This window comes from Oncorhynchus mykiss, chromosome 17, assembly GCF_013265735.2.
Source record: "Oncorhynchus mykiss isolate Arlee chromosome 17, USDA_OmykA_1.1, whole genome shotgun sequence".
NCBI classification, from domain to species: domain Eukaryota; kingdom Metazoa; phylum Chordata; class Actinopteri; order Salmoniformes; family Salmonidae; genus Oncorhynchus; species Oncorhynchus mykiss.
This window is the reverse complement of record NC_048581.1, coordinates 18,239,849-18,382,291: the sequence shown is the minus strand read 5'-3', so window position 1 is coordinate 18,382,291 and position 142,443 is coordinate 18,239,849. Positions and strand designations below refer to the sequence as shown.

The 142,443-nt window shown below is 44.9% G+C and overlaps 8 protein-coding genes across 26 annotated transcripts in view; 3 read left to right on the top strand and 5 right to left on the bottom strand.

Annotated features, from left to right (window-relative positions):
- Positions 1 to 20,567, top strand: part of LOC110487190 (voltage-dependent P/Q-type calcium channel subunit alpha-1A) — a 132,396-nt gene extending 111,829 nt beyond the window's left edge. Inside the window, exons 44-48 of the mRNA XM_036948345.1 lie at positions 201 to 320; positions 6,534 to 6,572; positions 8,494 to 8,716; positions 9,683 to 9,939; positions 12,699 to 20,567. Of these exons, the coding sequence (XP_036804240.1) occupies positions 201 to 320; positions 6,534 to 6,572; positions 8,494 to 8,716; positions 9,683 to 9,939; positions 12,699 to 13,511 (1,452 nt within the window). The 3' untranslated portion in view covers positions 13,512 to 20,567. The remainder of the gene's footprint in view (positions 1 to 200; positions 321 to 6,533; positions 6,573 to 8,493; positions 8,717 to 9,682; positions 9,940 to 12,698) is intronic.
- Positions 20,568 to 28,757: 8,190 nt separating this feature from the next.
- On the bottom strand, positions 28,758 to 30,463 carry ier2b (immediate early response 2b). The gene has a single exon (XM_021556412.2). It carries the CDS (start codon positions 30,257 to 30,259, stop codon positions 29,651 to 29,653), a length of 609 nt encoding a protein of 202 aa, XP_021412087.2. The 5' UTR covers positions 30,260 to 30,463; the 3' UTR covers positions 28,758 to 29,650.
- A 5,320-nt stretch (positions 30,464 to 35,783) lies between these two features.
- LOC110511293 (syntaxin-10) lies at positions 35,784 to 54,632 on the top strand. The gene is made up of 9 exons (XM_036949203.1): positions 35,784 to 35,938; positions 40,221 to 40,296; positions 41,276 to 41,369; positions 46,763 to 46,857; positions 47,704 to 47,766; positions 47,957 to 48,058; positions 48,193 to 48,299; positions 49,509 to 49,603; positions 52,374 to 54,632. Exons 1-9 carry the CDS (start codon positions 35,904 to 35,906, stop codon positions 52,448 to 52,450), a joined length of 744 nt encoding a protein of 247 aa, XP_036805098.1. The 5' UTR covers positions 35,784 to 35,903; the 3' UTR covers positions 52,451 to 54,632.
- An 8,609-nt stretch (positions 54,633 to 63,241) lies between these two features.
- LOC118940347 (nucleus accumbens-associated protein 1-like) lies at positions 63,242 to 78,524 on the bottom strand. Of its 6 annotated transcripts, none has more exons than XM_036949200.1 (10): positions 78,386 to 78,524; positions 74,520 to 74,671; positions 73,995 to 74,237; positions 73,212 to 73,424; positions 72,227 to 72,641; positions 67,490 to 67,609; positions 67,064 to 67,235; positions 66,870 to 66,967; positions 66,391 to 66,711; positions 63,242 to 65,544 (listed from the first exon to the last, which is right to left on the bottom strand). In XM_036949200.1, the coding sequence occupies exons 2-9, from the start codon at positions 74,643 to 74,645 to the stop codon at positions 66,392 to 66,394; spliced, it is 1,707 nt and encodes a 568-aa protein (XP_036805095.1). In that variant the 5' UTR covers positions 74,646 to 74,671; positions 78,386 to 78,524; the 3' UTR covers positions 63,242 to 65,544; position 66,391. The 6 variants fall into 6 exon arrangements, with proteins under 6 accessions (XP_036805095.1, XP_036805092.1, XP_036805097.1 ...); XM_036949197.1 differs by lacking the exon at positions 78,386 to 78,524 and adding an exon at positions 78,099 to 78,239; XM_036949202.1 differs by lacking the exon at positions 78,386 to 78,524 and adding an exon at positions 77,981 to 78,173 and having other exon boundaries at positions 72,227 to 72,638.
- LOC118936554 (tRNA (guanine(26)-N(2))-dimethyltransferase-like) lies at positions 78,408 to 99,865 on the top strand. Of its 4 annotated transcripts, none has more exons than XM_036949187.1 (16): positions 78,408 to 78,543; positions 84,677 to 85,060; positions 87,736 to 87,925; positions 88,809 to 88,996; positions 90,296 to 90,411; positions 90,526 to 90,638; positions 91,159 to 91,307; positions 91,422 to 91,505; positions 91,589 to 91,658; positions 91,760 to 91,894; positions 92,471 to 92,556; positions 92,665 to 92,773; positions 94,349 to 94,425; positions 94,608 to 94,727; positions 98,233 to 98,350; positions 99,422 to 99,865. In XM_036949187.1, the coding sequence occupies exons 1-16, from the start codon at positions 78,512 to 78,514 to the stop codon at positions 99,488 to 99,490; spliced, it is 2,040 nt and encodes a 679-aa protein (XP_036805082.1). In that variant the 5' UTR covers positions 78,408 to 78,511; the 3' UTR covers positions 99,491 to 99,865. The 4 variants fall into 4 exon arrangements, with proteins under 4 accessions (XP_036805082.1, XP_036805084.1, XP_036805081.1 ...); XM_036949189.1 differs by lacking the exon at positions 78,408 to 78,543 and adding an exon at positions 79,356 to 79,527; XM_036949186.1 differs by lacking the exon at positions 78,408 to 78,543 and adding an exon at positions 79,985 to 80,104.
- A 303-nt stretch (positions 99,866 to 100,168) lies between these two features.
- On the bottom strand, positions 100,169 to 119,183 carry LOC110494921 (lysosomal alpha-mannosidase). 2 transcript variants are annotated; one of them, XM_036949184.1, is made up of 23 exons: positions 119,029 to 119,183; positions 118,520 to 118,622; positions 118,028 to 118,201; positions 117,502 to 117,695; positions 116,727 to 116,859; positions 116,023 to 116,168; positions 115,717 to 115,916; positions 115,422 to 115,542; positions 114,905 to 114,983; positions 113,788 to 113,897; positions 105,721 to 105,828; positions 105,509 to 105,625; positions 105,190 to 105,378; positions 104,857 to 104,954; positions 104,395 to 104,515; positions 104,090 to 104,208; positions 103,286 to 103,387; positions 103,068 to 103,155; positions 102,768 to 102,848; positions 102,253 to 102,477; positions 101,853 to 102,002; positions 101,242 to 101,344; positions 100,169 to 101,071 (listed from the first exon to the last, which is right to left on the bottom strand). In XM_036949184.1, the coding sequence occupies exons 1-23, from the start codon at positions 119,170 to 119,172 to the stop codon at positions 100,968 to 100,970; spliced, it is 3,009 nt and encodes a 1,002-aa protein (XP_036805079.1). In that variant the 5' UTR covers positions 119,173 to 119,183; the 3' UTR covers positions 100,169 to 100,967. The 2 variants fall into 2 exon arrangements, with proteins under 2 accessions (XP_036805079.1, XP_036805080.1); XM_036949185.1 differs by having other exon boundaries at positions 118,520 to 118,676; positions 119,029 to 119,165.
- A 101-nt stretch (positions 119,184 to 119,284) lies between these two features.
- On the bottom strand, positions 119,285 to 129,892 carry LOC110511381 (E3 ubiquitin/ISG15 ligase TRIM25). Of its 6 annotated transcripts, none has more exons than XM_036949190.1 (8): positions 128,079 to 129,892; positions 126,696 to 126,791; positions 124,479 to 124,709; positions 124,014 to 124,185; positions 123,841 to 123,891; positions 123,282 to 123,362; positions 121,066 to 121,311; positions 119,285 to 120,836 (listed from the first exon to the last, which is right to left on the bottom strand). In XM_036949190.1, the coding sequence occupies exons 1-8, from the start codon at positions 128,670 to 128,672 to the stop codon at positions 120,532 to 120,534; spliced, it is 1,776 nt and encodes a 591-aa protein (XP_036805085.1). In that variant the 5' UTR covers positions 128,673 to 129,892; the 3' UTR covers positions 119,285 to 120,531. The 6 variants fall into 6 exon arrangements, with proteins under 6 accessions (XP_036805085.1, XP_036805086.1, XP_036805088.1 ...); XM_036949191.1 differs by having other exon boundaries at positions 123,282 to 123,359; XM_036949193.1 differs by having other exon boundaries at positions 124,023 to 124,185.
- A 205-nt stretch (positions 129,893 to 130,097) lies between these two features.
- Positions 130,098 to 138,201, bottom strand: LOC110485608 (amine sulfotransferase). 5 transcript variants are annotated; one of them, XM_036949183.1, is made up of 6 exons: positions 137,965 to 138,201; positions 134,121 to 134,335; positions 131,862 to 131,988; positions 131,604 to 131,698; positions 131,040 to 131,220; positions 130,098 to 130,540 (listed from the first exon to the last, which is right to left on the bottom strand). In XM_036949183.1, exons 2-6 carry the CDS (start codon positions 134,250 to 134,252, stop codon positions 130,413 to 130,415), a joined length of 663 nt encoding a protein of 220 aa, XP_036805078.1. In that variant the 5' UTR covers positions 134,253 to 134,335; positions 137,965 to 138,201; the 3' UTR covers positions 130,098 to 130,412. The 5 variants fall into 5 exon arrangements, with proteins under 5 accessions (XP_036805078.1, XP_036805076.1, XP_036805074.1 ...); XM_036949181.1 differs by lacking the exon at positions 137,965 to 138,201 and adding an exon at positions 137,332 to 137,704; XM_036949179.1 differs by lacking the exon at positions 137,965 to 138,201 and adding an exon at positions 137,194 to 137,697.
- Between the last annotated feature and the right edge of the window lie 4,242 nt (positions 138,202 to 142,443).

Here is a 142,443-nt window from a genome sequence, read left to right as displayed (position 1 = left end):
TGGCCGGTGGAGACAAGACAATATACCTATTGAATAAGAACTACACAACTAACTATAGAATAGTTCAAAAGCATAGAATTATAAACAATTATAGAATCACTTACGATACACTCATTCTAGTCCTATCAAAAGACCCCTGTCTCTGAGACTCCTGCCCCTAGTCGGCAGTGGTCACACACCCTCTGGTCTCTTTCTTGCAGACGCTAGAGATGAGAAAGATGGGGCGGGACGGGTACTCGGAAACTGAGCCCTGTCACCCAATGCGAATGGACAGGCATGGTCGGACCATCTCCATGCCCCGCCTCTCAGACGACAACCAAGTGAGCACCTTCATCCCCATCATCATCATCATCATAAACCCTCCATTCCTCCTCCTCATCCCTGCACTCTTTCCCCTCCGTCCTCCTTCTCCTTTTCCTCGCTCTGACTATCCACTCTGACCTGTGTTTGTCTATTTGGATCCCCATTAGCAGCTGTTCTTCCTGGGGTCCACAAAAACAGTAAACATGACAAGTAACAAAACACTGATACACGGATAGACAAGGACAGACACACACATTTAAAATACAACCCTATACAAACAATACAACTAGAAAAATAATAATACATTTTAAAAATGTATTTGTGCGTTAAAGTGTGTGTGTGTGTGTGTGTGTGTGTGTGTGTGTGTGTGTGTGTGTGTGTGTGTGTGTGTCAAGCCCCTGTTTGTTAAGCCTACTACTGGTAAAGTGATATGTCTTAGAAACATTTGATGTATCACTTTAAAACTAGTTTCCTTACACTCTTATTAACAGGGTGGTGATAACAGTGTGACGCATGCTAACGCTAACTTAAATAATTAAATATTAGTATGGAGATATGCTAATGCTAACTTAAATAATAAAATATTAGCATGGAGATATGCTAATGCTAACTTAAATAATTAAATATTAGTATGGAGATATGCTAATGCTAACTTAAATAATTAAATATTAGTATGGAGATATGCTAATGCTAACTGAAAGATGAAATCCACAGTAGGGGGAAACAGCCCCATTGTCCATTGTTATTGATTTTGTTGCCGAGCTGAGGAGTGCAGCAAAAATTCCAGTACATTCTGCCCTCTTCTATCGCAATGATGTCAGAGGGGAGAAAACAGTATTCGATGTTTGTGGTAACTTCTTTGTTGTAAAATTATAAACAGCCAGGTCACTTTGAAATTGAACGCCCATCCATTTCTTTAGGACGTTGGGAGATGCCTTCAAAACCTGCCACTAGGGCCACGGTGAGCACCGTTACCAATAAGTAGGCTTGGGTGTTGGGGATGGGGTAGATGGTCACATGTTCAATCCCATTGCTAGACACAATTTTTTTAAATGTTGAACCCTATCCCAAACACTTAACCATTCAAAATGAATGCCTACATTTAACCAGACGCAAGGCGCCTTGCCAGGAGGCTCTACCCATCAACCGTGTCAAAAACAAATTAGAACTGTAACGTTTGGACCAACTTGGAAATTTGACGTTTTGAGAAACGTGGATAAACTGAATCTGAAATCAAATTGGTCAAAAAGTGAGATCTTGTTGCTTTAAAGAATGAAATATTAGCATGAAATATTGGGTAACAGAGCAGTCTGGATACGTCTTTCATCCACAAAGCACAAACTTGCCTAGCCCTCCTCATCTCACATCCTCCCTCCCCTTCTCCCTCCTTCCCCTGGTGTGCATCCCCATTACATCCATCCTATCCATGCTCATTCCCATAGTAGCCTTGGTGTGTCTGTCTGCTGTCTGCTGTGGCCAGAGGTCTTGGTTTGTTGGGAGAGGGTGTGAACTGAGAAGGACAATACAGGTGGTACCTATTTTACCTCAAACATCTGTGTATTTCAAGAAAAGGTTTCGCCAAAATGTCCCACAATCCCCAGGACAGAATCTGGCTGCAAAAACACACACACCTACATGGAACTGTTTTGTTTATGTGTTCACTGTACAATAAAGCATCTGGCTGCAGTCACACACACACACACACTGGCATGCACACACACACACACACACACACACACACACACACTGGCATGCACACACACACACACACACACACACACACACACACACACACACACACATACTGGCATTCACACACACACACACACACACACACACACACACACACACACACACACACACACACACACACACACACACACCATCAACAATGTACTCTCACTCTGGTCTGGTGTCATCAAGTCTGTTGGTTACTGTAAGACTGTAGCAGTGTGTTGTCTGTTGGTTACTGTAAGACTGTAGCAGTGTGTTGTCTGGTGTCATCAAGTCTGTTGGTTACTGTAAGACTGTAGCAGTGTGTTGTCTGTTGGTTACTGTAAGACTGTAGCAGTGTGTTGTCTGTTGGTTACTGTAAGACTGTAGCAGTGTGTTGTCTGTTGGTTACTGTAAGACTGTAGCAGTGTGTTGTCTGTTGGTTACTGTAAGACTGTAGCAGTGTGTTGTCTGTTGGTTACTGTAAGACTGTAGCAGTGTGTTGTCTGTTGGTTACTGTAAGACTGTAGCAGTGTGTTGTCTGTTGGTTACTGTAAGACTGTAGCAGTGTGTTGTCTGTTGGTTACTGTAAGACTGTAGCAGTGTGTTGTCTGTTGGTTACTGTAAGACTGTAGCAGTGTGTTGTCTGTTGGTTACTGTAAGACTGTAGCAGTGTGTTGTCTGTTGGTTACTGTAAGACTGTAGCAGTGTGTTGTCTGGTGGTTACTGTAAGACTGTAGCAGTGTGTTGTCTGGTGTCATCAAGTCTGTTGGTTACTGTAAGACTGTAGCAGTGTGTTGTCTGTTGGTTACTGTAAGACTGTAGCAGTGTGTTGTCTGTTGGTTACTGTAAGACTGTAGCAGTGTGTTGTCTGGTGTCATCAAGTCTGTTGGTTACTGTAAGACTGTAGCAGTGTGTTGTCTGTTGGTTACTGTAAGACTGTAGCAGTGTGTTGTCTGTTGGTTACTGTAAGACTGTAGCAGTGTGTTGTCTGTTGGTTACTGTAAGACTGTAGCAGTGTGTTGTCTGTTGGTTACTATAAGACTGTAGCAGTGTGTTGTCTGTTGGTTACTGTAAGACTGTAGCAGTGTGTTGTCTGTTGGTTACTGTAAGACTGTAGCAGTGTGTTGTCTGGTGTCATCAAGTCTGTTGGTTACTGTAAGACTGTAGCAGTGTGTTGTCTGGTGTCATCAAGTCTGTTGGTTACTGTAAGACTGTAGCAGTGTGTTGTCTATTGGTTACTGTAAGACTGTAGCAGTGTGTTGTCTGTTGGTTACTGTAAGACTGTAGCAGTGTGTTGTCTATTGGTTACTGTAAGACTGTAGCAGTGTGTTGTCTGTTGGTTACTGTAAGACTGTAGCAGTGTGTTGTCTGTTGGTTACTGTAAGACTGTAGCAATGTGTTGTCTGGTGTCATCAAGTCTGTTGGTTACTGTAAGACTGTAGCAGTGTGTTGTCTGTTGGTTACTGTAAGACTGTAGCAGTGTGTTGTCTGTTGGTTACTGTAAGACTGTAGCAGTGTGTTGTCTGTTGGTTACTGTAAGACTGTAGCAGTGTGTTGTCTGTTGGTTACTGTAAGACTGTAGCAGTGTGTTGTCTGTTGGTTACTGTAAGACTGTAGCAGTGTGTTGTCTGGTGTCATCAAGTCTGTTGGTTATTGTAAGACTGTAGCAGTGTGTTGTCTATTGGTTACTGTAAGACTGTAGCAGTGTGTTGTCTGTTGGTTACTGTAAGACTGTAGCAGTGTGTTGTCTATTGGTTACTGTAAGACTGTAGCAGTGTGTTGTCTGTTGGTTACTGTAAGACTGTAGCAGTGTGTTGTCTGTTGGTTACTGTAAGACTGTAGCAGTGTGTTGTCTGTTGGTTACTGTAAGACTGTAGCAGTGTGTTGTCTGTTGGTTACTGTAAGACTGTAGCAGTGTGTTGTCTGGTGTCATCAAGTCTGTTGGTTACTGTAAGACTGTAGCAGTGTGTTGTCTGTTGGTTACTGTAAGACTGTAGCAGTGTGTTGTCTATTGGTTACTGTAAGACTGTAGCAGTGTGTTGTCTGTTGGTTACTGTAAGACTGTAGCAGTGTGTTGTCTGTTGGTTACTGTAAGACTGTAGCAGTGTGTTGTCTGTTGGTTACTGTAAGACTGTAGCAATGTGTTGTCTGGTGTCATCAAGTCTGTTGGTTACTGTAAGACTGTAGCAGTGTGTTGTCTGTTGGTTACTGTAAGACTGTAGCAGTGTGTTGTCTGTTGGTTACTGTAAGACTGTAGCAGTGTGTTGTCTGTTGGTTACTGTAAGACTGTAGCAGTGTGTTGTCTGTTGGTTACTGTAAGACTGTAGCAGTGTGTTGTCTGGTGTCATCAAGTCTGTTGGTTACTGTAAGACTGTAGCAGTGTGTTGTCTGTTGGTTACTGTAAGACTGTAGCAGTGTGTTGTCTGGTGCATGACCGAGTATATGGGTGTAAGAGAGACTAAGAGGAGTGTGTGTGTGTGTGTGTGTGTGTGTGTGTGTGTGTGTGTGTGTGTGTGTGTGTGTGTAGCAAAGAAGCGTAGTAGTGTTTAGTAGTGGAATATGTTGTGTTATACTGTATCTGAAAAGCTTTAGTGTGGCATCGGTAGTGTGGTAGGATAAGACCACATGGCACCCTATTCCCTTTGTAGTGCACTACTTTTGACCAGATCCCGTACTGTCGGGCTCTGGTCAACAGTAATGCATTTTGCAGAGATTAGGGTGCCATTTGGAACGCTAGCTAATAGCCTATAGACTGTATAGTATGAAACACCACCACCTGTGCTCTCCTCACTGACTGTGTCTAACACTGCTCTGCCCTACAGAGTGTACACGATGCTGCGGTAAGTGTGCGTGTGTGCGTGTCAGTGAGCAACGTTTTTTATTGTCTTTCTTTTCCTCTCCCTCTCTCTCTCTCTCTCTCTCACCCTCCTCTCTCTTGTGTGTGCTCGTTGGCCCTTCACCAATTAACTGGATCTCTCTATTGTTCTGCTCTCTTCTCTTCTTCCTTTTAACCTCCCTGCCCTCTGTCTCATCCTCCCTTCTCTCCTTTCCTCATCATGTTCTTTCTCTACCTCCTTCCCAACTTTTTTACCTTCCCTTCGTCCTCCGTTTCCCATCCCTCCCCCTCATTCCTCTCTCCCATACCAACCCCACCTCTCTTTCTATACCAACCCTTTCCTCCTCCCCACTCATCCCTTTCCCCTCATCCTTCACTCCCCCTTCCTCTCTCCATCCCTCTCGCTCCCTGGGTCTTGGTGGCTATGCTGTGTCCAATGGCTCTGTCCTCCGGTGCTGTTTGTTTTTGTCTCTCCCTTTGTTTTTGTCTCTCCCTTCCTCCTCTCTTCTTCCTTCCTCTCCCGTCCTCTCCGCTCCCTTCTTCTCCGCTCTCTTCCTCTCCTCTCCCTTCTTCTCCTCTCCTCTCCTCTCCCTTCTTCTCTCCCTTCCTCTCCTCTCCCTTCTTCTCCTCTCCTCTCCTCTCCCTTCTTCTCTCTTTTCCTCTCCTCTCCCTTATTCTCTCCCTTCTTCTCCTCTCCTCTCCCTTCCTCTCCTCCCCTTTCCTCTCCTCTCCTTTCCCTTCCTCTCCTCTCCTTTCCTCTCCTCTCCCTTCCTCTCCTCTCCCTTCCTCTCCTCTCCCTTCCTCTCCTCTCCCTTCTTCTCCGCTCCCTTCTTCTCTTCTCCTTTCCTCTCCTCTCCCTTCCTCTCCTCTCCTCTCCCTTCCTCTCCTCTCCTTTCTTCTCCTCTCCCTTCCTCTCCTCTCTTCTTCCTTCCTCTCCCGTCCTCTCCGCTCCCTTCTTCTCCGCTCTCTTCCTCTCCTCTCCCTTCTTCTCCTCTCCTCTCCTCTCCCTTCTTCTATCCCTTCCTCTCCTCTCCCTTCTTCTCCTCTCCTCTCCTCTCCCTTCTTCTCTCCCTTCTTCTCTCCCTTCTTCTCCTCTCCTCTCCCTTCCTCTCCTCCCCTTTCCTCTCCTCTCCTTTCCTCTCCTCTCCCTTCCTCTCCTCTCCCTTCCTCTCCTCTCCCTTCTTCTCCTCTCCCTTCTTCTCTTCTCCTTTCCTCTCCTTTCCCTTCCTCTCCTCTCCCTTCCTCTTCTCTCCTTTCTTCTCCTCTCCCTTCCTCTCCTCTCCCTTCCTCTCCTCTCCCTTCCTCTCCTCTCCCTTCTTCTCCGCTCCCTTCTTCTCTTCTCCTTTCCTCTCCCTTCCTCTCCTCTCCCTTCCTCTCCTCTCCCTTCTTCTCCGCTCCCTTCTTATCTTCTCCTTTCCTCTCCCTTCCTCTCCTTTCCTCTCCTCTCCCTTCTTCTCGTCTCCTTTCCTCTCCCTTCCTCTCCTCTCCCTTCTTCTTCTCTCCCTTCCTCTTCTCTCCCTCCCACTTCTCTCTCTTCCTATCCTCTCTCTTCCTATCCTCTCCCTTCTTCTCCTCTCCCTCTCCTCTCCTTTCCCTGCCTTCCTTTCCTCTCTGTGGCTTCATGACTGTGTGTGTGGCTCTCTGCTCCTCTTCTCTTTGTGTGCCTGTCTGACTACAGCGGAGACGACACAGGCCTCGTGGACATAACCACCTCAGTGTATGTACCCCTGTCTCTCCCTCTCTGTCTCTTTATCTATCTTCCATTTATTTTATTTCTCTCTCTATCACTCTCTCTTTTTTAATGTACCCCAATCTCTCTTTTTTAATGTACCCCTGTCTCTCCCACTATCTCTCTATCTCTCTATCTCTGTCTTTCTCTAGCTTAAAAAAAATCTGCCTCCCTCGCCATCTCTCTTTCTCTCTGTGTTTTCCCAACTGTCTTTCATCTAGTTTCTGTGTTCTCCTGTACTCTCCTCTCTCTCTGATCCTTTTGTCCCAGTAATGTTTTGTGCTGCCCCCCCCCCCCCCCCCCCCCCCCCCCCCTCCTGTATGCCTGTGTTGCAGTGTTGGTCCACATGGTCTAGAAGGAGGGTCTGCTTGTCTGTCTGTCTGTCTGCTGTTTTTGTATGTTTGAGTTTGCGATTGCCTCTTTGCATTGCCTCTGGGTCGACAGCGAATGTTGAAGCATGATATCGCTAGACGGAAGTTGTTGACCAATACATAAACATAGTCTTGGCATGTCATGTCAGTCACACCGTGCATGGTATACCATATTGGATATTGGACGCTCTTTGGAAGCCAGTTGTGTGTGTGAGTGTCTGGATACTGCACATGATATGCCTAAGCTACATATGGACCCAGTCTGAACAACAGAATGCAGCTTGTGAGCTCAGTGGGTGTGTGTATTTCTGCGTGTGAGTTGAATGTCCAGCTACTTGAGGAGTGCGCATGGCTTGTCCATATACTCATCGGGCTTGTCTGGTCTGGTTTCCTCATTACATGACCGAGGGACTTGTAGACCTGAATGACTTGAAGAGGTCAGCTCCTAGGTCTGCCTGCTGATAAAGGTGTTCTTCATGCTGGTAGATAGTGTGACTGTGGGTGTCGGTGTTGAACGCTGCTACGATCTCTAAGAGATATCATTCAGGGTGAATACATGCTTCTGTGTACGTGCCATTGGATGCATGTGAGGCATGGTCTATGCTTGTTCTCTCTCTCTCTCTTCTGTCATTTTGCCCTTTATCTCTCTCTCATAGTACGGAAGCATGGTATTGTAGTTGGATGTGCTTGGCGTTGTGGGTTTAGTGAGGTCTGGCTGATAGAGGGATCTTTTGGGATGGTGTACTCTCCCACACAGACTCTCCCACACAGACTCTCCCACACAAACTCTCCCACACAGACTCTCCCACACAGACTCTCCCTCACAGACTCTCCGACACAGACTCTCCCACACAAACTCTCCCACACAGACTCTTCCACACAGACTCTCCCACACAGACACTCCGACACAGACTCTCCCACACAAACTCTCCCACACAGACTCTTCCACACAGACTCTCCCTCTCAGACTCTCCGACACAGACTCTCCCACACAGACTCTCCCACACAGACACTCCGACACAGACTCTCCCACACAGACTCTCCGACACAGACACTCCCGCAGAGACTCTCCCACACAGACACTCCGACACAGACTCTCCAACACAGACTCCCCGACACAGACTCTCCGACACAGACACTCCCACACAGAATCTCCCACACAGACTCCCCCACACAGACTCTCCCACACAGACACTCCGACACAGACACTCCTACACACACTCCCACACAGACAAGTGCATTAACACAAGCAGACACTCTCACACTACACACTACCACCACTACATATTCCTGTACAGAGTGAGTTTTAAACAGTTTGACTTTCTTATTTTCTGCCCGTTCTCTCATTCTCTCTCCCACTCTCTCTTCTTTCTCTTCCATCTCTCTTCTCTCATTTCCATCTCTCTTCTCCCGTTCTACATCTTGCTTTCTCTCCTCTCCTCTCCTCTCCTCTCCTCTCCTCTCCTCTCCTCTCCTCTCCTCTCCTCTCCTCTCCTCTCCTCTCCCTCTCCCTCTCCCTCTCCCTCTCGTTTCTCCAGACCGTAACAGACACCAGCCCCATGCGTCGGTCCACTTCCTCTCTGGTACACAGGCGTTCTGGCAGGGAGAGGGGGGTGAGGCTGGATGACTACAGCCTGGAGAGGGTAGAAGGAGAGGGGAGGCACGGTGGGGGAGCAGGAGGGGGACAACGCAGGGACAGGAGGGACAGGAGCCACCGCACCTCTCAGAGGTCCCTTACCAGATACACAGACGCAGACACAGGTGAGAGAGATGAAGAGAGGAGAGACACATGCACATCACACACACACACACATACACACACATACACACACACACACACACACACACATACACACACTCTCACACACACACACACACACACACACACACACACATACACACAAACAAACACACTTACAGAGGTCCCTTACCAGATAGACGGACACAGACACAGGTGAGAGAGATGCTTTGAAACTTTGAGTTTCCCATTGACCAAGGCCAGTATTCACAAAGTGTCTCAGAGTAGGAGTGCTAATCTAGAATCAGTTTTGCCTTTCAGATCATAATGAACAAAATAAAATGAACAGGGGGTGCTGATCCTAGATCAGAATGTCTTTATCCCAATGGTTTGGAGGATTCTGGATTTCCTGCTTGTTCCCTCCTGAATCTTCCAACCGGAATTTCTGGAAAACCTGGGAATTTTGCAAACATCGTTAACATTAAGTAAAAGCTACCAGAAGGGAAAGTTTCAAAATAAACTTTTTGGAAGGAAGGTACAAAGTAGAAAGGTTTAGAGAAACTTTTCAGAGAAAAGTCAAGTTCCATCAGAGGTTTGAGATAGAAAGGTCAAGTTCCATCAGAGGTTTGAGATAGAAAGGTCAAGTTCCATCAGAGGTTAGAGATAGAAAGGTCAAGTTCCATCAGAGGTTTGAGATAGAAAGGTCAAGTTCCATCAGAGGTTAGAGATAGAAAGGTCAAGTTCCATCAGAGGTTTGAGATAGAAAGGTCAAGTTCCATCAGAGGTTTGAGATAGAAAGGTCAAGTTCCATCAGAGGTTTGAGATAGAAAGGTCAAGTTCCATCAGAGGTTTGAGATAGAAAGGTCAAGTTCCATCAGAGGTTTGAGATAGAAAGGTCAAGTTCCATCAGAGGTTTGAGAAATTCAAGGAAGTAGACTTTCAGAAGAAACTTTATGGCATAAAAAATATGTCCCCCCCTTCTCTTGCAGGGTTGGGCACAGACCTGAGCACTACCACCCAGTCTGGAGAACTCCCCCCCAAAGAGCGTGAACGCGAACGCGGTCGAGCCAAAGACCGCAGGCACCACCATCATCACCACCACCACGGTGGCTCCATGGAGAAGGAGGGGCGCTTCGGGCCAGACAGACACGGGCCAGAGTTCACCCACAGACACCCCCACGACCGGGGGGACAGACACTGGTCCCGCTCTCCTAGTGAGGGGCCCGACGGACGGGGCCACAGACAGGTGGGCACCACACAGCGACGGACGGGAGATGAGAAGCATAAGCATATACACACAAACATACACACACAAATGCATGTGAAGTACACACATAGACTGCACATACTGTATACGGCCTCACACACACACAGTCTCACACACACACCTTTATTCCTCTCTATAGTATATCTTTCTCAGGGAAGTGGAAGAAGTCCTTCGTCAAGCACCCTGGAGAACAGGTGGATTATAATGGTTCTTTCTCCTCATCCCATTGGTGGAAATGGAAAACTAACCAATGGAGAAGCAGCTGGAGTGATCTAACCATTAATCTTTGATTTAGAGTTCTGCCTTGTTGGTTAACTACCACTACTTACAGATGTCAATTTCTCTTTTTCTGTTATCTTTTACTTTTTCTTTCTGTCTTTGTCACTGTTTCTCTCTCTGTCCATTTTTCTTGATGTGGCTCTCGTGGCTTCAATGTGTGTGTGCTCTTTTGCCTCATTGGCGGTTTGGTTGTTATGGTTTTCAATGTTGCTGTCTTTCCACTTTTCTTTTCTCTCTCCTTATCTCTGTCTATCTATCTACCTATATCTATCCCCCTAATCCTCTCTCTTTATCTCTGTCTATCTATCTACCTATGTCTATCCCCCTAATCCTCTCTCTTTATCTCTGTCTATCTATCTACCTATATCTATCCCCCTACTCCTCTCTTTATCTCTGTCTATCTATCTACCTATATCTATCCCCCTAATCCTCTCTCTTTATCTCTGTCTATCTATCTACCTATATCTATCCCCCTAATCCTCTCTCTTTATCTCTGTCTATCTATCTACCTATATCTATCTATCTATCTATCTATCTATCTATCTATCTATCTATCTATCTATCTATCTATCTATCTATCTATCTATCTATCTATCTATCTAACAAAATATATCCCCCTCCTCCTCTCTCTTTATCTATGTCTATCTAACTAACTATATCTATCCCCCTCCTCCTCTCTCTTTATCTCTGTCTATCTAACTAACTATATCTATCCCCCCTCTTCCTCTCTCTTTATCTCTAACTAACTATATCTATCCCCCTACTCCTCTCTTCATCTCTGTCTATCTATCTACCTATATCTATCCCCCTCCTCCTCTCTCTTTATCTCTGTCTATCTAACTAACTATATCTATCCCCCCTCTTCCTCTCTCTTTATCTCTAACTAACTATATCTATCCCCCTACTCCTCTCTTCATCTCTGTCTATCTATCTACCTATATCTATCCCCCTCCTCCTCTCTCTTTATCTCTGTCTATCTAACTAACTATATCTATCCCCCTAATCCTCTCTCTTTATCTCTGTGTATCTATCTACCTATATCTATCCCCCTACTCCTCTCTCTTTATCTCTAACTAACTATATCTATCCCCCTACTCCTCTCTCTTCATCTCTGTCTCTCTATCTACCTATATCTATCCCCCTACTCCTCTCTCTTCATCTCTGTCTCTCTATCTACCTATATCTATCCCCCTACTCCTCTCTCTTCATCTCTGTCTATCTATCTACCTATATCTATCCCCCTACTCCTCTCTCTTCATCTCTGTCTATCTATCTACCTATATCTATCCCCCTACTCCTCGCTCTTTATCTCTGTCTATCTAACTAACTATATCTATCCCCCTCCTCCTCTCTCTTTATCTCTGTCTATCTAACTAACTATATCTATCCCCCTCCTCCTCTCTCTTTATCTCTGTCTATCTATCTACCTATATCTATCCCCCTAATCCTCTCTCTTCATCTCTGTCTATCTATCTACCTATATCTATCCCCCTAATCCTCTCTCTTTATCTCTGTCTATCTATCTACCTATATCTATCCCCCTACTCCTCTCTCTTTATCTCTAACTAACTATATCTATCCCCCTACTCCTCTCTTCATCTCTGTCTATCTATCTACCTATATCTATCCCCCTACTCCTCTCTCTTTATCTCTGTCTATCTATCTACCTATATCTATCCCCCTACTCCTCTCTCTTTATCTCTGTCTATCTATCTACCTATATCTATCCCCCTAATCCTCTCTCTTCATCTCTGTCTATCTATCTACCTATATCTATCCCCCTAATCCTCTCTCTTTATCTCTGTCTATCTATCTACCTATATCTATCCCCCTACTCCTCTCTCTTTATCTCTAACTAACTATATCTATCCCCCTACTCCTCTCTTCATCTCTGTCTATCTATCTACCTATATCTATCCCCCTACTCCTCTCTCTTTATCTCTGTCTATCTATCTACCTAAATCTATCCCCCTACTCCTCTCTCTTTATCTCTGTCTATCTATCTACCTATATCTATCCCCCTACAACTCTCTCTTTATCTCTGTCTATCTATCTACCTATATCTATCTATCTATCTATCTATCTATCTATCTATCTATCTATCTATCTATCTATCTATCTATCTATCTATCTATCTATCTATCTATCTATCTAACAAAATATATCCCCCTCCTCCTCTCTCTTTATCTATGTCTATCTAACTAACTATATCTATCCCCCTCCTCCTCTCTCTTTATCTCTGTCTATCTAACTAACTATATCTATCCCCCCTCTTCCTCTCTCTTTATCTCTCTGTCCGTCTTGCTCTGTGTCTGTTTGTCTCTATCTCCTCTCTCTATCTCCTCTCTCTCTCTTTCTCTCTGGTCGGTGTGGTTGTGGTCGTGGTTCCTTTGTGGTTGGCTGTGGTTGGTTCATTTTGTGGTGTTTTTTGATTTGCCTTGTCGCCATATTTGCTGTAGGGCAGTAGCTCGGTGAGCGGCAGCCCCGTCCCCTCCACGTCCGGTACCTCCACCCCCCGCCGCGGGCGCCGCCAGCTGCCCCAGACCCCCGCTGTGCCACGCCCCCACGTCACCTACTCCCCAGCCATACGACACCCCAAGCCCACCTACGGAGCAGGTCCCCCTGGGCGACTCCGCTCCCCCTCCCCCCGACACTTCTCCCCCCCAGAGCACGACGGAGGGGGGTATCACCGCCCGCCATCGCGTCACGTTTCGCCGCTTGAGCACGGAGGGTCGAGGCACGGGTCTCCGAGATCGGCCCGACACCAGTCGGGGTCTCGTTCACCTCCGCCCCACCATGGGTCACCCCGGTCCCCCCGCCACGGGCGTTGGAGCGGTCCCCCTCCCGGGGATAGTCTGGAGAGCGAGGTTGGCCCATTCTATGAGCGTGACTGCGAGTACGAGCGCCAGCATGAGCCGCCCGCCTACGAGCAGAGCCTCAGCAACCCACATCCCCACGGCAACCCCCACCCGCACGGCAACCCACATCCGCACGGCAACCCGCACCCACGCTCCCCCAGGACTGCCCGGCACGGGGGCGGCGTGGGCCCACCACCTCCACTTGCTCCCACTCACCCCCGACGAGTCCCAAATGGTTACCGCTCGTCTTCGCCCTCCCCGCACCGGCGAGGGCCCCCACATCAACACCCCAATCCAGGGGGACCACCCCACCGGTCCCCCCCTCATCACCGGGTCCCCCATGGAGGCCCCAGAGGCCCCCGGAAGGGACTGCACGAACCCTACAGCGAGACGGACGAGGACGACTGGTGCTAGCACAGCGAAGGAACAGAAGAACGAGGGAGGAGAGGAAGAGAGGAAAAGGAGGGAGGAGAGGAGTCTCTCCGTCTCCCCCGTCCTCTGTTCTTCGTTATGCAGACTTGAATGAAGGGTAAAGGGATGCAGAAGGGGGTGAGGAAAGGAAAGGAGGAGAGGAGAATTTGGGAGAAGTCTCTCCATCTCTCTACCTCCACCCCTGAGACTCAGACTTGGATGGAATGATGAGGGATGGAGGGATGGTTAGAGGAGAAGAGGCACACTGTGTGGGTGTGTGAGACTCTAAACTCAGAGCAGACATGACAGAGAGAGACAGCTATAAGGCAGAACTACGCACCTCTCCTCTTCTCCTCTGTCTCAACTACCATACCCAGAGTTCTCAGCGTGCCCAGGGGGGAGTAGACCGAGGGATGGTGGAGAGGTGCTGACGGAGGTGTGGAGAGGGAAGAAAGAACAAAAGAATGAAAGGAAGGGAGGAGCATGTATATTAAGTTACAAGTGGCCAATGAATGGTAAATAAAAGCCCCTCTCCCAGACTGTTTAGGGGATAGGTGGGTTAGTTAAGTTAAGCTAAACCTGGGTGCTCTTGCTGTTCTGTCATTCTATTCTACTAGCCTGATAAGTGTTAGGAGCTAACAGCTAAACGCTAGCTAGCTAACACTGCTCTTGGTCTAACCTAGACGGACATGTTTAAAAAAACAACAACGAAAACCCATGCCAGGACCCCCTATCCTTATACACGCCAAGCTATGCCTCCAGAAAAATCTAACTTGAAGACTAAAGAGCAGAAAACAAAAACAAACTTTGAAAAAAAAGAGGAGAAAAAAAGGGAGAACAACCACTTTAACTTAAACTTTCCTGAAAGGGACCGGACTAGAACCAGGAAGCTCCGCCTCTACTGCAAAAACCAGCCAATGACAGAGCTGGCTGATATTTGATGAGTTTTATCATCTCCTGTTTACTGTTACAGACTCACGAAATGCTGACGACGGACCTGGTGTGACCTCACATCCGGTGGGTGGGGCCTAGTGTGACATCACTTCCTGTTCCGGTGGGTGGGGCCACAGGGGAGGGGCTGGGGGCAGAGTTATGGACCCTTAGGGGGCGTAGTTTGTTTGCCCCCACTATCTTCTCTCCCCCCTTCCTCTCTCCTCCATCCTGCCGAAGGGAAGGGAAGGAAAATGATGTGAGGATGAGCAGAAAGAAAGAAGGACAGGGAAGGAAAATGATGTGAGGATGAGCAGAAAGAAAGAAGGACAGGGAAGGAAAATGATGTGAGGATGAGCAGAAAGAAAGAAGGACAGGGAAGGAAAAGACCATTTCTTCAGTATTTCTTCTATCGATTACTTCTTCTTCTTCTAGTTCTTCTTCTTGGACATTGGAGCTTGGTTCTTCTGTTGCGTTCGCTCAAGCCTCTGTTAATCCGTTATGATGCATGAAAAAAATACCTAGAGAGAAAATCTACTGTTGGGGATATGGGGGCATATTGGGTTTATAGAACACTTACATTTTAGGTTTTGATTGAAGAAGTTCTCTTTTTCTGACTCTCTCTCTCTCTCTCTCTCTGACTCTGTCTATCATCATGCGTTTGTTTATTGAGTAAATATTTGTTCTATATCACCCTAAGGATCCGATGGACAACCTTTTTTAAGTTTGATTTCTGCCCAATAGGGTTTTAAAGCTACCATTTTCTTATCTTGAAAGTACTCCTAAGTTCCTGAGATACTCCTAAATTTTACTAAGATTCTCCTGTTGTACTAAGATATTCCTAAATTGTTTTGAGGAATAAGTAAGAATTGAGAGAGCTATGGGGAGAGAGAACTTCAACCTCTTTAAATAATTGATTTGTATTGTTAATAATGATGATAGTCCTATAAATACTGATATCAATGTCAATGCAAAACGATGAATGATGATAGCTGTTTGCCGTAGATCTGTTGTCATGTTTTTTGGAGTTTCAATCTGCTGTGTCATCTAGTTTTCATCGTTTATTTTCCTTTGGTTCTGTTCAAACTGTTTCCAAACTGTTCCCAAACTGTTTCCAAACTGTTCCAAAACGCCTTTAACTGGGTCCGATACATGCAACACGCATAAACTTTTCAGGGAGGGGTTAGATGTCGGATTGTGATTGTGAGCAACACAGATGGAACTGTGTGGCGTTGTGTAACGCAGCTCTTTACCTCTGATAGGTCCCCCCCTCAGTGGTAGACAGAGAACCGGGGACACGTTCAGTAGCCAAATGTTGTCAAACGTTGCAGATAGAAATGTCATTAACAGAGCCGACGTGGTTCTTCATTCTACGTGTAAGAGATGCATGTTTGTTCTAAATAGCATTTTTCTATCCAAGCGTTCCAAAAACATTGTGTCCTGCTGAGTGCGCCCCAGTCATAGCCAAATGAACCGGCCAACCAACCAACCGTCAGACCTCCACACAGTATCTGATTTACAGCTAGCTGTGGACCATAGAGTTAGAAAGAGGACTTATACTGGGATATATCCACCTAGAGCCCTCTTTCTACCTCTATGTTGTGAACGAGCTCCACATCACATCCCCATGAGCTCTCCACTCGCTGTCGAGTCTCTCTGTCTTTCTGATTTTCCATGACATGTTTAGCATTGAGCTGCTTGCTTTACCAAGCCAGAGGAGAACATTCTAGAAACATTTTAGAATCTCTAAGACATTCTAGAAACTCTAGTCTAGACTCTAGAAACTCTAGTACATTCTAGAGCATTCTTTAGACAGGTTAGCTAACATGATTGTTTCCAGATGTTTTGGATTAAAACATATTTATTTTGCTATGATTACAGTTATGTAGATTGTAACAGATATTCCCTATCATAACTCGTAAAATGATAGATACAATATAGATATATAGAGATACAAAAGTTTATATATTATAGAGCGAAAAACATACTTTTATTTACTTCAAACACTCTAGCTAAGTGGCTAGAGCTCAGAAACTCTCCATTGAAATCAGCTACACAGATTCAAATTGCACTTTGTCACTGTAGCTCCACACAATATCCCACTACAAACTCTATGCAGATCTATCCAACATTCATTTCTCCTTTACCATTATAGTTCAGAGTGGTTGTACCATTATAAATAAATGACAATATGTACGTGGGCGCATAGAAATAGAATGTGTAGAACAGGCCTCCCAATTCAAGTCAATGATGGCATATCTATAGATTATATTTCTATGGGTCAGATAGTGTAGTGTCAGATAGTGTATATACAGCGTTTTGATATAGATGGATAGAACTATATAGATAGAGGGTATGCCCACATCGTTTTGCTTTTGCACAATCACTCACGATATCCTTGTCCTTCATAGCATCTTTCCTTTATTTTTGACCCTCCTGCAGTGTTTTGTCCTCTCCTGCTCCCTCTATCATTCTCCCAAGCTGTCCAATCCCAGGCCTAGTGTAGTGTAGTGAACTGGGAAGGGGAGCGGGTGCACATATACCACCCCTGCCCTCCATATAGGTAGGTCCAGAGAGAGAGGGGGGGGGGGGGGGGGGGCTACATATACCACCCCTGCCCTCCGTATAGGTAGGTCCAGAGAGAGAGGGGGGGGGGCTACATATACCACCCCTGCCCTCCGTATAGGTAGGTCCAGAGAGAGAGGGGGGGACCTACATCAGAGGGGTGTTTATCTACCCAGAAACCCCAGTGCCTCAGTGCCTTCTGTTTTCAGAGTCACATCTACCCTTCCCAGCTTGCCCCTCAGTATCCCCCTCGCCCCCTCCTGTGGTTGATCAACGTCAACCACACTACGCCTTAAAGAGTCCTAGTCGCTGTCTGTGGGCAGGTAGCGGTTGGGAGCAAGGCAGTAGGTACTGGGCTTTGCTTAGTTGGTTTGAACAGTGAGTAAAGCGCAGGAAGAGAGGGGAATGGAAACTACTTTTGATATGGCGGCCATTTTGGGGATCTCCTTCGCCCAGTTTCACACAGTGTAGTGAGATACTGTAATTGCAGGGGCGAAAAGGCAATGATTTGTTTACTTCTCAGGTGTCTCTAGAGATAGATAGCTAGATAGATAGAATCTACACTATATAATAGGCACGCTAAGGCAGTTAGTCAGTTATATCATATAATATGATATCAATTTATAAAATCATATGAAAAAAATATAGGCCTAGGGTTTGAGTTACTGTATGGTTTGTTATCTGGCATGGGCATTTGTAATGTCTTCCCTTCTCCCCTTAACCTCCATTACAGACCACCTACCATTCATCATGAATCTGCCGCTGAAAACTACTTGCACTTGACACTGTGGGTGTCCACTGATCAGGCAGGAAACTGACTACTCCATTTCGGCTCAGCAACACCAACATGCTTGTCCAGAATTGTAACTGCGGATCCAAAATGGCTGACATCGACACACAACACTGCCGTTGTTGCATGTTGTGTGGATTGTGTGCTCCAACCATTATAAAATGAATGACCATTTTAAGGGGTTTATTTTGTTTATTAAAAAAAAAAAATCCAGAAGATTTGTGAAAAGGAGGATTTACGAAGTTTCTAGTTTACTCTCAATCGTTCATCCATCCCTCCTACGTTCCTATCCATTTATTTTTTGTCTTTCCTTTCTATTTCTGATGTGACTTCTTGATCAACTCTCTCTATCATTTTTTCCTCCTCTTTGAGAAAGCAGACGATCTCCGAAAGCCAATCCAACCCCATTCACTCAATCAATCAACCGTTGTGCGTTTGTGAAATGATGTAAATGATTGGTGTGTGAGGCTAGTGTGTATTGATCCAGAAATAAGGGCTCTCCTAACAAACTAAAGGGGTTTCATGTGCAGGTACAGTAGTGCTGCCAAAAGTCATCTGTATGTATCTCAAACCCATACAGTGGTGTGGTCTCCCCTTGTACAGCACTAGGTGTGTGCATGCGTGTGTGTTGGGGTCAAGGGTCAGGGTGAGAGAGTCTATGGGGGGGGGCACAGCTGGGTGTACGTTCCGCTGAGGTGAAACGTTCTGGTATGTTCTGCTGAAGTGAAACGTTCTGGTATGTTCTGCTGAGGTGAATCGTTCTGCTGAGGTGAATCGTTCTGCTGAGGTGAAACGTTCTGGAAAAGAACAGATAGAAATGTAATGAATAGAGCTGACACGACACCCTTTTCTGTCAGACTGACAAGCATATCCGTTCTACTTGATGCATTTCTATCTGATTGTTTTCTGTAACATTTGCACCCTCCTGAACAGACCCCGGTTAGAAGTAGTGTCACTAGTCACATTATTTCACAAATGGCACTGGAACGTTCTTGGTTCATTTTCTAGCTCCGCCTTCTTCCGCTTGCCAATACAGCCTTCATTATGATGTCAGCTGCCATTTTCTCATTGACCTCCACCTGCATCCCCCAGCTCATTTTGGAGTGGAGGGTCACCAACCTCATCAGGGCTGGGTTTACTGGTATGACAGTGAGACATTCTTCTGTGTCTGTGTGTTGTGTTCGTGTGTGTTTGCTACGTTTGTGCTTGTGCGTGTGTGAGTGAGAGAGTGTGTGCGTGCGTGAGTGCGTGCAAGTGAGTGCGTGTGTTCACACCTCATCTACAGTAAGTTATCTTCAGTGCCTTACACTGTACAGTAGGAACCAAATCTTCTTTGTAGATAGACAACACACTGCACTGAATAACGCTTTCATAATGTTTTCATAATGTTTTCTCTCCAACTGTTCTCTTCTCTCCATCCAGTATTGCCTCACCTACCATCCTATTCCTTCTCTCTCTGTGATCGACGAGTAAGGTCTGGAGGGAGGGCATGGGTGAATGAATAGGTGATCGTTGTGTTGGGTCTGTCATCATTCTCTTTCTCTCTCTCTGTACATTTGCTCTGTAAACTCTTCCTGTGTACATCTTCCATAAACTTTCTGAAACAATCCGACCATGTCCATCTATTTTCTCTTTTATCGCCCCTACATTTATTTTTCAACGTTTACATTTCAATCATTTAGCAGATGTTCTAATCCAGAGCGACATAGTGTCGACAACATCACTCCCACTCTTCAATTGTGCTTGAAGTCTCACTCAAGTGATGTCCATTTCCATGTAATACCATACATGAACACAAGGTGGTGCACTCATGCTTTAAACAGAGTATACATTGGTCGACATAACGCACCATTCAAAGGCCTATGTGTATGTTGTCATTACATTGTTTTCGCAGGAGAACGGGTGAGTATCGTGTGTGTACGTGCGCATGTGCATGTTTGGAGGCTTCTGTGTGTGTGTGTGTGTGTGTGTGTGTGTGTGTGTGTCTGCACGTGCCAAAACGCACACAGCGACAACACCGAGATTCTTGACAACTGTGGGTGTGATTGATTCCCTAGAGATGTGTGGAGCTGTCACCATGGAAACCCTCAAGGCCCCTCCCTCACTCTTCATTCCATACAGTCTCCCAACCATCACCTTATAATATCACAATACCATCAATTTGTCCCATAGACACTGATTTAAGATCTGTTTTCAGTGTTAGCCTCCTTATGGTGAAGCATAGGAGTGAGGTGGGGTGAATCTGGAGTAGAAACCATATCAGTCCAGTGCCACAGTAGAAACCATACCATATCAGTCCAGTGCCACAGTAGAAACCATACCATATCAGTCCAGTGCCACAGTAGAAACCATATCAGTCCAGTGCCACAGTAGAAACCATATCAGTCCAGTGCCACAGTAGAAACCATATCAGTCCAGTGTCACAGTAGAAACCATACCATATCAGTCCAGTGCCACAGTAGAAACCATATCAGTCCAGTGCCACAGTAGAAACCATATCAGTCCAGTGCCACAGTAGAAACCATACCATATCAGTCCAGTGCCACAGTAGAAACCATATCAGTCCAGTGCCACAGTAGAAACCATACCATATCAGTCCAGTGCCACAGTAGAAACCATACCATATCAGTCCAGTGCCACAGTAGAACCCATACCATATCAGTCCAGTGCCACAGTAGAAACCATATCAGTCCAGTGCCACAGTAGAAACCATACCATATCAGTCCAGTGCCACAGTAGAAACCATACCATATCAGTCCAGTGCCACAGTAGAACCCATACCATATCAGTCCAGTGTCACAGTAGAAACCATATCAGTCCAGTGTCACAGTAGAAACCATACCATATCAGTCCAGTGCCACAGTAGAAACCATACCATATCAGTCCAGTGCCACAGTAGAAACCATACAATATCAGTCCAGTGTCACAGTAGAAACCATATCAGTCCAGTGCCACAGTAGAAACCATACCATATCAGTCCAGTGCCACAGTAGAAACCATATCAGTCCAGTGCCACAGTAGAAACCATATCAGTCCAGTGCCACAGTAGAAACCATACCATATCAGTCCAGTGCCACAGTAGAGAACCATATCAGTCCAGTGCCACAGTAGAAACCATATCAGTCCAGTGTCACAGTAGAAACCATACCATATCAGTCCAGTGCCACAGTAGAGAACCATATCAGTCCAGTGCCACAGTAGAAACCATACCATATCAGTCCAGTGCCACAGTAGAAACCATATCAGTCCAGTGTCACAGTAGAAACCATACCATATCAGTCCAGTGTCACAGTAGAAACCATACCATATCAGTCCAGTGCCACAGTAGAAACCATATCAGTCCAGTGCCACAGTAGAAACCATATCAGTCCAGTGCCACAGTAGAAACCATATCAGTCCAGTGTCACAGTAGAAACCATACCATATCAGTCCAGTGCCACAGTAGAAACCATATCAGTCCAGTGCCACAGTAGAAACCATATCAGTCCAGTGCCACAGTAGAAACCATATCAGTCCAGTGTCACAGTAGAAACCATACCATATCAGTCCAGTGCCACAGTAGAAACCATATCAGTCCAGTGTCACAGTAGAAACCATACCATATCAGTCCAGTGCCACAGTAGAGAACCATATCAGTCCAGTGCCACAGTAGAAACCATACCATATCAGTCCAATGCCACAATAGAAACCATATCAGTCCAGTGTCACAGTAGAAACCATACCATATCAGTCCAGTGCCACAGTAGAAACCATATCAGTCCAGTGCCACAGTAGAAACCATATCAGTCCAGTGCCACAGTAGAAACCATATCAGTCCAGTGCCACAGTAGAAACCATATCAGTCCAGTGCCACAGTAGAAACCATATCAGTCCAGTGCCACAGTAGAAACCATATCAGTCCAGTGCCACAGTAGAAACCATACCATATCAGTCCAGTGCCACAGTAGAAACCATATCAGTCCAGTGTCACAGTAGAAACCATACCATATCAGTCCAGTGCCACAGTAGAAACCATATCAGTCCAGTGCCACAGTAGAAACCATATCAGTCCAGTGCCACAGTAGAAACCATATCAGTCCAGTGCCACAGTAGAAACCATATCAGTCCAGTGCCACAGTAGAAACCATACCATATCAGTCCAGTGCCACAGTAGAAACCATATCAGTCCAGTGCCACAGTAGAGAACCATACAGGACTGGAGTCATGTTAGGAAGCAACAAGAGAAAAGACACTACATAACTACATGGCAATTTAAGATAAAAAGAGAAGTATTTAAATAACAGATTTGCATGTGCAATGTGCATGCCACTACGTGGGGTTAAATAAGTCAACTTCAGGAATAAAATAAAAAAATATATATAAAGAGAAAAAAAGTATATTATATATATATATATATATGTATAAATATATATAGATAGATGTTTTTAAGAGCAATGTGTTCCTTTTTCTTCTATTTTTAAAAACAAAAAACTGGAGAGAAAAAACTTGGACAAAAAAAAAAATAGATAGAAAATCTTTAAAAAGAAGAACTTTGGTGATGTAATGAAAGAATGTTTTTGTTTGTTACTTGCCAGTTATTCACTAAAGAGGGGGAACTGCGACGGCGGGGAGGTAGACCATTTAACACTTTAAACTAAATGTTGAAACATTACATTACAACAACAAAAAATAAGAAAAGATCAACATGGAATGAAGGAATACATTCTTCCTTAATTAAAGAAAAAAGAAAAATCCCTTGATTGAGAGTCTTGAGAGCTGCCTGATGATTCTGGTTATGATGTTACCCGTTTATTCCGGCTATGAAATCTCTTTTTTTCTTGCTCTCTATCTCTCTGCTATTTCTACCAGTGCATTTTGTTACTCCAAACTGAACTCTTCCTAAGGAACCTGAATAAAACCACAGAGAGAATGCATTCTACCGACCCTGTGACTCCTTAATGCGTCTGTGTATAACACACACCCACACACACACACACACACACACACACACACACACACACACACACACAGAGGGAATGCATTCTACCGACCCTCTAACTCCTTAATGCGTCTGTGTATAACACACACACACACACAGAGAAAATGCATTCAATCTATCCTCTGTATCCTTCCTTAATCTGCGTATAGAACACACACTGAATGATTTCAACCTATATCCTCTGTTTCTTTCCCTTCTTCCTTGGTTCCTTCTTATCCTCAAGACAGGAATGGTTTGGTTTATGGGAAGTCCAAACCACACACAAACACACCTATAGAGTATGGTACTTCCTCACATTGTGCAGCACACACACACACCCATTCAGTGAGGCATCCCCAACCACCTTTTGATGTGTGACTACACAACCCCCACCCACCAACACCCTCCCTCTCTTCCGCCTTCCTCTATCTCACGTTTAATTGACATCGTCCCTCCTTTCCTCCCCCTCTCCCTCTATCATCCTGTGATGTCCTTCCTGCTCTCCTGTCCCTTTTCTCTCCCTCTCCCTCTATCATCCTGTGATGTCCTTCCTGCTCTCCTGTCCCTTTTCTCTCCCTCTCCAGTCTACCCCCTCCCTTCCTCCTACGTAGGCGCTCGTCGGACAATTACTTCAGTGTACACTCTCACACACACACACACACACACACACACACACACACACACACACACACACACACACTCACACACACACACACACACACACACACTCACACACACACTCACACACACACACACACACTCACACACACACAGCACAGTGGGGGAAGCCACGAGTGATGTCACATAGTCATAGAACATAAAGTCTCCACAGCTTTATCCACTCTTTCTCTGTTATCTTCTAGGTCATTTACTCTCTCTTTCACATACTCACAATCTGTCCTGTCAATAAATCGATCTCTTCTCCCCCTGCCTCCCTCTCTCATACTGTACATGCACACGCACATTCAGAATATCTCCCTCTATCAATAAATCTCTCTTTCTTTCTCGCTCTCAAATTGAAAATAAAAAAAGGTGCTATCTAGAACCTTAAAGGGTTCTTCGGCTGTCCCCATTGGAGAACCCTTTGAAGAACCCTGCTTGGTTCCAGGTAGAAACCTTTTGAGGTTCTAGATAGAACCTTTTTGACTTTGAATATGTGATAGAGAACGAGAGGGAGATTTATTGATAGAGGGAGAGACTCTAAATGTGTGTGTGCATGTAAATGACAATGAATGCGAGAGAGAGAGAAAGAGAGAGAGAGCGAAAAGGAGAGAGACACAGAGGGGAGAAGATATTTATTGATAGGAGAGACTGCGAGCGAGTATGTGAAAGAGAGGGTTCTACCTGGAACCAAAAGAGGTTACCCTATGGGGGACAGCCGAATAACCCTTTTGGAATCCTTTTTTCTAAGAGTGTGACATGAACGACACACACATCTCCCTTCCCCCTCCCAGTCCCACAGTTCCAGATGTGTTGAGTGTTTCTGCCCTGCAGCAGTCGAGTCTTAAAATACACTCCACCTACGCATTCCACCGCTGCGCCCCCCCCCGCCTCTACGCATCACTTCCTGTTTCTCTCACTCTTCCCGCTCTGCTCCTCCCAACTGCCTGCCTGCCTTGGCACTCATCTACATCACACATAATCACCACACAAAGAACATATCACATACACACACTCACATGAGCTCATACACCCTGCACAGTCACTCACACACACACACACACACAGTCACAGTCAGTCACTGTGCAAACGGTTAGGATTCATACATACTCATAGACTTACTCACATAAACACACATTCTGTCTCTATCTGTCACATATGTGCGCACACAGTCACCACTGTACAAAGAAGACAACACAGTTAGCATGGTGCAACGACAAACACACAAACTCACATACTGTTACTATATCATAGTCATATAAACTCACATACTGTTACTATATCATAGTCACATAAACTCACATACTGTTACTATATCATAGTCATATTAACTCACATACTGTTACTATATCATAGTCATATAAACTCACATACTGTTACTATATCATAGTCATATAAACTCACATACTGTTACTATATCATAGTCATATAAACTCACATACTGTTACTATATCATAGTCATATAAACTCACATACTGTTACTATATCATAGTCATATTAACTCACATACTGTTACTATATCATAGTCACATAAACTCACATACTGTTACTATATCATAGTCATATAAACTCACATACTGTTACTATATCATAGTCATATAAACTCACATACTGTTACTATATCATAGTCATATAAACTCACATACTGTTACTATATCATAGTCATATTAACTCACATACTGTTACTATATCATAGTCATATTAACTCACATACTGTTATTATATCATAGTCATATTAACTCATATACTGTTACTATATCATAGTCACATAAACTCACATACTGTTACTATATCATAGTCACATAAACTCACATACTGTTACTATATCATAGTCACATAAACTCACATACTGTTACTATATCATAGTCACATAAACTCACATACTGTTACTATATCATAGTCACACAAACTCACATACTGTTACTATATCATAGTCACACAAACTCACATACTGTTACTATATCATAGTCACACAAACTCACATACTGTTACTATATCATAGTCATATTAACTCACATACTGTTACTATATCATAGTCACACAAACTCACATACTGTTACTATATCATAGTCATATTAACTCACATACTGTTACTATATCATAGTCACATAAACTCACATACTGTTACTATATCATAGTCACATAAACTCACATACTGTTACTATATCATAGTCACACAAACTCACATACTGTTACTATATCATAGTCACACAAACTCACATACTGTTACTATATCATAGTCATATTAACTCACATACTGTTACTATATCATAGTCATATTAACTCACATACTGTTACTATATCATAGTCACACAAACTCACATACTGTTACTATATCATAGTCATATAAACTCACATACTGTTACTATATCATAGTCATATTAACTCACATACTGTTACTATATCATAGTCATATTAACTCACATACTGTTACTATATCATAGTCATATTAACTCACATACTGTTACTATATCATAGTCATATTAACTCACATACTGTTACTATATCATAGTCATATAAACTCACATACTGTTACTATATCATAGTCATATTAACTCACATACTGTTACTATATCATAGTCATATTAACTCACATACTGTTACTATATCATAGTCATATTAACTCACATACTGTTACTATATCATAGTCATATTAACTCACATACTGTTACTATATCATAGTCATATAAACTCACATACTGTTACTATATCATAGTCATATTAACTCACATACTGTTACTATATCATAGTCACATAAACTCACATACTGTTTCTATATCATAGTCATATTAACTCACATACTGTTACTATATCATAGTCATATTAACTCACATACTGTTACTATATCATAGTCATATTAACTCACATACTGTTACTATATCATAGTCACATAAACTCACATACTGTTACTATATCATAGTCACATAAACTCACATACTGTTACTATATCATAGTCACACAAACTCACATACTGTTACTATATCATAGTCACACAAACTCACATACTGTTACTATATCATAGTCACACAAACTCACATACTGTTACTATATCATAGTCATATTAACTCACATACTGTTACTATATCATAGTCACACAAACTCACATACTGTTACTATATCATAGTCATATTAACTCACATACTGTTACTATATCATAGTCATATTAACTCACATGCTGTTACTATATGATAGTCATATTAACTCACATACTGTTACTATATCATAGTCACACAAACTCACATACTGTTACTATATCATAGTCATATTAACTCACATACTGTTACTATATCATAGTCATATTAACTCACATACTGTTACTATATCATAGTCATATTCACTCACATACTGTTACTATATCATAGTCACATAAACTCACATACTGTTACTATATCATAGTCACATAAACTCACATACTGTTACTATATCATAGTCACACAAACTCACATACTGTTACTATATCATAGTCATATTAACTCACATACTGTTACTATATCATAGTCATATTAACTCACATGCTGTTACTATATCATAGTCATATTAACTCACATACTGTTACTATATCATAGTCACATAAACTCACATACTGTTACTATATCATAGTCACATAAACTCACATACTGTTACTATATCATAGTCACACAAACTCACATACTGTTACTATATCATAGTCATATTAACTCACATACTGTTACTATATCATAGTCATATTAACTCACATGCTGTTACTATATCATAGTCATATTAACTCACATACTGTTACTATATCATAGTCACACAAACTCACATACTGTTACTATATCATAGTCATATTAACTCACATACTGTTACTATATCATAGTCATATTAACTCACATACTGTTACTATATCATAGTCATATTAACTCACATACTGTTACTATATCATAGTCATATTAACTCACATACTGTTACTATATCATAGTCACATAAACTCACATACTGTTACTATATCATAGTCACATAAACTCACATACTGTTACTATATCATAGTCACACAAACTCACATACTGTTACTATATCATAGTCATATTAACTCACATACTGTTACTATATCATAGTCATATTAACTCACACTGACACACAGTCATCAGGGTGCTAAGAAGAGGAATGGTGAGTGGTAAAGCAATCATGACACACACACACACACAAACACACACACACACACACACACACACACACACAAACACACACACACACACACACACACACACACACACAAACACACACACACACACACAAACACACACACACACACACACACACACACACACACACACACACACACACACACACACACACACAATCCATGTATCAATTGTCTCAAGGCTTGAAAATCGTTATTGAACCTGTCTCCTCCCCTTCATCTACACTGATTGAAGTGGATTTAAGAAGTCACATCAATAAGGGATCGTAGCTTTCACCTGGATTCATCTGGTCTCTGTCGTGGAAAGAGCAGGTGTTCTTAATGTTTTGTCCACTCAGTGTACATCACTGCATGCATACTCCTTTTATATTATCCATGAGAAGAAGGGCAGGGTGGGCGGTGTAATAATGATGCACATCACATCCTGATGCGTACATCATCCCCTCCCTCACCCCAGAGATGAGACCACGCGCCACTGCAGATCTTATTATAGCCGTCGGCTGGCTGGGAGATGAACCACGTCACTGTCCATGCCTCTCCGTAGCATTACAACTGCACTTCACATCATAGTGTACATCTGAGGTGGCACCATATTCCCTATATAGTCCAACACATGCTGATGTGGCTATAGTAGGCTTACATATTGTATACGGATTTCAACCCATCCGTCATGCTAGTGAGGCCTACTGATCTATAGAGATAAATAGGACATGGAAAGAGTGCATTTTGTCAATGCACTGTGAGTTAGTTGGTCATGATGAATGAGTCCTTGAGCAAACCAAATGAATGACTCCAGCTATTTATGTATGACATAACTCCCAATAAACCTCATGCAACTGTCAGTTCAGGTTATGAGAGGAAGTGAATCAGAATTTATGTCACAATCCACCGGATATTGGTGTGTGTGTGTGTGTGTGTGTGTGTGTGTGTGTGTGTGTGTGTGTGTGTGTGTGTGTGTGTGTGTGTGTGACAGCGGCTCTACTTACTCTTATTATAACCATCTGAGCCTGAGGAGTATTGCCTAATGCGGACCTGGACCACATATTGGGAAATGTCTGTGTGGTTCTGTGTTGTCTATCAGCCATCTCTATTTGCCCCAGATAAATGAGACGTGTGTGTGTGTGTGTGCAAGCTTTTCAATACTATTAGGTGAGAGAGAAATAGAAAACCAGATCAACAACTATATACAGTTTTAGAATGTTTATTACAACTCTGATATAAATTTGAGGTCATAGTAAAAATTAAATAACAATCTATATATAAAATAGCTTATTTCACAGTTCATACAGCATTTCACATAGGCTACTTCTCTGTAGTTATTATCACATTTGCATTGTCAGTGCATCATATTGAACAGGTGAGACTGGTGTTACTACTGAACATTGTTTATATGTTATGTATATCATTTGACATTGTATGTTGAGCACCATTTCAGTACAGTCTCTAGCACAGTCCCATTCATAGTCATTGATCAAAGTCCAGTGGGTGAATGTGTGCCCTCCCCTGTTGTTTTTATAGTTTTACCCAGCAGAGTGGGTTATTTCCTGGTGTGTCTCTGTGTGTTGACCGTTGACACGTCAACTTTAATCATCTGTTATCCGTTTGGTGTTTTATGAGTCATCCCTCTCGTTCTTTATGAGTCATCCCTCCACGAGCTATGCGTCAGGAACTAACTGCCCTGGAACTTTTCCACTGAAACACTTTTTCAGTCACTGAGTTTCACCACTTCCTCAAACTTTCCAAACACAGTCACTGAGATCGGGTCGAGTCTGGTCTCGTTCTAGTTTGTGAGTTGCTCTTGTTCTCTCTCTGTTTCTTCTTTCTCTTGTTCTCGTCGAGACACGGCTGAGACCCAGTTCTAGGGTGTAGCCTAACCTGGTCCCCGTGAGGGCGGAGATATCGCACCCTGGCCCGAATAATCCCATTGTCCCGCGGGCTCGCCAATGTAGGTCAATTTCCTACTGACCCGTCCTTTAAACCTGGATTTAAACCGGCCTCTCCACCGGTTACCGGAGGATAAGATCAGTTCGATCATAGCCTACCAACAACAAAGCTCCATTCAGAGCCGTTTTCACAGTTCAGAATGCCGCAATGGCCCGGTTTGAGTTTAGGGACAGGGTGGTGAAAACGTCCCCGGCGCGGCAGCAGGTCCTTCCGCCGGTTCTAAGCACCCTCTCCTCCCCCAGCTCCAGTGAAAGTCTCGCTCTCTTGCTGGGGAGGAAATCGGGCGCGACGGACGCCTTCCCCCGGCGTTTCCTGGAATGCCTGTCTGGGCTCACAGGGCTCCGGTTCTCTTTGTCCTCTACCGTCTCCTTCGCAATAAATGTCCTGGTCTTGCATGCGCCCTGAGTGGCCTCAGAGTCAAAGGACATGGGCTCCTGGATAGTTGGAGTCAGCGGCAACTCAGGCTCTGGCTCGACCTGTGACACCTCCACCTCGACTTGTTCCCCACTGGCAGTAGTGTCCATCGCATCCTCCTCTGGTGTGACCGGGACCAAGTGTGCGGTTCCCAGCTCCTCTCTCTCCTTGGCCAGGCAGGCGGAGTGGTACAGGTCCCGGGCGGAACGCATGACCACGGAGAGCAGCAGACTCCGGTGTAGCCTCATACCTCCTCGCTGTGCTCGGGAGGCGTACAGTTTACTAATGGACACTGCCATGATCCGTTTGGCTTCAGCGCTCACGTCCATAGTTCCTCTTCTTGGTAGATTACCGTCAATTACGCACTGTTCGGTTGACGGTTGGAACAATAATTTAGAGCGTCAAGCTTTAGAATACTATTCGATACTATTAATAAAATATTATTCTTTCTATAAATGAAGCTGTACTTGTGTGTTGAGTTCTTCCTTAGTTTACAACTGTCACCAGCTGGTGTACAACAAGATAATGAGAAGTCCAGAGTAACAGGGCGGTGTTATATTTCCACTCTGACGTAATGAGCCTCGAGCTGCTTCATTCCTCCTTGGTGACAGGATAAACACGCCCTGCCCAGACCTTCCTGCTCAAGCTTAAGTTTCCTGCAGTAGATACCGTATGGCTGGCTGTCTACCTTATAGCATTACATGTATGTAACCTAGACGACCTCCTATTGTAGCAACCGGTTATAAGTAAGCGTTTCACGGTATAGTCTACACCTGTTGTATTCGGCGCATGTGACAAATAACATTTGATTCGATGTTTTACGCGTGTTGTTGGAAACGCAGAGATCAGTATGCTGTTTGGGATTTCAAGAAACTCAATAAAAAGAATAAGATGTTATTCTAGTAAATTCATTGTAATAATAACATAACAGACTACCTGTGTTGTTGGAAACACAGCTAGCCTATGTCATCACCAATATGGTGCTTGAGACTTCAAGCAACTCAAAATCAATGTAAATAACAAATAACCTGTCTATTCATATAGAAAACGATTTTATTATAGTCAATTTATATGAAGCTGACATAAAATAGAATAGAATATAATTGAATAGACTTCATTAATTGTTGTCAGAGCAACATAAAAACAGATAGTGATCCTACAGTAGAAAACAACAACAATGTCCCTAATATTCCAAACATATTGCTCTGTTCCCTTTTAGAGGACTATTGTAGTGTTGTTGTTTTTCTATCAATCCCTGCAACATGTATCAAGGTTCAGTTACACTATAATTCTCAGAAGTCTGTGGGTGGTAAAATATGTAGCTGTCTCCGTGTTTCCAGGGAGTTTCTGTTTGGGTTTTTTTCTCCCTCTCTATATTTTTTTTCTATCCAACGTCACCCTCAAACATCCATATATGGCCCATCCGCCCTGGCTGTGAGTTCCCCAGGGGCGCGCAGTGGAAAAGCCATGACGTGAACGCGCAGCCACGTAACCGCAGCGCACAGCGGCACTTCCCCCCATCTAGCCCCAGCGTTCATCAACGCACAGCGGCAGCATCGCAGCCGTATCGTCATCGCCACAGCTTCCAAATATGGAATTGTCACCGGTACAACAGCACAGCGCCAGTACCTTGCGCGTTGGGGCTGGTTGCTTGCAGATGTGCTTGGTTTACTAGGAAGAGGTACGATTGAGGTTAAACAGCAGCTGTCAGTCTAGTTTCTAGAGCTGCGATAAGAGGTCATAACGTCTATAAATAGAACTCGGGGGAAATCTGCGACTCAGTAAACTCCAATCTATTATTTGTTCTCTGACTGTTGACTGTCTGTGTGACTGTTCCTTTGTTCGCCTATTGCTTTCATTCTTCTAATTGGATTCAAGTACTAATGTGTGCTGTGTGGGACAGTCTCGTGCCCTTCTGAACCGTGATATGACTCACTGTACACTTAATATAATTACACATCTCTATGGCACACACATTCTATTATACTCCCAGGTGGAAATCGAAAAAAGTAACTCTGGGAACCCACCAATGTAGCCCAGTAAAATCCTTGAATGCACCTGAAAAAGCTCATTTCACATATTAGAATGATTTCACTCCCGGACCTAGTTTGGGTTTCCCCCACCTTTGATTGTAGGTAGGCCTATAGATGTGTAATAATATATTATAGACATAGTCTGTTCTAACTTGTCATTCCCCAAAACAAAACATCTTGATCATCCAGTGAGTCAGTCAGTGTTCATGTCAAGTGATGATTTCTCCATTGGACTTGGATCCAGCAAGGTGCCAGCCCAGAAGTGTGTGTGTGTGTGTGTGTGTGTGTGTGTGTGTTTGTGTGTCTAGTGGACTTGGATCCAGCAAGGTGCCAGCCCAGAAGTGTGTGTGTGTGTGTGTGTGTGTGTTTGTGTGTCTAGTGGACTTGGATCCAGCAAGGTGCCAGCCCAGAAGTGTGTGTGTATGTTTGTGTGTGTGTGTGTGTGTGTGTGTGTGTGTGTGTGTGTGTGTGTGTGTGTGTGCGTTTGTGTGTGCGTTTGTGTGTCTAGTGGACTTGGATCCAGCAAGGTGCCAGTCCAGAAGACCAAGAATAAACATTTGTCGGAATAACAATTGAACTGTGTCAAGATTTCCATCCCACTGCATGTAAAAATAGTCTGCTATGTGTGCGTTGTGAATGGCACCCTATTCCCTATAGTGCACTACTATAGGTCCTGATCAAAAGTAGTGCACTATATAGGGAATAGGGCGCAATTTGAGACACATACATTTATCGTTTTCCGGCCTTAGTGCATTCCATCCACTGAGTGAGGGATGGCTTATGTTTGACGTGCAATGTGTGTGCGCGCGTGTGTGTGCGCGCGTGTGTGTGCGCGTGTGTGACGTTTGAGATCTGTGAATGTTCACAGTGTAAAAGGAGGAGGAAAGCGGAGGAGGGGGGAGAAAGGGAGGAAACAGGACAGACAGAAAGGAGGGAACGGGGTGTGGGAGAGGAAGAGAAAATGTAATGGGCAGGGCAAAGGGGAAGGGGAGGAGTCAGAACAGAGGGCAAAGGGGAAGTGGAGGAGACGGAACAGAGGGTATGAGAGACAGACCCTGAGGGGAAAGAGAGAGAGAGAGAGAGAGAGAGAGAGAGAGAGAGAGAGAGAGATGTATGATCATATGTGTGACCATACGGCAAATGAATGACCATATTAGAGTAACATATTTTCCTCAGATTACAAAGACCCGCAAAGAATTTGAAAAAACGAATACAATTTTGATAAACTCCCACGGCTATTAGATGAAATACCACAGTGTGCCACCACAGCAGCAATATTTGTGACCTGTTGCCACAAGAAAAAGGGCAACCAGTGAAGAACATGCACCATTGTAAATACAACCCATATTTATGTTTATTTATTTTTCCTTTTGTACTCTAACTACTTGTACATCATTACAACACTGTGCATAGACATATTCCTCTGAGACTTTAGTGAGTGTAAGGTTTACTGTTCATTTCTGATTGTTTATTTCCATTTTGTTTGATCTATTTCAATTGCTTTGGCAACGTCAACATATGTTTCCTATGCCAAAAAAAGCCCTTTGAATTAAATTGAGAGAGAGAAAGAGTTGGAACGATTTTATGTGGGAGAAGTGGTGTTGGACTCAACTCATTTTGGCTCAGTCAGAGAACTTGGCTCTTTCATAGACAAGTCTCTCATTGGCCAATTCTTACACAATGTCCCTCTTGTCAGCAATGCAATTTACTTTAATTTCATTAAAGGTCCAATGCAGCCATTTTTATCTCAATATCAAATCATCTCTGGGTATATTTTCAATTAAAATGGTCAAAAACAAACAAAAATAGCTTTTTAGCAACTATACATTTCTCAAGCAAGAATTTTACTCGGACTGTCTGGGAGTGGTTTGAGTGGGGAAGGGGGAACTGAAAAGTAGCTGTTATTGGCAGAGAGTTTTGGAACTGTTTGTTATTGGTCTATTAACTAATTTACCGCATGGTGATGTCACCAGGTAGGCCATAACTCCATCCCACCTAAACAGGCTGACATTTCAGGCAGTCTTTTCAAACAGCTCTTACTCTAAAAGGGAATAATCACAATTTTCACAGTATTACTACAACCACATATTGCAAAAAAATATATAAAACACAGTAAAATCACGTTTTTGACTGCACTGGACCTTTAAATGAAATAAAAGTATGTTAGTGTTAGGATACCACAGGGTTCAATTCTTGGACCGAATCTCTTTTCTGTATACATCAATGATGTTGCTCTTGCTGCTGGTGAGTCTCTGATCCACTTCTACGCAGACGACACCATTCTGTATACTTCTGGCCCTTCTTTGGACACTGTGTTAACTAACCTCCAGACGAGCTTCAATGCCATACAACTCTCCTTCCGTGGCCTCCAATTGCTCTTAAATATAAGTAAAACTAAATGCATGCTCTTCAACCGATCGCTGCCTGCACCTGCCCGCCTGTCCAACATCACTACTCTGGACGGTTCTGACTTAGAATATGACTCGCAGCAAACATCTCCAATCCAAAATTAAATCTAGAATTGGCTTCCTATTTCGCAAAAAAGCATCCTTCACTCATGCTGCCAAACATACCCTTGTAAAACTGACCATCCTACCGATCCTCGACTTCGGCGATGTCATTTACAAAATAGCCTCCAATACCCTGCTCAGTAAATTGGATGCAGTCTATCACAGTGCCATCCGTTTTGTCACCAAAGCCCCATATACTACCCACCACTGCGACCTGTACGCTCTCGTTGGCTGGCCCTCGCTTCATACTCGTCGCCAAACCCACTGGCTCCAGGTTATCTACAAGTCTCTGCTAGGTAAAGCCCCGCTGGTCACCATAGCAGCACCCACCTGTAGCACGCGCTCCAGCAGGTACAGTATATCTCTCTGATCACCCCCAAAACCAATTCTTCCTTTGGCCGCCTCTCCTTCAAGTTCTCTGCTGCCAATGACTGCAATGAACTACAAAAATCTCTGAAACTGGAAACACTTATCTCCCTCACTAGCTATAAGAACCAGTTGTCAGAGCAACTCACAGATTACTGCACCTGTACATAGCCCATCTATAATTTAGCCCAAACATCTACCACTCCCCCTACTGTATTTATTTATTTATTTTGCTCCTTTGCATCCCATTATTTCTATTCTCTACTTTGCACATTCTTCCACTGCAAATCTACCATTCCAGTGTTTTAGTTGCTATATTGTATTTACTTCACCACCATGGCCTTTTTTTTGCCTTTACCTCCCTTATCTCACCTCATTTGCTCACATTCTATATATAATTATTTTTCTACTGTATTATTGACTGTATGTTTGTTTTACTCCATGTGTAACTCTGTGTTGTTGTATGTGTCGAACTGCTTTGCTTTATCTTGGCCAGGTCGCAATTGTAAATGAGAACTTGTTCTCAACTTGCCTACCTGGTTAAATAAAGGTGGAATACAAAAATAAAAAAAATACCACTATTCCTAAAAGAATGTGTTTCCTCATAAAGCAATTGTTCATTCTATATGAAGAGGTGGACTAGCATAGAGCAGGGCATGCATGAATGACAAGCTAATGTTTCTCTGATCTTGTGATTATACATTTAATATTGCTGTGTATAAATACTACAGTACTGTGCTACCCTTTTTGGAGCAACTGCAACTGTAAAGGGCATGCATCCCTTATTCAGGGGATGCCTGGATTTAAGAGCACTTAACCAAGAAGTCCTGCTGTTCTATTCTATTCTGAATGAATATATAATATGCATTTACATCTCTGTTATATCATTACAAAAGCAGATATGTACAATTCTGACTGTCTAGCTTTGACACAGTACCAAATGACAGTACAGTCCATGGCCACATGACAGCGGAGCTCCGTAGAGGCGCTCGGTGCATTGTGCTTGGCGTCCTGCTTCGGGCCCCCAGCGCGCATGCGTCAGGTCTGGCGTTGAAGTGTCCAATATGTCGCTGGAAGATCCGTTCTTCGTAGTCAAGGGGTAAGGAAGGGTTTCTAAATAAACTGTCAACCAACTTCTCCACCGTTTACTTACTGGACAAGTTTGATGTGTATGACGTTTGGGGTAGTTTAGTTTGATAACGTGGCGTTTAGAAGTTATCAACCTGTCTGTGGCAAGCTAATTTGCTAGCTAATGCTACAGGCTAGATTCGCAATCAACGTGCGGGTTTATGTTGACATTAAGGTAGCGACTTCGCGTTGGCGTGTCGTTGAAATCTAGTCTTCGTGTCAAAAATGATTCCTTGAAAGTTGGGTGGCGAGTTTGGGTCTATTGCAACGGGGCCGTTGACGGAGTGTTGTGAAATTGACAGGGATGTGTGGACTGTCCACACAGATTTGTTTGGGTCAAGATAGGGCGTTACATCTCCGCGTTACCTAGAAATGTAGGCTAACGTTACATACCTTATTAGAAGCTTTGATGGCACGTGTATTTGTGTGTGAGAGAGGGAGATTGTTGTGTTGTGCCTGGAGTAGAGGGCATGCAGCTTCGCCAGCATGCGACATTTGTATCATCAACCTCATAGCTAAACGTGGGATCAGTGTCTGTAGATACATTGCAGTATCAAATCAAATTGTATTAGTCACATGCGCCGAATACAACAGGTGTAGGTAGACCTTACAGTGAAATGCTTATTTCTCAGCCCCTAACCAACAATGCAGTTAAAAAAATTACCAGTAAGAGTAAGAAATAAAAGTAACAAGTAATTAAAGAACAGCAGTAAAATAACATCAACGAGACTATACACAGGGGGTTAGGGTTAAAAGGGGGGGAGGGGGGGGCAAATAGGCTGGGTAGCCATTTGACTAGATATTCAGGATTCTTATGGCTTGGGGGTAGAAGCTGTTTAGAAGCCTCTTGGACCTAGACTTGGCGCTCCGGTACTGCTTACCGTGTGGTAGCAGAGAGAACAGTCTATGACTAGAGTGGCTGGAGTCTTTGACAATTTTTAGGGTCTTCCTCTGACACCGCCTGGTGTAGAGGTCCTAGATGGCAGGAAGCTTGGCCCCCGTGATGTACTGGGCTGTACGCACTACCCTCTGTAGTGCCTTGCGGTCGGAGGCGGAGCAGTTGCTATACCAGGCAGTGATGGTGCAGCTGTGGAACCTTTTGAGTATCTGAGGACCCATGCCAAGTCTTTTCAGTCTCCTGAGGGGGAATAGGTTTCGTTGTTCCCTATTTACTACTGTCTTGGTGTGCTAAGACCATGTTAGTTTGTTGGTGATGTGGACACCAAGGAATTGAAGCTCTCAACCTGCTCCACTACAGCCCCATTGATGAGAATGGGGGCGTGCTCGGTCCTCTTTTTCCTGTAGTCCACAATGATCTCCTTTGTCTTGATCACGTTGAGGGAGGGTCTGTTGTCCTGTCGCCACACGGCCAGGTCTCTTACCTACTCCCTATAGGCTGTCTCATCGTTGTCGGTGATCAGGCCTACCACTGTTGGGTCATCGGCAAACTTAATGATGGTGTTGGCGTCTGCCTGGCTGTGCAGTCATGAGTGAACAGGGAGTACAGGAGGGGTCTGAGCACGCACCCCTGAGATGCCCCTGTGTTGAGGATCAGCGTGGCGGATTTGTTGTTGCCTACCCATACCACCTGTGGCCGGCCCGTCAGGAAGTCCAGGATTCAGTTGCAGAGGGAGGTGTTTAGTCCCAGGGTCCTTAGCTTATTGATGAGCTTTGAGGGCACTATGGTGTTGAACGCTGAGCTGTAGTCAATGAACAGCATTCTCACATAGGTGTTCCTTTTGTCCAGGTGGGAAAGGGCAGTGTGGAGTGCAGTAGAGATTGCATCATCTGTGGATCTGTTAGGGCGGTATGCAAATTGTAGTGGTTCTAGGGTTTCTGGGATAATGGTGTTGATGTGAGCCATGACCTGCCTTTCAAAGCACTTCATGACTACAGGCGTGAGTGCTACGGGTCGGTAGTCATTTAGGCAGGTTACCTTAGTGCTCTTGGGCACAGAGACTATGGTGGTCTGCTTAAAACATGTCGGTATAAAAGACTTGGACAGGGAGCGGTTGCTACATTGTTGTAGCTAACATCGTTAAATATAACCTAGCATTTTTCACTGTCTCTTTAACAAGGACTTGTTTAAAGTGTGTGTCAGGGAAATGCAGGAAATGTATTGTTAAGTGTGTGATGTGTATTTTTATGATGTGTGTCTAACCCAGGGCTCTCCAACTCTGTTCCTGTAGAGCTACCATCCTGTAAATTATCATTCCAAGCCTAATCTAGCACACCTCATTATAATAATTAGCTGGTTTATAAGATGAATCAGGTTAGTTACAACTGGGATTCAAGTGAAAACATACAGGAGGGTAGCTCTCCAGGAACAGGGTTGGAGTGAAAACATACAGGAGGTTAGCTCTCCAGGGAAAGGGTTGGATGGAAACCTACAGGAGGTTAGCTCTCCAGGAACAGGGTTGGAGTGAAAACCTACAGGAGGTTAGCTCTCCAGGAACAGGGTTGGAGTGAAAACCTACAGGAGGTTAGCTCTCCAGGAACAGGGTTGGAGTGAAAACCTACAGGAGGTTAGCTCTCCAGGAACAGGGTTGGAGTGAAAACATACAGGAGGGTAGCTCTCCAGGAACAGGGTTGGAGTGAAAACATACAGGAGGGTAGCTCTCCAGGAACAGGGTTGGAGTGAAAACCTACAGTAGGGTAGCTCTTCAGGAACAGGGTTAGAGTGAAAACCTACAGTAGGGTAGCTCTTCAGGAACAGGGTTAGAGTGAAAACCTACAGGAGGGTAGCTCTTCAGGAACAGGGTTAGAGTGAAAACCTACAGTAGGGTAGCTCTTCAGTAACAGGGTTGGAGTGAAAACCTACAGTAGGGTAGCTCTTCAGGAACAGGGTTAGAGTGAAAACCTACAGTAGGGTAGCTCTCCAGGAACAGGGTTGGAGTGAAAACCTACAGGAGGGTAGCTCTTCAGGAACAGGGTTGGAGTGAAAACATACAGGAGGGTAGCTCTCCAGGAACAGGGTTGGAGTGAAAACATACAGGAGGGTAGCTCTCCAGGAACAGGGTTGGAGTGAAAACATACAGGAGGGTAGCTCTCCAGGAACAGGGTTGGAGTGAAAACATACAGGAGGGTAGCTCTCCAGGAACAGGGTTGGAGTGAAAACATACAGGAGGGTAGCTCTCCAGGAACAGGGTTGGAGTGAAAACCTACAGTAGGGTAGCTCTTCAGGAACAGGGTTAGAGTGAAAACCTACAGTAGGGTAGCTCTTCAGGAACAGGGTTAGAGTGAAAACCTACAGGAGGGTAGCTCTTCAGGAACAGGGTTAGAGTGAAAACCTACAGTAGGGTAGCTCTTCAGTAACAGGGTTAGAGTGAAAACCTACAGTAGGGTAGCTCTTCAGGAACAGGGTTAGAGTGAAAACCTACAGTAGGGTAGCTCTCCAGGAACAGGGTTGGAGTGAAAACCTACAGGAGGGTAGCTCTTCAGGAACAGGGTTGGAGTGAAAACATACAGGAGGGTAGCTCTCCAGGAACAGGGTTGGAGTGAAAACATACAGGAGGGTAGCTCTCCAGGAACAGGGTTGGAGTGAAAACATACAGGAGGGTAGCTCTCTAGGAACAGGGTTGGAGTGAAAACATACAGGAGGGTAGCTCTCCAGGAACAGGGTTGGAGTGAAAACCTACAGTAGTGTAGCTCTTCAGGAACAGGGTTAGAGTGAAAACCTACAGTAGGGTAGCTCTTCAGGAACAGGATTAGAGTGAAAACCTACAGTAGGGTAGCTCTTCAGGAACAGGGTTAGAGTGAAAACCTACAGTAGGGTAGCTCTCCAGGAACAGGGTTGGAGTGAACCTACAGGAGGGTATCTCTCCAGGAACAGGGTTGGAGTGAAAACCTACAGTAGGTTAGCTCTTCAGGAACAGGGTTAGAGTGAAAACCTACAGTAGGGTAGCTCTTCAGGAACAGGGTTAGAGTGAAAACCTACAGTAGGGTAGCTCTTCAGGAACAGGGTTAGAGTGAAAACCTACAGGAGGGTAGCTCTCCAGGAACAGGGTTAGAGTGAAAACCTACAGTAGGGTAGCTCTTCAGGAACAGGGTTGGAGAGCCCTGATCTTTTTATATGTATTTATTTAACCTTTTATTTAACTAGGCAAGTCAGTTAAGAACAAATTATTATTTACAATGACGTCCTACACCGGCCAAACCCGGACGACGCTGAGCCACTTGTGCGCCACACTATGGGACTCCCAATCATGGCCGGTTGTGATAAAGCCTGATCTAACCCGTGTGTGTTGTCTCAGGGAGGTCCAGAAGGCGTTGTCTCGTGCCAGGAGCCTTTACGAACGCTGGGAGGAGCTTCTGGAGGAGGGCACTCAGGTACACACTGGACACACACGCCTCTTAACTGCATTTCTACTGGAATGTGTGCAGCCACAGCATGTAAAACAACAGCTTGGAATGTGTGCAGCCACAGCATGTATAACAACAGCTTGGAATGTGTGCAGCCACAGCATGTATAACAACAGCTTAGAATGTGTGCAGCCACAACATGTATAACAACAGCTTGGAATGTGTGCAGCCACAGCGTGTATAACAACAGCTTAGAATGTGTGCGACCACAGCGTGTAAAACAACAGTTTGGAATGTGTGCAGCCACAGCATGTATAACAACAGCTTAGAATGTGTGCAGCCACAACATGTATAACAACAGCTTGGAATGTGTGCAGCCACAGCATGTATAACAACAGCTTGGAATGTGTGCGACCACAGCGTGTATAACAACAGCTTGGAATGTGTGCATCCACAGCGTGTATAACAACAGCTTGGAATGTGTGCGACCACAGCATGTATAACAACACCTTGGAATGTGTGCAGCCACAGCGTGTATAACAACAGCTTGGAATGTGTGCAGCCACAGCTTGGAATGTGTGCGACCACAGCATGTATAACAACACCTTGGAATGTGTGCGACCACAGCATGTATAACAACAGCTTGGAATGTGTGCGACCACAGCATGTATAACAACAGCTTGGAATGTGTGCGACCACAGCGTGTATAACAACAGCTTGGAATGTGTGCAGCCACAGCGTGTATAACAACAGCTTGGAATGTGTGCGACCACAGCGTGTAAAACAACACCTTGGAATGTGTGCGACCACAGCGTGTATAACAGCAGCTTGTCATCATCAATCTCTGACTTACTAGTGTAGCCTGTTCAGTCCCTACCTACCTGATATGTACTGTTACTGTTATCTGTAACTGTGCTCTATCTATAATGTACAGGTGAACATAGACTTTTCACTGTGTTCAGGCTCATGTTTGACATGCCTAAATGTGTTTTTGTTTGTTGTGCAGGTGAGCAAAGATGAGCTGGACTGGAGCACCAATGAACTGAGGAACTGTCTCAGAGCCATAGACTGGGACCTGGAGGACCTGAGTGAAACCATCAGTATCTTTTTCTGTCTTTATAAACATAACGCTTACACACACACAGAGAGAACGAGGGAAAGAATGAAAGATGACAGAGTATGCTATATGAGGGCACTTCCATGTAAATGGACCAGGAGTCTTTACAAACGCTGGGAGGAGCTTCTGGAGGAGGGCACTCGGGTCCACACACACACACTGGACACACAAGCCTCTTAACTGCATTTCTACTGGAATGTGTGCAGCTTCAGCATGTAAAACAACAGCTTGGAATGTGTGACAGAGTATGCTATATGAGGGCACTTCCAGGTAAATGGACCAATGAGCACCAACGTCAAGTTCATAAGATCACATCGAATGTTATTTGTCACGTGCTGAGTACAACAGGTGTAGACCGTACCGTGAAATGCTTACTACAAGCCCTTAACTCCATTTCTTAAACTGCATTGTTGGTTAAGAAAATATTTACTAACTAAACAAAAACATTTAATAAAAATTAACACAATAAAATAACAATAATGAGGCTGTATACAGGGGGTACCGGTACCGAGTCAATGTGTGTTGGGTACAGGTTAGTTGGTTAAGAACAAATTCTTATTTACAATAACATACTGTTATGTTCAGCTCATAGTGTCTCCTGTTACTGTCTTCCTTTCCACTGGCTGTTATGTTCAGCTCATAGTGTCTCCTGTTACTGTCCTCTCTTCCACTGACTGTTATGTTCAGCTCATAGTGTCTCCTGTTACTGTCCTCTCTTCCACTGACTGTTATGTTCAGCTCATAGTGTCTCCTGTTACTGTCTTCCTTTCCACTGGCTGTTATGTTCAGCTCATAGTGTCTCCTGTTACTGTCCTCCCTTCCACTGACTGTTATGTTCAGCTCATAGTGTCTCCTGTTACTGTCCTCCCTTCCACTGACTGTTATGTTCAGCTCATAGTGTCTCCTGTTACTGTCCTCCCTTCCACTGACTGTTATGTTCAGCTCATAGTGTCTCCTGTTACTGTCCTCTCTTCCACTGGCTGTTATGTTCAGCTCATAGTGTCTCCTGTTACTGTCCTCTCTTCCACTGGCTGTTATGTTCAGCTCATAGTGTCTCCTGTTACTGTCCTCTCTTCCACTGACTGTTATGTTCAGCTCATAGTGTCTCCTGTTACTGTCCTCTCTTCCACTGACTGTTATGTTCAGCTCATAGTGTCTCCTGTTACTGTCCTCTCTTCCACTGACTGTTATGTTCAGCTCATAGTGTCTCCTGTTACTGTCCTCTCTTCCACTGGCTGTTATGTTCAGCTCATAGTGTCTCCTGTTACTGTCCTCCCTTCCACTGACTGTTATGTTCAGCTCATAGTGTCTCCTGTTACTGTCCTCTCTTCCACTGACTGTTATGTTCAGCTCATAGTGTCTCCTGTTACTGTCCTCCCTTCCACTGACTGTTATGTTCAGCTCATAGTGTCTCCTGTTACTGTCCTCCCTTCCACTGACTGTTATGTTCAGTTCATAGTGTCTCCTGTTACTGTCCTCTCTTCCACTGACTGTTATGTTCAGCTCATAGTGTCTCCTGTTACTGTCTTCCTTTCCACTGGCTGTTATGTTCAGCTCATAGTGTCTCCTGTTACTGTCCTCTCTTCCACTGACTGTTATGTTCAGCTCATAGTGTCTCCTGTTACTGTCCTCTCTTCCACTGACTGTTATGTTCAGCTCATAGTGTCTCCTGTTACTGTCCTCCCTTCCACTGACTGTTATGTTCAGCTCATAGTGTCTCCTGTTACTGTCCTCCCTTCCACTGGCTGTTATGTTCAGCTCATAGTGTCTCCTGTTACTGTCCTCTCTTCCACTGACTGTTATGTTCAGCTCATAGTGTCTCCTGTTACTGTCCTCCCTTCCACTGACTGTTATGTTCAGCTCATAGTGTCTCCTGTTACTGTCCTCCCTTCCACTGACTGTTATGTTCAGCTCATAGTGTCTCCTGTTACTGTCCTCTCTTCCACTGGCTGTTATGTTCAGCTCATAGTGTCTCCTGTTACTGTCCTCTCTTCCACTGGCTGTTATGTTCAGCTCATAGTGTCTCCTGTTACTGTCCTCTCTTCCACTGACTGTTATGTTCAGCTCATAGTGTCTCCTGCTACTGTCCTCCCTTCTACTGACTGTTATGTTCAGCTCATAGTGTCTCCTGTTACTGTCCTCCCTTCCACTGGCTGTTATGTTCAGCTCATAGTGTCTCCTGTTACTGTCCTCCCTTCCACTGACTGTTATGTTCAGCTCATAGTGTCTCCTGTTACTGTCCTCTCTTCCACTGACTGTTATGTTCAGCTCATAGTGTCTCCTGTTACTGTCCTCCCTTCTACTGACTGTTATGTTCAGCTCATAGTGTCTCCTGTTACTGTCCTCCCTTCCACTGACTGTTATGTTCAGCTCATAGTGTCTCCTGTTACTGTCCTCTCTTCCACTGACTGTTATGTTCAGCTCATAGTGTCTCCTGTTACTGTCCTCCCTTCCACTGGCTGTTATGTTCAGCTCATAGTGTCTCCTGTTACTGTCCTCTCTTCCACTGACTGTTATGTTCAGCTCATAGTGTCTCCTGTTACTGTCCTCCCTTCCACTGACTGTTATGTTCAGCTCATAGTGTCTCCTGTTACTGTCCTCCCTTCCACTGACTGTTATGTTCAGCTCATAGTGTCTCCTGTTACTGTCCTCTCTTCCACTGGCTGTTATGTTCAGCTCATAGTGTCTCCTGTTACTGTCCTCTCTTCCACTGGCTGTTATGTTCAGCTCATAGTGTCTCCTGTTACTGTCCTCTCTTCCACTGGCTGTTATGTTCAGCTCATAGTGTCTCCTGTTACTGTCCTCTCTTCCACTGACTGTTATGTTCAGCTCATAGTGTCTCCTGTTACTGTCCTCTCTTCCACTGGCTGTTATGTTCAGCTCATAGCTGTTTCTTTGTCTTTCTGTTGTCTGGTGGTCAAACCAAGAGTGTTAAAACAGTCTGATTCTGGAGAACCCTTCCCCCTCTCTCTTCCTCCGTCTCCAGTTAATGTCACCTCTCCCAGCTCTTACCAACACCTACCCATGAGCCTCTTCTCTTTCCATTTACTGTAACCAGCATCCTCTTCCACTGAGCACCAACCGACACCGGACGTATATGGACGTTGAAGAGTAGTTGACATTTGGTCAGTCCAGCCTGACCTTCATTTCAACGTCCACAGGCGGACTGGACTGGACCAAATCTGAACCTATTAAAGAATTATGTTTGGATTGTACAGTCAATACAAAATAATAGTGGAGTACAGTAATGAAAAGTAGAGTACTCTACTGTATTGCACTCTACTGTAGTGCACTCTACTGTACTGTATTGTACTGTATTGTACCCTACTGTATTGTACTGTACTGAACTGAACTGAACTCTACTATACTGTACTGAACTCTACTGCATTGTACTTTGCTGTACTGTACTGAACTCTACTGTACTGAACTGAACTCTACTGTACTGAACTGTGCTGTATTGTACTGTACTGAACTCTACTGTATTGTACTGTACTGAACTCTACTGTATTGTACTGTACTGAACTGAACTCTACTATACTGTACTGAACTCTACTGCATTGTACTTTGCTGTACTGTACTGAACTCTACTGTACTGAACTGAACTCTACTGTACTGAACTGTGCTGTATTGTACTGTACTGAACTCTACTGTATTGTACTGTACTGAACTCTACTGTACTGAACTCTACTGTACTGTATTCTACTGTACTGTATTCTACTGAACTGTACTGAACTCAACTCTACTTTACTGAACTCTACTTTACTGAACTCTAATTTACTGAACTCTACTGTACTGTATTGTACTCTACTGTACTGAACTGTACTATACTGTACTGAACTCTACTGCATTGTACTTTACTGTACTCTACTGTACTGAACTCTACTTTACTGTACTGTATTCTAGTGTACTGTATTGTACTGCACTGAACTCTACTGTATTGTACTGTACTGAACTCTACTGTATTGTACTGTACTGAACTCTACTGTATTGTATTGTACTGAACTCTACTGTATTGTACTGTACTGAACTCTACTGTATTGTACTGTACTGAACTCTACTGTATTGTACTGTACTGAACTCTACTGTATTGTACTGTACTGAACTCTACTGTATTGTACTGTACTGAACTCTACTGTATTGTACTGTACTGAACTCTACTGTATTGTACTGAACTCTACTGTATTGTACTGTACTGAACTCTACTGTACCGAACTCTACTTTACTGAACTCTACTGTACCGAACTCTACTTTACTGAACTCTGCTGTATTGTACTGAACTCTACACTGCTTTGGTTTGCTGCGGTGTGATGTCTAAACTTGTGAAACATGAGGAGAATGACATCCATAATTATGCCGTTTCTGTGTAGTATAGGGGACCATGATGTAATTCCGTTACCGTAAATGCGTTACCGTGTGTAAATCCACTTCACTTACTGTAGTTCAATAACCAACTCAAGGTGTGATGTTGTAGCTGACCCCATTCTTTCTGCAGACATCTTTGAATGTTAATTCTGAGCAGGTATTTAAGAGTTTTTGGAAAACGTGGTCGCATAAAAGAGATGTATAGTCTGTCCTTCCTTATAGAAAGAGGGGGAGAGGTGTATAGTCTGTCCTTCCTTATAGAAAGAGGGGGAGAGGTGTATAGTCTGTCCTTCCTTATAGAAAGAGGGGGAGAGATGTATAGTCTGTCCTTCCTTATAGAAAGAGGGGGAGAGATGTATAGTCTGTCCTTCCTTATAGAAAGAGGGGGAGAGATGTATAGTCTGTCCTTCCTTATAGAAAGAGGGGGAGAGGTGTATAGTCTGTCCTTCCTTATAGAAAGAGGGGGAGAGGTGTATAGTCTGTCCTTCCTTATAGAAAGAGGGGGAGAGATGTATAGTCTGTCCTTCCTTATAGAAAGAGGGGGAGAGATGTATAGTCTGTCCTTCCTTATAGAAAGAGGGGGAGAGATGTATAGTCTGTCCTTCCTTATAGAAAGAGGGGGAGAGAATATAAAAACACAAACTGGCCCAAAGACCAACTGAGCCCTAGACTATGATATCTGGAGCAGGACAGCTGATATGAATGAGGTGTGTGTGTGTGTGTGTGTGTGTGTGTGTGTGTGTGTGTAGAGCGTAGGCCTGTGTGTGTGTAGAGCGTAGGCCTGTGTGTGTGTGTGTGTAGAGCGTAGGCCTCTGTGTGTGTGTGTGTGTGTAGAGTGTAGGCCTGTGTGTGTGTAGTTACAGGTGTTCAAAAACAAATCTCTTGAGTCCAAAGGGGGGGGGCACTGCCCCCCTCCGGGCCTCCCACCCTGCCGTACTCGGCAGAACCACATTCCTAACAGTTCCTGAGGAGAACCCTGAGATCTGTGTGAGTTGAGCCTTGACCCTCTCCCAGGTATCGTTGAGTCCAACCCGGGGAAGTTCCGTCTGGGGGAGAATGAGCTGCAGGAGAGGAGAGACTTTGTGGAGCGAACACGGCAGGCCGTACAGGTAACACGGTGTAATATCACTACCTGTCTGTCACCGGCAGGTAGCCTAGTGGTTAGAGCGTTGGGCCAGTAACCCAAAGGTTGCTGGATTGAATCCCTGAGCTGACAAGGAAAAAAATCAGTCGTTCTGCCCCTGAGCAAGGCAGTAAACCCACTGTTCCCTGTGTGCCGAAGACGTGGATGTCGATTAAGGCAGCCCCCCACACTTCTCTGATTCAAGGGGGTTAGGTTAAACGCTAAAGACACATTTCAGTTGAATGCATTCAGTTGTACAACTGACTAGGTATCCCCCTTAACCTACCTCTATAACGGAAAAGAAAATGGGATTTATGCAGCTACATTTGATTGGATTTAATCTACGGTGTGTAGTCTGTTGTTGTAGCTACTGTAGCTAACACTGTGTGTTGTTGTAGCTAACACTGTGTGTTGTTGTAGCTACTGTAGCTAACACTGTGTTGTAGCTAACACTGTGTGTTGTTGTAGCTGTTGTAGCTAACACTGTGTGTTGTTGTAGCTACTGTAGCTAACACTGTGTGTTGTTGTAGCTGCTGTAGCTAACACTGTGTTGTAGCTAACACTGTGTGTTGTAGCTACTGTAGCTAACACTGTGTGTTGTTGTAGCTAACACTGTGTGTTGTTGTAGCTACTGTAGCTAACACTGTGTGTTGTTGTAGCTAACACTGTGTGTTGTTGTAGCTACTGTAGCTAACACTGTGTGTTGTTGTAGCTAACACTGTGTGTTGTTGTAGCTAACACTGTGTGTTGTTGTAGCTAACACTGTGTGTTGTTGTAGCTAACACTGTGTGTTGTTGTAGCTACTGTAGCTAACACTGTGTGTTGTGTGTAGGAGATGAAGGATCAACTCTCCAGTCCCTCTGTTGTGGCCCAGGCAGAGAAGAAGAACAGACAGGTTGGTTTGCCTGTCTACACACTATTTCTCTCTCTCTCTTCTCTCTCCTCTCTCTCTCTCTTCTCTCTCCTCTCTCTCTTCTCTCTCCTCTCTCTCTTCACACACACCTTTATGTTGATACACATTGACTTATGCAGGCATCTCCTCTGTCTCACACGTTGTAACATCAGCTGGTCTCTGTCTATCTCAGGCTCTGATGGGTGCGTCTGGGCAGGACAGGTCTGATGGTCTGGAGTCTCACCTGGTGTCAACCAACTCCAGATACATCCAGGATCAACAGGAACAGCAGCAGGTAGGATGGAGGGAGGGAAGAGGGTTAGTGTGAAGGTTTCTGTGTCTCCTTGATATTTAAGGAACAAGATGATGGTTTAGGGCTGAGGAGGAGGAGGAGGAGGATGATGATGATGATGATGGTGTTCTCCACAGTTGATCATGCAGGACCAGGATGAGCAGTTGGAGCTGGTGACAGGAAGCATCAGAGTACTGAAAGACATGTCAGGACGCATCGGAGATGAACTAGACCAGCAGGCTGTGTGAGTACACACACACACACACACACACACCTTTGGTGTTGAGGGTCAATGGGAGTAATGGGAAGGGAACAGGGGTTGGAACCTCTCCACCTGCTGCCCTTAAGGGACCACACCTCCCTCCCTCTTCCACTGGTTATCCTGACTTAAATAGGGTTGGAACCTCTCCACCTGCTGCCCTTAAGGGACCACACCTCCCTCCCTCTTCCACTGGTTATCCTGACTTAAATAGCCGCCTCATATGTGTGTGTGTGTGTAAAGAAAGGACATACCTAGTCAGTTGTACAACTGAATACATTCAACTGAAATGTGTCTTCCACATTTAACCCCTCTGAATCAGAAAGCCTTTAATCGGCGTCATCGGCCCCACGGACAGCAGTTGTTGTTGAGAGTTAATCGCCTTGCTCAAGTGCATGTGCGTGGTTTTAAAGGGTTCAAGGAGCCTCTGTGTACTGAACGTTTACATGTGAACTCCATTGTTGTCATGTAATCTCACAGTATACTTCCCATGCTGAGACGTGTGTGGTTCAAGGAGCCTCTGTGTGTACTGAACGTTTACATGTGAATTCCATTGTTGTCATGTAATCTCACAGTATACTTCCCATGCTGAGACGTGTGTGGTTCAAGGAGCCTCTGTGTGTACTGAACGTTTACATGTGAATTCCATTGTTGTCATGTAATCTCACAGTATACTTCCCATGCTGAGACGTGTGTGGTTCAAGGAGCCTCTGTGTGTACTGAACGTTTACATGTGAACTCCATTGTTGTCATGTAATCTCACAGTATACTTCCCATGCTGAGACGTGTGTGGTTCAAGGGTTCAGTGAGTGTGTAATTTACATGTTCATTGTTTGAGGGATTCTCCTGTATGTTCCAGTATTTTAGGGGTGTTTTAGACGGTTTGATGTGTGTGTCTCAATGGTCTAAGTGTGTGTGTGTGTGTGCGTGTGTGTGTGTGTGCGTGTGTGTGTGTGTGTGTGCGTGCGTGCGTGCAAGCAAGCAAGCAGCGGGTAGCCTAGTGGTTAAGAGCGTTGGGCCGGTAACCAAAAGATCACTGGTTTGAATCCCTGAGCCGACTTGGTGAAAAATCTCTTTGTGCCCTTGCGCAAGGCACTTAACCCTAATTGCTCCTGTAAGTCGCTCTGGATAAGAACGTCTGTTAAATGACTCAAATGTGGTTGCCTAACACCTATTTTGTCCTGTATGTTCCAGTATGCTAGGAGAGTTTGGAGAGGAGATGGACCAGACAGGTTCTAGGATGGACTCTGTCCTCAAGAAGATGGAGAAAGTCTCCCACATGACCAGCAGTGAGTTAACACACACACTCCATCTCTGTCAGTTCTTCTCTCTCACACACATAGACGACAGGTACAACACCAAGTCACCCTCCCTCTCTTTACCTTAATATCACTCTCTCTCTTTTCCTCTCTCTCTCTCCCTCTCTCTCTCTTTTCCTCTCTCTCTCTCCCTCTCTCTCTTTTCCTCTCTCTCTCCCTCTCTCTCTATTTTCCTCTCTCTCTCCCTCTGTCTCTGTCTCTCAAGTTTCACATTCAAATTCAAGCTGCTTTATTGACATGAAAAACAATGTGTCTATATTGCCTTAGCAACAATGTATACAATATACACTAATAAAATAATGAATAATAATAATATGGTAGTAAATAATACAAATGAAGAAAATAACAATACTATGGTAACAGTCAATTAGAAATCTAATAAAATCTAAAAAATGGAAACTAACTTATAACTGTCATCCTCACCATTACATCATTACTACAACTACCACCACCATTACTACTACCGCCACCATTACTACTACTACCACCACCATTACTACTACCACCACCATTACAACTACCGCCACCATTACTACTACTACCACCACCATTACTACTACTACCACCACCATTACTACTACCGCCACCATTACTACTACCACCACCATCACTACTACCGCCATCATTACTACTATCACCATCATTACTACTATCACCATCATTACTACTACCACCATCACTACTACTACCACCATCATTACAACTACCGCCACCATTACTACTACCGCCACCATTACTACTACCACCATCATTACTACTACCACCATCACTACTACCGCCACCATCACTACTACTACTACCGCCACCATCATCACTACTACTACCACCATCACTACTACTACCACCATCACTACTACTACTACCGCCACCATCATCACTACTACTACCACCATCATTACTACTACCACCATCACTACTACTACCACCATCATTACTACTACCACCATCACTACTACCGCCACCATCACTACTACTACCACCATCACTACTACTACCACCATCACTACTACTACTACCGCCACCATCATCACTACTACTACCACCATCATTACTACTACCACCACCATTACAACTACCGCCACCATTACTACTACTACCACCACCATTACTACTACTACCACCACCATTACTACTACCGCCACCATTACTACTACCACCACCATCACTACTACCGCCATCATTACTACTATCACCATCATTACTACTATCACCATCATTACTACTACCACCATCACTACTACTACCACCATCATTACAACTACCGCCACCATTACTACTACCGCCACCATTACTACTACCACCATCATTACTACTACCACCATCACTACTACCGCCACCATCACTACTACTACTACCGCCACCATCATCACTACTACTACCACCATCACTACTACTACCACCATCACTACTACTACTACCGCCACCATCATCACTACTACTACCACCATCATTACTACTACCACCATCACTACTACTACCACCATCATTACTACTACCACCATCACTACTACCGCCACCATCACTACTACTACCACCATCATTACTACTACCACCATCACTACTACTACCACCATCACTACTACTACTACCGCCACCATCATCACTACTACTACCACCATCATTACTATTACCAGCATCACTACTACTACCGCCATCATTACTACTACCGCCATCACTACTACTACCACCATCATTACTACTACCACCATCACTACTACTACCACCATCATTACTACTACCACCATCACTACTACCGCCACCATCACTACTACTACTACCGCCACCATCATCACTACTACTACCACCATCACTACTACTACCACCATCACTACTACTACTACCGCCACCATCATCACTACTACTACCACCATCATTACTACTACCACCATCACTACTACTACCACCATCACTACTACTACCACCATCACTACTACTACCACCACCATCATTACTACTACCACCGCCACCATCATCACTACTACGCCACCATCACTACTACTACCACCATCACTACTACCGCCACCATCATCACTACTACTACCACCATCACTACTACTACCACCATCATTACTACTACCACCATCACTACTACTACCACCATCACTACTACTACCACCATCACTACTACCGCCACCATCACTACTACCACCACCATCACTACTACCACCACCATCACTACTACTACTACCACCATCACTACTACTACCACCATCACTACTACTACCACCATCATTACTACTACCACCATCACTACTACTACCACCATCACTACTACTACCACCATCACTACTACCACCACCATCACTACTACTACCACCATCACTACTACCGCCACCATCACTACTACCGCCACCATCACTACTACTACCACCATCATTACTACTATCATCATCATTACTACTATCATCATCATTACTACTATCATCATCATCACTACTACCACCACCATCACTACTACTACCACCCATTACCATCACCCCTACTACCATCATCACTACTACCACCACCATCACTACTACCACCATCATTGCTATCATTACCATCACCCCTACTACCATCATCATTACTACTACCGCCATCACTAAACTGCTATCACTTCTACTACTATTTGGAATGATGTTAAGTTACTGCTTACTATGCATATGTTATTATTCAGTGGCCCTCAGGCTATGGCAGGCAAGTACATATTAGCATCTCTAGACTATACACTCGTGATTGTGACGTGTGTGTGTTCTCTCAGGTAGGAGACAGTGGTGTGCCATCGGAGTACTGGTGGTCATCATGGTAGTTGTTCTCATCCTCTTCTTCACCCTCTGAGTATGGACCTCTCTTCACTACACGACTGTACCGCACTCACCCACTCCTTCCTGGGGATGAACCATGAAATGGATGAAGGGATGAATGGAGGCATCGATATAGGAAACAGGGAATCCAATCCAACCCTCGTCTTTCCTTTGTCATAGAATTCAGTCTCTGAATAATCTATCTTTCTAGTACTCATCACTTTGTCCCTGTCTCTCTCTCTCTGGGTATCTGTCTATCCCTGTTTCCCTCCTATTTCCCACCTCTCTCACCACCCATATCAGAGGAGTGAACAGCAGTGAGATGACGGTTACATTATATTATATATTCAGGCAAAGCTAAGATGTCTCTTGTGTGTGTGAATGATGGTACAGACTTGGGATGAGGGAGGGAGATGTCAATGTTGCCTTATCTATTTTTATACGTCTATGAGATGATCTTCATCCCAAATAGAACCCTATTCCCTACATAGTGCACTACTTAGGACTGGTGAAATCACCTAGATCCTAGATCAGTTGTTAGGTCAACTTCTACCTTGTTCCAAATCATCTGGCCCGTTGGAATAGCTTTATCATAGGAGGTAGAAGTTACCCCTAGACATGTTTTATGTAGTTTCCCCTTCTGGATAAAGGATTTGAGGCTAGTGATCTGATCCCAGATCTGTGGAGACGGGAAAGGTCAAGCCTATGGTGATAGCTTTACCATAGTAACAGTTGGAGTTCTGGGTTGCTGGGCAGGAAATTAGCAGCACAAGTTAATTTGAAGCTCTTTCGCCCCCTAGCGGACATTTATGGCCATGTCCACATTTCATAATGTGAGATACCACTGACTGATGTGATGGCCCGTTTTCAGAGTTTTTGGGGGAGTGCTGATATAGGATCAGTTTTGCCTCCTACTCTGAGATGCTTGATGAATATGACCCTGAGGTGCATTTTATACTATTGTGTAAATAAATCTAAATGTAATGCTTGACATTGTGGGATGTGGACTTATTTCTCCTTCCTCAAGACACATCTCTCTATGGGAGAGTTTCCTGCCTGGTGTCTTTTGGTTGGTACTGCCACCTTGGTACCCGTTTGTGTGGGATGGTTGGTTTAATCTGTTCATTTGCGATTGGTTGTGTATTTAGGGCTCCTGAGTGGCGCAGGGGTCGAAGGCACTGCATTGCAGTGCTAGAGGTGTCACTGTAGACCCTGGTTCGATTTCAGGCTGTATCGTAACCGGCCGTGATTGCGAGTCCCATAGGGCGGCACAATTGGCCCAGCGTCATCGTAAATAAGAATTTGTTAACTGACTTGCCTAGTTAAATGAATTTACATTGTACTGATTGGAAAAATACTTGAGTGATTCATTCTCTGTGATCAGTTTGAAAGGTTGTAGCTCTGTTCTACTGAAAACTGTCTACTGGTTTCCATCTATCACATTGTCCAATGATTTAGGTTTATTAGGAACTCTCTCAGGGTGCATTGACTGGTGCAATAGGCCCTGTTCTAATAACTCCTTCCTTCACCTATTCCTCAAGGAAATCACCACTGATCTAACACGATCTGGTTGGTCAGAGGACGCAGTGGAAAGTAGCCTAAATTCCACCTATCCAACTTTGTCAGATCAGTGATTGTGCACAAACAAGGTTGCATTAGAAGGGTTTGAACAGGGCCTGATTCTTCCAAGTCGAAAAGGTTAGCTAGCATTTATCCACTTCAATGATCAGTGTTTCTCCTGCTATGGAAATGCCTAACCATTCAAGAGTTATTGCTAGATGCCTTGTGGGAAGAATGTATTGTGTAAATAGCTTACAAAATGGCCACCTTCCTGCTTTTGTTGGTTCCATTGAATTAGTGACCTCACTCATCTCTTTATTTCAAGTTCTACTGTTGCTATTCATTTGTAACATTCAGTGTAATGTTTTCCAAAGTCTATTAATTATATTTGCCTCTTAACCCAAACAACATGTGCTGGAGTTGTAGGTCACCCTGTCTATGAATGAACATAGGAGTCATTTCTAATGCTTTGCCGTACCATCAGCCTGAAACATCAAGTAAACACTCCTTTTTTTGTACGATAAATGTTTTGCCGTATCATCAGCCTGAAACATCAAGTAAACACTCCTTTTTTGTACGATAAATGTTTTGCCGTCATTGTAGTTTCTTGATGAAAATTAACTCTTGTTCTTAATAAATCATATGCTTTTAAAGTGTTTGACTCTCAATGCATTTCAGTTCCGAAGGGAAAATGTATCTCCACAGCTGAGGTAGTTCAGTGAGCCACCTTGGCCGGGGTTCAAGCCCATCGGCCCTTTTGAAGGCAATGTTCACAGAGACCACGTTCTCAATTGGAAATTACTTTTAAATATCAAGCGTGCTATTACGCTGATCTGATTGAATGCCAGCCCTTGGAGACAGGCCCTTAGACTGGATTCAAACCTATGGGTGGTGTATTTCAGTTGAAGACCTTACACGGGAATGAAAGAATGAGCATGACGACCTACCCTCAGCACCAATTTGCATTATTCCAGAATACTTTCCATGCCATAAAGAGAGCTGTCCTGAGTACTGTAGCGCTGGAAAAAACGTGTGTGAAATGTTTGCGTCACGCATACCTGAAACAAATAGCTATAAACACAATGAGACATACGTGAAGCATCCAACAGGCTGCGGTATGTCTATACATATCAATTTGACATGATATTTCCAAACTTAAAGACAAGTACAACCAGAGATGTGTGGCTTTGGTACAAGTACAAGACTGAATCCACTGAATCCTTGGAGACAGGCCCTTAGACTGGATTCAAACCTATGGGTGCCAGGAAGCCAGGAATGTTTGTTATAAATGTGGTATACATGCCTAAGTTGTGACCCCTAACTCAACTTGATATTTCCAAACCATGAAGACGACAGCACAACTCCATAACGTACGACTAAAACACAGTAAAAACCACACGTATTTGTTACAAACCTTTTATTAAGATATTCAGATTGTTTTTCAGAATTTCTGTCTTTTTTACAGTAGTTAATGTGCAATTATCTTTATTACTGGGTCACAGTTAGGATTTCACAAAGTTATTGGCACTTGGAACACTGGCATGTACATGGGTAGGGATCAGGGTAACACGGCATGGGATAGGGTCGTGGGGAGGAGCATCATCAGTAGTATATCTCTGACAACACTGCATTAGGTTGTATTTTATATCCAAAAAAGCTTTATTTATTTTATATTTTTAGTCTGGGTTATTTTTTAAAACAATAACTCATGCTGCAAGTGAACAACTAACAAACTTCAATAGTGCTTCTATGTGTTGTAAGAATGTACAGTTTAATATACTGTATTTATAGTGTGAGAAGAAAGATCTGCAATGGGGAAAGACCGACGGCACCAGAGACAGGAAACCAAATCAAAAAGAGAGGCGTCATTCTCGGTTGCTGTCATATCTCTCTGTGTAACTGAGGTAATGACTTTCACAAAGCATCCCACTTCTCCACAGCCAATACCTTGACTGTATTCTATTCATTCCATGTCAACATGAGACTTGAGCTATTTTTATTGTTCTGGTCTGTCTGTACCTGAACTGTACTGTAGCCTAACGTCTCCTGGGTCGTATTCATTAGGGCGCACCGTAGCGAAACGCTTTGCAACGGGGGGGGAGAAGAAAAAAAACCATGAGCGTCTCTTATTAGACAAGTTCATGCAGTCCCTCCCCGTTTTCAGTCCGTAATGAACACGACCCCGGTACTTATGAGGTTAGTAACGGTCTGAGGCTATGACCGACGGCATAGGAGGTAAACTATCTGTGTAGTTGTAAACACACATTAAACAGGACACTATCAGTGAGCTGCCATGCCGTGTGTGTGGTTTGTGTATCTCTGGTGCGTCAGGGTCCTTATAAGGAGCGGTAATACTAGTAAATGTATCTCTGGAATAGACGTTTAGAAGATTGCTGTCAGTCAGCGGTTGCAGAGAAAAGCACAGATTGGAGCCAGACCTGGGATCAAATACTTCATCTGGGATTGATTGAGCACGCCTGGCTTAGTGGACCCAATACAATTGTCCTAAAACGGCATACACGGCCCATCAGACTCTCCAGGAGGGCTAGCGCTCCAAAGTATTTTAAAGATTTAAAAGACTTGAACCCAGGTCTGATTTTAACTGCAAGGAAACATACAAGGATTGACAGGCCACAATGCAAGCAGAAATGGCCATGTCCCTTACCACTGGTCTAAGGTCAGATCTTTCTTTATCCCCATTATGTTTAGAATTAGGATTGGTAATAGGGTAATCTGGTTCTAGAGCTGTGGTAAAGGGGTTAACGTCGACCTATAGCCTGCCATGCAGAGAGGGCCGGTTGGGAGGGAGGGGAGGGGGGCTACTATAGTAATAGAATGGCTTCCCACCCCCTCGCCTCCCTCTCCCGCAGAGAGGAGATGTACAGTCTGGTCACTAGGACCCAGGGTGTTACATGACCACGTGACCTGACCAGGGGGATAACCTCCCTACGCGTTGGTTGGTTGGGCACCACCCCCCAGAACCTGCCCGGGGGGGGGGGGGGGGGGGGTACAGAAACAACAAATGAACACCAAATAAAAATACAAAATGAAAAGGAATAATAAAAAATACAGAAAGGAAACTACAAAACAATCCTCCTCAAAGAGTTGATTCCCCCCCCTCATCCCCACACCGATTCATTAGTAGACAGCGTAGCAAATCATTTCACAATGAAGAAAAACTACAGCTTCCTATTGGACAAATTCAGGTAGTCCCTCCACGCTTGTCAGTTTTCCACCGTTTGGTGCCTAATGAACACAACCCTGGATCTATCGAAATAGAACGGACTTGGAACCTCTAACCCCCTCAAACTCAACTCTGGACCTCGAAGCCAGTTTCCACTGAATGTTTTCATTGTTCCCCTCTAAAACCAGGGACTGATTTAGACCTGGGACACCAGGTGTGTGCAATTAATCATTAGGTAGAACAGAAAACCATCAGGCTCGGGAACGCGTAGGGTCAGAGTTGAGTACGGCTGCCTAACCCATTATGCCATCATTGACTTGAATGGGGAGGTCCGTTCTATAGATTCTATTTCTATGCCCGGATCACACTTCTGCCACCAAATACCACTCCACAGACCGTTCTAGAGGGACTAAATAGAGAGCGTGTTGACAAGGTGCCGAGGCTTTGGCTAGCGGTCTCTACTATACCGGACCGTTAGCGCTCACCCAAAGGTGCTTCAGTAAAGATTATTTCACCCTCTCTATTTCCCTTTTATTTGTCTGCGGTGCCGAGTGGAACCAGGTAGCGACAAGAAGCAACCCAGTGAGCACCAGACATTGAAATGGCGTATTGTCAACGTCTTGGGAAGACAGACGGGTAGATACATGGACATGACAAAGACAAGAAGCAATGTATTCCTGTCAGGATATAGGCTATGAATGAGTCGTAACTTGGGGCTGTGTACAGGCTCCAGCAGAGCTTACGTTAGCTATGGGGATCAACGGACTAAATATTTGGTCTCAAACACAATGGGGACTTCATCCCCAAAGCAAATACTGACAGGTCTTTTTGAATGTAGAATGAATGAATACAAGACAAGTCGAGACAGAAAGCAAAGCTCAACCACTGTCTCACTGATGTAACATTACGCTGCCCTCTATCGGTAGGATGATGGTAATGTCAGGCAGCGCAAGAAGTCCCCCCTCCCCCCCTGAGTTGGAGTACCAACACCAGACACCAGGTGGGCGAGCACCTTATGAGCATCACAATCCAGCTATTCTCTTGTGGACAGACAGTTTTAGGCAATAATGTTACTTCTGGGTAACCGAGATCACAATCCAGCCAACATTTCCCTGGCTGGGACAGTTGTCATTCTATACCATTTAGCAGATGCTTTTATCCAAAGCGATTTACAGTCATGCGTGCATACATTTTACGTATGGGTGGTCCCGGGAATTGAACCCACTATCCTGGCGTTGCAAGCGCCATGCTCTAACAACTGAGCTGGATCACATGAGACGAGAGCCAAGCATGGTCAAGTGAAGGCGGAAGCTAATTTAACTTCCAGGGAATTCTGGATTTCAAAGAAATGTACAAGAACATAAAAAACAATGTCTGATTGATATTATAAATGGTTATTCCTAGTAAGGAATTTAAGAGATATAGTCCCTTAGGAGAGACTGACATACCAGCTAGTGGGGCTTCTACAGTCCATCATCCGTCGGTCTGTAAACCAACCAACCCTGTCTCCCTCCCAAAAGTACACAATGCAGTTTCAGTACTGTGTTCCCCCTTTTCGTGTCCAGCATCAAAACTGCCCCCTCCCCTTCATTACAGCACAATGCAAAAATATGTGGATCTCTTTCTCTAGCTATTTTACACTTTCAGAGTTCGACTTCCTCTTAATGACAGAACACTTGGCAAGTTTCTAAAACGTGTTAATGTTTGAATTAGTAATCAGGACCTAAAAAACACTACATAGTACATAGCTTCTCTTAGCAACACTAGTATTTACACACTAGCGTTGCTAGGAATTAGCTTGCAAAAAAACAGAATAGTCAGCTGGAAGACAGGAGTGAAATAAAACTCTGCCGATTGTCTGTAGAGTTGGTCCTTATGCAGGGGGGAAATTAAGCAAGTAACATTTAGTAGAACAGAACTTAAACCCTGTCCAAACGTGGGTCTGTCGTCCCACTTCCTCTCTGCTTTGCTCGCGTCAAGATAAAAGTCTGGCACGTGCGCCATACCTGCACAAAAAAGCAAGAGCTTGCGAGGGACTTTTATTTTGACATGAGGTAAACAGAGAGGAACTGAAGTCCCGGAGGAACTGCATGGGGTCTACAAACAGACCGTTAATTATACGTCCCATTCTATGTTCTTTCTCCATTTCCCCCCTGAATAAAGACCAACCCGACGGACAAAGTTGAAATTGAATTTGACTTCTGGCTTCCGGTGGACTATTCCGGTGTTTTTTGCAAGCTAATTCCTAGCAAGGATATTGTGTGAATACTAGCGTAGGTAAAAGCAGCTATACAGTACACATTTAAATCTGTAGAAATAAAAACATTGGTAAGTATCAACAGAAAAACAGCAACGTAATAACAACATTTCCTACAAAGCTCTTTTCTAAAATATGGTCTCTAGTATTTTTTAAATGTCATTTCTGGCCCCGCGAAACAACTTCCAGCCGCATTTAGAAATGGTGTGCTTGGCCAGTGTTCCTACAGGATCCCTCACTCACTCGTCCTCCTTCCCCCCGTTCTCCTGTCCCCTCTCTCAGTAGCATTGGACTTGATAAAAGTCATTTAAAAAAAGACAAACATGGTTCTATCCCAAATGGCATCCTATTCCTAATTTAGTGCACTACTTTTGACCAGGGTCCATAGGGCTCTGGTCAAAAGTAGTGCAATATTTTTTTAGGGAATAGGGTGCCATTTGGAACGTAGACTTGATTTCCAGGCTAGGAGGCCAGGGGTGTCTGTGGTAACGTCCCAAAATGGCACCCTATTCCCAATATAGTGCACTACTTTTGGTCAGAGTCCTATGGGATGCCATATGGGCCCTAGTCAAAAGTAGTACAGGTAATAGGGGATTGATTTCAGCTCTGCTATAATGAAACAGTCTGGATTTCCAGGCTGTCTGCCTGACGACTCACTACATACTTCAGTCAGGCAGCCAGCGTTGAAGTCGGTTGTGGTGACATCACAATGAGGGGTGTTGTGCAAAACAAAAGTCATTACCGATTGGAGCATCTCGAACCAATCAGAGTAAGCCAATGACACATTTTGAAAACGCAGCTTTACCCACGTGTGTTCTGGCTCTGGCCCAACCCATCGCTTTCTGGGACCAATCACAACTGTTTGAATGTGTTTGCGTTCTAGAAATCGTCAGATCCATGTTGTAGCGTTTGGCCGGAGCAAGGAGCCTGGGTAGGCAGGAAAAGGCTACGTCACCCCGCCCCTTACATTAAGAAACAACTAAATATTTATCTTTGTTGCAAAAAGGCCATGGGACGAGCATCTTCTCCCTCTCAGCTGTCTTGACTGCAGTTAAGTACCAGAGGCCTGCCACAATGCTTCCTACGTCCTCAGACTCTAAACAAGCAGGAAGAAAGAGTAGCACCACACCCCCCTCCCCTCCATCCATAAGAGTTAGGGTAACAACCATGTATCTAGGAACGTATAGAATAGCGCCCCCCCCCTCCATCCGTAAGAGTTAGGGTAACAACCATGTATCTAGGAACGTATAGAATAGCACCACTGTCTCTCTCCCTTCCTCCCAACTCCCTCCCATCTTCCCGCTCAAGTCTAGGGATTTCACATAAAAATAAAGTCAGTCAACTTGGAATAACAACAATCTTATTAGTATAAACATCTAAAATGGACTGTGTCTCACTGTATTAATATTTAGATAGAGAGACCACCGACAGGGAAATGTATACCACCATCTTCAACATCATCCTAGTCTTAGTCATCACTGCACTTTTATAAAACAGACCCATTGTCAGCCTGCAGTCTCCTGAAGGGAATGGACGCCTGGTTGGTTGGTTAGACACATGCATTGCCCGATGCAGAGACATATATACAGTACCAGTCAAAAGTTTGGACACACCTACTCATTCAAGAGTTTCCTTCAAGATTGTTGGAAAAAGCATTCCAGGTGAAGCTGGTTGAGCGAATGCCAAGAGTGTGCCTAACTGTCATCAAGGCAAAGGGTGGCTATTTGAAGAATCTCAAATATATATTTGATTTGTTTAACACTTTTTTTGGTTACTACATGATTCCATATGTGTTATTTCATAGTTCTGATGTCTTCACTATTATTCTACAAATAAGGAAAAGCCCTGGAATGAGGAGGAGTCTTTTTGACTGGTACTGTATATACACACACACGCACACAGACTGTCACACCAGCACACAGGCAAAAAAGGACACACCTGGACCGACACACACACCAAGTCATCCTATCAGGCAGTCCGATCTGTGGTTTAGACAGTTACCACACCAAACAGCCCCCTTCCCCCTGCCAAACAAACATTCACTCTTACACACCAGTCATTCACATACACAACACGGCCGCCATTTTCAGACATTTAGCTTGCATCCTAAACGGCACCCTATTCCCTACATTGGCTCTGTCCCAAAGGAAGTGGTGCACTTAGACCTGGGTCATAAAGTGGAGGCTGAATTGAATCAGAATAAAGTGAAGCAGTGAAGCTGAATGAGATCAGGACTCTGAATGGGATTTAATGGTTTGTTTAGTGAACAGTTTGATGCTGTCCCCTCCCTCCCAGCCAGTGTTTCATCTATATTCATTTAGCAGAGGTGGCCCACCACTCCTACATTATTGCCACAGAGGCAAAATATATATATATATATATTTTTTTATATATATATTCCTGCAAGACGTGCTTTTAAATGGACAGTTGTTGGCTCAATGACTGGAAGTCTATGGGAACAGCTAGCATGTCATTGTGCTAATGCTAGTAGCAATGCTGTGTGTGTGTCTATAGGCTTCCTTCCTCTCCAGACTGTAGTACTGTAGGTCTCTCCTACTGAGTCAGACACAAACAAACAGTCTCCTCTCATTCTCTACCGCCGCACATACCACACACACACACACACACTACTGGCAGAGCCGCGTACCCAAACCACCCACACACACCAACAGGACATGCGCATTCGCCACTCCAAAACCCAGACACACACACGTATGCAACACATAGAACCAGACGCAGACTCACTCACCCTGGCACAGACATGCGCATTCCACACACACGCACTCTCTCTGTCTTCCAGTCAAAGGCGTTAGCGTGAAGAGCTAGAACTTAACACGCATGACTCCATATATGGCAGCAGAGAGAAATGGGGAAAAACTGCACACACCAGCACGCATGCATGCCTTTATACAGAGCCAACCAAGCATCCCATCCTCCCTCCCTCTCTCTCTCTCTCTCTCCTCCTCCCTCCCGCTCTCTCTCTCCCTCTCCTCCCTCCCAGAGACAGACTGTCCTCTCTCCTCCCTCCCTCCCTCTCCCCCTCCCTCCCTCCCAGAGACAGACTGTCCTCCTCTCCTCTCAGAGACAGACTGTCCTCCTCTCTCCTCCCTCCCTCTCCTCCTCCCTCCCAGAGACAGACTGTCCTCTCTCCTCCCTCCCTCCCTCTCCCCCCTCCCTCCCTCTCAGAGACAGACTGTCCTCCTCTCCTCTCGGAGACAGACTGTCCTCCTCTCCTCTCAGAGACAGACTGTCCTCCTCTCCTCTCAGAGACAGACTGTCCTCCTCTCCTCTCAGAGACAGACTGTCCTCCTCTCCTCTCAGAGACAGACTGTCCTCCTCTCCTCTCAGAGACAGACTGTCCTCCTCTCCTCTCAGAGACAGACTGTCCTCCTCTCCTCTCAGAGACAGACTGTCCTCCTCTCCTCTCAGAGACAGACTGTCCTCCTCTCCTCTCAGAGACAGACTGTCCTCCTCTCCTCTCAGAGACAGACTGTCCTCCTCTCCTCTCAGAGACAGACTGTCCTCCTCTCCTCTCAGAGACAGACTGTCCTCCTCTCCTCTCAGAGACAGACTGTCCTCCTCTCCTCTCAGAGACAGACTGTCCTCCTCTCCTCTCAGAGACAGACTGTCCTCCTCTCCTCTCAGAGACAGACTGTCCTCCTCTCCTCTCAGAGACAGACTGTCCTCCTCTCCTCTCAGAGACAGACTGTCCTCCTCTCCTCTCAGAGACAGACTGTCCTCCTCTCCTCTCAGAGACAGACTGTCCTCCTCTCCTCTCAGAGACAGACTGTCCTCCTCTCCTCTCAGAGACAGACTGTCCTCCTCTCCTCTCAGAGACAGACTGTCCTCCTCTCCTCTCAGAGACAGACTGTCCTCCTCTCCTCTCAGAGACAGACTGTCCTCCTCTCCTCTCAGAGACAGACTGTCCTCCTCTCTGTCTCTGTCCTGTCAGCCACTCACTATTTTTTCCCTTTAAGGCAGCGCTTGACAAATGCATTAAAAAAAAAGTGCAAATTTCTCATCCTACTCACTTCTCTCTTTCTCTCTGTCAGTGATAGAACTTGGTGAAGTCCCCAAGGATCATACCATGTGGTTAACAAAAGGAGGGGTGGGCTCCAGACCTCCCCACCACCCACCCGTCCAGGCCAAATGGAAGCTCTAGTAGTGCCTGCCCGTTACACTTTTAAAACCTGGGCTCTTCTTTGACAGTTAGCCTTTTTATAGAAACACTCTAAAACCTCAATATATATATATATATATAAAATTAAAATAAACTACAAACGTAAACAACATATGGCCCGTTTTAAAAGCCAGGCCTAAAAGCAGACACTTAGATAACTCTGATCTAAAAAACAACAACGGTAGTTTCCAGATATAAAAACAACTCCAAGGCTTTCTTTTGGTTGGCTGGTTGAAAGGGGGAGTTACGATGACAATGTTAAGCCTATATTTTACCCAGGTTTATTTTATAGTTGTTTGTTCTACACTCGGTCTGTTTAGGTTCACAGTCAGAGTGTGGGGGAAGTGTTACGATTGATTAACCCTCAACTCCAAAGCAGTGTGTGTGTGTGTTTTAATGGGCGAGTGTGTTTTAGTGTGCGAGTGTGTTTTAGTGTGCGAGTGTGTTTTAGTGTGCGTGTGTGTGTGAATATTTTAGTGTGTGTTTCTACCCCAAACACACAGCAGATCACCACAGTAACAGTGCAGTGACACAACAGACCAAGCCTGACAATCACAACGGAGCCCCCCGTCGGCACCGACACCAACTGCATTACAAGGTGCCAGTCTGTTTCTACTCCCTTGTCAACTCCTTATGGAATTGTTACGCAACGAGTTACAAGGTGGCGGCAAGATCCTACAAACAGACCTGGGACCAGGCTATCACTAACAACTGTGTCTATAGCACTAGCCTGTCTATGCTCACTTCTGCTCAGAGTACAAACCCCTTGATCTAGGATCAGCTTGCCCTCCCCAAACCTTGACAACTAGCGGGAAAAGGCAAACATGACCATAGATCAGCGTTTAGGGGCAACGGGTCCTTCCTCTTTGACACGCCATGATTCTACTGTATGATGGGATACTGGCGGTGGTGTCATTGGCTCCCTACTGGTACTGTGATAGATGGGAACTGCCACAGTCATCTTTCATCCAATCACTGATGAGCTGTAGCTAGAATGACAGTTGGTCGTTATTCATGGCTTGTCAAGGTCCATCTCCTCTCTGTAGTTTCTCACAAGGTGTGTTCAACAGAGCTTTACAGTGATGTTTATAGGCTGGCAGTGTGCTGCGGCTGGATCAGTCTGGGTGCACCGGTGTGTGTGTGTGTGTGTGTGTGTGTGAGAGAGATGCAGCATCACACACACACCAGAGAGATGGATGAATGAGTCAGCCAAGCGTGTGTGAGCACACTCCGTCTGGGTTCTCACTCTCTGCCGCATGTGACAACACACACTTCTGTCACCATCCACACACTGACACGCAAAGTGTGTGTGTGTGTCGTATTACTTTAATTGGCACCATTGTATCCACCCAGGATGTATAGGGATTAGTCCTCTAGGGTACTTTAATCCGTGTGTGTGTGTGTGTGTGTGTGTGTGTGTGTGTGTGTGTGTCATGAATGCCTCTTAGCAGGATACACCAACCCTCCCTCAGTCCATAACGAAACCAAATACAGAATGGGTCCACCCTGTGTACACTACACAGTACACACATCTAACATAATGCCTCTACACTCTAGCCCCTACACCCTAGCCCACAGCTTCAAGCTTGGTCAAATGGAGACGATTCTAGTATTTGGATAAGACTTGTATTATAGTATTATAGTGCAAGACAAGTACATTATTCAGTTATTACTTGCTTAATAGTGAGAGACAACAAATGTCACTTTCCTTCGAAATGTGAATATGGGCGTGAGCTGACATGATTTTAAACGGTCCCTTACTCCTCCCTCTCTCTCTCTCTCTCTCTCTACACAGAATTCAGTAGACGTATAGGAAATCATACTGCATCATCAACATGGATACCAGATCAGAGCATCTTCTTCCTCATCCAGTCACCAACTGTTCAACCATCTTTCAGTAACACATCTCCTCTGCTTTTCAGGGAGTCTTGGCAACAAGTCAAATGTCTACACGCAGAGAGAAAAACAACTATGAGAAGAGAGTCACAAATGAAAAGTGAAAAAAGTAGGAATGAAAACTGCCCTCTAAATTGTCACTTTCAGGGTCAAGGGGGGTGGGGGGGAGGGGGTCCAAAAGTCCTGCCAATATACAGAATACATACACCTATTTCAACCATTAAGCCTTTACGTACCCCCCCACAAATATCAACCCCCTCCCCATAAAATAGCCTTCAGTAGGACTTCCAGAGTCTCTATATAAACTGATGAATACAATCTAATCAATCCATTACAATCTACTGTCCACAGACAATACATACAGGTGACTGGACATCGCTTCACGACCGATACATTCATTATCAAAACAGTGTTATTAGACCCCCCCCCCCCCCTCCCATTACTACCCCATTCAACCCCGACCCCATCCAACCCAAAAGGCCCCCCCTCCTAGGGAATGTGTTTCAGCGATATGGAAAGGAGAAAGGACCTTCGCCAACCAGAAAACAAACATTAAAACAAACATTAAAACAAGAAAAGATTCTACAATGGGGATCAGGGAATATTTCTAGGTTAACCCCCCCTTACATGACAAACCTCCCCAGTCTTTCTTTCTACACCTCTATCCCTCCATCTCTCTCCCGCCCAAAAGGGGGCAGACACTATGTACATGGGTCTGGGACGGCGAGAGAGAGAGAGAACAAGGGATGTAACAGATGGATATAATAAATGAAATTCCAAGTATTGAGGGAAGAGGTTAAGATATGGAAAGGTGACATTAAAAAACAAACTAAAACTGGGGGAGGAAGTATCGCAGAGAGCAATGATCAAAGACCATCGACCAATAAGATCACTCACTTTAAAACAAAGTGCTGCCGTCTCCGCCCACAACGCCTTGTAACCCCTCCCCCGAAGAAGGTCCCGCATCGCTATTGGCTGCCGCCGCCTCTTCTGCCAGGGAGTTGGGGTCGAACCCATGCTCCGCCCCCAGGGCGTCAGCCTCCATCTTGATGGCGTCTGATTGGAGGAAAGCGGAGTAGGCGTCACCCTCGGCCATGAGGAGCTTGAGCTTCGGGATCCAGGACTTCCTGACGACCCGGCGGGCATTAGTGCACATGTCAGCCGCGATGGCGTTCATCTCGCTCTCCTTGAAGCTCGGCGCAAAGTTCTGGCAGTAAACTGTTGAGGGGAGAGAGACAGTTAGGTGCTGCGGACAACATATGGAATGATGTGAAGAAACGCAGGTATATGACTACAACACGGTGCAGCACTGAGTGTGTGAGCCTTGTCCGGTGTGTGTGAAAGCAAAGCTGTGCACTGGAGTGTGTGACACTCACACTTGACGGCGTGCAGTACTCTGCTGTCCAGGGGCTTGCGGCTGGGGTCGTTGGTAGAAGAGCGGATCCCCGTCCCACAGCTGTTCGCTAGAGTACTCCTGAGAGGGGAAATATACACACAGCATCATTTACTGTATGTCTTCACAAACAAATATGGTTTCCAACGGTCAAACAAACACACACCCTCCCCTCACCTGTCGAAGAAAGAGGCCAGCAGCCTCCTCAGTAGGACCTTGTGCCGCGTGCCGGCGCTGACGTGACAGTTCATGAGTTGGGCGCGGGAGATGAACACGGAGGTACCCGTCACCAGCTCCAGCCTCTCTGCAGGGTCCCCCTCCTCGTACAGCCGTGGGTGGCACCGGTTACCTACACCAACCAATCAATCCATTCAAATGCATTAAAGCCTTTTTCACATCAGCTGCAGGTGGCACCGGTTGTCAATCAATTCATCAAATCAATCAATACAATAAGGGTTTTTACAGTAACAGTAGCCTGGTCTAAATGCAGGTGGCAGCCAGCAATTGCCTATGAATAAATTAATGACTGAACTCAGAATGTCAACGTGTCTAGAGTTGCCTAAGACTATAATATTACAAACTAAATGAAGTCTGTGTGTGTACCTATCTGGGTGATGAGTTCGGCAGGTAGCGAAGCCAGATCCTGGCGTAGCCTCACCCCCCTGCCGCCCCGGGTCTCGGCCGTGAGGTGCTCCGGTAGGGACTCCACACGCTCGCCCGCTACTGGGGTGGTACAGAGGGGGCACACGTTACACATGAATACACACAGCAACATCAAACACGCGGCTACATTAACACACCTATACACTGAACAAAAATAGAAAACGCAACATGTAAAGTGTCGGTCCCATGTTTCATGAGCTGAAATAAAAGATCACAGAAATGTTCCATAAACTAATTTTGTTTTATAAAATGATTTATATCCTTGGTAGTGAGCCTTTCTCCTTTGCCAAGATAACGGTCAGGTGGATGAATTGTGGCATATCAAGAAGCTGATTAAACAGCATCAGTACACAGTTGCACCTTGTGCTGGGGACAATAAAAGTCCACTAAAATGTGCAGTTGTGTCACACAACACAATGCCATAGATGCTGACTGCAAGAATGTCCACCAGAGCTGTTGCCAGAGACTTTAATGTTAATTTCTCTAAGCCGCTTCCAACATCGTATTAGAGAATTTGCCAGTATGTCCAACCGACCTCACAACCGCCGACGTTGTGTGGGCGAGCGGTTTGCTGATGTCAACATTGTGAACAGAGTGCCCTATGGTTCTGGTCGGGTAATGGTATCGGCAGGCATAAGCTACAGACACAAAAATACCGTGACGAGATCCTGAGACCCATTGAGAGGCCCATTTAATTTTAGGTTTCTGTGACCAACAGATGCATATCTGTATTCCTAGTCATGTGAAATTCATAGAATAGGAGTTCATTTATTTACTTCAAATGGTCTGATTTTCAAGCCTCATTGACCCTGCTTTGTAGTATATATACAGTTGAAGTCAGAAGTTTACATACACTTAGGTTGGAGTCATTAAAACTTGCTTTCAACCAGTCCAGAAATGTCTTGTTAACAAACTATAGATTTAACAAGTCGGTTAGGACATCTACTTTGTGCATGACACGTAATTTTTCCAACAATTGTTTACAGACAGATTATTTCACTGCATCACAATTCCAGTGGGTCAGAAGTTTACATACACTACGTTGACTGTGCCTTCAAACAGCTTGGAAAATTCCAGAAAATGATGTCATGGATTTAGAAGTTCCTGATAGGCTAATTGACATAATTTGCATCAATTGGAGGTGTACCTGTGGATGTATTTCAAGGCCTACCTTCAAACTCAGTGCCTCTTTGCTTGACATCATGGGAAAATCAAAGGAATTTAGAATTGTTTTTGTAGACCTCCACAAGTCTGGTTCATCCTTGGGAGCAATTTCCAAACACCTGAAGATACCACGTTCATCTGTACAAACAATAGTACACAAGTATAAACACCATGGGACCACGCAGCCGTCATACCGCTCAGAAAGGAGACTCGTTCTGTCTCCTAGAGATTAACGTACTTTGGTGCGAAAAGTGCAAATCAATCCCAGAACAGCAGCAAAGGACCTTGTGAAGATGCTGGAGGAAACAGGTACAAACGTATCTATATCCACAGTAAAATGATTCCAATATCGACATAACCTGAAAGGCTGCTCAGTAAGGAAGAAGCCACTGCTCCTAAACCGCCATAAAAAAGCCAGGCTACGGTTTGCTACGGCACATGGGGACAAAGATTGTACTTTTTGGAGAAAAGTCCTCTGGTCTGATGAAACAAAAATAGAACTGTTTGGCCATAATGACCGTCGTTATGTTTGGAGGAAAAAGGGGGAGGCTTGCAAGCCGAAGAACACCATCCCAACCGTGAAGCACGGGGGTGGCAGCATCATGTTGTGGGGGTGCTTTGCTGCAGGAGGGACTGGTGCACTTCACAAAATAAATGGCATCCTGAGGAGGAAAATTATATGGATATATTGAAGCAACATCTTAAGACATCAGTCTGGAAGTTAAAGCTTGGTCGCAAATGGGTCTTCCAAATGGACAATGACCCCAAGCATACTTCCAAAGTTGTTGCAAAATGGCTTAAGTACATCAAAGTCAAGGTATTGGAGTGGCCAATCACGAAGCCCTGACCTCAATCCTATAGAAAATGTGTGGGCAGAACTGAAAAAGCGTGTGCGAGCAAGGAGGCCGAGAAACCTGACTCCGTTACACCAGCTCTGTCAGGAGGAATTGGCCAAAATTCACCCAACTTATTGTGGGAAGCTTGTGGAAGGCTAACCGAAACATTTGACCCAAGTTAAACAATTTAAAGGCAATGCTACCAAATACTAATTGAGTGTATGTAAACTTCTGACCCACTGGGAATGTGATGAAAGAAAATCTTAAATAAATCACTCTCTCTACTATTATTCTGACATGTCACATTCTTAAAATAAAGTGGTGATCCTAACTGATGTAAAACAGGGAATTTTTACTAGGATTAAATGTATTTGGCTAAGGTGTATGTAAACTTCTGACTTAAACTGAGAGATATATATATATATATATATATTTCTGCTCTTTCAAAGACCTGAAGTTCCGATGAAGATAACAGATATAATCTAGAACTATCTTGTTGCCATTATTTAACCAGGAAAGTCATCAAGAACACATTCTGTATTTAATTTCTGTAATTCCTTCACTATGACAAATAACCTATATCTTCTTTGTTTTCTCACATGAACTGTAACTCAGTCAAATCTTTGAAATTATTGCATGCTGCGTTTATATTTTTGCTCAGTGTACAAAACATTAGGAACACCTTCTCTTTCCATGACAGACTGACCAGGTGAATCCAGGTGAAAGCTGTGATCCCTTATCGATGTCACCTGTTAAATCCACTTCAATCAGTGTAGATGAAGTGGAGGAGTGTGTGCCATTCTGAGGGTGAATGGGCAAGACAAAAGATTGAAGTGCTTTTGAACGGGGTATGGTAGTAGAGGGGGTGCAACTCAGTATTAGGAAGGTGTTCTTAATGTTTCGTACACTCAGCGTACAACTGGCTATAATGACATGCAGGTCTAGCTAACACTATCCTGCAACGGAGTGGGACAGAGGAGGAGAGGATACATGTCAAGACAGATACTCACACTTAAATATGCATCTATTAATATTCACATACCGACAACTAGCATTAATGTACAGACATAAGCAAAGGCACACACAAACAGAACATACAGCAGATAGCATCAGAGAGTGATGCTAATTCCCCATCCTCTTCCAAACCACGATTACAATCAGCTGCCTACTTGTTCCCTCTAATCTCGTCTCTTCCCTCATCTATCAGTCTATTGTTCTGACCTGAAGCACTCTTGCTCCCTCCCCCCTCGAGCTGGGAATTGCCAGGGACCTCACCATACAATATTATCACGCTACTTAGGTACCAATATGACACGTATTGCGGTTCTCACAAATCTACATGTATTGCGATTTTATACGGAGGTTTTATTGTGAATTGATGTTCAAAACATATTGCTCACCATATGTCTGCTGCAGAGAGACAAGAGAGACCCATGAGAAAACCAGTTTTCATCAGCCATGGAAATAAAAGTGCTGTAAACACATTGGCTCACTATTTAAACAGGAGATGGAGGCCAAGCTATGGAATGAAAAATAACAGTTTTGGTGCAGGTTCAGCCGGCTAACGTTACCTAGCTAATTATTAGTATATATTCACTACCGTTCAAAAGTTTGGGGTCACTTAGAAATGTCCTGGTTTTTGAAAGAAAAGCTAATTTTTTTGTTGTTTAAAATAACATCAAATTGATCAGAAATACAGTGTAGACATTGTTAATGTTGTAAATGACTATTGTAGCTGGAAACGGCAGATTTTTGATGGAATATCTACATAGGAGTACAGAGGCCCATTATCAGCAACCATCACTCCTGTGTTCCAGGTAATACAAGTTTATCATTTTAAAAGGCTAATTAATAATCACAAAATGGTTTTCTAATGATGTTGGCACAGATGAAAACTGTGATCCTGATTAAAGATGCAATAAAACTGGCCTTTAGACTAGTTGAGTATCTGGAGCATCAGCATTTGTGGGTTCAATTACAGGCTCAACATGGCCAGAAACTTGTCAGTCTATTCTTGTTCGGAGAAATGAAGGCTATTCCATGCAAGAAATTGCCAAGAAACTGAAGATCTCGTACAACACTGTGTACTACTCCGTTCACAGAACAGCGCAAACTGGCTCTAACCAGAATAGGAAGAGTCGGCGCCTCGTCACTGTTGACGTTGAGACGGCTGTTTTGGGGGTACTATTTAATGAAGCTGCCAGTTGAGGACTTGCTGCCAGTTGAGGACTTCTAATGATCAATTAGCCTTTTAAAATTATAAACTTGGATTAGCTAACACAACCAGCCATTGGAACACAGGAGTAATGGTTGCTGATAATGGGCCTCTGTGCGCCTATGTAGATATTCCATTAAAAAAAATCAGCCGTTTCCAGCTACAATAGTCTTATACAACATTAACAATGTCGACACTGCATTTCTGATTCATTTGATGTTATTTTAATGGACATTTTTTTTGTTGCTTTTCTTTAAAAAACAACGACATTTCTAAGTGACCCCAAACTTTTGAACGGTAGTGTGTGTATATACATATATATTTAAAATAAATCAATACTTGGGAGTCAAATATTGGTATAATAATCAGCCCAAAATAATATTGCGATATTTAACTTAATCCACCCCCCCCCCCCATAACTACGCACCTCCAGATTCCTACCTCAAACCAACTCTCTCTCACCTGTGGCGCCCACATTGAGCATACTGTACATTGTGTACATGTTACAGATCTGCCTGTACTGCTCTTCAGCGCTGTCATCGGTCACTTCCTCTTCCTCCTCGTCATCGTGGTAACTAAGGGGCGAGTCGCTGGTGTACATGCTCAGCGTCCCCGGACTCGTTCCGTCCGGCGTCCCGACGCTGCTGCTGTTATGGTTACTGTTGTTGTTGTTATGGTTACTGTGGTTAACAACATTTCTGCCCGTTGCATCTTGGGAGTTGCAGTTGTTTGAGGAGGCGGAGGAGGAAGAGTAGCGGGCGGCTTTCCTGGACCCCCCTCCTCCTCCCGACCCCCCTCCCCCGTCACCGCGGTTGCCCCCCTCCCACAGGCGCTTGGCGACAGGGCTGCACACCACCGAGTAGGAAGTGGCCTCCTGCTGAGAACGAGAGAGAAGATATTAGCTACATAACATCTATTTAGTGTGTTGTCATCCGTTCATCATGTGAGGGGGCTGCCAAACTCATGTGTATTTATGCTTGAGCATTGAATGTTTGTGTATTTCCTTGTATGGCACAGGAGACAAAGAGGTTCACAGCTTGCACCTTTGACCAGAGGGGCATACTACCAAGCAGGATTAATGAGTTAGCTAGCTAACTTTTATTCAAAAAACAGAAATAACTTTAGAATTTCTGGTTCACTAAGAAAGCTAAACTTGCTGAGACAATTATACCATGTCCACTTCAAGCTTATCTTTCAAAAACATACATTTTAGAATATTAAGGCAAGTTAGCCACCTAACTCATTTATCCTGTTTTGAAGTACACCCCTCTGCTCTATGAAAGACCTGACGTGCCACTGAAGACTGCATCCCCTCCCAGATAAGATATATAATCTAGAACACACTATTGTTTTACCTTTCTTTAACCAGGATAGTAATTGAGAACATTTAATGTCTATTCCATTCCTCCACTATGACAAATAACCTATATATTTTTTTACAACTCACCTGCTGTGGTGTGGGTTGTGGCGTAGTCCCGCTCTGCTCCGTCTTCACCCTCGACACCAGGGGGAGGGGTGTCAGGCAGGAGGCGGGCCTACATGCTGCCGTGGAAACCACCCCAGCCCCTCCCCCTGTGGTTTGAGTGACAGGGCTCTGGGGCTCGGAGGGCGGAGTCTCTTCTGCATGAAGACCCTGGGAGTCACAGCTAGGGGAGGAGACCTGGCGGAATAATATGCAAATGAAGAGGTAAATAAATCTGAGAACAATATGTAAAATATTTAAGACTATGTAAAGTGGGAACTGGAAATCTTTGACAAGGAGAACCTTGGTTAGCCTAATGCAGGGGTAGGCAACTAGATTTAACCGCGGGCCAAGTTGTTTTGGAGCGAATAGTCGGGGGGCCGGAAAATAATTATAATAATTTGTACACTGCAAATTGACCACAACAAAAAGAGATTATTTAAAAATAGCAATAATATCCTACCTTGACTACATTGAGACATGATCACGTCTTTTTTGTGTGAAGGAATACTTGGTAACAGATTTCCTAAAATAAACTATGTTTAGCTGAATTCCTGGCGATTTTACAGTTTCTTTTTTATACCAAAAACTAAAACAATAAATAAATATTTACTATATACTTGGGGGGTGGCAAAAGAAAACACCTGTTGCCGACCCCTGGCCTAATGAAACAATCCACTTGTGCTGTCAGTTGCAGTCCAATTATCTCCCAACATCATAGGAGTTGGCAAGAAAGCACAAACAGGTTGCTATGGTTACACTAGATACCTTAAGGAAGAACTCTGTGCCCTTCTCCATGATCTGCTGGATCTGCAGGAAGCCTGCGGTGTACATGAGGAGGAACTGGTCCCCTACGTTCATGCTGAGGCGGCCTGTGTAGCAGAAGGCCAGGATCTGCTGGAAGCTCTGGGGCTGGACGGCCGGGGGGAGCTCCACCACACTGCTCTTCCCTCCAGCGTTGAACAGGTCCCGGAAGTAGGAGCTACTGGCCGCCAGGACCGCCCGGTGCGCCTGGGGAGGGACGGGGAGAGGAAGTAGTGAATAAATATACAGCACACAGGCTTCTTCTTAAACAAACTTGAGGTACAACCAGAGAATATTTCACCAGGTTTCTTTCACCTAATCAAAATATAGAACTGTTGATTCAGTCATTATCAGATCAATCTAGCCTAACAGTTAACTGTGTTTTGGATCAGCCGTCGCCCTAACTTGAAGGCTTGTCAGTGAGGTAAATAACAGTTAGATTGGTTCAGTTTACTCCAAAAAACAACATTGATGTTTATCAACTCCCACCTTGAAGGCGTGTCCCTTGACAACCACGGAGACGTCGCAGTAGAGCCCCTGGAGACGCTGCTCATTGAGACACTCCAACACGTTGTTGCCAAAGTTAGGGATCGCCATCTGTAGCGTCTGAGCCATAACGCTCTAGCCCAGCACCACCGGGTCTATAACAAGGAGAGAAATGTTATATTAGGTCTTGTCTATGTCATGGGTATGTCATGACTACGTCATGACTATGTCATGTAGGCTACAAAGTTAGGGGCCGTCATCTGTTGCATCTGAGCCATAACGCTCTAGCCCAGCACCACAGGGTCCAATAGCAGGGAGAGAAATGTCATGTACGGTATATGTTATGGATCACTTCCTGTTTGTTGTTGTTTACTGGAGAGGCGAGAAGGAGGGAGGAGGAAAAAGGGAGAGACTGGGATTGAAATAAGGAAAATGATGGGAGGGAGGGGGATAGACGGATGACTAATGCACCTTTAATAAAGAGCGCTAGAAAGAGAGCTCATTTTTTTAAAATAGCCAATTAAAGTTTGTCTCATTCATTTAAAAGAAACATTTTCCAATTCTGCAGTGGGTAACTAGCTTTAGTCCTACTTGGTTGTTTTGTTTTTGAACGAGACAAGAGAAAAAGACAGCAGAACTCCATTTCATAATAATTCAGTTCTGTTTGGTTTGTTGCCATCCAGCCTTGATGTGTCAGATCACAAGTAGAAAGAATGGCTGTCAAACTTGCCTCTCCACAAAGAACCCTTAAAAGTGTTCCATCCTTTTTGGAGACTTTGCATTGAAGAAGACTGCCACAACTTTAACTGACTGGCGGCACATAAGACACCACGATAGCTTTTAATTTAGATTATTTTTAGAGCACTACTAACTGTGTAATGAACCACATGTGACTGGGAATCAATGGAAAGGCCACGACCATGAGCCACTAGGCTAATAAAAAACACTCCGATGGGGATTAGGCCTATTTAATAACAAGGTCAAGCAAAGCTAATTTCATCAACACTCATACGATTAAACAATGAACGGACCTATATGTTGTCCTTAAAAAGGCAGCTTACTCGAGTGCCAACTGAAGGAAAATATCCCATGGAATAGGCTAAAAACAAAGGTTTTGTTATTTATTTCCTAGGACCGTGGCTAATTAAGATCTATGGTCTTGCTCTTTGCATACACATGTGAATCTGTGTAAGTTAATATACATGCATTTTTTCCATTAAAACTATATAAACAGAGAAAGCATAATAATTTACCTCCTGCCACTGCACAAGATAAGAGAGCACACTTTCAACGTTTCAATAATTATTCTCACAACTAACAATTGAAACAGGTTGAACTTTATATTTAGCCTAGCACATTTCCTTGTCATCAAACTGAGAACATAATGCTTAATTTTGATTGGTTCTATTCTGCATTCCTCCAATCAAAACGACCACCTAAACCCATCATCACATTAGGTTCCATTTCCTCTGGGGACACACCATCCAAGAACATAAAGGCAGTTCATTTAACTGATTTGACCTCTAACCCTCTACCTACCAGTAACATTATATGGCCACACGTCACCACCCATACCCATGACATAGACAAGACCTAATATAACATTTCTCTCCTTGTTATAGACCCGGTGGTGCTGGGCTAGAGCGTTATGGCTCAATGTTTGTGTTATGTGAGGGACAATAATATTACATAATCTGAATTAAATTCCATATTTTGCCATCTGAATTGAAGTTTTACATTAATGAAAGAAAAAACATGTATACTTCATTCAACCTCTTAACCCCCCCAGCCGTAACATTACAAAACAACACACACCACAAAACGATTAGTCAGACATGATTATATCACAGGTTATTAAGAAACTAAATGGTATGTTTTGCTGATGCCACCTTATTTTGTACAAGCATAAGATCAATGAATAAGCGCACATTCAGCAATCTAATCAAATACGAATGTAAAAATATGTTTGATATAAATGATAGGCATGGCTGTAGCCAACAATCAATCAATCAAATACTATGATATTCAATTTCCTGGTTTGGGAGGTGAAAGGGTAGCCACAGTTAGCAAGTAGCAAGCTAAACGCTAATGCTAATTTGATGTTAACCAAATTAAAATGTCAAATTCTTGAACGTCCAAGTCATCAATTGAACACTGTCAAGTAAACGCATTTGTTTATTTACTTGAAAACACTTGCTTTAAAGAGTCAAAAATGAAGAAATCTACTTTGCATCAACCGGCATGTGGCTATATTATGTAGCTAGCCTCCCAAGAGCACGAATAATATTAACTTTAAACGGAATATACTGTACATCGATTAATCATGAATAGCTCAATCTCACATCGAAGGGTAGCGGGAGAGTCTCGTCGGTGTCCGCCAAGAAAAGACTAGAGGCCTGAACAGCGGTAGAACGGCCAGACGGAGTGGGCAGAGAGAGCTGTCCGTGCCCCGTTTTGTGCCCGTATCTTTGCCCCGTGAGATTCGGAGCGCTCGGGCTGGCACGGGCCGGGGGGCGACGGAAAGAGCGGACGGTTGGATAACAAAATAAATACTTGATCACCGGTTCTCTCTCTCTGTTTATGTCGACGCAGCCCTTCATTTGCTCTATCAAACTAGCTAAGAGACAACGGCACGAATTCTGTCACAAAAATAGTAGAACAAATAAAATATTCAGGAGTTCGCATCCCCCGCCGCTCTCGCCCCCACTCTGTGCCAGTGCTCTCGGTTAGAGTTACCTCCTTGGGCCTAGGCTAGCTACTCGGGATACACTGTACTTTTTATTTGGGGTTAGCCCATCGCATAACGTAACCCGGCGCTAGCTGACTTATCACCAAAATTAATTATTTGTCGCCCGAAACAAAGGATCATCCAATTAAAGTTTCGTTTAGTAAAAATCAGAATATATAAATATTTTAGTTATTTTTGGGAGGTAGCTTGGGGGTGGTCTCCGGTCACCACTCAACAGGTCAATCCGGGACAAACGTAGGCAAGTATCTTGGGGGGGCGAGTCAGTCTGAACCATGCATGCTTGCAGCGATATAGCTGTTAGCCTATGAGTTCCTGCTAGCCAAGACACCAATTTAACCAGTTAACGACAACACGCGATGTACATAAACCCCCAATCGCATTAACCATTTATGTTAGGAGTAGACTCATTCTACTGGGAAAATGTCACTCTTCAACGAAACATCCAGGTAAAACCCGGCCGCGTTTCAAAAGTTGAGGAATAAAGAGCGAGAGAGAGCGCGGATTGCTGTGAACTCACCGTTGAAAGGCAGACTGGACAACCCGCGGTGTTGGCAGGCAGTGAGAGTGTGAAGCATAGACGGTAGCTATATAGCCACTAAAGTGGTTAAAGTTTTGTTGGTGCTGCTGTTCGGTGTTCCAACTCAGCCCATCCCCCACCACACACCTTCCCAAAAACAATAGCTAACTAACCCGCCCACTCCCCCAAAAAACTCACACGGAACCGCTCTCAATTCCTCCCCGAAGAAGAGCCACTTCACAACAGCTAGCCGCCGCAAACACCTCGACGACTTCCCGTGTCCTTTCTGACCCCGGTGAACCTTGGTAAAACTCACCCCCCTCGCTATATTCCGTTGGAAAGTGTTTCAATGGAGTAGTGCAGAAGCGTTCGGTCCTCTCCCTCTCTACAGGCAGCCATTCAGTGTGTGAGCACAGCACAGGTGGAGAAGCAGAGCACAGAGCTGTCGAGGGAGCCCAAAACGGTACCCAGAGGTGGAGGAAAAGATCACAGAGCTAACCGATCTCTCAGACAGAAAGCGTCCCCAACCAACCCGGATGCCCCTGTCGGTCTCCACCAACTGCCCAATTCAAATCACACACACATTTTCCGTCTCTCCCATACCTGTGGGACTCCCTCTTGTCCAGACAGCCCAGTTGACTGGTGATTCAGAGTGGAGATCGACGGGAAGCCGCCGGTAACGCTTAAATCTCCTCCCCGGTTGGATTCAGAGCTCGCTGCGGGTGCTGAATGTGCTATTTTCGTATGTCTAGACTTCTCAGGTGAGCCCCTAGGCGTCTATAGTACGCGCATAGAGTACAAACTACCATCTGCATTCAAGCAATGGGAAAAGCTATAGAGCTGCCTAGATACAGTTCTTTCTTACTGTCAAAATGCATCTTCATCATGGCCATAATTGTTGTTAGACGAGCGCCACCTCCCGCGTTAGATGTTAAATAATGATAATTAATAATTTCATAACAATTCATAATTCTCTTTAATCATACGTATTATAAATGCTCTAGCCCTGACGCGTTCAGGGTATCACTTGGAATCATGATGGCAATGATAATTGTCACGTACATGCTGCTGCATACAGTGCCAGAGAAGAGGAAAACATGTGAAAAAATGAGGCAATGGAAACATAATAAAACAACAATAATAAAACACTACTTTTATCTACAGTATCACCTTTTGGCCTGTTAAATTAAGGCTTTTCATGTAACTTTAAAAAAAATATTCTTCGCACATTCAAGGCATGGAAAGTAGGCAAACTGCCAGATGAATGACCGCTCTGTCCTATGGCTTTCTATTACAAAAGACATGTTCAATACACCTTAGCAAAATGTTTTGCAATGGAACACGAAAAACTAAAGAATCTCTCCCTGTTTCAGTCCATTTGGTGCAGAATGAATATGACCCAGTTATGAGAATTCTCTCATAGAATTAGGAATTAGTAACTATATTGAGCTGCACAGTGGATGTGTCATAATACCCATAAAACCTAGTGGGGAAACAGGGAAAAGGTTCCAATCATTTTTCCACCATAGGGGATTTTAGAAACACAAAAACTAAGGGCTGTGTTTCATGTGGGCTTACCCTGGCGTGACGTTTTGATTATCATGTAAATCTGTCGGACAAGGTGACTTTTATCAATATAGTAGTCTCTGATACGAAAATGCTTATTAGCATCAAAGTAGACATACAAGACTACAAATCCCTGCAAGCTCCTGCACGTCATCTCTAGCTGACACCTTTGCTAACAGGTAATGTGTCAATTTAAAACTTGCACAAGACAGTTCACAGAAATGTCCATGTAAAGACATGTTGCCAGTTTATTAATTACTACATTTAGCTAACATTATGCCTCGATTCAGCAGTCTCGTTCAGATATGGCATTTGTAGTTCTTTATTAGCAGGCAATTAGCAGTTCATTTTTGGGGGGTAAATACAGGTGAAAATATTGATAAAAGTCACCTTGTCCTCGAGAGATTTCCATAGTTATCAAAACATCATGCCAGGGTAAGCCTACATGAAACACAGCCCTTATTTTAAGTGTTTCTAAAAAAAAAAACAATGGGAAAAATAACTGGTGGAACCATTTCCCTGTTTGACCGCTAGGTTTTATGGGTATTATGACTCATACTGTGGTACTCTATATGCATTTTCTTCTCTCATTTGAAATGTGGGGGCAAGAAATGTGAATTGTTTTGCTCTCAAGAAAAGGGCGCCATTGAAAGCAGTGATTACTGGGGTAGCAGTAAATGTAAAAGTTGACTAAATGAAGGGGAAGATCCCCGGGGTGTTCGTGATGCTCGTGTTTGGTGCGACGCAGACAGGGGTGTGAGTAGTGAAACAGAAGTGTCATTGTCTGTTCTTTTGAGTTTTGATGTTGAGTCTTTGCCTGACAAAGTGATGTTAGGATATATAAGTTGTCCTGTACAAGCTTTGGTGCCGAATACATTACATTGTTACAGGTGTCAAGCTTATGGGCATGTGGCAGCAGTGTGTAGGAGGGAGGTTCCTAGGTGTGAGAAGTGTGCAGAAGGGAATGAGACAAAGGAATGTAGGGATGCCCATGGGGCTGGGGATCAGAATGATTATTTTTTAAATTATTTTTTATTTCACCTTTATTTAACCAGGTAGGCTAGTTGAGAACAAGTTGTCATTTACAACTGCGACCTGGCCAAGATAAAGTAAAGCAGTGCGACAAAAACAACAACACAGAGTTACATATAAACAAATGTACAGTCAATAACACAATAGAAACATCTATATACAGTATGTGCAAATGTAGAAGATTAGGGAGGTAAAGGCAATGAATAGACCATGGAGGCAAAATAATTACAATTAGCATTAACACTGGAGTGATAGATGTGCAGATGATGATGTGCAAGTAGAGATTCTGGGGTGCAAAAGAGAAAAAAGCTAAATACCAATATGGGGAAGAGGGTGTGCTATTTACAGATTGGCTGTGTACAGGTACAGTGATCGGTAAGCAGCTCTGACAGCTGATGCTTAAAGTCAGAGAGGGAGATAGGAGTCCAGCTTCAGTGATTTTTGCAATTCGTTCCATTTATTGGCAGTGGAGAACTGGAAGGAAAGGCGGCCAAACAAAGGATATGTTGACAGAGTCGGAGCAGGTCTTTTTGCTGATGCCATGTCATATATATTTTTTAATGACATTATTTTTTTATGTGTGTCAATTTCGACCAGAGTTACACATGGAATAAACAAACATACAGTCAATAATACAATAGAAAAAGTATATATACAGTGTATGCAAATGACGTAGGATAAGTGAGGGAAGGCAATGAATAGGCCATAGCGGCGAAATAATTACAATATAGCAATTAAACACTGGAGTGATGAATGTGCAGAAGATGAATGTGCAGGTAGAGATACTGGGGTGCAAAGAGCAAAATAAATAACAGTTTGGGGATGAGGCAGTTGGTTGGGCTATTTACAGATGAGCTATGTACAGGTGCAGTGATCTGTGAGCTGCTCTGACAGCTGGTGCTTAAAGCTAGTGAGGGAGATATGAATTTATAGCTTCAGTGATTTTTGTAGTTTGTTCCAGTCATTGGCAGCAGAGAACTGGAAAGAAAGGCGGCTGAAGGAGGAATTGGCTTTGGGGGTGACCAGTGAAATATACCTGCTGGAGCACGTGCTCTGGGTGGGTGCTGCTATGGTGACTAGTGAGCTGAGATTTTATTGTATTTTTTTATTTTACCTTTATTTAACTAGGCAAGACAGTTAAGAACAAATTCTTATTTTCAATGACAGCCTAGGAACAGTGGGTTAACTGCCTTGTTCAGGGGCAGAATGACAGATTTGTACCTTGTCAGCTCGGGGACTTGAACTTGCAACCTTTCGGTTACTAGCCCAACGCTCCAACCACCCTGCCGCGGGGCTTTACCTAGCAAAGACTTATAGATGACCTGGAACCAGTGGGTTTGGCGACGAATGTGAAGCGAGGGCCAGCCAACGAGAGCATACAGGTCGCAGTGGTGGGTAGTATATGGGGCTTTGGTGACAAAACGGATGGACTGTGATAGACTGCATCCAATTTGCTGAGTAGAGTGTTGGAGGCTATTTTGTAAATAACATCACCGAAGTCAAGGGTTGGTAGGATAGTCAGTTTTACGAGGGTATGTTTGGCAGCATGAGTGAAGGATGCTTTGTTGCTTTGTGATCCTGAGAGGAGGGGTGTGAGTAGTAGATCTGTACCAGAACAGATGGAGGGATCCTGAGAGGAGGGGTGTGAGTAGTAGATCTGTACCAGAACAGATGGAGGGATCCTGAGAGGAGGGGTGTGAGTAGTAGATCTGTACCTGTACAGAGGGAGGAGGGGTGTGAGTAGTAGATCTGTACCAGTACAGAGGGAGGGATCCTGAGAGGAGGGGTGTGAGTTGTAGATCTGTACCAGTACAGAGGGAGGGATCCTGAGAGGAGGGGTGTGAGTAGTAGATCTGTACCAGTACAGAGGGAGGGATCCTGAGAGGAGGGGTGTGAGTTGTAGATCTGTACCAGTACAGAGGGAGGGATCCTGAGAGGAGGGGTGTGAGTAGTAGATCTGTACCAGAACAGATGGAGGGATCCTGAGAGGAGGGGTGTGAGTAGTAGATCTGTACCAGAACAGATGGAGGGATCCTGAGAGGAGGGGTGTGAGTTGTAGATCTGTACCAGTACAGAGGGAGGAGGGGTGTGAGTAGTAGATCTGTACCAGTACAGAGGGAGGAGGGGTGTGAGTAGTAGATCTGTACCAGTACAGAGGGAGGGATCCTGAGAGGAGGGGTGTGAGTAGTAGATCTGTACCAGTACAGATGGAGGGATCCTGAGAGGAGGGGTGTGAGTAGTAGATCTGTACCAGTACAGAGGGAGGGATCCTGAGAGGAGGGGTGTGAGTTGTAGATCTGTACCAGAACAGATGGAGGGATCCTGAGAGGAGGGGTGTGAGTAGTAGATCTGTACCTGTACAGATGGAGGGATCCTGAGAGGAGGGGTGTGAGTAGTAGATCTGTACCTGTACAGATGGAGGGATCCTGAGAGGAGGGGTGTGAGTAGTAGATCTGTACCAGTACAGATGGAGGGATCCTGAGAGGAGGGGTGTGAGTAGTAGATCTGTACCAGTACAGAGGGAGGGATCCTGAGAGGAGGGGTGTGAGTTGTAGATCTGTACCAGAACAGAGGGAGGGATCCTGAGAGGAGGGGTGTGAGTAGTAGATCGGTACCAGAACAGATGAAGGGATCCTGAGAGGAGTGGTGTGAGTAGTAGATCTGTACCAGTACAGAGGGATAGGCCAACAAGTGTTATATGTTTCAGTAAGATTGGATTTTTAGCATTAATAGTAATGGTTATCAACTGTACTGCAGGGATGGAATGTAAGTCACAGCAAATTGAGGTTGTGGTGGCAGCTGCAGAGAGGTATTTGGGTGTGTGAGACGTGACATCAGAAGAGTTACAGGGTGTGTTGTGGTGGTGTCCCATCCTTTCAGGTTGTTGGCCTGAGGTAGGACTAAATAGATTTACATAGTGGAGTATTTTAAAAATATTTTTATTTTTTAGTGAGTGTAGTGTTACATGGTAGGGTATTTGTATATAGATTGTTTTCAAGCAAAGGAGAAGCGAGTTGTAATCCAGTCTAGTAGGTGGCGGTAATGCAACATGTATTGGATACTAACCGCCTTTAAACCTCAGCGAAGAAGAAGAATTCGAAACGCCTTTTTACCTCTTTCTGTTTGGTTCTGCGGGTTTCTGTAGTTGTGGTCCATGCATATCTGCGTCCATGTGTTAACTTGAGTTTTGCAACAAATAGCTAGTGAGTTATTACCGTTGTCATACAGTAAATATACATAATCATCAAATACAGCTACATGTTAAGTTGTCAACTTGGGAAAGTGCGCCGCAGATAAGGTAATCGTTTTTATCTTACTTGATAGCTAAATACCGGTAGCTAGCTAGTTAGCGCTTCGGCTCATTTCAATGCAGTCAGTTAGCTTTGTGAACTTAGCCGGTGTCCGCATGTACAAGTTGCAAGTGTTTTATCATAACTTTTTTGGTGTGAATGTTCATGTTAGTTAGATTGCTGGTGTCTTTTTTTTTCTCTGACAAAACAAGCTCTGACTACATTGAAGGGGGTGCGCCCTGGTTTATGTAGCTAGCGTGCTACCTTAGCAAGCTGCTCTGACTTCAGCTCAGGCATCAGTAACGTTATAGATCATCTTTGCTTCAAACCATGGTTTAGCTAACAGTCTTTGTCCAACAGCTCATTTTCTCTGTGTGTGTTGTCAGTTCATGCTCTGTTCTAAACTGTGGAGGAAGAGCCCCAAGTCGAACCAATATCTGTTTTTCCATCAGTACTGTGTAACCTGGGGCGGCAGGGTAGCCTAGTGGTTAGTGCATTGGACTCGTAACCAAAAGGTTGCAAGTTCAAATCCCCGAGCTGACAAGGTACAAATCTGTCGTTCTGCCCCTGTTCCTAAGACTTTGTTCTTAACTGACTTGCCTAGTTAAATAAAGGTAAAATTTAAATAAAAAAATAAAAAACCTAGCCTAACTCTAACTTAAGGTCCTTAAGGAGACCTATGTTATTTTCAGAGGTATAATTTACTCTCTGACATCTAAACGTGAATCGATTCTCAATTGCAATATGGTTCTAGAAACATAAAACCTATGACTTTCATATGACATCAAAATAATTAAACAAATGCCAAATATACACTTACTGTACACTGCAAGCGATGCGCGTTAATTTTCAGACCGACCATCTGGTCTCTTAACAAAACTCCCCCGGACAGTAGACGCCTTCGTCTGATGACTCTTATGTGTAATGTAATGGCACTGATAGTCATGATCAATGTCTGTGTGTGACAACTGTGACCGTTATAACACATTGTTGTCATTTCTTCCAGGACTGAGAAGTGCCCTATGCTGATCACTGCTCGGCTACTCCCCCTCTTAACTGTACCCTTCACCCACCAGAGGATTCTAAGGACAGTTGGCAGTGTTGCCTACAGGGGACTGAGAACCATGGAGCCCCTCAGGGCCCCTCAGGATCCACAAGTTAACACCACCCTGTCTGGGGTAGACACCAAGCCTCAGCCCCCTACTTCTGGAGCCCCAATGGAGGGCTTGAACCCAAGTCCAGCTGCCTCAACACCTGACCAGGAGATGCCCCCGACAACGGGGTTGTTGCCAGAGGAGACAGTTGTCAGGGAGGGCAAGGCAGCCATATTGTTTCCCAGTGCCAACGAGGTGTTTTACAACCCTGTGCAGGAGTTCAACAGAGATCTGACGTGAGTTTGACTGATGGGGCTTATTCACTAGGAAGTAAACGAAACAGAGGGACCTACCTGAATTAGTCCAATAGAAACTCTCATACAGTTTGCTTTGGTGTGCACTTATGAATACACCCCTAATGGTCTTTTATCCCTTAGCTGGCCCAACATTCAGCTCAAGGCTGCATTGTCAACATATACCTTATCCCTGGACATATTATGGGATGTATGCATACATTGCAATTTGGATGTTTTCCTATGGGTCTGTAAGCCTTCAGTTGAAGAAACTGCATTCAACATGGCTTATGTAGAGCTGAATCTGCGAAGAAAGTATAGCTATAGTCAGAGCCATGTATTTACACTGAATAAAAATATAAACGCAACATGCAACAATTTCAAAGAGTTTACTGAGTTACAGTTCATACAAGGAAATCAGTCAATTGAAGTAAATTAATTAGGCCCTAATCTATGGCCCTAATCTATAGATTTCACATGACTGGGAATACAAATATACATCTGTTGGTCACAGATACTTTAAAAAAGGTAGGGGTGTGGATCAGAAACCCAGTCAGTATCTGGTGTGACCACCATTTGCCTCATGCAGTGCGACACATCTCCTTCGTATAGACTGTTGATTGTGGCCTGTGAAATGTTGTCCCACTCCTCTTCAATGGCTGTGAAGTTTCTGGATATTGGTGGGAACTGGAACACGCTGTCGTATACATTGATCCAGAGCATCCCAAACATGCTCAATGGGTGACATGTCTGGTGACTATGCAGGCCATGGAAGAACTGGGACATTTTCAGCTTCCAGGAATCGTGTACAGATTCTTGTGACATGGGGCCGTGCATTATCATGCTGAAACATGAGGTGATGACGGCAGATAAATGGCACAACAAATTGCCTCAGGATCTCATCACGGTGTCTCTGTACATCCAAATTGGCAACGATAAAATGCAATTGTGTTCGATGTTTGTACCTTATGCCTGCCCATACCATCATCCCACTGCCACCATGGGACACTGTTCAAAACGTTGACATCAGCAAACCGCAAGCCCACACGACACCATACACGCTATCTGCCCGGTACAGTTGAAACTGGGATTAATCCGTGAAGAGCACACTTCTCCAGCGTGCCAGTGGCCATTGAAGGTGATCATTTGCCCACTGAAGTCGGTTACGATGCTGAACTGCAGTCAGGTCAAGACCCTGGTGAGGACGACCAGCACTCAGATCAGCTTCCCTGAAATGGTTTCTGACAGTTGGTGCAGAAATTCTTCAGGTGTGGAAACTCATTTTCATCAGCTGACATGGTGGCTGGTCTCAGACGACCCCTCAGGTGAAGAAGCTGATGTGGAGGTTCTGGGCTGGCCACACGTGGTCTGCGGTTGTGAGGCCGGTTGGATGTACTGCCAAGTTCTCTAAAATGACGTTGGAGGCAGCTTCTGGTAGAGAAATGAACAGTCAATTATCTGGCAACAGCTCTGGTGGACATTCCTGCAGTCAGCATGCCAATTGCACACTCCCTCAACATGAGTGGCATTACTGTGTGACAAAACTGCACATTTTAGAGTGGCCTTTTATTGTCCCCAGCACAAGGTGTGCCTGTGTAATGATCATGTTGTTTAATGAGCTTCTTGATATGCCACCTGTCAGGTGGATGGATTATCTTTGCAAAGGATGGTACAGGGATATAAACTAATTTGTGCTCATTTTGAGAAGTAAGCTTTTTGTGCGTATGGAAACATTTTGGGATCTTTTATTTCAGCTCATGAAACATGGAACACTTTACATGTAGAGTTTATACTTTTGTTCAGTATAGACAAAATACATTAGTGGCGCAGCGGTCTAAGGCACTGCATCACAGTGCTAGTAGGCGCCACTACAGACCTGGGTTCGATCCCGGGCTGTATCACAACCAGCTGTGATCGGGAGTCCCATATAGCGGTGCACTATTGGCCCAGCATCATCCGGATTAGAGGAGGGTTTGACCAGGGGGGGCTTTGTTTGTACCTTCATTTAGGCCGTCATTAATTAAGGTTTTGTTCTTTATTGACTTGCGTAGTTAAACGAAGGTACAATAAATATGGCTCAGGCTATGGTAGCTAGCTGGTTGTTCATCACAGGTACAGGCTATGGTAGCTAGCTGGTTGTTCATCACAGGTACAGGCTATGGTAGCTAGCTGGTTGTTCATCACAGGTACAGGCTATGGTAGCTAGCTGGTTGTTCATCACAGGTACAGGCTATGGTAGCTAGCTGGTTGTTCATCACAGGTACAGGCTATGGTAGCTAGCTGGTTGTTCATCACAGGTACAGGCTATGGTAGCTAGCTGGTTGTTCATCACAGGTACAGCCTATGGTAGCTAGCTGGTTGTTCATCACAGGTACAGCCTATGGTAGCTAGCTGGTTGTTCATCACAGGTACAGGCTATGGTAGCTAGCTGGTTGTTCATCACAGGTACAGGCTATGGTAGCTAGCTGGTTGTTCATCACAGGTACAGGCTATGGTAGCTAGCTGGTTGTTCATCACAGGTACAGGCTATGGTAGCTAGCTGGTTGTTCATCACAGGTACAGGCTATGGTAGCTAGCTGGTTGTTCATCACAGGTACAGCCTATGGTAGCTAGCTGGTTGTTCATCACAGATACACCTGTTTCATCTCATGTCTCCGTCTTGCCCCCCTTCTCTCCAGGTGTGCGGTGGTTACAGAGTTTGCCCGGGAGCAGATGGCCCGGAGGGGGGTGAAGGTGGTAGTGCCAGGGGAGAAGGAGAGGGTGGTGGTCAATCTAGCTGACGAGAAGAAAGAGGAGACAGAGATGCAGACAGGGGAGGAAGGAGGAGAGGAGCCAGTCGTAACTGCTTCAGTGGGGGAGTGCTGTAAGGTATGAAAAAGCGTGTGTGTGCATCCATGTTCCAACCCTACCGTTCTCCTCTCTCCACAATGGTCTACCAGTGTGTTGGTATTCTAACCCTACCATTCTCCTCTCTCCACAATGGTCTGCCAGTGTGTTTGTGATCTAACCCTACCGTTCTCCTCTCCACAATGGTCTGCCAGTGTGTTTGTGATCTAACCCTACCATTCTCCTCTCTCCACAATGGTCTGCCAGTGTGTTTGTGATCTTACCCTACCATTCTCCTCTCTCCACAATGGTCTGCCAGTGTGTTGGTATTCTAACCCTACCATTCTCCTCTCTCCACAATGGTCTGCCAGTGTGTTTGATCTTACCCTACCATTCTCCTCTCTCCACAATGGTCTGCCAGTGTGTTGGTATTCTAACCCTACTGTTCTCCTCTCTCCACAATGGTCTGCCAGTGTGTTGGTATTCTAACCCTACCATTCTCCTCTCTCCACAATGGTCTGCCAGTGTGTTGGTATTCTAACCCTACTGTTCTCCTCTCTCCACAATGGTCTGCCAGTGTGTTTGTGTTCTAACCCTACCATTCTCCTCTCTCCGCAATGGTCTGCCAGTGTGTTGGTATTCTAACCCTACCATTCTTCTCTCTCCACAATGGTCTGCCAGTGTGTTTGTGTTCTAACCATACCCTTCTCCTCTCTCCACAATGGTCTGCCAGTGTGTTTGTGTTCTAACCCTACCATTCTCCTCTCTCCACAATGGTCTGCCAGTGTATTTGTGTTCTAACCCTACCGTTCTCCTCTCTCCACAATGGTCTGCCAGTGTGTTTGTGTTCTAACCCTACCATTCTCCTCTCTCCACAATGGTCTGCCAGTGTGTTGGTATTCTAACCCTACCATTCTCCATCCAGAATGGTCTGCGTGTGTTGGAGGGTCTGGCAGCGTCTGGCCTACGCTCTGTGAGGTTTGCTCTGGAGGTGCCTGGTCTACGTAGCGTCACGGCTAACGACTTCTCAGCCAAGGCTGCTGCCCTCATCGCCCGCAATGCCCAGCACAACGGAGTCACACACCTACTGCAGGCCAGCCAGAGAGATGCCAGGTTGGTCTCGCTCTCTCCTTCATGTATCTCATTCTTTTCTTCTCTTATTGTCTTCTTTTTTTGTTTATCTATGCTCACTGACACACTCAGACAGTCTTCTCGAAGTCAAACTATCACTCTCTATTTATCTTTTCTCCCTATTATTCAGTCTCTCCCTCTTTACCTCTCTTTTGATCCACCTCTTTCTCCTAACCTCTGCCCCCCCATCATGTTAATCCCTCCCTGTCTCGTTCCTCCATGTTAATCCATCCCTGTCTCGTTCCTCCATCATGTTAATCCCTCCCTGTCTCGTTCCTCCATCATGTTAATCCCTCCCTGTCTCGTTCCTCCATCATGTTAATCCCTCCCTGTCTCGTTCCTCCATCATGTTAATCCCTCCCTGTCTCGTTCCTCCATCATGTTAATCCCTCCCTGTCTCGTTCCTCCATGTTAATCCATCCCTGTCTCGTTCCTCCATCATGTTAATCCCTCCCTGTCTCGTTCCTCCATCATGTTAATCCCTCCCTGTCTCGTTCCTCCATGTTAATCCATCCCTGTCTCGTTCCTCCATCATGTTAATCCCTCCCTGTCTCGTTCCTCCATCATGTTAATCCCTCCCTGTCTCGTTCCTCCATCATGTTAATCCCTCCCTGTCTCGTTCCTCCATCATGTTAATCCCTCCCTGTCTCGTTCCTCCATCATGTTAATCCCTCCCTGTCTCGTTCCTCCTCCAGCATGTTAATCCATCCCTGTCTCGTTCCTCCTCCATCATGTTAATCCCTCCCTGTCTCGTTCCTCCACCAGCATGTTAATCCCTCCCTGTCTCGTTCCTCCTCCAGCATGTTAATCCCTCCCTGTCTCGTTCCTCCTCCAGCATGTTAATCCCTCCCTGTCTCGTTCCTCCAGCATGTTAATCCCTCCCTGTCTCGTTCCTCCATCATGTTAATCCCTCCCTGTCTCGTTCCTCCATCATGTTAATCCCTCCGTCTCGTTCCTCCTCCATGTTAATCCCTCCCTGTCTCGTTCCTCCAGCATGTTAATCCCTCCCTGTCTCGTTCCTCCATCATGTTAATCCCTCCCTGTCTCGTTCCTCCATCATGTTAATCCCTCCCTGTCTCGTTCCTCCAGCATGTTAATCCCTCCCTGCCTCGTTCTTCCAGCTTGTTAATCCCTCCCTGTCTCGTTCCTCCAGCATGTTAATCCCTCCCTGTCTCGTTCCTCCATCATGTTAATCCCTCCCTGTCTCGTTCCTCCAGCATGTTAATCCCTCCCTGTCTCGTTCCTCCAGCATGTTAATCCCTCCCTGTCTTGTTCCTCCAGCATGCTGATGTATGAGATGCGAGGGAAGAAGGACCGCTATGATGTCATAGACCTGGACCCCTACGGAAGCCCCGCCCCTTTCCTGGATGCCGCCGTCCAGGCTGTCGGTGAAGGAGGTCCGTCAGTTATTCTCTCTGCTTAACTTAACATGTTTATGTGTCAGCGACAGATACACTGAGTGCGTTTTCCAGTGTGGTTTTACTAAAAACGTCTCTCTCTCTCCCCCCCAGGTCTGTTGTGTGTGACGTGTACTGACATGGCTGTGATGGCTGGTAACAGTGGGGAGACCTGCTACAGCAAATACGGCTCTGTCTCCATCAAAGCCAAGTACTGTCATGAGATGGTGAGGAACGCTTGGCTAAACTGTATTCCAGCAGCGTGTATATTCAACTAAAACCGGATGCAAGTGACCTTCGTCTCTCCCGAGCCCGTACGGGAGTTGTAGCGATGAGACAAGATAGTAACTACTAACAATTGGATACCACGAAAAGGGGGTAAAATAAAAAATAAAATAAAAAACTGGATGCAAGAAAACCCTTGTTGGAATAATACGTGTGTAGTAGAAGGAACATTTAGGGAAGTTGTGTGAATACATTTTGAATAGAAGTTTGAGAGTTTGGTCCCTGCTGTGTAGCTTGTCTCATAGCTCTCCTTCTCTACTTTCCCTCTTCTCCCTCCTCGCCACCCCCCTCTTCTCCCTCCTCGCCACCCCCCTCTTCTCCCTCCTCGCCACCCCCCTCTTCTCCCTCCTCGCCACCCCCCTCTTCTCCCTCCTCGCCACCCCCCTCTTCTCCCTCCTCTTCTCCCTCCTCGCCACCCCCATCTTCTCCCTCGCCACCCTCCTCTTCTCCCTCCTCCCCCAGGCTCTGCGTATCATCCTACACAGTCTGGACCAGAGAGCTGGTGTGTACCAACGGTACATCCACCCCCTGCTCTGTGTCAGTGTGGACTTCTACATACGAGTGTTTGTCAGGGTACACACTGGACAGGCCATGGTCAAAAACTCAGCAAGGTATGGACACACACACACACCGTAACACAACACTTTGTCTAGACATGAAGTGTTCATAACGGACTGTGAAGTTGTTATTCTGAAGATATGATGACATTACACCTGGTGTTTCAGTAAACAAGCGTTGGTGTATAACTGTGTTGGCTGTGGCTCGTTCCACTTACAACGACTGGGCAAGAGGACGACTCAGGGAAACCAGTAAGACACTATTTCTCTATATGGGTTATTCCTGTCGAGTTGGGCAACTTGTGTGTGTTAATGTTTCTCTCTGTGTGTTTCAGTATAAAGTACTCTGCAGCCACTGGACCGCCGGTCGGAGCAGAGTGTGAACACTGTGGACACAGACACCAGGTGAGGACACACACACACACACACACTCTCAAACACACTTTGTCTCTTACTTTCGCACGCATTCTCTCTTGACACCGTCTCTCCCTCCTCCTCCTCTGTAGCTGGGTGGTCCTATCTGGGGTGAGGCCCTCCATGACGTGAGCTTCGTTCAGAAGGTTCTATCTGCCGTCTCTGGGAACCCGTCCCGCTTTGGAACCGCCCGCCGCATAGAGGGCATGCTCAGCATGGTCACAGAGGTGAGAGGTTAGGGGTCATAGAGGGCATGCTCAGCATGGTCACAGAGGTGAGAGGTTAGGGGTCATAGAGGGCATGCTCAGCATGGTCACAGAGGTGAGAGGTTAGGGGTCATAGAGGGCATGCTCAGCATGGTCACAGAGGTGAGAGGTTAGGGGTCATAGAGGGCATGGTCACAGAGGTGAGAGGTTAGGGGTCGTAGGTCTACAAGAAGCAGTCTGAAATACACTTTATATTACATGGAATAAGACATGGGGGGCCTTTTCTCAACTGCATGCTGCTCTCCTCCTCAAAACCCATTGGAGGAGAAGGTCAGAGGTGAGGGACTTCTCTTTCTCCTCCAATGGGTTTTGAGAAGGAGGTGAGGAGTATGCAGTTGAGATTCTTCCATTGATGCTGATCCAAGGTTAGGTTGGTGTTCTCACTCTTAATGGTAGGATTGGGAGAAAGGGTCAGCTGATCTGAGGTCAGGTTGGTGTTTTCACTCTTAATGGTAGGATTGGGAGAAAGGGTCAGCTGATCTGAGGTCAGCCTAAGATGAGCCATGTCCAAACTTTAACTGTTGTCTGTGTGTCCAGGAGCTGGAGGATGTGCCTCTATACTACACAGTGGACAACCTGAGCAGCACTGTACACTGCAGCACTCCCCCTCTGCTCCAATTCAGGTCCTACTCTCCCTCTCATATAAGACTGCTCTGTCTGATTACATAAAATACAACTCGCCCCCCCCACCCCTCTATCCTTGAACTCACTCACCCTCTCTCTCTCTTCAGGTCGGCTCTGCTTCATGCAGGCCACAGGGTGTCCTTGTCTCATGCCTGTAAGAATGCTCTAAAGACGGACGCTCCTCCCAGGGTCCTCTGGGACGTCATGCGATGCTGGGTAAGACACAATGCACCATGGGAACCATTTCAATACGGGATGAAACTGAAAGTCCCAATCCGGGTGTAGATTTGACGGTATGTGGTGGTTATGTTGTATCCTCCGGGTGTAGATTTGACGGTATGTGGTGGTTATGTTGTATCCTCCGGGTGTAGATTTGACGGTATGTGGTGGTTATGTTGTATCCTCCGGGTGTAGATTTGACGGTATGTGGTGGTTATGTTGTATCCTCCGGGTGTAGATTTGACGGTATGTGGTGGTTATGTTGTATCCTCCAGGTGTAGATTTGACAGTATGTGGTGGTTATGTTGTATCCTCCAGGTGTAGATTTGACAGTGTGTGGTGGTTATGTTGTATCCTCCGGGTGTAGATTTGACAGTATGTGGTGGTTATGTTGTATCCTCCGGGTGTAGATTTGACAGTATGTGGTGGTTATGTTGTATCCTCCGGGTGTAGATTTGACAGTATGTGGTGGTTATGTTGTATCCTCCGGGTGTAGATTTGACGGTATGTGGTGGTTATGTTGTATCCTCCAGGTGTAGATTTGACAGTGTGTGGTGGTTATGTTGTATCCTCCGGGTGTAGATTTGACGGTATGTGGTGGTTATGTTGTATCCTCCGGGTGTAGATTTGACGGTATGTGGTGGTTATGTTGTATCCTCCAGGTGTAGATTTGACAGTGTGTGGTGGTTATGTTGTATCCTGCGGGTGTAGATTTGACGGTATGTGGTGGTTATGTTGTATCCTCCGGGTGTAGATTTGACGGTATGTGGTGGTTATGTTGTATCCTGTAGGAAAAGTCCCAATCCGGGTGTAGATTTGACAGTATGTGGTGGTTATGTTGAATCCTGTAGGAAAAGTCCCAATCCGGGTGTAGATTTGACAGTATGTGGTGGTTATGTTGAATCCTGTAGGAAAAGTCCCATTCCGGGTGTAGATCTGACGGTATGTGGTGGTTATGTTGAATCCTGTAGGAAAAGTCCCATTCCGGGTGTAGATCTGACGGTATGTGGTGGTTATGTTGAATCCTGTAGGAAAAGTCCCATTCCGGGTGTAGATATGACAGTATGTGGTGGTTATGTTGTATCCTGTAGGAAAAGTCCCATTCCGGGTGTAGATCTGACAGTATGTGGTGGTTATGTTGTATCCTGTAGGAAAAGTCCCAATCCGGGTGTAGATCTGACGGTATGTGGTGGTTATGTTGAATCCTGTAGGAAAAGTCCCATTCCGGGTGTAGATATGACGGTATGTGGTGGTTATGTTGTATCCTGCGGGTGTAGATCTGACGGTATGTGGTGGTTATGTTGTATCCTCCGGGTGTAGATTTGACGGTATGTGGTGGTTATGTTGTATCCTCCGGGTGTAGATTTGACGGTATGTGGTGGTTATGTTGTATCCTCCGGGTGTAGATTTGACAGTATGTGGAGGTTATGTTGTATCCTCCGGGTGTAGATTTGACAGTATGTGGAGGTTATGATGTATCCTCCGGGTGTAGATTTGACAGTGTGTGGTGGTTATGTTGTATCCTCCGGGTGTAGATTTGACAGTATGTGGTGGTTATGTTGTATCCTGCAGGAAAAGTCCAATCCTGTGAAGAGAGACAGACTGTCAGAGAGCAGCCCTGCTCACCACATCCTCAATACTGAACCCATGTAAGTCTGGGACTGAACCAACTGCCTGGGAGATGAAGATGCCAGTACAGTTTAACATAGAGATGGTATAATGTAGTGATGAATAAGATTATGGATATTAGGAAAAGGTATGTCCTGTGTCCCCCCTTCTTGCTCTCTCCCCCTCCCCCATCTCTCTCCTCTCTCGTGCTATCTCTCTCTAGTCTACAGGCGTGTTTTGATGTGAGGGAGGATGCCAATCCCCAGTCTCGCCGTCGCCACCTCACCCGCTTCCAGGAGAACCCTGAGCCTTTCTGGGGGCCCAAGGCCCGCGCCAATGCTGGGTAGGATACACTTATTAATACTAACCCTGTATTTGACCCCTAACCCTAAACCTCAGGCCAGCTGGGGGCCAAGGCCCACACCAATGCTGGGTAGGATACACTTATTAATACTAACCCCGTCCTTGACCCCTAACCCTCAGGCCAGCTGGGGGCCAAGGCCCACACCAATGCTGGGTAGGATACACTTATTAATACTAACCCCGTCCTTGACCCCTAACCCTAAACCTCAGGCCAGCTGGGGCCCAAGGCCCGCGCCAATGCTGGGTAGGATACACTTATTAATACTAACCCCGTCCTTGACCCCTAACCCTCAGGCCAGCTGGGGGCCAAGGCCCACACCAAGGCTGGGTAGGATACACTTATTAATACTAACCCTGTATTTGAACCCTAAACCCTAAACCTCAGGCCAGCTGGGGGCCAAGGCCCACACCAAGGCTGGGTAGGATACACTTATTAATACTAACCCTGTATTTGAACCCTAAACCTCAGGCCAGCTGGGGGCCAAGGCCCACACCAATGCTGGGTAGGATACACTTATTAATACTAACCCCGTCCTTGACCCCTAACCCTCAGGCCAGCTGGGGGCCAAGGCCCACACCAATGCTGGGTAGGATACACTTATTAATACTAACCCCGTCCTTGACCCCTAACCCTCAGGCCAGCTGGGGGCCAAGGCCCGCATCAATGCTGGGTAGGATACACTTATTAATACTAACCCCGTCCTTGACCCCTAACCCTCAGGCCAGCTGGGGGCCAAGGCCCACACCAATGCTGGGTAGGATACACTTATTAATACTAACCCCGTCCTTGACCCCTAACCCTCAGGCCAGCTGGGGGCCAAGGCCCACACCAATGCTGGGTAGGATACACTTATTAATACTAACCCCGTCCTTGACCCCTAACCCTAAACCTCAGGCCAGCTGGGGGCCAAGGCCCACGCCAAGGCTGGGTAGGATACACTTATTAATACTAACCCCGTCCTTGACCCCTAACCCTCAGGCCAGCTGGGGGCCAAGGCCCACACCAATGCTGGGTAGGATACACTTATTAATACTAACCCCGTCCTTGACCCCTAACCCTCAGGCCAGCTGGGGGCCAAGGCCCACACCAATGCTGGGTAGGATACACTTATTAATACTAACCCCGTCCTTGACCCCTAACCCTAAACCTCAGGCCAGCTGGGGGCCAAGGCCCACACCAATGCTGGGTAGGATACACTTATTAATACTAACCCCGTCCTTGACCCCTAACCCTCAGGCCAGCTGGGGGCCAAGGCCCACACCAATGCTGGGTAGGATACACTTATTAATACTAACCCCGTCCTTGACCCCTAACCCTCAGGCCAGCTGGGGGCCAAGGCCCACACCAATGCTGGGTAGGATACACTTATTAATACTAACCCCGTCCTTGACCCCTAACCCTCAGGCCAGCTGGGGGCCAAGGCCCACACCAATGCTGGGTAGGATACACTTATTAATACTAACCCCGTCCTTGACCCCTAACCCTCAGGCCAGCTGGGGGCCAAGGCCCACACCAATGCTGGGTAGGATACACTTATTAATACTAACCCCGTCCTTGACCCCTAACCCTAAACCTCAGGCCAGCTGGGGGCCAAGGCCCACACCAAGGCTGGGTAGGATACACTTATTAATACTAACCCCGTCCTTGACCCCTAACCCTAAACCTCAGGCCAGCTGGGGGCCAAGGCCCGCACCAAGGCTGGGTAGGATACACTTATTAATACTAACCCCGTCCTTGACCCCTAACCCTAAACCTCAGGCCAGCTGGGGGCCAAGGCCCGCGCCAATGCTGGGTAGGATACACTTATTAATACTAACCCCGTCCTTGACCCCTAAACCTCAGGCCAGCTGGGGGCCAAGGCCCGCACCAAGGCTGGGTAGGATACACTTATTAATACTAACCCCGTCCTTGACCCCTAACCCTAAACCTCAGGCCAGCTGGGGGCCAAGGCCCGCGCCAATGCTGGGTAGGATACACTTATTAATACTAACCCCGTCCTTGACCCCTAAACCTCAGGCCAGCTGGGGGCCAAGGCCCGCACCAAGGCTGGGTAGGATACACTTATTAATACTAACCCCGTCCTTGACCCCTAACCCTAAACCTCAGGCCAGCTGGGGGCCAAGGCCCGCACCAAGGCTGGGTAGGATACACTTATTAATACTAACCCCGTCCTTGACCCCTAACCCTCAGGCCAGCTGGGGGCCAAGGCCCGCACCAAGGCTGGGTAGGATACACTTATTAATACTAACCCCGTCCTTGACCCCTAACCCTCAGGCCTCAGGCCAGCTGGGGGCCAAGGCCCGCATCAATGCTGGGTAGGATACACTTATTAATACTAACCCCGTCCTTGACCCCTCAGACCCGCAGACACTTATTAATGATGATCTCAACATGAAGTTAGCTAAATAAATATTTATACAGTATTGGGTTAAACCTCTCCCCATTGTTTCTTGCTGTCTCTTTCTCTCCACCTGCCTCTTACTGTGTTCTTCCCTATATTCTCTCTCCTTTCTGTCTTTCAACATATGTCAACATTGCCAAAGCAAGTGAAATAGATAAACAAAAGTGAAATAAACAATAAAAAATGAACAGTAAATATTACACTCACACAAGTTCCAAAAGAATAAAGACATTACAGATGTCATTATGTATATATACAGTGTTGTAACAATGTACAAATAGTTAATGTACAAAGGGGAAAATAAGTAAATATGTTTTGTATTTACAATGGTGTTTGTTCTTCACTGGTTGACCTTTTCTTGTGGTCACAAATCTTGCTGCTGTGACACACTGTGGAATTTCACCCAGTAGATATGGGAGTTTATCAAAATTGGATTTGTTTTCTAATTCTTTGTTGGTCTATGTAATCTGAGGGAAATATGTCTCTAATATGGTCATACATTTGGCAGGAGGTTAGGAAGTGCAGATCAGTTTCCACCTCATTTTGTGGTCAGTGTGCACATAATCTGTCTTCTCTTGAAAGCCATGTCTGCCTACGGTGGCCTTTCTCAATAGCAAGGCTATGCTCACTGAGTCTGTACATAGTCAAAGCTTTCCTTAAGTTTGGGTCAGTCACAGTGGTCAGGTATTGTGCCACTGTGTACTCTCTGTTTAGGGCCAAATAGCATTCTAGTTTGCTCTGTTTTTTTGTTAATTCTTTCCAATGTGTCAAGTAATTATATTTTTGTTTTCTCATGATTTGGTTGGGTGTAATTGTGCTGCTGTCCTGGGGCTCTGTGGGGTGTGTTTATGAACAGAGCCCCAGGACCAGCTTGCTTAGAGGACTCTTCTCCAGGTTCATCTCTCTGTAGGTGATGACTTTGTTATGGAAGGTTTGGGAATTGCTTTCTTTTAGAGTTTTGATAATTAGTGGGTACCGGCCTAATTCTGCTCTGCATGCTTCATTTGGTGTTTTACATTGTATACAGAGGATATTTTTGCAGAATTCTGCATGCAGAGTCTCAATTTGGTGTCTCTCTCTCAGTGGTGGAGGTATCTCATCAGACCTGGAGGACAGGAGGAAACAGGGTCAAAACAAGAGGAAGAACCAGATCACAGACGCCACCCAGCTTAAGAGCTTCCCCTGCAAGAGGTTCAGGAAGGTATGGGAGCACATTTTCCCTCCCCACACCCTGTAACACTAGGCATTGCATTACACAAGATTCAGAAAGCCCGAAAGTTGCAAGAGCTTCCCTTGCAAAAGGTACAGGGAAACACCCCACAATAACCATATAGACATAGTAGAATTGTAAGGCTGCGTTTACACAGGCAGCCCAATGCTGATCTTTTTACACTAATTGGTATTTTGACCAATCAGACCAGCTCTAAAAAAAAGATCTGATGTGAAAAGATCTGATTTGATTTCTCAAAAAAGGCTATTAGGAGAAAAAATATCAGAATTGGGCTGCCTGTGTAGAGGCAGCCACAGGAATGTTTCACAGGAGCTTTCTCTTTGGTGAAATGTTCTGAAGGGTGTGAGCACACTCTGTTCTTTTCATAATAACACTGTCGGCATAGTAACCGTACACTACCAGAGAACAAGGTGTTCTATCTCCCCAGCAACAGACAGTGCCTCATTATTTATGAATCATCATAACACTTCAGCTATTATTACAGATACATTTTCCACACAATAATAAACCTAAACTGGCATTGTTAAATACTTATTGGCTTGAAGGGCATTCTAGAGCTTGCAATATTTCCCTATAACGCACGGTAGAATTGAAGGGCATATACATATTTTGTTTGAGCTGCTTTTTAAAGTAAGTCTAATTGGAAAAGTATTGTTTTTAATTTGATTTTCATAATAGCCAGCTCAGACTGATGGTTGGGTTAGCTAAACTAGCGAGTCTGTTAGCTACAGTAGTTGTCTTGTTAACCAAGCAATCTAGGTAACTTGCTAGCTACTTCAGTGGATGTTGAACACATTTCTAGTGGTAAATATGTTAAATTCTAGCCTTGGTGTAAAAGGGATAATCAACACGGGCTCTATGCGTTCTGTGAGAAAGGAAGGTCAGTTTCATTCCGCTCGTGTCTAGTTGATCATCTACCGTCATTCATTATTTTCCATAGGACACATAACCCCTCATTATGTCTTATACATGATTTGCATGTTTTCCCCCTTTTCTCCCCCTCCCTTTTCTGCCACTCGTCCCCCCCCTCTCTCTCTCCAGGGTAAATGCACACACGGTGAAAAATGCTGTTACTCCCATGACCTGGAACAGACTGACCAGATGGAGTGATGGTGGAGCGAGTCTCCTCTCTTCCCTCCCACTTGGTATCCTCATGTCCAGCTCAGCAGAATCTGTCCACTAAGGTATACTGGACACAATCATGACGAAACTCCAGGCCCCAGACATAACTAACTTTGAACTCCGGGGTGACGTTTCCCCCTTGGTACAGATCTAGGATCAGCTTCCCCTCCCCAATCCTCTACATTACCATTAGTGGGGAGAATGCAAAACTGACCCAGTATCAGCATCTATGGGCAACTTCATTATGGGATGTCTAGTTAGCCCTGTATTGGAAATACACATACTGGCTTCATACTGAAGTGAAGCATCAATTCTGTTTTATTTATGACTGTTGTGACAGTCTAATAAAAGTCTTCATGACAAGTGTGGAGAAGTCATTTGTTCTGGTGGAAAATAGCTTTTACTGATGGGTCATTTTTATTACAGCTGTTGTAATTGTCAATGTGCTTTGACTTCCATTGTAGCACATGTACATATTATAGTCATGTAGAGGAATGGGTGAGTGAATACACACTGTACATATTATAGTCATGTAGAGGAATGGGTGAGTGAATACACACTGCACATATTATAGTCATGTAGAGGAATGGGTGAGTGAATACACACTGTACATATTATAGTCATGTAGAGGAATGGGTGAGTGAATACACACTGTACATATTATAGTCATGTAGAGGAATGGGTGAGTGAATACACACTGTACATATTATAGTCATGTAGAGGAATGGGTGAGTGAATACACACTGTACATATTATAGTCATGTAGAGGAATGGGTGAGTGAATACACACTGAGAAACAACCTGGGTTTAACTTCAGCTGCACATTGATCACTCTGATTCAACACACAAGCTGTTCAATTCTCATCTTTTGCCACTAATTGGTCTTCTGACCAATCAGATTGGATCTTTTGCCACTAATTGGTCTTCTGACCAATCAGATTGGATCTTTTGCCACTAATTGGTCTTCTGACCAATCAGATTGGATCTTTTGCCCGTGTAAATGCAGCCTAAACCACTCATTTGAAAAAGGCATTCAATTACGAGAGGAAAATCGCTTATTGCACAGAATATTCACTCGGCATGTAGAAATGTGAATCAGAAAATATATATTGGTAACAGGTGTGTGTGTGAATAGTTTATTGATGTTAGAGACAAACGACAATGACAATTTAGTAATAAGTAGTTACAGAAAAGGGCTTTGAAATACCAGAAAGGTTGTGGTATTGGCACTAGAATTACAACACAAACGGATTGTTCAGCGGCTTCAAAGAAGCTCTTTTATAGGAGCTAATTTAAAACCCACTCCGGTCAACTCTCAACTTATGACAAGAAATCCTGTTCACTTGATTCATCTTCATGTACTCAGACTCCAAATTATTTACATCCAATCGAGGCAGTGAGTTCATAATTGCTAAGCCACAGGGATTGATCATTGGCTAGTTCTGGAACGGAGGTTGGTGATTGACTATCTCTGCCTGACACGGAGCAGGAAGGTGCGTATCTCCATGGGCTTGAGGCTCACCTCCCACACAGAGGGGTCTCCCCCTCTCTTCGGCAGGGGCTTCTCACCTGAGGCAAACGGAGACAACAGGTATCAAGCTCTGTGCAATGAACAGAGCAACAAGCCCCACAACGGACTAACAAAGGAATTGCTACAATAAAGCAGGTCAGCGGTCTTCACGCGTCCTAGAGGGCTGAGTAAGCAGAGAGTTGATTTGTTACACCTGTGTGATGTGTACCTGACTCCGCCTTCCAGTCCAGACGCGTCATCTCATCCTTCCACTGATTGGCTGACAGGTTCATCTCGGACACGCCCAGCACGTCCAGAGTGGAGAACAGCTTCTACAGAGAGAGCAGTGAGTGACTGATGGAGAGTAGAGCATCTGTCAGTAACTTCAGTATCTACATTGCATTCATGTTTTCAAAGCGGTTTGAAATGAATTAACTTGTGAATAACAGTTACATCACGTTGAGACAGGAATGTATGGTATTAGTAAAAGGTTTCACTTTGTTTATGGCTCGTATGCATACGTGTGGGAGTTCTGAAGCTGTAGGTTGACAGTTCATCTTGCTCTCCATAGCCCGATACTGATGCTCCAGTCTGAGCAGCACTGTGTGTGTGTGTTCGCCACTAACCTGACAGTGAGACTGAATGCTCTCCTGGGCTTGCTGCTGGTGCTCCAGCCTTAGAACCACAGTCTCTGTATGGTGTGTGTGTATATACAGTATTACATATCACTAACCTGACAGTGAGACTGAATGCTCTCCTGGGCTTGCTGCTGGTGCTCCAGCCTTAGAACCACAGTCTCTGTATGGTGTGTGTGTATATACAGTATCACATATCACTAACCTGCAGATTAACAGTAACAGGCTGGGAATGCTCCTTGCTCTCTGAAGCTTGGTACTGATGCTCCAGTCTGAGCAGCACTGTGTCCTGGTCCCACTGAGACACTGTCAACAGGTGAACAGCAGGGGGCAGCACTGCCTGTAGCCCAGAGAACTGAGGTGGGGGGGTTCAAAGATGGGTTCATTTCAATAGTCCAAAGTGACACATTTCACCTGCAGAGCTGATAACTGTTCCTCAATCAGCCTCCTTCACTCTCCCCCCTTTCCTAGATGCCTCACCTCTTTCTCAAAATCCATTGAAGAAGGCCTGAGGGGCGGGACCTTGAACCTTCTCCAATACGGTTGAGAAAGAGGCAAGGAGGAGAACTTGAGGAAAGAATCATTTGCGATGGGTTCTCTCTCACCTCCAGCCTGGTACTCGGGTGCAGCTCTCCGTCGGTGAACGTGATGAGAGGCTGCAGTACCACTTCCTGTGCTAGGGGGCGGTGTGTGTCAGCAGCCGTGGCAGGGGGGCTGAGGGAGAGGAGGTGGCGACCACGAACCACCAGGCCTTCTGGGTAAATGTCAGACATCTCATTGAGGGGCTCACCTACACCCCGGACGTCATCGTACAGCAACCTACGGTGGAGCTGGGGGGGGGGGGTCGTGTGGATGGAGTGTGTCAGATGTGACAGTGATAAAGATAGACAGGGTGTGGATGGAGTGTGTCAGATGTGACAGTGATAAAGATAGACAGGGTGTGGAGCCGGAGGGGGGGGGGTCGTGTGGATGGAGTGTGTCAGATGTGACAGTGATAAAGATAGACAGGGTGTGGAGCCGGGGGAAAGAGGTGAGACGTGAAACACACACAACAGATGTCTTTGACGCCAAAATCCTACCACATGAAAAATGAAGAGTAGTGAGAGAGTGTGTGTGTTACCATGATCTCCAGTGATCCATCCTGGATGCTGCCCCCTCCCTGAGAACGGTCCGTCACTACAGTCAGCTGGTCCTTGTCGTCCTGCACAGACACACAGTGGAAGTCACCATTTACTATTGTCAGATAATATGACATGAACTTGTAAAACAGAGTGAAGAGAACAGGAGGGAGAGTCGAGAGTTTTGGACCAGAAGTCTACCACAGAAAAAGGAACTAAGTGGGAAGAGGAAAAGAAAGTGCATGATCACGAGAGAAGGAAGAGGAAGTGTCAGACCGGGGTGTGTGACCAATGAGACACACCTTAATGTAAGCTCTAGAGTTGATTGGATAGTAGTTGCCAGCAATTGGCTCAGACTGTCTCAGGTTCCACGTGGGCCGGTAGTCTTTCCTGTCAGAGACAGATATACAACGCATTAGGGTGTATACTGTGTGTCTGAACACACTACTGGAATACAGTACTCCATCATCAACACATACTGATGCAGTATAGAGTTGGGAAACACACACGGGTTCCTCACCGTCTCTGTAGCATCTCTCTGCCATTAGAGTCAGTGTAGAAGACACCAGAGGAGTTGATGCTGCTGTCTAGACGACTTATCACCTCTTTACCCAGGTCATCACTGATGGGGGGGGGCAGATAGAGAGAAAGGGGGGGCAGATAGAGAAGGGGGGGATGGCAGATAGAGAGAAAGGGGGTGGCAGATAGAGAGAAGGGGGGGCAGACGGGGGGGGCATGGCAGATAGAGAGAAGAGGGGGGTGGCAGATAGAGAGAAGGGGGGGCAGATAGGGGGGGGCAGATAGAGAGGGGGGGGCAGATAGAGAAGGGGGGATGGCAGATAGAGAGAAGGGGGGTGGCAGATAGAGAGAGGGGGGGCAGATAGAGAGAGGGGGGGGCAGATAGAGAAGGGGGGGATGGCAGAGAGAGAAAGGGGGTGGCAGATAGAGAGAAGGGGGGGCATATGGGGGGGCAGATAGAGAGAAGGGGGGGCAGATAGAGAGAAGGGGGTGGCAGATGGGGAGGGGGGGGCAGATGGGGGGGGGGGCAGATAGAGAAGGGGGGATGGCAGATAGAGAGAAAGGGGGGGGCAGATAGAGAGAAGGGGGGGCAGATAGAGAGAAGGGGGGGGAAGATAGAGAGAAGGGGGGGGGGCAGATAGAGAGAACATGATACACTATAATCTATGGTACAGGAATACTTTCTAGTCCGTTAAAGACTCACTCCTTCTGCCAGACATGCACAGGCTGTCTCAATAACGCTCCATTCTCCTTCCAGTGCATTATCTGTGACCAGGCCCCATGTGGCTCTGAGCCCCTTCCTCACCCTATAGGCACCGGGCCGACAGTCCACTCCAATTCCAGAGCCCTGCTGTCTGTGTAGAGACGGACCACCTGAGAGACCCAGGGACTGAACCACTGTCTCACCTCCTGCACCACAGAATTCTGATGGAGGGAGGGGGAGAGAGGAGGGGGGGGGAATAAGACAGGGGAAGGGGGTTAAGGCAGAGACTAGAAATTGTGAGATGACTGGAATGAATCTCTTGAACGTTTAGTGGGTCTCATGCATATTGAATTATATTGAAACACATGCAAGTAAAGAGACTAGATGAAGTATAATGTAGTAGGTACCTGTAGTGTTTCTATCTTAGCCGTCTTGCTGATGATGAAGGGGGTGGAGGTGTTAGGTCTGAAGATGTAGGCCCCTGACATCTGAATACTCTCTGAGTTGTTACCATCGCTGGCGTTGTACCTGGACAAACATACACAGAACAAAGATGACAGAAAATCCCTCAACGTGACAATGCTAGCACACAGTGAGAGTAAAGAAGAAGGTTGGGGAGAGAAGGACTGAGAGGGAGAAATAATTATGGAAGGGTATAGAGAATAGGAAGGAGTGAGAGAGAGAGAAGGGTAGAGAGAAATGGAGAGCGAGAGGGAAGGGTAGAGAGAAATGGAGAGAGAGAGGGAAGGGTAGAGAGAAATGGAGAGAGAGAGGGAAGGGTAGAGAGAAATGGAGAGAGAGAGGGAAGGGTAGAGAGAAATGGAGAGAGAGAGAGAGAGAAGGGTAGAGAGAGAGTAAGTAGTACGGACCAGTAGAAGTTCTGTGACAGTTTGACAGTCTGTTGTGTCTCCAGGTTACTGAGGCTGCTGAGGAGACCCGTCTCTGGGTCAAAGGTCACCCTGAGAAACTAGAGGAGACACAAAGTGACAGAACAGGTGACATCCAAACCTAAAAACCGAGATACAAAACTTTCCAAACTTAAAACAACACCTTTCCAACTGACTTTATACATGATATGTCATCATTAACGGAGACATTGTACATTTTGGAATATTGGTCTCCATTGATGACATGAAATCAATACATCAAATATTTGCTTTCATAGTAGAAAGTATGTTTGTGTCCAGCCACAAGACCCAGACCTTGTTCTGTACAGCCTTGGGAGCCCTGGGCAGTGGAGAGGACTGAGGAGATGGAGGGCCGTTCTGAAGCAGGGAGACAGAGTAGGTGCTGTAGCCCAGGGGAGGGGCCTGAACCTGGAACAACAGCTCGTTGACAGCGTACCCCCTGCCCCGTCGCACCGCCGCTGTGGCCTGGGACACTGGGACCACCTGGGGGGGGGGGGGGGGATAGAGTGGGGTACTCTCACAAAACGCAAATACACACACAATACATAACTGTCATAACAAAGGTTATTGAACAACGACATATGACAACCATTATCAGAACAGACAGACCAACCTGACTGTCCACAGCCTTGCCCTTAGCATCTGAGATCCTGTAGGCCGTCCCGTTGACTGGCAGTCTAACTGGCCAACTGACTGGACGAGCTAGAGGGTTGTACACGTTCACTGAGAACTGACAGAGAAACATGGAAACAGAGAGGAGGGAAATTTAACTTCACGGAACCAAAGAGGAATTGTGAGTGTGTGTGTGTGCCCGTGTAGTGTTACCTTCTTGCTGGTCTCTGTGAGGGGACACACACTGATGTTGAGGTGTTCACAGTAAACACGAGGAGCAGATGATCCACTCAGAGAGGATAGAGTGTTACTGACCAACACCTGGGACAGTGGGGAGAGAGAGGTTACACACACTGTACAGTGATATACTTTATTTAGTCTGTGTCCTATAGTCCTCCACACAGTGGGGAGAGAGAGGTTACACACACTGTACAGTAATATCCTTTATTTAGTCTGTGTCCTATAGTCCTCCACACACTGTACAGTAATATCCTTTATTTAGTCTGTGTCCTATAGTCCTCCACACAGTGGGGGGATGAGAGGTTACACACACTGTACAGTAATATCCTTTATTTAGTCTGTGTCCTATAGTCCTCCACACACTGTACAGTAATATCCTTTATTTAGTCTGTGTCCTATAGTCCTCCACACAGTGGGGGGATGAGAGGTTACACACACTGTACAGTAATATCCTTTATTTAGTCTGTGTCTTATAGTCCTCCACACACTGTACAGTAATATCCTTTATTTAGTCTGTGTCCTATAGTCCTCCACACACTGTACAGTAATATCCTTTATTTAGTCTGTGTCCTATAGTCCTCCACACAGTGGGGGGATGAGAGGTTACACACACTGTACAGTAATATCCTTTATTTAGTCTGTGTCTTATAGTCCTCCACACACTGTACAGTAATATCCTTTATTTAGTCTGTGTCCTATAGTCCTCCACACACTGTACAGTAATATCCTTTATTTAGTCTGTCTCTTATAGTCCTCCACACAGTGAGTGAGAGGTTACACACACTGTACAGTAATATCCTTTATTTAGTCTGTGTCTTATAGTCCTCCACACACTGTACAGTAATATCCTTTATTTAGTCTGTGTCTTATAGTCCTCCACACACTGTACAGTAATATCCTTTATTTAGTCTGTGTCCTATAGTCCTCCACACACTGTACAGTAATATCCTTTATTTAGTCTGTGTCTTATAGTCCTCCACACAGTGAGTGAGAGGTTACACACACTGTACAGTAATATCCTTTATTTAGTCTGTGTCCTATAGTCCTCCACACAGTGAGTGAGAGGTTACACACACTGTACATTAATATCCTTTATTTAGTCTGTGTCCTATAGTCCTCCACACAGTGGGGTTGAGAGAGGTTACACACACTGTACAGTGATATACCTTATTTAGTCTGTGTCCTATAGTCCTCCACACAGTGGGGATGAGAGGTTACACACACTGTACAGTAATATCCTTTATTTAGTCTGTGTCTTATAGTCCTCCACACAGTGGGGATGAGAGGTTACACACACTGTACAGTGATATACCTTATTTAGTCTGTGTCTTATAGTCCTCCACACAGTGGGGTTGAGAGAGGTTACACACACTGTACAGTGATATACCTTATTTAGTCTGTCCTATAGTCCTCCACACAGTGGGGATGAGAGGTTACACACACTGTACAGTGATATACTTTATTTAGACTGTGTCTTATAGTCCTCCACACACTGTACAGTAATATCCTTTATTTAGTCTGTGTCTTATAGTCCTCCACACAGTGGGGATGAGAGGTTACACACACTGTACAGTGATATACTTTATTTAGTCTGTGTCCTATAGTCCTCCACACAGTGAGTGAGAGGTTACACACACTGTACATTAATATCCTTTATTTAGTCTGTGTCCTATAGTCCTCCACACAGTGGGGATGAGAGGTTACACACACTGTACAGTGATATACTTTATTTAGTATGTGTCCTATAGTCCTCCACACAGTGAGAGAGAGGTTACACACACTGTACATTAATATCCTTTATTTAGTCTGTGTCCTATAGTCCTCCACACAGTGGGGTTGAGAGGTTACACACACTGTACAGTGATATACCTGATTTAGTCTGTCCTATAGTCCTCCACACAGTGGGGATGAGAGGTTACACACACTGTACAGTGATATACTTTATTTAGTCTGTGTCCTATAGTCCTCCACACAGTGGGGATGAGAGGTTACACACACTGTACAGTGATATACTTTATTTAGTCTGTGTCCTATAGTCCTCCACACAGTGGGGATGAGAGGTTACACACACTGTACAGTGATATACCTTATTTAGTCTGTGTCCTATAGTCCTCCACACACTGTACAGTAATATCCTTTATTTAGTCTGTGTCCTATAGTCCTCCACACAGTGGGGGGATGAGAGGTTACACACACTGTACAGTAATATCCTTTATTTAGTCTGTGTCTTATAGTCCTCCACACACTGTACAGTAATATCCTTTATTTAGTCTGTGTCCTATAGTCCTCCACACACTGTACAGTAATATCCTTTATTTAGTCTGTGTCTTATAGTCCTCCACACAGTGAGTGAGAGGTTACACACACTGTACAGTAATATCCTTTATTTAGTCTGTGTCTTATAGTCCTCCACACACTGTACAGTAATATCCTTTATTTAGTCTGTGTCCTATAGTCCTCCACACACTGTACAGTAATATCCTTTATTTAGTCTGTGTCTTATAGTCCTCCACACACTGTACAGTAATATCCTTTATTTAGTCTGTGTCCTATAGTCCTCCACACACTGTACAGTAATATCCTTTATTTAGTCTGTGTCTTATAGTCCTCCACACAGTGAGTGAGAGGTTACACACACTGTACAGTAATATCCTTTATTTAGTCTGTGTCCTATAGTCCTCCACACAGTGAGTGAGAGGTTACACACACTGTACATTAATATCCTTTATTTAGTCTGTGTCCTATAGTCCTCCACACAGTGGGGTTGAGAGAGGTTACACACACTGTACAGTGATATACCTTATTTAGTCTGTGTCCTATAGTCCTCCACACAGTGGGGATGAGAGGTTACACACACTGTACAGTGATATACTTTATTTAGACTGTGTCTTATAGTCCTCCACACACTGTACAGTAATATCCTTTATTTAGTCTGTGTCTTATAGTCCTCCACACAGTGGGGATGAGAGGTTACACACACTGTACAGTGATATACTTTATTTAGTCTGTGTCCTATAGTCCTCCACACAGTGAGTGAGAGGTTACACACACTGTACATTAATATCCTTTATTTAGTCTGTGTCCTATAGTCCTCCACACAGTGGGGATGAGAGGTTACACACACTGTACAGTGATATACTTTATTTAGTATGTGTCCTATAGTCCTCCACACAGTGAGAGAGAGGTTACACACACTGTACATTAATATCCTTTATTTAGTCTGTGTCCTATAGTCCTCCACACAGTGGGGTTGAGAGGTTACACACACTGTACAGTGATATACCTGATTTAGTCTGTCCTATAGTCCTCCACACAGTGGGGATGAGAGGTTACACACACTGTACAGTGATATACTTTATTTAGTCTGTGTCCTATAGTCCTCCACACAGTGGGGATGAGAGGTTACACACACTGTACAGTGATATACTTTATTTAGTCTGTGTCCTATAGTCCTCCACACAGTGGGGATGAGAGGTTACACACACTGTACAGTGATATACCTTATTTAGTCTGTGTCCTATAGTCCTCCACACACTGTACAGTAATATCCTTTATTTAGTCTGTGTCCTATAGTCCTCCACACAGTGGGGGGATGAGAGGTTACACACACTGTACAGTAATATCCTTTATTTAGTCTGTGTCTTATAGTCCTCCACACACTGTACAGTAATATCCTTTATTTAGTCTGTGTCCTATAGTCCTCCACACACTGTACAGTAATATCCTTTATTTAGTCTGTGTCTTATAGTCCTCCACACAGTGAGTGAGAGGTTACACACACTGTACAGTAATATCCTTTATTTAGTCTGTGTCTTATAGTCCTCCACACACTGTACAGTAATATCCTTTATTTAGTCTGTGTCCTATAGTCCTCCACACACTGTACAGTAATATCCTTTATTTAGTCTGTGTCTTATAGTCCTCCACACACTGTACAGTAATATCCTTTATTTAGTCTGTGTCCTATAGTCCTCCACACACTGTACAGTAATATCCTTTATTTAGTCTGTGTCTTATAGTCCTCCACACAGTGAGTGAGAGGTTACACACACTGTACAGTAATATCCTTTATTTAGTCTGTGTCCTATAGTCCTCCACACAGTGAGTGAGAGGTTACACACACTGTACATTAATATCCTTTATTTAGTCTGTGTCCTATAGTCCTCCACACAGTGGGGTTGAGAGAGGTTACACACACTGTACAGTGATATACCTTATTTAGTCTGTGTCCTATAGTCCTCCACACAGTGGGGATGAGAGGTTACACACACTGTACAGTAATATCCTTTATTTAGTCTGTGTCTTATAGTCCTCCACACAGTGGGGATGAGAGGTTACACACACTGTACAGTGATATACCTTATTTAGTCTGTCCTATAGTCCTCCACACAGTGGGGATGAGAGGTTACACACACTGTACAGTGATATACTTTATTTAGACTGTGTCTTATAGTCCTCCACACACTGTACAGTAATATCCTTTATTTAGTCTGTGTCTTATAGTCCTCCACACAGTGGGGATGAGAGGTTACACACACTGTACAGTGATATACTTTATTTAGTCTGTGTCCTATAGTCCTCCACACAGTGAGTGAGAGGTTACACACACTGTACATTAATATCCTTTATTTAGTCTGTGTCCTATAGTCCTCCACACAGTGGGGATGAGAGGTTACACACACTGTACAGTGATATACTTTATTTAGTATGTGTCCTATAGTCCTCCACACAGTGAGAGAGAGGTTACACACACTGTACATTAATATCCTTTATTTAGTCTGTGTCCTATAGTCCTCCACACAGTGGGGTTGAGAGGTTACACACACTGTACAGTGATATACCTGATTTAGTCTGTCCTATAGTCCTCCACACAGTGGGGATGAGAGGTTACACACACTGTACAGTGATATACTTTATTTAGTCTGTGTCCTATAGTCCTCCACACAGTGGGGATGAGAGGTTACACACACTGTACAGTGATATACTTTATTTAGTCTGTGTCCTATAGTCCTCCACACAGTGGGGATGAGAGGTTACACACACTGTACAGTGATATACCTTATTTAGTCTGTGTCCTATAGTCCTCCACACACTGTACAGTAATATCCTTTATTTAGTCTGTGTCCTATAGTCCTCCACACAGTGGGGGGATGAGAGGTTACACACACTGTACAGTAATATCCTTTATTTAGTCTGTGTCTTATAGTCCTCCACACACTGTACAGTAATATCCTTTATTTAGTCTGTGTCCTATAGTCCTCCACACACTGTACAGTAATATCCTTTATTTAGTCTGTGTCTTATAGTCCTCCACACAGTGAGTGAGAGGTTACACACACTGTACAGTAATATCCTTTATTTAGTCTGTGTCTTATAGTCCTCCACACACTGTACAGTAATATCCTTTATTTAGTCTGTGTCCTATAGTCCTCCACACACAATGTACAGTAATATCCTTTATTTAGTCTGTGTCTTATAGTCCTCCACACACTGTACAGTAATATCCTTTATTTAGTCTGTGTCCTATAGTCCTCCACACACTGTACAGTAATATCCTTTATTTAGTCTGTGTCTTATAGTCCTCCACACAGTGAGTGAGAGGTTACACACACTGTACAGTAATATCCTTTATTTAGTCTGTGTCCTATAGTCCTCCACACAGTGAGTGAGAGGTTACACACACTGTACATTAATATCCTTTATTTAGTCTGTGTCCTATAGTCCTCCACACAGTGGGGTTGAGAGAGGTTACACACACTGTACAGTGATATACCTTATTTAGTCTGTGTCCTATAGTCCTCCACACAGTGGGGATGAGAGGTTACACACACTGTACAGTAATATCCTTTATTTAGTCTGTGTCTTATAGTCCTCCACACAGTGGGGATGAGAGGTTACACACACTGTACAGTGATATACCTTATTTAGTCTGTGTCTTATAGTCCTCCACACAGTGGGGTTGAGAGAGGTTACACACACTGTACAGTGATATACCTTTTTAGTCTGTCCTATAGTCCTCCACACAGTGGGGATGAGAGGTTACACACACTGTACAGTGATATACTTTATTTAGACTGTGTCTTATAGTCCTCCACACACTGTACAGTAATATCCTTTATTTAGTCTGTGTCTTATAGTCCTCCACACAGTGGGGATGAGAGGTTACACACACTGTACAGTGATATACTTTATTTAGTCTGTGTCCTATAGTCCTCCACACAGTGAGTGAGAGGTTACACACACTGTACATTAATATCCTTTATTTAGTCTGTGTCCTATAGTCCTCCACACAGTGGGGATGAGAGGTTACACACACTGTACAGTGATATACTTTATTTAGTATGTGTCCTATAGTCCTCCACACAGTGAGAGAGAGGTTACACACACTGTACATTAATATCCTTTATTTAGTCTGTGTCCTATAGTCCTCCACACAGTGGGGTTGAGAGGTTACACACACTGTACAGTGATATACCTGATTTAGTCTGTCCTATAGTCCTCCACACAGTGGGGATGAGAGGTTACACACACTGTACAGTGATATACTTTATTTAGTCTGTGTCCTATAGTCCTCCACACAGTGGGGATGAGAGGTTACACACACTGTACAGTGATATACTTTATTTAGTCTGTGTCCTATAGTCCTCCACACAGTGGGGATGAGAGGTTACACACACTGTACAGTGATATACCTTATTTAGTCTGTGTCCTATAGTCCTCCACACACTGTACAGTAATATACTTTATTTAGTCTGTGTCCTATAGTCCTCCACACAGTGGGGATGAGAGGTTACACACACTGTACAGTGATATACCTTATTTAGTCTGTGTCCTATAGTCCTCCACACACTGTACAGTAATATACTTTATTTAGTCTGTGTCCTATAGTCCTCCACACAGTGGGGATGAGAGGTTACACACACTGTACAGTGATATACCTGATTTAGTCTGTCCTATAGTCCTCCACACAGTGGGGATGAGAGGTTACACACACTGTACAGTGATATACTTTATTTAGTCTGTGTCCTATAGTCCTCCACACAGTGGGGATGAGAGGTTACACACACTGTACAGTGATATACTTTATTTAGTCTGTGTCTTATAGTCCTCCACACAGTGGGGATGAGAGGTTACACACACTGTACAGTGATATACCTTATTTAGTCTGTCCTATAGTCCTCCACACAGTGTTGATGAGAGAGGTTACACACAATGTACAGTAATATCCTTTATTTAGTCTGTGTCCTATAGTCCTCCACACAGTGGGGATGAGAGGTTACACACACTGTACAGTGATATACCTTATTTAGTCTGTGTCCTATAGTCCTCCACACACTGTACAGTAATATACTTTATTTAGTCTGTGTCTTATAGTCCTCCACACAGTGGGGAGAGAGAGGTTACACACAATGTACAGTGATATACTTTATTTAGTCTGTGTCTTATAGTCCTCCACACAGTGGGGATGAGAGGTTACACACACTGTACAGTAATATACTTTATTTAGTCTGTGTCTTATAGTCCTCCACATAGTGGGGATGAGAGGTTACACACACTGTACAGTAATATCCTTTATTTAGTCTGTGTCCTATAGTCCTCCACACACTGTACAGTAATATACTTTATTTAGTCTGTGTTCTATAGTCCTCCACACAGTGGGGAGAGAGGTTACACACACTGTACAGTAATATACTTTATTTAGTCTGTGTCCTATAGTCCTCCACACAGTGAGTGAGAGGTTACACACACTGTACAGTAATATCCTTTATTTAGTCTGTGTCCTATAGTCCTCCACACAGTGAGAGAGAGGTTACACACACTGTACAGTAATATACTTTATTTAGTCTGTGTCTTATAGTCCTCCACACAGTGGGGATGAGAGGTTACACACACTGTACAGTGATATACTTTATTTAGTCTGTGTCCTATAGTCCTCCACACAGTGGAGAGAGAGGTGGAGAGTCAATCATACACAGTTCGTTCATCTAACAAGAGAGACTGCATGGATCAATAGAAAGAACAGGCACACATGGTAGGTACCTGGCAGTGTGCCCAGCCGTTGGCCAGTTTCCTAGCGTAGTCGTTGGCAACGTGTTGCTTTTCCGTCCCGGATACGGCGTCGTGATGCTGAGCCACTGCCATGGCCTTCTCTACCAATCACAACACAGAACACTCCCTGTCAACCTTGCTGTCCTCTAAACCGCTTCAAGCTTATTAATACAAAGGATGCAAGTATTAATAAGGATGCTAGTATTAATAAGAAGGATGGCAGTATTAATAAGAAGGTTGCCCGTATTAATAAAAAGGATGCCCGTATTAATAAGAAGGATGCTAGTATTAATAAGAAGGATGCCAGTATTAATAAGAAGGATGGCAGTATTAATAAGAAGGTTGCCCGTATTAATAAAAAGGATGCCCGTATTAATAAGAAGGATGCCCGTATTAATAAGAAGGATGCCAGTATTAATAAGAAGGATGCCCGTATTAATAAGAAGGATTCTAGTATTAATAAGAAGGATGCCAGTATTAATAAGAAGGATGCTAGTATTAATAAGAAGGATGCTACTATTAATAAAAAGGATGCCAGTATTAATAAGAAGGATGCCAGTATTAATAAGAAGGATGCCAGTATTAATAAGAAGGATGCCAGTATTAATAAGAAGGATGCCAGTATTAATAAGAAGGATGCTAGTATTAATAAGAAGGATGCTACTATTAATAAGAAGGATGCTAGTATTAATAAGAAGGATGCTAGTATTAATAAGAAGGATGCCAGTATTAATAAGAAGGATGCTAGTATTAATAAGAAGGATGCTAGTATTAATAAGAAGGATGCCAGTATTAATAAGAAGGATGCTAGTATTAATAAGAAGGATGCCAGTATTAATAAGAAGGATGCCAGTATTAATAAGAAGGATGCTAGTATTAATAAGAAGGATGCCAGTATTAATAAGAAGGATGCCAGTATTAATAAGAAGGATGCTAGTATTAATAAGAAGGATGCTACTATTAATAAGAAGGATGCTACTATTAATAAGAAGGATGCTAGTATGGACATTGAAACAGAGTCTGACTGCCACTAGTCTTAGTCAACTCATGTAGTGATGATGAAGTAGTGCACTTGAATGTGATGAAAGTGTGTACACTAGACACTTACTCAGGGTCTCACTGTCTCCAGCTCCAAAGGGACCTTTCCTTGAGATGGGACCACCAAGGACCTCCAGCTGTTTACACGTCTGTGAAACCAGAGGGAGGAGAGGAATAATGCATTAACCACGTCTCCAGACATGGCCTCAGTGTGGGGCGACTGAACTGTCATCCCTGAGTGAATGTCTGGTGGCTTTGTATGAAAAGTGTACAAGCTGTCAAATCCATGACTCCTCACCTCCCTCTGGAAAGCTCATTGGAGAAGAGGCCCCACGTCCCTCCCATTCGACCTCCTCCTCCAACGAGGAGGAATCAATGGCCGCGTTCGACATAAAGCCAACTTTAAAGGCAAGTCGAGACTGACTAATCTACAAATCACCTTACAACATCAATAACTGCTCAATATTACTTGTAGATCAGTCAGTCAGTCACAACTTCTCCATGACACATCACGGCTTTGAGGCTCTCAAACACAGCGTGTATAAGCTTATCAGACTCAGCCATTGTCTGTGGTTTGAGTAGTGTACCTGCAGGTAGCTGTTGCTGATCCTCTCATAGCGTTTCAGGGCTGGACGGCTGGTGAAATATCCTGTCCAGAAGTCATGAGCTGAGTCAGCATAGGGGAAGAAATCATCTCCTTTTAGAGGCCTGACAGGGGGTTCGGGGGTGAGAGAGAGAAGAGAAAACATTTAAATGACCTGTACATAATTTAAGGTAGCAGGAGGGAGTAGAGAATGTTGACTTCAGAGGCCGTTACTCTAGCTAGCTAGACATAGTTTAGTATTCTAACAGAATCATATAGTTAATATAGTGGTATAGTACCATGTGAGGTTAGCCCTGTGTAGCTCCTGTAGGTAACAGGAGGGTGTAGAGTAGAGAACGTTGACTTCAGAGCCGTTACTCTGCATCTGGTTGACGTAGCGAATGAGCTTGTCCAGGTTCTTATACCACAGGTTGGCGTTCTCATACTGGAAGTCTGACCCCATAGTCATTATGATGTGGTTGGTTTTATACACCAATGCCTGGTGCAGGGGAGAAGAGAGAGAGAGAGAGAGAGTGTGTGTGTGTTATTATGACTAACCTGTGTGTGTGTGTGACCGACCTGTATGTGTGTGTCTCATCTCTAACCTGTCCGTGTGCAATGTGGAGGAACCTGGTCACCACATCGTCAACATTATAGTCCTCCAGATCAGGGTCGTCTCTGATTGGTGGATCGTCACATGACTGGTCCCAACAGAAGCCCTCCGGAGGGTTGTACCCGTTAGGGAGGATACCTGGAGGAGAGGGGCTGGGTTAGGCTACTGGGGTGCTAGGGGTCAGGGTTCATAGGTGGGAGGTCAGGTCAGGATTGATCACATGACTGTTCTCAACAGAAGCCGTCGGGAGGGTTGTACCTGTTAGGGAGGATCCCTATGGGAGAGGGGGCTGGGTAAGGCTACAGCGGTGGCTAGGGGTCAGATGTCAGGGATTGAAGGTCAGTATTGATAAAGGGAGAGGGGTTTTGTCTAGAAGGGATACAGCTTTCGTCAAAATTGACTTTTCGTAGCAGGTTAGGACAACTTACACTTTTGACTTCAATTTGACACAAGCTGTATCCCATCTAAACATTGACCGGGGAGACGGGTGTTAGACTATAGACTACACTTGGGTGGGGAGAGAGGACAGATGTTAGTGCCGAAAGGGAAAGAGTAATATTGATGAGGAAAATGGGATATCCCAGGTCTATTGCAAAAACTGAATAGGTTGTGAGCAATATGACAGAAAATATCTAATGGAACGACTACGTGAAGCTGTTGCTATATTGCTAGAGGTTGAAGGTGAAAGATCAGTACCAGTGAAGAGGTCAGCCATAGGGGGGGTGAGGCTCTCGCTGGCCCTCCACAACATCTCCTGTTCCCTGGCTACCATCCTCCTGTTACGATCCTGGTAGTCCAGACGACCAAAGAAGAAGCCGTCATAACCCATCTAGAACAGAGAGAACCATCAGTCAATACAATACACACACAAGATAACATGGTTTATTGTCACATACACCGGGTAGGTGCAGTGAAATGTGTTGTTTTACAGGGTCATCCATGGTAGTATGGCGCCTTCTAAAAGCTTTACCTTCTGGGCTCGGGTATTCAAACCAGCAGCCTTTAGGTTACTGGACCAACGCTAGGCTACCTGCCACCCATTCAATACAATAAACACAGTACGGATTCTAATCGTCCCTCTGACCTTTGAACTGAATGGAAAGATGAGGGAGACTCATGCCGTCTCGTGTTATTTCTGACTTGGAAAACTTTAGAGTAAATTTGTTTTACCCCACTTCTATTCCCAACTCACGAGAACCTTATGACACTGACAACCTTTCAACAGACGAGAGTCTTGGATGGTTGTACTATATCTATTCTGACAATGGATTAAGACATGATGGAAAAAAGGAGTGGAAGATATTTACCCGGGCAAGAATAGACAGAGAAAGGCTGACAGACAGGATATTGTGAGGTAGAAAAAGGACAGCAGATTGTGGGTTGTATTCACTAGGAACCAAACTGGCCAAAACAGGGAGGGACCTACCTGTAATAAGAAACATTAAGAAACACTAATGAATATGACCCTCACCTGTGCGAACATGGAGGCGTGCTCGCGGGCGTGCCCGAAGGGGTCGATGTGCCAGGCGACGCGGGGGCGACCGCAGTGTCCGAACGTGTCGTTGAGGAACCGCAGGCCCATGGTCATCTGGTCTATGACTGCACTGTAGTGAGTGGTCGCCTCGTCACTCATACACCAGCCCCCGTTTACAAACTCCAACCGCCCTGAGAGGAGGGAGGGGAGGGGAGGGGGAGACAAAAGTGATAACAGCAATAAAGATTTATTTAATGTAATATGACTTAATCACAGGTTAAAAGGGTTATAACTGTTTATAACCTCTGAATTGCAATTTACATCTGTTCAATAACACCACCAATAGCAGTCACACTCAGGTGAGAAAGATGCTTTATCACACTGCTATAACACCTACATCCCTTCTCTCATTAACCTGCTGTCTGACTGGCTCCTTCACCAGCAGTAGAAGGCGAACTCTACCGCTTTATAACGTCTTCCTGACATGTTTTATAAAGGCTCTATAACCCCTCTCTGGCCTCACCCTCATTGACTAGCTGTTTGACAGTGTTCTGCATGTCATCAGTCTGTTGTTTCCACCACCGGTAGAAGAAGGCCGTCTCTACGTAGATGAAGCGTCTGTCAGGGTTCTTCAGCAGCTGGTCCACCACAGAGTCCAGAATGTACTGCACCCCGGCGTGCTGGATGTCATTACGGTCTGGAACGACGACAGGCAGGTTACATACACAGGTTAGACACACACACACAAACGTGATAACACATATGCACACACGACACAACATCCATCATGCGGTTCACATCCACCCAGTCATGAGGTTTGAAATGTAAAACCATGTGATTCTAGGTTATTGTAGGTGTTATGTATGCCTATAATAAAAACCTCACAACTATGGTTTTAACAATGTGTCAGTTTAACTTTTAACTATACCACCTTGACCTATGACATAGCTGTTTATGACTGTGTTTGTGTGTGTAGATGTGAGCCACATGATAGATGGGTGGGGGGGATACAGACCTCCATAAAAGTATTGGTCCACGGTCTTGAGCCAGCCGACGTCGTCGTGGGTGTGGGGAACCAGATGCACGTTCAACATCCCAGGCTTGGTAGCATGACATGACTAGGATGTGTAGCACACACGATGGGAAAATAATGAGGGATTTTAGCTGGTGGGCTAATGTTATGGGAAGGAGAGAGGCATATCAGAAGCTACTTAGCTTTATAAACATTCTAAAGTTGTAATTGTAATTTAAATAAACCACCAATGAAAACAGTGCAAGACCAGACTTAGTGCAAGACTGGCTAGATCGAATTGGATTTGTAGCTTTGCATTTCACGTTTTAAGTGGAAGTATAAATATGTTGTGCCAGGAATATAACTTCTGCTACTGTGTTCTCTACACGAAAATGAAGGGGTTTGAAATCGGCTAAAGAAGAAGTTCATCAAAGCCGCTATACCAATACACGGTTTAAGTGTTTCAGTTGCGTTTTTATTCACCACAATAGGGATAGGAACTATAGACGTACCTTGTATCCACATGTAGGACTTTCTTGGGGTGTTTGACAGACGGGAAAGCCCCAAACGCTGCTTTGAAATAATAACAGGAGGAACACAAACGGTGTATACTCCGGAGTCGCCATCTTGGAAAACAGCCACGAGTCATGTGACATTTGTTTATGTATCTTTCCTATCATGTGACTTCCCCCCAGACCACGCCCTCTAGGGGCAGACCTTTACTTGTTTTATGCTCTGAAGGGGGAAATTGGAACGTTGAGAGTAAAATTGAGATTGAAAATGTAGAATTGGTTTATTGAAGATAGTAACAGTTACACAGCCCACATGACTAAAGCTACACATTCATTGTAATAGTCACAGAGAAATACATTATTGAAGGAATGGGGAGGTAGAGAGAGATGGGGCCATAGAAACCATAGGCTACCCAGCATAGCCTATCCCACTATTAGTCTGACTATAACTCATGAAATAATGCACTTTATAGCAAATACATATTTCCTTCAATGTCCCTTCATGATGATATAATGGCATTCAAAGCCTTTCCAACTAATAGTATTTTGAAATAGCTACATTCCACATTTGGCTACATTGCAATTTTTCACATGATGTTATTGTTAAGTAACAGTCACAGTGATCAATAGAATTGGATGATTGATCAAGATGGCTTCATGGCTGCTGAAGTGAAGTCTCTGTTTACAAGAGGGCCACATTGTGAATGATATTTGAATGGAGAGGCCATGCATACAATATGCTGCTCAGTTCAGACTCTCCTTACACAACAACTTTGTCTTTTCAGCATCACTAGTTTGGTGACTTGTGATAGGCCGAGGTAAGGCTATCCAAGTAACACAACGCCTCCACGGAGTTGAGCGCAGATTAGTTTTTTTTGGCATTGATACTTAAAAAATGATTGATTGATGTCAATGTAAATTATTAATCCCTTACCGTGGACCTATGCTGAGTTGACACCTTGAGTTGATATTTCAGGGAGGCACGTAGCCTAGCGGTTAAGAGTGTTGGGCTAGTAACTGAAAGGTTGCCCGGTTTGAATCCCAGAGCTGACTAAGTGAAAAAATCTGTCGCTGTGCCCTTGAGTAAGGCATTTAACCATAATTGCTCCTGTACGTTGCCCTGGATAAGAGTGTGTGCTAAATGACTGAAATGTAGAGCAACAGCAATGAGTAAACAATCAGTTGTTGGTTGTAGCTTTTAGGAGGTCCATTTAAAAAAACACAGTGGAGGAGTAGAGGTACCTGGCAACGCTAAAGCAGAGTTCTGGCCATAACAAGAGAGGGCAGCAGAGTTAGGTTTGGGGTCTAGGATGGGTTCCCATTGGGCGAAGAGAAGGTGTTCAGAAAGAGAGAGGTCAGGGAGCAGTAAAGAGCAGGGTTCATGTTTTCTGGGGCAGAAAAACAAATTTGTGTTTACATGTAATCAATGGTATTTGCTCGGCAGTACGCAGGAAGAGTTCCCATTGGGTCAAAATAAGAGATCCAGAAACAGATGGGAAGAGGTTAGTTCCCGTTGTGTGTTTCATGTGGACATATCAACAGTGTGGAGTCCAGGTCTAACCGAAACGCTGGGTACAGCGGCTGAGAGAACGGACACCTGAACGCGTGGAGCAGGGAAACGCCGTCCGACGCCACACTATAGAACGACAACGCTCCCTTCTGGTGTTCCAGAAACACGCCGATCCGCGGGCACAGGGGCGCAGCTACGGTCGTCTTCCGGTTATCGTGCCACGCGGCGTAACCGGCGTGCGTGCATCTCAGACGCCATGAGTTCTCGTTGCGTCCCAGCAGACAGGGTTTTCCACCTCCTTTAGATGAGAAAAACATGAATACAAACCTTCACCAGGGAATCTTGATAAGAAAACCTTTGGCTGTCTCTATATAGTGCACACGTTTTGTCCGGAGCCAAATGGGATACCGTTTCAGACAAAGCCTTGATTAGAAAGTCATTATTACAAACACTTTATGTGTGAAATGTTGACATTTGCAAATTGCTCAACATAACTGACAGGAAAAACAATCCCTAGAAGCAGCTACCTTTTCGTCCGATCCCTTTGTATGTCACCCCAATGTCCACCCACCCTCCTCCCCTCCACTCCACCTCCCAGTAGCTGGCCCCTCCAAACTGGCCCTCCCTACAGAGGACCTGGGCCACGGAGTCGAAGCGCAAGGGGTGGAGGGGGTAGGACTGGGGCTCCTCTCCACAGTGAGCCCCCTGGGGACCCTCCAAGAGGAACAGGGTGGGGTGGGCCGTGTCTGGATCCAGGGACAGACGACAGGAGCCTGAAGAGAGAGAGGAGGGGGTTAAGGATAAACGAGTGAGAGATCCATCGGGACCCTCAGGAAGGACCAAGGTGGGGGTGGGCAGTGTCTGGGTCCAGGGACAGGAGATTGAGGAGATCAATCAACCAACCAATCAATCAATAAGATGCCTGAGTCCAGAGTGATTGATTGAACAATCCATGACAATTATTTACCTGTTAGCTTAGAAGTGTCATAAACTTTCAGTAGCATTATCATGACCACCGGGTACCATTTCTAACAGAGATTATTGAACTAAATACACAGCAGTTTTCGGCGCAGTAAAATGAACAGTGACCATATGAATGTCTGTCTGCAAATAGGACAGTCTTAATCTAATAGAACTATTAGAATTAAATACAAGAAATTAACAACGCACTATTACGCAACAGCGTGGTTGCCTGGACAGAGGGCCAGTGTTCTGATTGACGTCTAGCCCAGACAGATACCGTACATGCCTGCCACAGTCTTAAGGGTCCTACACACCCTATGTAAACAGAGCGACGGAGAGCCATATACGGTCCGTTCGAAAATTTGAGGAGCAAAAAAGTACGTAGAAAACGACGCTCCGTCGCTGCGTTTGCCTAGTTTACATAAAGTGCGTAGCGGCATTTCCTCTAACCCAGACAGTGTGAATTATTAAACCTAACACCCGTCTCCATGATCTCCTCCTGTCCATGGGCTTGTCTCATCATGTACCTGTTGTTCACCGTGAACAACAGACTACTAAATGTCAGAAATATCATATCCACCTATGATTCATGAAGGTAAAGAAAGCACCAGACAGACATGGAGTACTTCCCAAATGGCACCCTATTCCCTATGTAGTGCAATGCTTTTGACCAGGGCCCTAGTCTAAAGTAGTGCACTATATAGGGAATAGAGTGCCATTTGGGACACAAGTGCGTTCTCAGGTTACCTTTTCGCCCTCATTAACTGTGAAGGTGAGGAGGGGGACAGGAGGAGGAGGGAAGGAGGGCATGGGAGAAAGAGAGAGAGATCCCCTTTCTGAGTAGCTCTGGGTTTGTGCCAACAGTATGTCAACACCTGTGTTTGTGTGTGTTTGTGTGCGTGTCAGTGTGTGTGTTTGTATGCATGGCAGTGTGTGTGTGTGTGTGTGTGTGTGTGTGTGTGTGTGTTTGTATGAGTGTCAGTGTGTGTGTTTGTATGCATGGCAGTGTGTGTGTGTTTGTGTGTGTGTGTGTTTGTATGAGTGTCAGTGTGTGTGTGTGTGTTTGTATGAGTGTCAGTGTGTGTGTGTTTGTATGAGTGTCAGTGTGTGTGTGTGTGTGTGTTTGTATGAGTGTCAGTGTGTGTGTGTGTGTGTTTGTGTGTGTGTGTGTTTGTATGAGTGTCAGTGTGTGTGTGTGTGTGTTTGTATGAGTGTCAGTGTGTGTGTGTGTGTTTGTATGAGTGTCAGTGTGTGTGTGTGTTTGTATGAGTGTCAGTGTGTGTGTGTGTGTTTGTATGAGTGTCAGTGTGTGTGTGTGTGTGTGTGTTTGTATGAGTGTCAGTGTGTGTGTGTGTGTGTGTTTGTATGAGTGTCAGTGTGTGTGTGTTTGTGGGTGTGTGTGTGTGTGTTTGTATGAGTGTCAGTGTGTGTTTGTTTGTGTGTGTGTGTTTGTATGAGTGTCAGTGTGTGTTTGTGTGTGTGTGTGTGTGTGTGTGTTTGTATGAGTGTCAGTGTGTGTGTGTGTGTGTGTTTGTATGAGTGTCAGTGTGTTTGTGTGTGTGTTTGTATGAGTGTCAGTGTGTGTGTGTGTGTGTGTGTGTGTGTGTGTGTGGTGAAGGGATGGCATGGTTGTCATAGGACAGGGCAGGGTGTGAAAACAAGGTCATCTCGGGATACCACGTGACCAGGGCAGCCTCGCCACGGTGACAAGGTGTATCGTGGGTAGTACTTACACCTCAGGAAGGCTATTGTGTGTGTGTGAGTGTGTGTCAGTACTTACACCTCAGGAAGGATACTCTCATCCTCTGGTCCGAAGGCTGGAGAGAGAGGGGGGAGAGAGGAAACGATGCAGGCACTGCTACTGAGAGAGAGAGAGAGAGAAGAAGACAGAAGGGAGAGGGGGGTAAGGGGGCGAGGGACAGAAATAGAAAGATAAAGAGAGAGAGGAGAGAGGGGGAGGAGGGGGAGGGAGGAGAGAGGGGGGAGAGAGGAGAGAGAGGGGAGAGAGGGGAGGGGGAGGGAGGTAGAGAGGAGAGAGGGGGAGGGAGGGGGAGGGAGGTAGAGAGGGGGGAGAGAGGAGAGAGAGGAGAGAGGGGGGAGAGAGGGGAGGGAGGTAGAGAATGAGTCAAAGAGGAATCAGTGTTACATTACATCCAAATGAATCATATCAGAAGTTACTGACAACGATTCAACTAACATCCCCTGAACAGACATGTTCACCCTAAAGCCTGAGTCTTAGATGAGAAACACACCACAGAGGTGACCCTGAGAGAGCTGTGTGTGTGTGTGTGTGTGTAACTGTGTGCATCTGTGTTTGCGTCCTGTTTCTCTGGGCTTACCTTTCAAACACTCTCCACCAGACATGTGACAGGCAGAGGAGCTCTCATTCACTACAGAGAGGTAAAGAAGTGTGTCGCATTATTGGAGTCTCTGAGAGCATAGCTGTGAAAAGCTGCATGCAGTTGTGTGTTTGAGAATAAACCAGTGTGTGTGTGTGTGTGTGTGTCTTTACTCCCTCCACCTGCGTGGCTAATCTTGTCCACTTCCTCTCTACAGAGTTCCTCCATGCGGGCCCTGAGGTGGGACAGAGCTCTGCGGGCTGCACTGAAGCCTTCTGCGGGGAGGATGAGAGGGGCTCGGGGGCGCCACCCAGTGGGTGGGAGGACACACAGCAGGGGAGCCTCCTGGGGATGGAGAGAGAGAGGGAGGGAGGGATGGAGAAGAGGGGTGATGAGTAGAGCATTTTTATTCTCTCTCTCTCTCTCTCTCTCTCTCTCTCTCTCTCTGTCTGTTTTGACTGCATTATTCTTTGTAGTTCTCTCCATGTCTTCCTCATTAACATTTCTCTCTCCTTTATTTTTCAGCTTGCATCCAGTCTTTCTTTCTCTCCATTATCCCTCCCTTTCCCCATCAATTCCTCACTGTTTCTTCTCTTCTCCTACTCTTCCTTCTCTCCCTTCAGTCCCCCCACCCCCACCTGTAAGAACTGAGCATTATCCCTCGTCAGTAGCTGGCCCATTTCCTTGTCTCTCCTCCGCAGCTCCTCCAGTTCATTCTCCAGGGTCTCCAGCTCTCTCTCTGCCCTGCCCAGGACAGTTCTCTCCCGGGCTTCCAGCCTGGCCCTCACCTCCCCCCTGGTCCTCTCCAGACGGAGGGCCAGGTCCACAAACAGGGTATTGCTGTCCTCCAGGACTAATGCAGCTGATGCCTAGGTAAGGAGAGGGGAGAAGGGACACCAAATGAAGGAAAGTAAAGGAGCAACGTTTTCTTCAGTAATAAGCACCAAGAAAGTAAACATTTACATTTAAATAATGTTGGTTTCATTGGTTATTTTAATTTGATTCCAAACCATATGGCTGAAATGTACTTTTATTTGTCAATGCCAGGGGAATAGAGAGGGCAGAGAGGTAGCCTGGCTCCTGACAGAAGTAGCCTGGCTCCTGACAGCGGTAGCCTGGCTCCTGACAGCGGTAGCCTGGCTCCTGACAGCGAGTAGCCTGGCTCCTGACAGCAAGTAGCCTGGCTCCTGACAGCGGTAGCCTGGCTCCTGACAGCAAGTAGCCTGGCTCCTGACAGCAAGTAGCCTGGCTCCTGACAGCGAGTAGCCTGGCTCCTGACAGCAAGTAGCCTGGCTCCTGACAGCGGTAGCCTGGCTCCTGACAGCGAGTAGCCTGGCTCCTGACAGCAAGTAGCCTGGCTCCTGACAGCGGTAGCCTGGCTCCTGACAGCAAGTAGCCTGGCTCCTGACAGCAAGTAGCCTGGCTCCTGACAGCGAGTAGCCTGGCTCCTGACAGCGAGTAGCCTGGCTCCTGACAGCGAGTAGCCTGGCTCCTGACAGCGAGTAGCCTGGCTCCTGACAGCGAGTAGCCTGGCTCCTGACAGCAAGTAGCCTGGCTCCTGACAGCGGTAGCCTGGCTCCTGACAGCGGTAGCCTGGCTCCTGACAGCGAGTAGCCTGGCTCCTGACAGCAAGTAGCCTGGCTCCTGACAGCGGTAGCCTGGCTCCTGACAGCAAGTAGCCTGGCTCCTGACAGCGAGTAGCCTGGCTCCTGACAGCAAGTAGCCTGGCTCCTGACAGCGGTAGCCTGGCTCCTGACAGCGAGTAGCCTGGCTCCTGACAGCAAGTAGCCTGGCTCCTGACAGCGGTAGCCTGGCTCCTGACAGCAAGTAGCCTGGCTCCTGACAGCGAGTAGCCTGGCTCCTGACAGCGAGTAGCCTGGCTCCTGACAGCGAGTAGCCTGGCTCCTGACAGCGAGCGACAACATGGCCAGACAATAAAGATGTAGGACCTTAATTTGACCCACTGACAGTTTGCTACAGCAGGAAAATAATGCTGCAGCAACATGAAATGTGAATTATTATGTAAATTATATTTAATTTTTTTTTTTTATACTGTCATGGTTCCACCTGTCACCAGAGGGCGGCAGAGACCAACCAAGAGACATTAACGACACTCAGGCGTCCTATTTACTCATTATGACGTCCCTGTTAAAAGAGGTGTGTTTTCTGTTGTCCTTTGCTGAAGCTTGAAAAGTTTACCACGTGTGGTTGTTTCCTGAGTGACTTTTTGAGACTTAGTGTTGTTTTTTTCAAGTGTACTGTGATCCTGCGGCTACCGTTTCTCAGTATTGTGTTTATCCTTAACCACTGATTCCTCGTCTGGTCTCTTCTCTATAGCTGGGTCCAACCTCACCACGTCACAGATACATGTTTTGTAAGAGGAAATCAAGTCTGAATTTCCAGAGTGGAAATAACAAACCTCATAAGACTTTTTAAACCTCAAGTACATTTTAAATGTCCTACATTTAAACGTTTTAAATGTCCTACATTGCAGGAAAGTTCTCCTGCAACAGACTGATCAAATAAAATCCTACATCTGTAGAACGTTTCTCCCCTTTTGTGTGCACTGTGTTGGATCTTGCCATCTGGTTTCAAGAGGACCACAGGACACTATTGTGTGTTATCCTCCAGGATTTTACTCATGTGCATGTACGGCTTTTTCTAGTTTTATGTGTGCTTATTTTTTAAAATGGTTGAATTAATAAACTAAACTTCCAGATAGCAGCAGTTTTATGTTCCGGGGCGACTGTCTGAAAAAAGTCGCACCCGCACCGGCAAATTTTAATCTGGTTACTATTCACTCTTTTTATGTTTCTGTGTCACTCTGTGTGTGTGTGTGTCTGTGTCTCTCCCACCTTGACGGCCTCTATGCTCTGTTGAAACTCTTCCAGCTCCCTCTCTCTACTCCTGATCCTTCCCTGTACTGACCTCCGAGAATCCTGCAACTGAACCTGAGAGACGGAGAGACAGAGAGACAGAGAGACAGAGAGAGACAGAGAGACAGAGAGAGAGAGAGAGAGAGAGAGGGAGAGAGAGAGACAGAGAGAGAGAGAGAGAGACAGAGAGAGAGGTGGAAAAAAGGGGTAGGGGAAAGGGAACGAGAGAGATGGCAGGCAGGGAGGGAAAGAGAAACAAATGATCTACTCACCTTGACATGCGACACCTTCCTAATATTGAGTTGCACTCCCTTTTGGTGTCGAAAGCACTTCACAAGGATGCTGGCCCATATTGACTCCAATGCTTCCCACAGTTGTGTCAAGTTGGCTGGATGTCCTTTCGGTGGACCATTCTTGACACACACGGGAAAGCGGGAAAAACCCAGCAGTGTTGCAGTTCTTGACACACTCAAACCGGTGTGCCTGGCACCTACTACCATACCCTGTTCAAAGGCACTTCAATCTTTTGCCTTGCCCATTCACCCTCTGAATGACACACATACACAATCCATGTCTCTTGTCTCAAGGCTTAAAAATCCTTCTTCAACCTGTCTCCTCCCCTCCAACTACACTGATTGAAGTGGCTTTAATGACATCAATAAGGGATCATAGCTTTCACCTGGATTCACCTGGTCAGTCTGTCATGGAAAGAGCCGGTGCTCCTAATGGTTTGAACACTCTGTGTATGTTACATATACTTATATAGTGGACAATGAATCTTGGTCAGCAGCACTCCAGTCTGAGTCGAGCAGCATTAGTGGCGTAGCAACACTACAGCCCCCTTAGTGACATACACCTACAGCACCTGCCTACTCTCCTGGTATGGGAGCGATACCCCAGATAGCCTGACCACGGCAGAGGGGGCACAGTGGGGTGTTTCCCAGTGACATAACTAACCTGCATCAAACTGGTGCAGAGGGATGTCATCTGTCACAATCAATCATATTCATAGGCTGCCATATTGCATAGGCTATTTATCCTCTATTCAGTTGTTAGGGATAGTGGCAGTTTGTTAGCCTGCAGGGTACAGACATGTTTTGTGCCAACCATAGACATGTAAACTAGGGTGCCAACTCTTTGTCTCTCATTGTCATGCCAACAATGTTCGGCTTGGCAATGTGTAATGGAGTTGGCAAGAGCACAAACACGTCTGGGACCAGGCTAACCGTTTGTAAACCTAGGTGGAAAGATCAACAAGTGTTTTCAGGAAACAACTTAGTTTATAATCACTTTTAATCCCCAGAGTGATGAGTAGGCGTCCTTGAAAAGCGCTATATAAGTCCCATGTATTATGATTATTACCTGTTTCCGCGCCCTTTGCTCGTCGATGCTGTGCAGTTCCTCTTGGTCAGACTCGCACAGCATACAGTCGCCACTCCACTCCACCGCATCGCCCCCGTCGCCGCCGCCATGCTCCAGGCCCAAACGGTGCTGCGCGCACAGCCTTTCCGCCAAGCTCTCCACCGCGGCAACAAGTTTATGCCGTCGCAACGTCCCCACGTCGCGGTGCGGCAAGATGTGGAGCTCGCAGAAAGACGCCAAGCACACCAGACACGACTTGAGCGCTTTCAGTTTGTTCTGAACCGGGCAGAAGTCGCACGGAACGTCCCCTACACCGCCTAGATACAACACCGGCGCCGTAGCCAGTTCGTTCAGTTTGAGTTTGTCCACTACCTCTTGTAGCACCGTGTTCCGCCGTAGCATCGGTCGAGGTATGAACTCTTCCCGACATTGCGGACAACTGTAGTGACCAAGGTCGGTTTGGTCCCAATAACAGGTCATGCATGCCATGCAGTAGGTGTGTCCGCACGGAATGGACACCGGATCCTTCAAGATATCCATGCAAATAGGGCACCTAAACTGGCTCTCTGTTACCGAGATATTCGCCTCAGCCATATCAGTAAGGAGTTTTCGTATGTTCTCCCTCTCGAGCCTCTGTAGACTATTTCTCCGTAAAAGAAAATAAACCAAAAAAGGCACTCCCTGATTCCCGGTTGGTTGTTTGTGTATGTGACGGGGAGCGGTTGCGGCTCAGGTCTTACAGGAATAGCCTAGGCTTCCGATAGGTCATCCATTCCGTACGGGAGCTAATTACGAGAGTAGACTACATCAGAAAGCGTTTTCGGGATCCATGTAAATACAAACCCTGAGGTCAACCCGTCTCCCTTTACCGTATGACTTCAACTACCTAATTCACCATAATAAACGGACAATATATAATAATAATAAAGGCGCATACAGATTATTGTTTTCGGGATCCATGTAAATACAAACCCTGAGGTCAACCCGTCTCCCTTTACCGTATGACTTCAACTACCTAATTCACCATAATAAACGGACAATATACAATAATAATAAAGGCGCATACAGATTATTGTTTTCGGGATCCATGTAAATACAAACCCTGAGGTCAACCCGTCTCCCTTTACCGTATGACTTCAACTACCTAATTCACCATAATAAACGGACAATATACAATAATAATAAAGGCGCATACAGATTATTGCTTATAATACAGTAATTCCCCATAATAAACGAATGATAACCTATAGTCTTTATTAATAACAGACACAAACACAAATTACTACAATATTCCATTTTAATGTAATGAAGTATATTATACCGATTATATTTGCATGAGTCTTAATTAAATGAATATATTTCATTTTTATTCACATTATTAAAAAAGTAGGATATTTGTGGAACTAAATGTAACAGTTCATGGAAATAATATTTAAGGTGTGTGTGAGAGAGAGAAAGTATCGTGTATGCAGTGGAGGATTTAGGCACAGGTGACATGGGCAGCCGCCCAGGGCGGCATCTTGCCGGGGGCAGCATGGGGCGCCCACACAAAATAAAAATAATAATAATATTCTGAATGGTGACATGAGCAGCCTATAATAATATTCTGAATGGTGACATGGGCAGCCTATAATAATATTCTGAATGGTGACATGATCGCTTTTCCATCGCTCATTTTCTCATTACATCAGTGATATGATGTCACCGTGTGGGACTGTGGGTCAATTAACCTTGTCGGAGTGGGCACCCTGATTCTAGTTTGTGAGCTAGGCAGGCCTCCCACTCAAAAGTACGAGATGGGGAGGGGGGCGAGGGTAGGTTGACCTCAGGTCTCCCCACTGGATTCCAGAGGGAGTGGGAGTGGGGAATCTATCAAATAGCGCACCTCTAACTTAGTACAGTACTAATGCAATTAGTAATGCAATTAGTTGCATTCTTCTTCACCTGCATTGCTTGCTGTTTGGGGTTTTAGGCTGGGTTTCTGTACAGCACTTTGAGATATCAGCTGATGTACGAAGGGCTATATAAAATAAATTTGATTGATTGATTGTGCAGTTTAGTTGGTGTGTTTCTTGTTTGAAGTTCAATAGTGTAATAATCAGGTTCTCTTCTTTATAAGAGTGTTATTCTATTTGTGTATTATAGGATTTGTACAATTTGTTTATATTTGTCTTTGTTACTTATTTTTGATATTTATGAGTCTTATTTTAGTATTTTTATATGTTGTAATTATTTATTTAGTGCTGAATGATGCTTTTTTGGGGGGGAGGGGGCGCCGAAGGGATGGTTAGCCCAAGGAGCCGTACAAACTAGAAACACCACTGTGTGTCTGTATCAGCCGTGAAGCTCTGTGATGTCCCAGACGAAGTTGAGAGACAGGTCCTTCATCCTCTCCTGATAGATCTGGTCAAAGCGTTCACTCTGAGCCACCGTCAACAAGTTCTTCCAGTCTCCTATGGTACCTGAGAGAGAGAGAGATTGTTTTATTAATTATTTTTATGTAACCTTTTATTTAACTAGGCAAGTCAGTTAAGAACAAATTCTTATTTACAATGACGACCTAGGAACAGTGGGTTAACTGGTCTAGGAACAGTGGGTTAACTGGTCTAGGAACAGTGGGTTAACTGCCTTGTTCAGGGGCAGAACGACAGATTTGTACCTTGTCAGCTCGGGGATTCGATCTAGCAACCTTTCGGTTACTGGCCCAACGCACTAACCTCTAGGCTACCTGCCAATAAAGCTATGAAATAGATAAAGCTATGCTTGATGTATTTCAGATACATTGACACTGGAAGGGGGGCTAGGGGGCTCACTTTCTGACTGGAAGTTCTAAATACCTCCTTAAATACACCCCCCTCTTTTCTGCCCCCACCCCCCACGATACCAGTACAAACCTATACTCATGTTTTTCATGTATCAATTTCAACAATAAAGCCTCTAAACATTTCTACTTTTCCTCACCTTTGCGTAGGAACTTCCCCTTCTTCTTGTCATTGACGATCTCAGGCAATAACTCATAGTTGGCCTTGTCATCTTTCTTCATGTTATTGAAGGTGACTTTCTCCACTATGCTGTCTATAGCTGCATCAGATAGGCTCTTCCCGACAAACTCAGCCAGACGCTCTACCACCGATCTCAGGTCCTGTTGTAGCAGGACACATGAAATAATAAAATGAACAGAAATATAAACCATTTGTAGTGTTGGTCCCATGTTTCATGAGCTGAAATTTTAAAAAAATCACAGAAATCTTTCAGCTTATTTCTCTCAAATTTTGTGCACACATTTGTTTACATTCCTGTTAGAGAGCATTTATCTTTTGCCAAGATAATCCGTCCACCTGACAGGTGTGGCATTTTAAGAAGCTGATGAAACAGCATGATCATGATCATTACACAGGTAATACTACATCTGTTGCACGACTTGTTGCAGTAGTATCATGCTACTGCATCTTATAACAGGTCAGTGCAGTGGTGTAGGTATTCATGTGGTACATACAGCGTTAATCAGTGTAAATGTCATGTTACCTTGATCATCTCTTCATAGCTGAGGAACATGATGTTGTATTTGTCCTGGTTGTTGTACCATCCTCTGACATGGTCGAACCAGCAGCCACCAAGCACTGAAGAGATGGGTTCACATAGGACAGCAGACAGTAAGTGCTAGTCAGTGTGTGTTAGTTGTTAATTAGCTTACGGTTTTGTATAATACTGTGTTACACTGATGAAGCCAATTTGGCCAAAGAAGTGCCATGTGATGGAGGGAGGGTGAACAGTGGCACTCACTCCATCCACAGAAGAACTTGTCCAGCATCTCGTCATAGTGTTCTGGACTGTCCAGATTCTTCATGAACTTAGAGAAGTGGAAGTAAGACACCAGGATGTCTTTAGGGTTCCTGGTCACATAGATTACCTATGGAGGAGATAGGGGAGATATGGTAGCTCTTTCCTGCAGTTGAATGACCAAAAGCGCCCTCTAGTGGCCTCATGGGTGGAATGTTATTCATATTTTTCACAAGACGAAAATCCGGTGTTTTTACGTCAAATGGTTTTGTTATATTTCAGTCTTCTGTGATGTATATTAAGTGTAATATTGGGATGCAAACTCAAAATTGAATACATTTCAACTCTATATCTGACATGGTACAGGTGTCCTCTTTTTGTAAGCCCATAACCATGTGTGTGAGGTGTATACTTTTGTTTCAAAGTAGATTTGTTTAAGACTACCAAGAAACACTGTGTGACCCTGATTTATCCCACAGCAGTAAAAGGTTAACAGTGTGTATTGAGGAGAAAGGGGTGATATAGAGTTGACAGGGGTGATATAGGGTTAACAGTGTGTATGGAGATACGGGGTGATATAGGGTTAACAGTGTGTATGGAGATACGGGGTGATATAGGGTTAACAGTGTATATGGAGGAGAAAGGGGTGATATAGGGTTAACAGTGTGTATGGAGGAGAAAGGGGTGATATAGGGTTAACAGTGTGTATGGAGGAGAAAGGGGTGATATAGAGTTGACAGGGGTGATATAGGGTTAACAGTGTGTATGGAGATACGGGGTGATATAGGGTTAACAGTGTATATGGAGGAGAAAGGGGTGATATAGGGTTAACAGTGTGTATGGAGGAGAAAGGGGTGATATAGGGTTAACAGTGTGTATGGAGGAGAAAGGGGTGATATAGGGTTAACAGTGTATATGGAGGAGAAAGGGGTGATATAGGGTTAACAGTGTGTATGGAGGAGAAAGGGGTGATATAGGGTTAACAGTGTGTATGGAGGAGAAAGGGGTGATATAGGGTTAACAGTGTATATGGAGGAGAAAGGGGTGATATAGGGTTAACAGTGTGTATGGAGGAGAAAGGGGTGATATAGGGTTAACAGTGTGTATGGAGGAGAAAGGGGTGATATAGGGTTAACAGTGTATATGGAGGAGAAAGGGGTGATATAGAGTTAACAGTGTGTATGGAGGAGAAAGGGGTGATATAGGGTTAACAGTGTGTATGGAGGAGAAAGGGGTGATATAGGGTTAACAGTGTATATGGAGGAGAAAGGGGTGATATAGGGTTAACAGTGTGTATGGAGGAGAAAGGGGTGATATAGAGTTGACTGGGGTGATATAGGGTTAACAGTGTGTAGTGTGTATGGAGGAGACAGGGGTGATATAGGGTTAACAGTGTATATGTATACCATCTAACCCCACTCACTACCATCTAAACCCACTCACTACCACTCACTACCATCTAACCCCACTCACTACCATCTAACCCCACTCACTACCATCTAACCCCACTCACTACCATCTAAACCCCACTCACTACCATCTAAACCCCACTCACTACCATTTAAACCCCACTCACTACCATCTAAACCCCACTCACTACCATCTAAACCCCACTCACTACCATCTAAACCCCACTCACTACCATCTAACCCCACTCACTACCATCTAACCCCACTCACTACCATTTAAACCCCACTCACTACCATCTAACCTCACTCACTACCATCTAACCCCACTCACTACCATCTAACCCCACTCACTACCATCTAACCCCACTCACTACCATCTAACCCCACTCACTACCATTTAAACCCCACTCACTACCATCTAACCCCACTCACTAGCATCTAAACCCACTCACTACCATCTAAACCCACTCACTACCATTTAAACCCCACTCACTACCATCTAAACCCCACTCACTACCATCTAAACCCCACTCACTACCATCTAAACCCCACTCACTACCATTTAACCCCACTCACTGCCATCTAACCCCACTCACTACCATCTAAACCCCACTCACTACCATCTAACCCCACTCACTACCATCTAACCCCACTCACTACCATCTAACCCCACTCACTACCATCTAACCCCACTCACTACCATTTAAACCCCACTCACTACCATTTAAACCCCACTCACTACCATCTAACCTCACTCACTACCATCTAACCCCACTCACTACCATCTAACCTCACTCACTACCATTTAAACCCACTCACTGAAGGCATAATGCTGTATGTATAACCATCTAACCCCACCCACTTTGGCCCTCTTCTTCTGCAGGCCCTTGGGCATAAGTTCCTGGTGTAGATGGGAGCAGAAGAGGCGTGGAGAGGGTCTCTCGGTGTAGGTCTTCCCCTTCTCCAGGATCTCCAGCCAGGGCATCCTCACAAAGGTGGTCTGGTTAGCCTCCTCTGGGAAATCATCCTCAAACAACAGGGTGATGATACGCTGGGTCCATACTGTACCTGGGAGAGGAGAGGGAGAGAGAGCAAGAGAGTGAGAGAAAAGTGGCAGTGAAGGTGAATGTAGTTTGTCCTCCAAAAAATGGAGAGAGGGAGAAACCCCACCTTACAGGTTCTGTCAATAGTACTACACTGACCTTACATACTGTTACCTGAGCACAGGTAACTTGTAGATAGGTTATATATTTTAGCCATGTACAGTATATATATATTAAGATAATGTGGCATATTTAATTTTATTTACAATGACAGCCTAGGAACAGTGTGTTAACTGCCTTGTTCAGGGGCGGAACAACAGATTGGGGTCAGATGGTAGTGATGGGGTTAGATGGTAGTGAGTGGGGTTAGATGGTAGTGAGTGGGGTTAGATGGTAGTGAGTGGGGTTAGATGGCAGTGAGTGGGGCTAGATGGTAGTGAGTGGGGTTAGATGGTAGTGAGTGGGGGCAGAACAACCTTGTCAGCTCGGGGATTCAATCTCGCAACCTTCCGGTTACTAGTCCAACGCTCTAACCACTATTCTAGCCCTTTTTCTCCCCAATTTCGTGGTATCCAATTGTTAGTAGCTACTATCTTGTCTCATCGCTACAGAGACAAAGGTTGAAAGTCATGCGTCCTCCGATACACAACCCAACCAAGCCGCACTGCTTCTTAACACAGCGCCATCCAACCCGGAAGCCAGCCGCACCAATGTGTCGGAGGAAACACCGTGCACCTGGCGACCTGGTTAGCGCGCACTGCGTGCGCCCGGCCCGCCACGGGAGTTGCTGGTGCGCGATGAGACAAGGATATCCCAACCGGCCAAACCCTCCCTAACCCGGACGACGCTAGGCCAATTGTCCGTCGCCCCACGGACCTCCCGGTCGAGGCCGGTTACGACAGAGCCTAGGCACAGCTGGTGGCACAGCTGGCGCTGCAGTACAGCGCCCTTAACCACTGCGCCACCCGGGAGGCCTAAGGGAGGCTGTTCTTAGGCACAACGCAATACTTATATAACTTATATATTGAAAGGTTTCTAGTTTGCTCAGTTAATTTATTCCATTTTTTTATTGCTCTAAATCGAAATGTTATTTTGCCCATTTCTGTTTTCTGTCTGGATAACGCATAGATGGTGGACAATCTATTCCTAGTATTTACGGAATGTCTGTTTCTTACCAACTGAATACCATTGTGAATAGAACTTGGCCGTTTTAAATTTTCTATATTATAAAATAAAATAAGCATGTGTTTTTCAATTATCTTGTCGATTGATGACCAACCAAGAACACTGCGCATGACTGCAACAGAAGAACCATATCTCCGCCTTAAAACAATCCTTGCTGCTTTATTCTGTGCATTCTGCAGCCTCCTAACTTCACTAGATGATGCATTTCCCCAGACCACCGAACAATAGTTCACCTGACTCTCAACCAATGCCTGTGTTATTTGCTGAAGAATTTTTCCTGGTAAATATTTAGCTATCCTTCTGATTATGCATGCTGTTTTAATATTTTTTTTTACATTGATTAGTTATTTGAGACGACCATGATAAGCAGTTGTCTAGCTGCACTCCCAGTAGTTTGGTTTCTGACATTTCTTCAAATTATACTCCTCCCATACTTAATTGTATCCCATGCTGTTTTGGCCTTTTCCTAGTTGAACAGACCAACATAACTTTGGTTTTCTTGGTGTTTAAAGCAAGTTTGTTTTGGCAAACCCATTTCCTGATATTCTCCAAATCTCCTTGTAAAGCTTGCTGTACCAGTGTGTGTGAGTGAGTGAGTGAGTGAGAGTAGAAAGGGATATACTGTAAATGTCCATTTTGGTACAGTTTGTTGTCAAAGCAAGGCAAACTTTAACCAATATGCTTGAGATGAAATAGCCTACCACAAATAGTTGTATTATTATATTTGTGTTGTTGTTGTTGTATGTATTAAGGATCCCCATTAGCTGCTGTTTTGGCTGCAGCTACTCTTCCTGGGGTCCAAACAAGATTAAGGCATTTACATCTCAATGTATTTAAAAAAAAATGTAAACTACATAATACAACAAACACATTGTTACACCACAACTCTACCACTACATATCTACACTGCAACATTTATAATACCACAATATATCAACATCACAATGTACTTGTGTGTAGAGTGCGTGTTAGCTTGTGTGTGCATATGCGTGTGTGTGTGCCTGTGTGTGTGTCTCTTCACAGTCCGAGTTGTCCCATAAGGTGTAGTTCATGTATTCATGGCTCTATGTAGTACTGTGCCTTTCCCAGAGTCTGTTGTAGACTTGGAGACTGTGAAGAGACCCCTGGTGGCATGTCTTGTGGGGAATGCATGGTTATCTGAGCTGTGTGTTCGCTGTTTGAACAGACCCCTGGTGGCATGTCTTGTGGGGAATGCATGGTTATCTGAGCTGTGTGTTCGCTGTTTGAACAGACCCCTGGTGGCATGTCTTGTGGGGAATGCCCAACTCTACCTGGAAAATGTTGGAGAGGCTTCCATTAAAGAACACCCTCTGTGTTCTGTTAGACAGGTAAATCTCGACCCACTATAAAGCAGGGGATGTAAAGCCATAACACGTTTTTCAGCAGCCGACTATGATTGATAAAGTCAAAAGCTGCACTGAAGTCAATCAACACAGCTCCCACAATCTTCTTATTGTCAAGTTCTTTCAGCCAATCATCATTTGCGTAAGTGCCATACATCTTCCCTATGAGAATGCTGAAAGTCAGCTGTTAATGTGTTTACTGCAAACGTTGGCTTATTCATGCTTTAATTACAACCTACTAAATTTGTAATAGATGTTCAAGCACCAGTCCTGCTTATTATACCTCTGTAGCTACTGTCCGTGTGAAAGTAAGACTTTTCAATCGTTTGCTTACCTGATTTGGGGAAAGTGACAAGGAAAACATCACTGTCCTTGATCTCAAAGTGTTCCAAGCTGTCGATATATTCCGTGGTTAATTCATACGTGTCAGCCACGGGAAACACCTGGCCTTTATATGTAAACAACTGCTCACCGAGAAGCTTATACTCTTGTTGAGCCATTTAGAAAAAACGTTATCGGAAAACGGTTGATAAGGGGAAAAACAGCTGAAACCAATTGTGGTCAATAGGAAAATGAGAGTGAGGGAAGGTGACCGAGGACGTTTTCTAAGAATTAGATTAGATTTTTATAAGTGAAGTCACGTAAACCGTGTCAATTTTTTTGTTTACGGGTTAATGAGAGTAGGCTTCTTCAGTTAACCTTTGTACAGTTGCATTGTCCTGTTGTAACTCTACGGTTGTCACAACTTCCACCTTCTAGCCTTCGTGATCCACTTTTCATTTTCCATTTGTTTTGTATTTGTTTTACACACCTGGTTTCAATTCCCCAATTACATGGTCATTCTTTAACCCTCTGTTTTCCCCCATGGTTTTTGTGAGTGATTGTTTTATTGTAAGTTTGGTCCGATGTTTATGGGCTTGGTATTACTTCATGTATTTGGACATTTTGAGTAAAGTTTCTTGTGTTACTCATCTCTGCTGTCCTGCGCCTGACTCCTCTGCACCAGCTACACCCAGATCCTTAAACAATCACGCACAAAAACCATGGGGAAAACAGAGGGTTAAATGATGAACATGTAATTGGGGAATAGAAACCGTGACAGTACCCTCAACGCGCTGCAGCAGCGCACCGACACCGACCCCGGAGACGACCGGAGGTCGAGGCGCAGGGCGATCCGGTTGGAGACGGTGGAACTCCAGTAGCAACGAAGGGTCCAAAACGTACTTCACGGCAGGTTTCGGGTCGAGAGCCAGACCCTGTCCCCCGGTGCGAACACCGGTGGCGATCGGCACTCGCCTTCTGACACCTCACGGCCTGTTGCAGGTGCACATAAGCGGCGTCCCAGGTCTGCCCTTTTATGGAAGGGGTTGAATTAAAAAATAAATAGCAATCTGTTTGCCCAAATAGGCGAGTCATTTTGTAGCTGTTGCTGGTTGAGCAATAGACTACATGTATGATGTCATTGTGGCTATGACTTTTTGAACTTCCAGTGGACATGGGAATTCTAAACCTCGAACAGAGTTGGCCAAGCACGGTCAATTATTCAAGTCATTCCACATCTCTCCTCTTTCAATTCACTTCTCATCAGGAACGGAGGGATGGAAGGACGAAGGGATGATTGTAGATCCATCCATTCATGGGGTTTTAGTCACTGTGGAGTGTTTTTCTAACCAGAGGGTTGATTGGTGATTGGCATGTTATTGGTTATTGATCTAAGAACCATGTCATCAAGTGGACGTGTCAAAGACACCCCAGGGGATAGGCTGTCAACCAGCAGGATCGGTCGATTCGATTGGTTTAGAAACAGACATGCTCACACTAGATACACGTGTGCCTTGTATGTGTGTGTGTGTAAGTGTGTGTCTCATTTACAGTAGAATGAATGACTGTATTGAGCTCAAGTGTATCTTGATTCCCGAGAGTGTCTAGCAAAACTCTCTCTCTCTCTCAAACACACATGCACACATGCACACACTTTCTCTTTCTCACTGACTCTCTTTTTTTTCTAAATTATTGTACTATACTGCCATCTTCTGTAAGATCTCGGAAAGACACCGAATTACACAAGAACGAGTCAATTACCATTCGGCAATTTAACTTGGATTGTAATTAAATTCACGTGAACCAAGTGCTGTCGATTCAGATTACTGTAAGAGAAGAGACTTGTCAGTCACTTATTACTGTGTGTGTGTGTGTGTGTGTGTGTGTGTGTGTGTGTGTGTGAACCTATTTTACCCCCAGCTGTCAAGGAGCAGCTACTTTGAACTGAAAATCCACTAGACTCTAACCCAGTCATATAGGTCACCTGTTCAGGTATCCAGTCATATAGGTCACTTGTTCAGGTATCCAGTCATATAGGTCACCTGTTCAGGTATCCAGTCATATAGGTCACCTGTTCAGGTATCCAATCATATAGGTCACCTGTTCAGGAATCCATTCATATAGGTCACCTGTTCAGGTATCCAGTCATATAGGTCACCTGTTCAGGTATCCAGTCATATAGGTCACCTGTTCAGGAATCCAGTCATATAGGTCACCTGTTCAGGTATCCAATCATATATTTTTCACCTGTTCAGGAATCCAGTCATATAGGTCACCTGTTGAGGTATCCAGTCATATAGGTTACCTGTTCAGGTATCCAGTCATATAGGTCACCTGTTCAGGTATCCAGTCATATAGGTCACCTGTTCAGGTATCCAGTCACATATGTCACCTGTTCAGGCATGTGGTCTTACCTTAATGTAATGTGATACACACACCTACATACACACATAACGTTGGAGGATCATGTGACGGACAAGATAGTAAGTGTGTGTGTGTGTGTGTGTGTGTGTGTGTGTGTGTGTGTGTGTGTGTGTGTGTGTGTGTGTGTGCAGATGGAGGGTTGGAGGTGAAGAGGTGGATTGTCAGGTACTTAAGATTTGACCTGACCCCCCCCATCGCTTAGCTCTCTCTTTCCCACAGAAGGACACTCTATCTACCCTCCTTCTGGAGGTAAGTACCCCCCTGCTGAGTGGTTCCCTCCATGCTACAGGGAATTAGCGCTGGACTTCAGCCCAGCCTCATTGCTCTGTATTCAGGGTCAGATGACCATGTCTCCCTTGAGTGATGGAGGTATATGATGACACCTGTCACGTTCTGACCTTAGTTCCTTTGATTTGTCTTTGTTTTAGTATGTATCACGCTGCGCATTGGTCCTCCGATCCTTACTACTCCTCCTTCTCCTCCTCGTCGGAGGAGGAGGAGGAAGACAGCCGTTACAACACCTACTAGCCCCAAAAGTGCACTGCACGTAAACAAGAAATGAAGCTTTTTGTTATTTGAATGATTGTGTAAAAGTCACATCAGTTCATTTGTGCAGATCTTTGAATTGCCTGGCTTGACCTAAATGGCTATATAGGACCGGAGCCCACCCATAGCTTAGTCTTATACATTTACATATTACTGTAAATTGGCTTCATGGGTATCAGACCATTTGTCATGTATGGGATGTGAATGTGACTCTGTAGCCTGCAGTGCTGTAGGTGCATTGTCTAATTCATATAAACCTTTGCCACATTTGAAAGTGTATAAAGAGTTATTTCTTCATTTCTATAGTAAAGGACTTGGAGGATAAACCTCTTCTATGTATCTCCAATAAAAAGCCACACTTGAACACAGTCTAATCCCCTGTCTGGTATGCGTCCCAAATTGCACCCTATTCTCTATTTAGTGCACTACTTTTTTACCAAGGGGCCTATAGGTAACAGGGTGCCATTTAGGATGCATCCTTGGTCCTCTGTATAGATTGGGGCCGAGATACAAAGCCCTGCTAAAAGGCTCCCTTGACTCTCTGGGTCTTTGTTCAAAGTGGAGAGCAATGTACTTGCTGTTTTAAAAGGGCCTTTTCAGCTAGGCCGTAAACCGATCCTGGGCCTTGCCTAGCTGGGGTGTGCCCAGGACGTCTAGGGTTTACCTGGGGGACTGAGAGGGTGGATGTGAGATTGGGTGGAGGGGAGGGGAGGGAGGAGAAAGAAAGAAAGAGACTGGGGGATGTGGGAATGAAGGGAGGGAGGTGGACGAGAAAGAGAGAGAAAGAGAGAGAGAGAGAGAGAGAGAGAGAGAGAGAGAGAGAGAGAAAGGAAGGCAGCTGGTCAGTAGGAGTGAAGCGAGGGATGGATGGTAAGAAGAGAAGGCTGAGAAAGGACAGACAAACAAAGGTGCGGATGAAGGTTGCGCGTTTGTCCCCTCTCGTTGATTCTCTGGTGAATTAATTGTATCAGCCTCTTCCTCTTTATCGACTTCTCTTTCTCTCTTTTATCAAACGCTGTCCCTGAAAGGGGAGGATAGCCTATATACTGTATGCAAAGACAAGAACGAGCCTAAAGTAATGTGATGCTTACTGGGATACAGACAGTGTTGTGTGAATACTCTACAAGCAGAAATATTGCATACAAGACTGTAAAACTGAATATTAGCCTAAAGCGGAATCTGATTTGGTGCCAAAGGTCCAGAGTTTTGCCTGGGGCAAGTCACAACTCTTCTGAGAACCCCTGCTTCCCTCCCACCGCAATTAGGACGAGTTTGATCTGTGACAGGCCTTTTCTGATTGACTGTGGCCTCTGCAGCGATTAGGCCCTACTGCACACCATAATTACGGCTCTAATTGGCAACGCTTGGGGAACATGATGTGGGCAATGGGCATGATGATTGATAATTCATCAAATCCATCTCTGGTGTGATGACATTCATTAACCTCTACTAGCCTATGTGCTTCTCTCTCTCTCTGCATAAATGAACCCCTGTAGCCTCTGCCAAGGCCTTATCAGTCTCGACTATTCATTTAGTCATACTTCAGATCAAGCCCCTGCACGCTATGCAGTTGTCTTGCAGCTTCCTTCCCCCACATCTACAGATGAAGGCTCCATCACAAATAGAATCCTTTCCCCTACACAGTGCACTACATTTGCCCAGAGCCCTATGACCCTGGCCAAAAATAACGCACTAGGGAATAGGGTGCCATTTGGGAGGCGGCGGGAGAATTATTTGGGCATTGCCAATAACAGTTAAGCTCCTAGTCATGTCAGAAATGGACAGAACCTGTTGAGGATTAACCCATAAACAGTCTGGGCTTTTGTGCCACATGCAAGAACTCATCTCTGGTATGAGATTCTCTCCCTGGAGAGAAACAGAGTGAGCGAGAAAGGGAGAGAGAGGGAAGATTAGATGGGTTTTTACAGTGAATGTTCTCATTCAGAAAATAGCCCACCCTATTGCTTGTCTGACTGGTAGTGTCTCATCAGTTTCAAAAGCTGTCAGGAATTGTCTTTTCTATTTTACAATGTAGTTTTGGTGGGGGGTTCTTTAAAATGGTGAGTCATAGCCTATGGATGGAGGCTCTGGCAGATGTCACGTGTCAAGTGTCACTAAAACGTTATTATTCATCAAACGTTATGTTACTTTCTGTTACAAATACAATGTTAAAATTGGTATGTGGATTAAAACAATAAAAACGTTACTAAATCCCAACGGGATTTAATTTGTCCTCTCTACTGTTAATTTGCCATTCAATTTAAGCACCGTGCCTTTACCGAAGGGAAGAGGC

What these genes read in the sequence shown, in the direction of transcription:
- LOC110494921 (XM_036949184.1), bottom strand. Translation starts at nt 119,172, where the DNA reads ATGTCACATGACTCGTGGCTGTTTTCCAAGATGGCGACTCCGGAGTAT. An exon ending in TCAGCAACAGCTACCTGCAG is followed by an intron (nt 114,984 to 115,421) that starts GTACACTACTCA and finishes CTGGTTTCACAG; the next exon opens with ACGTGTAAACAGCTGGAGGT. An exon ending in GTCGGCCCGGTGCCTATAGG is followed by an intron (nt 103,388 to 104,089) that starts GTGAGGAAGGGG and finishes CCCCCCCATCAG; the next exon opens with TGATGACCTGGGTAAAGAGG.
- ier2b (XM_021556412.2), bottom strand. Translation starts at nt 30,259, where the DNA reads ATGGACGTGAGCGCTGAAGCCAAACGGATCATGGCAGTGTCCATTAGT.
- LOC118936554 (XM_036949186.1), top strand. Translation starts at nt 80,043, where the DNA reads ATGAAGGGGAAGATCCCCGGGGTGTTCGTGATGCTCGTGTTTGGTGCG. An exon ending in GCCAGCCAGAGAGATGCCAG is followed by an intron (nt 88,997 to 90,295) that starts GTTGGTCTCGCT and finishes TTGTTCCTCCAG; the next exon opens with CATGCTGATGTATGAGATGC. An exon ending in ATGGTCAAAAACTCAGCAAG is followed by an intron (nt 91,308 to 91,421) that starts GTATGGACACAC and finishes CTGGTGTTTCAG; the next exon opens with TAAACAAGCGTTGGTGTATA.
- LOC110511381 (XM_036949190.1), bottom strand. Translation starts at nt 128,672, where the DNA reads ATGGCTGAGGCGAATATCTCGGTAACAGAGAGCCAGTTTAGGTGCCCT. An exon ending in ATAATGCTCAGTTCTTACAG is followed by an intron (nt 124,186 to 124,478) that starts GTGGGGGTGGGG and finishes CTCCATCCCCAG; the next exon opens with GAGGCTCCCCTGCTGTGTGT. An exon ending in GAGAGTATCCTTCCTGAGGT is followed by an intron (nt 121,312 to 123,281) that starts GTAAGTACTGAC and finishes CTCTCTCTTCAG; the next exon opens with GCTCCTGTCGTCTGTCCCTG.
- LOC118940347 (XM_036949200.1), bottom strand. Translation starts at nt 74,645, where the DNA reads ATGGCTCAGACGCTACAGATGGCGATCCCTAACTTTGGCAACAACGTG. An exon ending in CACAACCCACACCACAGCAG is followed by an intron (nt 72,642 to 73,211) that starts GTGAGTTGTAAA and finishes TCTCGTTCTCAG; the next exon opens with CAGGAGGCCACTTCCTACTC. An exon ending in AGTACTGCACGCCGTCAAGT is followed by an intron (nt 66,712 to 66,869) that starts GTGAGTGTCACA and finishes TCCCCTCAACAG; the next exon opens with TTTACTGCCAGAACTTTGCG.
- LOC110511293 (XM_036949203.1), top strand. Translation starts at nt 35,904, where the DNA reads ATGTCGCTGGAAGATCCGTTCTTCGTAGTCAAGGG. An exon ending in CCGTTCTTCGTAGTCAAGGG is followed by an intron (nt 35,939 to 40,220) that starts GTAAGGAAGGGT and finishes GTGTTGTCTCAG; the next exon opens with GGAGGTCCAGAAGGCGTTGT. An exon ending in CAGAGAAGAAGAACAGACAG is followed by an intron (nt 47,767 to 47,956) that starts GTTGGTTTGCCT and finishes TGTCTATCTCAG; the next exon opens with GCTCTGATGGGTGCGTCTGG.
- LOC110485608 (XM_036949179.1), bottom strand. Translation starts at nt 137,359, where the DNA reads ATGGCTCAACAAGAGTATAAGCTTCTCGGTGAGCAGTTGTTTACATAT. An exon ending in CAAGTTCTTCTGTGGATGGA is followed by an intron (nt 131,699 to 131,861) that starts GTGAGTGCCACT and finishes CCATCTCTTCAG; the next exon opens with TGCTTGGTGGCTGCTGGTTC. An exon ending in GGGGAAGTTCCTACGCAAAG is followed by an intron (nt 130,541 to 131,039) that starts GTGAGGAAAAGT and finishes TCTCTCTCTCAG; the next exon opens with GTACCATAGGAGACTGGAAG.